Raw genomic sequence first — 128039 nt, 5'->3', positions numbered from 1 at the left:
AAGCCACTCCGGCTATCTCCGGGCACTGGATGTTATGGTCCATTATGCTATGTACGGAGCCTGAAGCAGTTGGCTCTGTACATAGCGTAGCGGCCGTGCTGCAGAACTGCAGCTCCGATCCTATTCACTTGAACTGTACTGCAGCTCGGCCGCTATTCAGTGGACAGAGCCAACTGCCTCCAACATGTATGTCCGGTGCTCGGAGGCAGCCGGAGCAGCTTAAGTGTGCGGGGTCCGGGATTCGAACCCCCACAGATCATGTACTGATGACCTATCCGGTGGTTGAGTCATCAGTTGTCCAGTAGTGGACAACCCCTTTAAAGGGGCAGATTTACTAAGACTGGCATTTCATACGCCAGTCCTAGGCCTGATTCACAGAGCATTATTTTTTTTCATCGGAGGTATATGTTAGGTGCAGTCCCCGAGGTATACCACTGATGTTTTTCACAACTTTGGATGGGAAAAGTAGATGTTTTTCACGTCCAAGATGCACACGTGCGGGATACGTGATTACAGATTTCTCATAGACTAGTTAGCTCCATTGGTGCTCCCTCTAGGAGTGGAATCCCCGGCCAGAGCGTTTCCGACACAGGAGCCCCTGAAGGCACTGTCCATATATGGACAGTGACGTCAGGGGCTCCTCCAGCAGAGTAATCCCAGGCCCGAGTATCGGCAACACTCTGGCGGGGGGAATACGGTCCAGGAGGATCCCGTAACGTCACTGTCCATATATAGACAGTGACTTCAGGGTCTCCTCCAGCAGAGGAAGCACCGACTCTAGCACCAGCATTGCTCTGGCTGGGGATTCCACTCCTAAAGGGAGCCCCGATGGAGCTATCTCTAGGGTTGGTGGCACTATAGAGTGTGTGTGTGTGTGTGTGTGTGTGTGTGTGTGTGTGTGTGTGTGTGTGTGTGTGTGTGTGGCACTATCTACAAAGTGGGTGTGTGTGCCACCATCTACAGAGGGCACTGTGGCATTATCTACAGGGGTGTGGCAGTATCTAAAAAGGGGCTGCCCAATCTTGACATTCTTGTGTCTGCCAAACGCTGCCAACTGAGCAGCCAGACTGCATTTAGGGAAACTGGATTGTTAAAATAAGCACGCAGAGTTAACTTGCAAATTTCCACTAAATTTAAACCTAGCACTATTATTATAGTCATGTAGTATAGTTCTAGTCATGTAGTATGGTTCTAGTCATGTAGTATTGTTCTAGCCATGTAGTATTGTTCTAGCCATGTAGTATTGTTCTAGCCATGTAGTATTGTTCTAGCCATGTAGTATGGTTCTAGTCATGTAGTATTGTTCTAGTCCTGTAGTATTGTTCTAGTCCTGTAGTACTGTTATAGACATGTAGTATTATTAGTCATGTAGTAGTGGTATAGTCCTGTAGTAGTGTTATAGTCATTCTCACGTTGGGTGCGTGGACCCACTAGGCCGTACTGCCTTAACGGTATGGCAGCTGGCCAACAGGACACAGGTCAAAGTCTATAGTTCGTATAGGTGTACCTGTGGTAGCTTCAGACAGTAGCAAGACAGGCTCGGATGGGACTTGGGCAGCATGCAGACACCAGGCGTGGTGTAGCAGGGCAGGCATAGTACTCAGCGCAGCACGACTCCAACTTAATACGGCACTTGAACCAGGATAACTCGGGTTACAGGTAGCAGGAACGGGAACACTGGGAACTGGAAGACACTAAGGAAACCATTTGCAGAGACAAACTAGGGTAAGGATGACAACAACGCTCAGGCAATGCAGGAAGGTGCAGAGCCCTTCTTATAGTCAAGGGTGCTCATGCTAATTTGGTCTTTAATTCAGGTGCGTGCCCTGGCCCTTTAAGAGCGGACACAAGCATTCGAGCGCACCCTACAGGACATAGCAGAGCGAAGCGGAAGTGAGCGCTGGTGTCTCCTGAGGAGGAGACGGGGACCAGCGCTCACTGATCCATGGCTGCGACCGTCAGGAGGTAAGCAAACCTGGTGGCACGCGGCCATGGGCAGGACAGTCATGTAGTAGTGTTCTAGTCCTGTAGTAGTGTTCTAGTCCTGTAGTAGTGTTCTAATCCTGTAGTAGTGTTCTAATCCTGTAGTAGTGTTCTAGTCCTGTAGTAGTGTTCTAGTCCTGTAGTAGTGTTCTAGTATTATTATAGTAGTGTAGTAGTACTGTAGTAATATTGTTATTATAGTCATGTAGTGTTATAGTAATGTAGTATTGTTATAGTAATTCAAATAACGAATTAACAATCATTTTGTATTGTATCAAGTTTGAAATTAAGGCATCCCGTCAACTTCACATTTTTTCTATGTGCAATGCACGTGTCCGCGTGATGGCCGTTGTTTTAACGGCTGTGTCATGGTTGTCTGAATGAGCCCTAATAGGCATGCCCAGCCTCTTCCGAGTGACTGCCAGTGTACTCCGCACTTGTATCTGGAGCAAATCACAAGAAATCCTACAGATGCACATTCAAGCAAATTGTAGAGTTGCAGGATTTCTCAATGGCCCATTTTATATCACATACAGTAGATCTGTTCTCCAAAATGTAATTTTTTATTTATTTATGTTTTTAACCAAAGCGAGGATATTAGTGCTCAGAGGGGAGGGGAAGCATTCCCTAATAATTCATATGGAAATATATGGAATTATGAGGAATTTTCATCTCCCTTTCAAACTGTTCTCATATGGATCTTAAAAGACATATTGAGGAACCGATACTTGATGTAAAAGGGGCCTTATATTTATCAATTCTCATGATCTGCCTGAGATCTATAGCCTTTCCTTGTAAGGCTTCGTTCACATCTGCGCTAGGGTCCCGTTCCGACATTTTCCAACTGAGACAAACGGAAACCATTGGAACCGGATCCTTCACCATTCAAATAAATGGTGATTTAAACATAAACCTTTTGGTTTCCGTTTGTGTCAGTCAGGGACCCGTTCCGACAGAAAGCCCCGACAGAACGGGACCCTAGCGCAGATGTGAACGAAGTCTCACATTATTAAAAGGAGAGACAGAAGACAGGGCAAATTCGAGCTTGGGTAAATTAAAAATTTAGAGATGTCGATAGTCCCTACTATTTAGTTCATTTGCATTCTTCACAGAAATATTATTATTCTTAATGGATATCCATGACTTTGGTGTATCGTGTTATTTGGCCTAGCCAGGTCCACAAGAACTTTTAAAATATGTTAAAAGTGGCAAAATGACAGACACTGTTATCACTTTCATTTTGCACAAGGTTTTCACTTGTATTTTATTTTTATTTTTTTTACAAAAGGGACGCAGAGATGGATCCAAGTGTGGGGAGAAGGTTTAAGGCCACTCCGTCGTACGGTGCTGCAGAGGCTTTGTGGCCAATATTTACTCAGACTTAGATTGACGATTTCTGGTGCTAGAGGCGCATGGCTCTTAATAAATTTGTCAAATCATGTGCTGTCTGTGCAATCCCCACCCCCCTGTATGCTTCGGTACAGCCTTGAGCCCCATTCACATGCCAGCATAAAGCTTGTACTGCTCCCTATTACAGAGCCATACACGGCGGCGGTGCAGGCTTTATCAGATGCTTTATGTATGGAGTTATCTTAGGCTAGAAGCAATGTTCCCCACATAAGGCAATTGATGGATATTGCCACAAATTTTTTAGTCAGATTGGCATGGAATCCAGCAAAAAATACCTCTGAAATTGAAGGAATATGGAAGTACAATAGAGACCCCATACAAAAGATCGGCAATCCCTATTACAGCTCCACACAAAACTGATCCATGTGCATGAAACCTTTTATATGTCTCTTTTTTTTTTTTTGTATCTACTCCTTCTTTGGACTAAAAAAGCAGCATCAACAACTGCACTGTTTGAACAAGGCTTTTGGCACACTCTAAGGGTCTTATTAGACGGCCCGATGTGGGCCGTGTAAACGAGCGCCAATCAACGAGACAGCTTGTTGGTCGGCACTCGTTTGCTGCTTTCACATGGAGAAATGATTGCTTATGTATAGGGACGAGTGATCGTTACTCCGATCGCTCGTTCCCATAGATTTTTAATGCTGCATAAAAGAGCAAATCACCCGATAAACTAGTGTTTGCTCGTTCATCGGCTAATCGTTGCCCAGATTACTCAGGGCAATGATCTGGAACGAGTAATATGTGAAAGGGTATGTTCACACGATGAGAGGCATTTACGTGTGAAAAGACAAGACTGTTTACAGCTGCCTCGTTTCACACGTAAATGCTCCTCCTCGTAATTTACGAGGCGTCTGAGACGCTCTGAGACGCTCGTAAATCTTGAGCTGTGCTTCATTGAGTTCAATGAAGAACAGCTCAAATTACGTGGCAAAGAAGTGCCCTGCACTTCTTTGCCGAGGCAGTCCATTTACGCGTCGTCGTTTGACAGCTGTCAAACGACGACGCGTAAATTACAGGTTGTCTGCACAGTACGTCGGCAAACCCATTCAAATGAATGGGCAGATGTTTGCCGACGTATTGCAGCCGTATTTTCAGACGTAAAACGAGGCATAATACGCCTCGTATACGTCTGAAAATAGGTCGTGTGAACCCAGCCTAATAGGGCTTTAAGACCGCTCCTCTTGACATCTGCTGTTAGAAGAAATCATACGGGTTGGAATCAATTTTAGTGCTTTATTGTAATAATATGCAAGTTCAGCCGAGCCAAACATTCATGTTACTGGAGCTGTGGATGACCGTGGTTGGCAGAACCCTAGTTTGGCCATCAGTTAGTTAATGTATATGGGCAGCAATTCATATGTATGACTAGAAACTTCTGTGGTGCTGATCAAAGTTAAAAAAAATAAAAATACAGCAAAATATCAGAAAGTGCCAGAAAAGTTTTCAGTTGTAACAAAGAAAGGACAACGTTGACCTTGTCAGGACTTTAAAAAAAAAAAAATGAAAGTGACACCCTTGAATGTGGAGCTCCTGTAACGTAATGCCCATGCAAAGCATAACAATCCCAAGCAGCTTCATCACTAGAAATCATGCAAATATTGCCTGTGTGACTGGGCGCTGATTGTTTCTCCATTGGGATGAAAGTTGCTTAGGAAGCTTATTTCACTGCCAGAACAGCAGAACCAGTGAAAGCGTTAACCGTATGTGGCACTGCTAAAAATAGCTGCAGTGAAACAAAGTAACAAAGGCCGCAGTACAGACCAACAAGAAACAAAATGTGACGTTACAAAAATGTTTGTGTGTACCAGGACGTTTCATGCAAATGATGTGCAAATAAAACAAAGCCCATACAGGGAAGGTATGAGAATATCATATTGAAGCGCTAATCTGTGCAGCCAGAAGTCTGGAGAGCTGGTGCATTTCAATAGAACGCAGGCCAAGTCCTACGCCCATAGTCTAAAGGCCTGTGATAATTGGAAGCGGGCCGCCTGCTGTGCATTGATAAACGTGCTGTAAGCCACTTAGCAAGTCAATGTAAACTTTACACGTAGAACTGAAGACATTTACCTGCATTGTATAGACTGCTAATAACTTTCCTAAGGCAGCTGGTTTTATTTTGCACTTCTTATAAAGAGCTGACATTCCATAACACGGGGCCCTGATTGTTATAGACACATATTGTACTTACGGTTTCATACGGACGCACTCTAAAATGTAGCATGTTCCAACTTATGCCATATTGTGAAGGTATTCTCCCGAAGAAGCATTGCATCTAGAGGCGAATTATGTGTCTATGTAGTGTGTTTGGTGCAACTTTCAAATTAGTTTTTATTAAAAATTGTTTTTGCTTTTTGAGATACAGCTGCTTTGTATGCTGTAAACAGAGCAGCTGTATCGTTCACTGAATCCTGTATTCATCAGGTCCGCGGGACTGACGGGTTCAGTGAAAGCAGGTCCTGCATGGATCTGACCCGCAGGATCCACCTGTTATCCATCACATCTAAGTTCATATCTTAGATGCGATTACAGGTGGATCCTGCAAGACAGAGACACGTGGGACCCGCTAACACTGGACCCGTCAGTCCCGCGGAACTGATGGATATAGGATTCAGTGAACTATACAGCTGCTCTGTTTACAGGTTAGAAAGCAGCTGTATCCCAAAAAGTAAAAATAATTTTTAATAAAAACGAATGTGAAAGTTGCACCAAACGCACCGATACACATTTTTATTACAAAATAATCACTTTAGGAGGTTTTCATAACTTTTAAGATCTCACCCGTCTAGCTATAACAGATTTACATTTTGTGTTTTGGTCGCGTTTTTAGCATGCTTTTTTTCTTCAGGATAGGCCATCAATAGCTGGTGGATTGGGGTCCGACTACTGGGACCCCCACCGATCAGCAGTTTGCAAGGGGCCACAGAGCTCGTATGAGCGATGCTTCCCCTTCATTTCTTCTTGCTCACTGTGAATGTTCGACACATATTTATAGGCGATGCACAGGTATTGCAGCTTTCTCCCATTGAAGTGCATTGGAGAAAAGGCTGCAATACCTGTGAATCAATATCCTAGTCAACTACGCTATTCATTCCGTAAAAACAATGGAACCCTTGCGCAACTGGGACAAACTGAAACCATTGGCACCGGATCCGTCACCATTGAAATCAATGGTGATGGAAACGGAAACCTATGGTTTCCATTTGTGTAAGTCAGGGCTCTATTCCGACGGAATGTCGGAACGTAGCCCTGGCGCAGATGTGAACATAGCCTAAAAGAGTTAATTGCAAAGCCTTTGGCAGTGACTTTGGTCTTCCTCAGAGGGAGGTGAAAATGTAACCAGGATTGTCCCCTCCAGAAGGTGTTTTTCACACAATATATCAAAGAGAACTTGTACAAATCCCATTTGCACATAGTTGTACTGTAGATTGCATATCTTTATGAAGGTCAGTTCTCAAAAGAGTTTAACTCATTCAAGAGAGTGATAAGTAAAGTTATAAATAAACAGTTCATGACTAAACTCCGGTAGGGTCAACGTTTCTTCGTTTTTCCTGTTTCCATATTGCCATATATGCCATCAACATATAATGTCACCCATCACTTTAACATTTACTTTAAATGGGTATAGTAATGAATCAGACTGCACTATACCGTCAGTCAGGGGGAATGGAAGCATGAAGTAAGAGCCTTGAAAATTCTTTAAAAAAAATGATTAAAAAAAATATTTATATGAAGACACAATATATGGCCAAATGTATGTGTACACCCCTTATAATTAATGAGTTCAGGTAAGAGGCGGACACAGACTGCAGAAGGCCCCTGTGCAAAGAATGTTCCTGGGCCCCCATAACCTAACCACACCTACGCGCTTAAAAAACTATACAAATCTATGTTGCACATTTTATTACTAGTTTAGAACACAAGTAACAAACATAAATAATGCAAATAATTTCCAATATAACACAAAGCACTACTGTAACTAACTTATAATGATTTTATCGTGCTACATTGCTTCCGTAACTGACATTCTCTTCTATGGGAGTTACGGAAACAGCATAGCTCAGCGAGCTTTGCTGTTTTCATAACTCCCGACCATCTAATCAGGAAGTGGCCGGGAAGCAGCAGGAGCCAAGAAAGGCAGAACTGGATTTTTGGAAGCCCCGTTCTAGAGCTAGGCGCAGGTCCCAAAGGTGGGACCCGCATTTATCGGACATTTATGGCATATCCTGTGTTAAAGAAGGGCAAACCCCTTTAACTGTCCACTGAGCTCCACTCCAAGCATTTTCTACAGACAGGGCAGCAACCCCTACCGACTAGTTCTTTTTATTTTCAGTCAGTCCCCTTCACGACGCTCAGCACACAGACCACACAGTAAAAGCACCGGCCGGCTCAGGGGGCGGAGCAAGAAGAACCCTAACACTGATTGACGGAGAGGCTCAGCCAACCAGTATTAGGCTTAATTTAAGCAGCGCCAGTATCCCGGATCAATAACTGGTCCAAAGATAGCAATGCTGCTTGATAGGTGCGGCGTGCTCTATCTGGTGGTCTTGGTCACCTAGTGAGCATTATTGTCAGATGTTATACTGCATCTGACAGTGACGCTGGTTACTAGTTGACGAAGACCACAAGAGCAAGCCTCACCATTTTTCTTTGGGGGGCTGTGTGACACTATTTACAAGGTAGGGAGCTGTGTGGCATCAATAACATGTGTGAAGGTAGGGGGCCCGATCTGTGAGTTGCCGAAAGTGCATAGGGAGGGAAGGGGGCCCCCCTCCGTCTGCCGCATGGCTGTGCCAATCTATGTGCCTAGGGCCGGTTTTAGACAAAGTGTGGCCCTGGGCAAAGTTAAAAGTGGGGCCCCAAATGCTGAATTATTGTCAATAATGCAGTCAATTCAGAAGGCGGTGTGCAGAGAACTGCATCGCTGATTTCTAGCATGTCCAGGAGTGTTACAAGCCCCAAAACATGTCCCCCCTCTCACAAAAAAATTATCAATATACGTATATAGTTATTATAACATACCACTATACCAGATGCAATATTACCTGCATACTGGTACTTAAAGAGGCATTGTCACCAGATTTTGCAACCCCTATCTGCTATTGCAGCAGATAGGCGCTGCAATGTAGATTACAGTAACGTTTTTATTTTTTTTAAACGAGCATTTTTGGCCAAGTTATGACCATTTTTGTAGTTATGCAAATGAGGCTTGCAAAAGTCCAAGTGGGTGTGTTTAAAAGTAAAAGTCCAAGTGGGCGTGTATTATGTGCGTACATCGGGGCGTTTTTAATACTTTTACTAGCTGGGCGTTGTGTATAGAAGTATCATCCACTTCTCTTCAGAACGCCCAGCTTCTGGCAGTGCAGACACAGCCGTGTTCTCGAGAGATCACGCTGTGTCGTCACTCACAGGTCCTGCATCGTGTCAGACGAGCGAGGACACCGGCACCAGAGGCTTCAGTTGATTCTGCAGCAGCATCGGCGTTAGCAGGTAAGTCGATGTAGCTACTTACCTGCAAACGCTGATGCTGCTGCAGAATCAACTGAAGCCTCTGGTGCCGGTGTCCTCGCTCGTCTGACACGATGCAGGACCTGTGAGTGACGACACAGCGTGATCTCTCGAGAACACGGCTGTGTCTGCACTGCCAGAAGCTGGGCGTTCTGAAGAGAAGTGGATGATACTTCTCATCAGAACGCCCAGCTAGTAAAAGTATTAAAAACGCCCCGATGTACGCACATAATACACGCCCACTTGGACTTTTACTTTTAAACACACCCACTTGGACTTTTGCAAGCCTCATTTGCATAACTACAAAAATAGTCATAACTTGGCCAAAAATGTTCGTTTTTTAAAAATAAAAACGTTACTGTAATCTACATTGCAGCGCCTATCTGCTGCAATAGCAGATAGGGGTTGCAAAATCTGGTGACAGAGCCTCTTTAACATAACTCACTATTATCAGACCAATATTACCAATAATAATACATTATAAGTTCAAAATAATACCGCCACACCATAACCACATAGTGACTGAATAATACCGCCACACCATGACCACATAGTGACTGAATAATATGCCCATGCTGTTACTGAATAAAAACCACTATACAAAGACCAATATTACCACCACATAGTGACCATATAGTGGTAGATGCCAGTTATACACAGGAGCTCTGCAAACCATATTAGTGATTATAGCACATTTATATCCAATGACTCACAGGTGATGTCTTCTCTGATTAGAGTCGTTCACTTTCCCATTTTTTCTTCATGTGATGACTTATTCCAGCCATGACTCGTCTCTGCAGAATTTGACACACAGACATGTTGGTTTCTCACTTTTCTAGCACCCGCCCTTACCTGTACCCCATCCTCTAAACCAGGGGTCTCAAACTCGGCCGGGTAAGTGGGCCGCATATAGAAAAAATGGGAAGTTGACGGGCCGCATTACTTTCAAATTTGATACCATACAAAATTATTGTTAATCAATTATTTATTTGAACTACTATAACACTACATTACTATAATAATAGCGCTAGGTTTAAAATTTGAGATATTTCTCCACGTGCTTATTTCAACAATCCAGAGATCCAGTTTAAGTGTCGACAAATGCAGTCCGGCGGCTCAGTTAGCACACATGTCAAGATTGGGCAGCCCCTTTTTAGATCGTGCCGCAGTGCCCTCTGTGGATGCTGCCGCAGTGCCCTCTGTGGATGCTGCCGCAGTGCCCTCTGTGGATAATTCAACACACCCCTAGATAAGGCCACAGTGCCCTCTGTAGATAAGGCCACAGTGCCCTCTGTAGATAAGGCCACAGTGCCCTCTGTAGACAAGGCCACAGTGCCCTCTGTAGATAATGCAACACACCCCTAGATAATGCCAGTGTCCTCTTCAGATACTGTCACACACCCACTTGTAGATAATGCCACAGTGCCCTCTGTAGAGGCTGCCACAGTGCCCTCTGTACAGGCTGCCACAGTGCCCTCTGTACAGGCTGCCACAGTGCCCTCTGTAGAGGCTGCCCCAGTGCCCTCTGTAGAGGCTGCCACAGTGCCCTCTGTAGGGGCTGCCCCAGTGCCCTCTGTAGAGGCTGCCCCAGTGCCCTCTGTAGAGGCTGCCCCAGTGCCCTCTGTAGAGGCTGCCCCAGTGCCCTCTGTAGAGGCTGCCCCAGTGATGTCAGGGGCTTGCCCAGAGCTGGAGTCCCAGGCAGAGCGCTAGTAGGCTCTTCCTGGGACTCCAGCTGTGCTCCTGACATCACTGGGACTCCTGCTCTGGGGAAGCCCCTGGCATCATTGTCGATGTATGGACAGCGATGTCAGAGGCTTCCCCAGAGTCCCGGAGCAGAGCCGATAATAGCGCTCTGCCCGGGACTCCGCTCTGGGGAAGACCCTGACACACTGTCCATATATGGGCAGATATGTCAGGGAATTCCGCAGTGTCCCGGAGCAGAGCCTATACTAGCGCTCTGCCCGGGACTCCGCTATGGGGAAGACCCTGACACACTGTCCACATATGGGCAGCGATGTCAGGGAATTCCACAGAGTTCCGGAGCAGAGCCTGTACTAGCGCTCTGACCGGGACTCCGACTCTGGGGAAGCCCCAGACATCGCTGTTCATATGTGGACAGCGATGTCAGGGAATTCCACAGAGTCCCGGAGCAGAGCCGACACCAGCGCTCTGCTCGGGACTCCGGCTCTGGGGAAGCCCCAGACATCGCTGTTCATATGTGGACAGCGATGTCAGGGAATTCCAGAGTCCAGGAGCAAAGCCGACACCAGCGCTCTGCTCTGCTCCGCTCTGGGCAAGACCCTGACACACTGTCCATATATGGGCAGCGATGTCAGGGAATTCCACAGAGTCCCGGAGCAGAGCCGACAGCTCTGCTCGGGACTCCGGCTCTGGGGAAGCCCCAGACATCGCTGTTCATATGTGGACAGCGATGTCAGGGAATTCCACAGAGTCCAGGAGCAGAGCCGACACCAGCGCTCTGCTCCGCTCTGGGCAAGACCCTGACACACTGTCCATATATGGACAGCGATGTCAGGGAATTCCACAGAGTCCCGGAGCAGAGCCGACACCAGCGCTCTGCTCGGGACTCCGGCTCTGGGGAAGCCCCAGACATCGCTGTTCATATGTGGACAGCGATGTCAGGGAATTCCACAGCGTCCCGGAGCAGAGCCGACACCAGCGCTCTGCTCGGGACTCCGGCTCTGGGGAAGCCCCAGACATCGCTGTTCATATGTGGACAGCGATGTCAGGGAATTCCAGAGTCTCGGAGCAGAGCCGATACTAGCGGCTCTGTGTCCCGCGGGCCGCAGATGACAGCCACAGGGGCCGCAAGCGGCCCGCGTGCTTTAGACCCCTGCTCTAAACAAACTCGTAATCCACAGAGCCCCAGATGGTAATAATGATCCCTCAGTGCTCCCCCTTGTATATTGTGCGCTATAGCTCCCCCTTAGTAGATAGTGCCACGCAGCCCCCCTTTGTAGATAGTGCCACACAGCCCCCTCTTGTATAAAGCGCCACACAGCCCCCCTTGTATATAGTGCCATACAGCCCCCTCCTTGTATATAGTGCCACACAGCTGTCTCTCCCCTTGTATATAGTGCCACAAAGCCCCACTTGTATATAGTGCAACACAGTCCTCCCTCCTTGTATATAGTGCCACACAGCGCCCCCTCTCCTTGTATAGAGTGCCACACAGCGAACACCCCCGTTTCAGGTAGTGAATAAAGCTTTCCCCCGCTCCCCTTGTATATAGTGTCACAGAGCTCTCCCCTTGTATATAGTGCGACACAGCTCGCTACCTTGTATATAGTGTTACACAGCCCACCCAAAAACACAATTCTACTTACCTTGCCCCGTTCCCCCGCGCTGCATAGCCTCTGGGTGGGACACTCACGCAGGCCAGCGTGATGCAGTGACGTCGTCACGCCAGACTGCGCAGGGAGTTTTCCCAGCGCCTTATAGGCTGCAGGCCTAACATGGCCTGCAGCCTATAGTATTCAATTGTATCTGTGTCCTGAGGACACAGATACAATCGAATGTGGCTGTCACTAGCACCTGGGCCTCCTCCAGTGCTAGTGGCACCACTGGGCATGAGTGGGCCCGTGCTGCCAGGCCTTTAAATGTTATGTGCAGGGTGGCGTGGGCCTCCTCATGCCTCGGGCATAGGGGCCCTGAGAGGATGGGGGCCATGAGCCGATCTTTGCACACAGCGTTTAGGGCAGCTGAAGGGGCCCCCACCCCCTCGGGCCCCTGTGCAGCCGAACCGGGGATCGCCGATATGTCCGCCCTTGGTTCGGGTGTTTCATCCACATCCATTGCAAACAGGTGCATAAAATCAAGCACATAGCCATGCAATCTCCATAGACAAGAATTGGTACTTATATAGGTTGTAGTGAAGAGGTCAGTGACTGTTTAAAGAGGCTCTGTCACCAGATTTTGCAACCCCTATCTCCTATTGCAGCAGATCGGCGCTGCAATGGAGATAAGAGTAACGTTTTTTTTATTTTAAAAACGAGCATTTTTGGCCAAGTTATGACCATTTTTATATTTATGCAAATGAGGCTTTCTAAAGTACAACTGGGCGTGTTTAAAGTAAAAGTACAACTGGGCGTGTATTGTGTTCGTTACATCGGGGCGTTTTTACTTCATTTACTAGCTGGGCATTGTGTATAGAAGTATCATCCACTTCTCTTCACAACGCCCAGCTTCTGGCAGTGCAAAGACACAGCGTGTTCTCGAGAGATCACGCTGTGACGTCACTCACTTCCTGCCCCAGGTCCTGCATCGTGTCGGACGAGCGAGGACACATCGGCACCAGAGGCTACATTTGATTCTGCAGCATCATCGGCGTTTGCAGGTAAGTCGATGTATCTACTTACCTGCAAATGCTGATGCTGCTGCAGAATCAACTGTAGCCTCTGGTGCCGATGTGTCCTCGCTCGTGTGTCTGCTGTGTGTCTGCACTGCCAGAAGCTGGGCGTTGTGTAGAGAAGTGGCTGATACATCTATACACAACGCCCAGCTAGTAAAAGAAGTAAAAACGCCCCGATGTAACGAACACAATACACACCCAGTTGTACTTTTACTTTAACCCCTTCACGACATGCGCCGTACATGTACGGCGCTGTCGGGAGGTGCTTCCCGCAAAGCGCCGTACATGTACGGCGCAGTGATTGTGCGGGCTCAGAAGCAGAGCCGGCACCATCACTGCGGGGTGACAGCTGTATTATACAGCTGGCACCCTCCTGTAACTGCCAGGACCGGAGCTACTCTCCGATCCGGCAGATTAACCCCTCAGATGCTGCGCTCAATAGAGCGCAGCATCTGATAGGTTTTCACCCGATCGGCAACCCAGTGATGCAATCGCTGGGTTGCTGTGGCAATCGGATGCCAGAAAATGGCGTCCGAGTCTGCCTTGTACGGGAGCCGATGAGGACCCGCCTTCGGCGTGTCCTCATAGGCTTGCTGTCAGTGAATAACTGACAGCGCTAATACACTGCACTACGTATGTAGTGCAGTGTATTAGAGTAGCGATCGGGGCATCAGGCCCTCATGTCCCCTAGTGGGACAAGTCAGAAAAGTAAAAAAAAGTTAATAAAAATGTGGTAAAACAATAAAAACACACACATTTCAAATAAAAATAAAGCCAAACTGACTTTTTTCCCATAGTAAGTATTTTATTATGGGAAAAACCGTAAAAATTAAAAAAACTATACATAATTGGTATCGCCGCGTCCGTAACGACCCAAACTACAAAACTATTATGTAATTTATCCCGCACGGTGAACGCCGTAAAAAAAAACCATGAAAAACAACGCCAGAATCTTTGTTTTTAGGTCACATCTCTTTCCAAAAAATGCTATAAAAAGTGATCAAAAAGTCACATTTACTCCAAAATAGTACTAATAAAAACGACAATCCGTCCCGGAAAAAATATTCCCTGACACCGCTTTGTGCACGCAAAAATAAAAAAGTTATGGGTCTTAGAATATGTCGACACTGAAAACAAATGATTTTATAAAAAAAGTGATTTTATTGTGCAAAAGCCGCAATACATTAAAAAAAACTATATAAATTTGGTATCGCCGTAATCGTATCGACCCGCAGAATAAAGCTAACATGTAATTTAGGACACACTGTGGATGCCGATAAAAAAACCAATAAAAAACGATTCCAGAATTGCTTGTTTTTGGTCATTTCCTTTACCAAATAATGAAATAAAAAGTGATCAAAAAGTGGTATGTGTTCCAAAATGGTACCAATAAAATCTACAGCCCGTCTCGCAAAAAACAAGCCCGCACACCGCTCAATCAACTGAAAAACAAAAAAGTTATGGCACTAGTAATGCGGTGATGAAAAAACATCTCAAAGCGCAGGCCGTAGGGGAACATTCCTTCAGTTTCAGGGCCCTAGTATTGAGGAACTAGGAAAGGGAATGGACATAGCACATCCGCTGGAAGCGAGGGCGCCCGTATAATACCAGCGCAAAACTTTCCCAGTAATATTTCCCAAACTACGAAGGAGAAAAAGTCCCCAAAAGGTGCAGAGCGTTACAAAAGGGGGATAAGAAAGAAAACTGTTTATCAGTGCGACACCAGCCTGTGCATAACGGATCGCTTCACAGCGTAACACACATCTATGGATAATTGTATTATTTACCCCATTATTATACCCTCTTATTATGCCCTGATGTACTCCGCACAGATTACATATACCCCTGATGTTCTCCGCACAGATTACATATGCCACCACATTATAAACGGAAATACCAGCAAAACCCCAAACAGAACTGTTACCAAGCAAAATCCATGCTCAAAATGGCGGTCTATTCCTTCTTAGCCCTACAGCGTGCCCAAACAGCAATTTATGGCCACAAGTAAGGCATTACCATACCCGGGAGAACCCGCTTAACAATTTATGGGGTAAGATTCTCTAGGGGCACAACATCTTGTGCGGTGAATGGGCAGATCAGTGGAAAAATTGCAATTTTCACTTTGCACAATCCACTGCGTATTCATTTCTGAAAAACACCTGTGATGTCTAAATTCTCACTACACCCCTTGATAAATGCCTTTAGGGGTGTAGTTTCTAAAACGGGGTCACTTTTGTTTGGTACATCAGGGGTTTTGCAAATACAACATGGCGTCCGCAAACCATTCCAGAAAAATCTACGCTCCAAAAGATAAATACCGCTCCTTTTCTTCTGAATGCTCCCATATACGTAAACAGCTGATTATAACCACATATGGGGTGTTACCGTACTCGGGAGAAATTACTTACAAATGTTGGGGTGCTTTTTCTTCTCTATTCCTTGTAAAAATGAAAAATGTTTATCTAAAACTACATCTTGTTGGAAAAAAAAAATATTTTTCATTTTCATGGCTTAATTCTTATTAATTCAGCAAAAAACCTTTGGGATCAAAATTTTCACTATACCCCTAGATGATTCCTTAGTGGGTGCAGTTTCCCAAATGGAGTCAATTTTGGGGTGTTTCCACTGTACTAGTACTACAGGGGCTCAGCAAATGTGACATGGCGCCCAGACACTATCCAAAATCCAAATGGTGCTAGTTCCATTCTGAGCCCTACCATGTGTCCAAACAGCCATTTATGACCACATGTGGGGTATTGTTTTACTCGGGAGAAGTTGCTTTACTAATTTTATGGTGCTTTTTCTCCTTCAGTCCTTGTGGAAATGAAAAAAAAATACCTAAACCTACATTTTATTTGAAAAAATGTAGATTTTCATTTTTACGGCCTACTTCCAATAAGTTCTGTAAAACACCTGTGGGGTCAAACTGCTCATTGTACCCCTAGATAATTTCCTCATGGGGTGTAGTTTCCAAAATGGGGTCACTTGTTGGGGGTTTCCACTGTTTTGTCCCCTCAGGAGCTTTGCAAATGTGACATGGCCTCCGCAAACCATTCCTGCTAAATTTGAGTTCCAAAAGCCAAATGGCGCTCTTTCCCTTCTCAGCCTCGCCGTGTGTCCAAACAGCCGTTTATGACCACATGTGGGGTATTGTTTTACTCGGGAGAAATTTCTTTACAAATTTTATGGTGCTTTTTCTCCTTTAGTTCTTGTGGAAATGAAAAAAAATTAGCAAAACCTACATTTTATTTGAAAAAATGTAGATTTTCATTTTCACAGCCTACTTCCAAAAATTTCTGCAAAACAACTGGCCGATCAAAATGCTTGATACACCCCTAGATAAATTCCTCGAGGGGTATAGTTTCCAAATTGGGGTCACTTGTTGGGGGTTTCCACTGTTTTGTCCCCTAGGGGGCTTTGCAAATGCGACATCACCTCCGCAAACCATTCCTGCTAAATTTGAGCTCCAAGAGCCAAATGGCGCTCTTTCCATTCTAAGCCCTGCTGTGTGTCCAAATAACCGTTTATAACCACATGTGGGGTATTGTTTTACTCGGGAGAAATTGCTCTACAAATGTTGTGGTGCTTTTTCTACTTTAGTTCTTTTGGAAATGAAAAAAAATTAGCTAAACCTACATTTTATTTGAAAAAATTTAGATTTTCATTTTCATGGCCTAGTTCCAAAAATTTTTGCAAAAAAACTGGCCGGTCAAAATGCTTGCTACACCCCTAGATAAATTCCTCGAGGGGTGTAGTTTCCCAAATGGGGTCACTTTTGGGGGGTTTCCACTGTTTTAGTTCCACAAGACCTGTTCAAAGCTGACATAGAGCCTAAAATATAGTCTAATAAAAAGGAGACCCAAAATCCACCAAGTGCTCCTTTGCTTCTGAGGCCGGTGCTTCAGTCCAGTACCACACTAGAGCCACATGTGGGATATTTCCTAAAACTGCAGAACCTGGGCAATAAATATTGAGTTGCATTTCTTGGGTAAAACATTCTGTGGTACAAAAAAAATGGATTCAAAATGAATTTCTGGAAAAAAATAATGAACTTTGTAAATTTCACCTCTACTTTGCCTTAATTCCTGCGCAATGTCTAAAGGGTTAAGAAACTTTCTAAATGCTGTTTTGAATACTTTGAGGGGTGCAGTTTTTAAAATGGGGTGATTTATTGGGGGTTTCTAATATCTAAGGACCTCAAAGCCACTTCACAACTGAACTGGCCCCTGTAAAAATAGCATTTTGAAATTTTCTTGAAAATGTGAGAAATTGCTGCTAAAGTTCTAAGCCTTGTAGCGTCCTAGAAAAATAAAATTATGTTTAAAAAACGATGCCAATCTAAAGTAGACATATGGGGGATGTTAATTAGCAACATTTTTGTGTGGTATAACTGCCTGTCTTACAAGCAGATACATTTAAATTGAGAAAAATGCAAATTTTTGCAATTTTTCGCAAAATTTTGGTGTTTTTCACAATTAAATACTGAATGTATCGGGCAAATTTTGGCAGTAACATACAGTCCAATGTGTCACGAGAAAACAATCTCAGAATCACTTGGATAGGTAAAAGCATTCCGGAGTTATTACCATATAAAGTGAAACATGTCAGATTTGAAAAATGAGGCTCTGTCAGGAAGGTCAAAAGCGGCCAAAGAGGGAAGGGGTTAAACACGCCCAGTTGTACTTTAGAAAGCCTCATTTACATAAATATAAAAATGGTCATAACTTGGCCAAAAATGCTCGTTTTAAAAAAACTAAAACGTTACTCTTATCTACATTGCAGCGCCGATCTGCTGCAATAGGAGATAGGGGTTGCAAAAGCTGGTGACAGAGCCTCTTTAAAGGGAATGTGTTGCCAGAAAAACATGTTGTTTTTTTTTTAATTAAACATTTAGTGTGTAGGTGATTAAACATTGTTCAAATTTTTTTTATTTTTTTCACGAGTCAGGACATATTATAAATTAATTCTAATTTATAATATTTCCCATTGCTGGTCACTAGATGGAGCTATTCCCAAAATTGCAGCATTGCAAAATTGGGTAAAAAGCCCTCGCTCTAGTGAGCTCTCAGCATCCCCCCCCTCCTTTATCCTGGCTAGTGCCGGGATAAACGAGGGGATTGAACGGTCTAACCTCCTACACTGTGTGTCGCCATTTTTTGAGCTAACACACAGTGTAGTAGGTTTACATACAGTAGTAAACGTACACAAACACGAACATACATAGAAATCTCTTACCTGCTCCTGCCGCCGCGGCTCCCTCCGGCCCGTCCGCTCCGTCTGCTGCCGCTGGTCCAAGTGCACAAGTCCGGAAGCTGCGACCGGAAGTAGTAATCTTACTGTCCGGCCGCGACTTCCGGTCCACAGGAAAATGGCGCCGGACGGCGCGCATTTCAAATTGGACTGTGTGGGAGCGGCGCATGCGCAGTTCCCACACAGACGGCGTACACAGAAGTGGATGGGACGGGACCCGTTCGCACTCCCTATGGGACTGGAGCTGCCGTATTCCATGTCTGTATGTGTCGTTAATCGACACATACAGAAATGGAAAAAAAAATGGCAGCCCCCATAGGGAAGAAAAAGTGTAAAAATAAGAAAAAGTAAAACACAAACACACAAATAAATATAAACGTTTTTAATAAAGCACTAACATCTTTAACATATTAAAAAAAAAATTGTGATGACACTGTTCCTTTAAAGAGGCTCTGTCACTAGTTTATTAATTCCCTATCTCCTAACTAATCTAATAGGCGCTTTGCTGCTGATAACTACAGTGTGATTTTTTTTTCAAAATTTTTTTTATTTGCAGTTATGAGCATTTTTCTAAATATGCTAATTTGGCTATACTTGCCAAATAGGAGGTGATTCTTTTCATTCTGGCCGGTGTAATGTTTTCTGTATGACGCTGTCCAATCATCATACAGCTTCTCCCCCTTCCCTGCCCAGCAACACAGCGTGATCATATAGTATACAGCTTCCATTCCCGTCTTTTCAACTGGTAAAATCGCCGGTTGTTTCACAGCTAGAACTGCGATACTGTGTGTGACATATGAAAGATTGAGTGTCATGTGACAGATTACAATCTCCTCTTTCATATGCCACCAGAGATGCTGGTCTAGGTGGTCCACAGCTATTATGAGATATGGATATTTGAAGTGATCCCCCTTCCCTCCAGCTTTAGGGTATGTTCACACGGCCAAATTTCAGACGTATACGAGGCGTATTTTGCCTCGTTTTACGTCTGGAAATACGTCTCAAATACGTCGGCAAACATCTGCCCATTCATTTGAATGGGTTTGCCGACGTACTGTGCAGACGACCTGTTATTTACGAGTCGTCGTTTGACAGCTGTCAAACGACGACGTGTAAAAATACAGCCTCGTCAAAAGAAGTGCAGGACACTTCTTTGGACGTTTTTGGAGCTGTTTTCTCATAGACTCCAATGAAAACAGCTCCAAAAACGGACGTAAAAAACGCCGCTTTAACGGCGTGAAAACGCCGCAAAAAATGCGAGTTGGTAAAATAACGTCTGAAAAGCAGGGTCTGTTTTCCCTTGAAAACAGCTCTGGATTTTCAGACGTTTTTGTTGACTACGTGTGAACATACCCTTAGTCTCACACTGTGTGAAGCAGCTTCATGCTGATAGGACAGCGTCAGAGGCTGTGAGGTAGCTCCACCTATAGGAAAATCGCTGCTGTTACCTCCCACTTGTCAAGTATAGGCTCATTTGCATATTTAGAAAAAAAGCTCATAACTTTTAAAATAATAAACATTTTGGGACACAATTTTCACTGGCATTATCAGTGTGACAGCGCCTATTAGATTAGCTGGGAGACTGGGCATTACTAAACTAGTGACAAAGCCTCTTTAAAATCACCAAGCACAATGGCAAGCGTCAGCTGGAGAGGTGCAAAGCATGCCGCCACTGGACTCTGGAGCAGTGGAAACTCTCTTTGGTCTAAATTGGAACGCGGGGTATGGGCCAGGCCTTCCAATCCAACAGATGTAGAAAACATTTCCCAATGAACAGTTAGGCTGGGTTCACACGACCTATTTTCAGGCGTAAACGAGGCGTATTATGCCTCGATTTACGCCTGAAAATACAGCTCCAATACGTTGGCAAACATCTGCCCATTCATTTGAATGGGTTTGCCGACGTACTGTGCAGACAACCTGTCATTTACGCGTCGTCGTTTGACAGCTGTCAAACGACGACGCGTAAAAATACAGCCTCGTCAAAAGAAGTGCAGGACACTTATATACATTATATGCAGGACACTTCTTTCAGACGTAATTTGAGCCGTTCTTCATTGAACTCAATGAAGCGCAGCTCAAAATTTACGGCTGTCAGAGAAGCCTCGCAAAATGCGAGGAGGAGCAATTACGTCTGAAACGAGGCAGCTGTTTTCTCCTGAAAACAGTCTGTCTTTTCAGACGTAAAAGCAAGCTACCGTGTGCACATACCCTTATTCTGATTTTAGCGTACATTACCAAATTTAAGCTAGTAATACATACAAAACACAAACCATATTTCTCTAGACTCCACCATAAACATGCATGATAAGCTCAGCCGATGGTTCATTTATATTTCATTGGTGAGAGGGGAATAAGCCACTGCTACACCCCTCATTGCTGCGGCCTATCTCCTGCGAGAGCAAAGGATCCGACATGTTGAATTCCAAAACGCCCGATCCCTCGTTCCTCCGACATCTGCCATCAGGGTCGGGTCACCATTTGATTACATTTGCATTGTAAACAGACATTTGTTTGTAGCCACAAGTGCTGGTGAGACAACTGAGTGCAATCTTCAGACACCGCTGATAGCACCAGACTAAGCAGCCTTCATCTGTGTTGTGAGATCGGGATCACACAATGAATCTGCAACATGGTTTGTGATAAGATAGATATTGAGTGAACAACCCTTTGGCTGAAAGCTATCTTCACTAACCTCCCATACACCTTTAGATTGGCCTAGTGCATATATATATTTCAATAGGGGACCGGAGACCAGTAAAATCTTTGGGACCAATTCTCTTCTAGGTTAGTGTGTTACTGTGAAGAGTCGGCTGTAACATACAGTCCACACCCGCATTGTATGGAGCGGGCTTAGCCTGTGAGCACGCTCCATACGTCCCCTGCCCAGCTATGACGTAGCCATACGTCAAGTGTCGGGAAGGGGTTAATAAATGTATTGCATCTTTTGGGTGGACATGTGCCACAATTGTGGCTTAACAAGCACTCTTTGTGACTGTGACCCTTCCCTATTTGCCCCCCCCCCCCCCCGATCGGACATAAAATAAAAACATGTACTCACCTAACTGCTCTGCTTTTTCCCCCCGGATCCTGTCGGGTTCTTACTGCAGTCCGTAGTGTACAAGGACCTTATGCCGAAAAGAGTCAGGGCCTTATATGCAACGCAGCATGCCACGTCCTGAGTGCTGCTCCACATACAATGTCCTGATGCTGCCCGACATCAGGTCCCCGTATGTGTTGCAACCTGCTGTTAGAGCCTGAGGGGATCCAGGGAGGAGAAGCAGAATTTTTTTTTCTTAATTTCTTTTATTGTCCGATCAGGTGGTAGCCTTATTACGCCCCACAGAGTGAAATCTACACCAGCTAGGAGCTGGCATAGATTTCCACTATAATTTACACCAGTTCGTGGTTAATTAATTTCCTCCACCCTGTAGGAAAGTTTCTTTTTTACTTCCAGTGAATACAATTCTGTCCATGGTCATGTGATGGACACAAAGGTCTTTTAGACGTAAACAATGAATGTTCTTACTGAATAACAACAAGCAGAGATCTTGAGAACTGTGAGGACTGAATGGATATAAGAAAATTGTATAACTTTTAGTTATACAAAAAAAAAAAATTCTGAAACCGGAAAACGTCTTTAACCCCTTCCCGCTCCTGGACGTACTATTAGGTCATGGCAGCTGTATCGTTCGCGCTCCATGACCTAATAGTACGTCACGGGAGTAACGGCCGTTTCGGCCGTCCTCCCGACACATACAGGAGCTGTGACGCTGCTGTCTTGTTCAGCAGCTGTCACAGCTCCTACAGCGGGGACCGATCGCTGTGTCCCCGCTGATTAACCCCTTAAAAGCTGTGTTCTATAGAGATCGCGGCTTTTTAGGGGTTAAGCTGCCATCGCCGGCCTACTACGCGATAACGGCCGGCGATGGTGACTATGGCAACCGGACACCAAACAATGGCGTCCGGCTATGCCATAGAAGGAAGCCTAGTGGGTCCTGACAACGTCAGGACCCACTATGCTTGCTGTCAGTGAGTAGCTGACAGCTCTGATACACTGCACTACGCATGTAGTGCAGTGTATTAGAATAGCGATCAGGGCCTCCTGCCCTCAAGTCCCCTAGTGGGACAAAGTAATAAAGTTAAAAAAAAGTTAAAAAAAGATGTGTAAAAAATAAGAAAATAAAAGTTTTAAAAGTATTAAACGTAAAAATCCCTCTTTTTCCCTTATCAGTCATTTTTTATTAATAAAAATATAGAAACAAACAAATAAACTGTACATAATTGGTATCGCCGCGTCCGTAATGGCCTGAACTACAAAATTATTTCGTTATTTATCCCGCACGGTGAACGCCGTAAAAGAAAATAATAAACCGTACCACAATCACAATTGTTTGGTCACTTCACCTCCCAAAAAATTGAATAAAAAGAGATCAAAAAGTCGCATGTACCGAAAAATGGTACTGATCGAAACTACAGTTCGTTACGCAAAAAATAAGTCCTCGCACGGCTTTATTGATTGAAAAATAAAAAAGTTCTGGCTCTTAGAATAAGGCAACACAAAAAGTGAATGATTGTTTACAAAACGTATTTTATTGTGCAAACGCCATAAGACATAAAAAAAACCTATAAACATCTGGTATCGCCGTAATCGTATCGCCCCGCAGAATAAAGTGAATATGTCATTTATAGCGCACGGTGAACGCTGTAAAAAAAAAAAGAATAAAAATACAATCGTAGAATTGCTGTTTTTTAGTCACCGCGCTGCCTAAAAATAGAATAAAAACTGATCAAAAAGCCGCATGCACCCCAAGAAAACTACAATGGATTCCTCAAGGGGTCTAGTTTCCAAATTGGGGTCACTTTTGGGGGGTTCCCAATGTTTTGGCACCACAAGACCTCTTCAAACCGGACATGCTGCCTAATAAAAAAGACGCCTCAAAATCCACTAGGTGCTCCTTTGCTTCGGAGGCCGGTGCTTCAGTCCATTACCGCACTAGGGCCACATTTGGGATATTTCTCAAAATTGCAGAATCTGGGCAATAAGTATTGAGTTGCGTTTCTCTGATAAATCCAATTGTGTTATAAAAAAAGTGGTATAAAGAGGATTTTCTGACAACAAAAAAAAATGTAAACTTCACCTCTACTTTGCTCTAAATTTCTGTGAAACACCTAAAGGGTTCATAAACTTTCTAAATGCTGTTGTGGATACTTTGAGGGGTCTAGTTTCTAAAATGGGGTATTTGATAGGGGTTTCTAATATATGGGCCCCTCAAAGCAACTTCAGAACTGAACTGTAACCTAAAAAAATAAATAAATGAGGCGATACTTTGCTTCTTACATTATACTGATAATGAGCCATGCCCACCCCGAGATGACCCCAGTTTTGACCGTTTGTATAAACGGAGACCCCTATTAGACCGTTCCAGTGCCCGGTTTTCCCAAGCATACACCCCCGAGAAGTGTATTTCTATTGATGAGTCCCTGGTACATTTTAAAGGGAGGGTTCAATTCCGCGAGTACCTGCCGGGTAAGAGGGCAAGGTATGGCGTGAAGATGTATAAGCTGTGAGAGTGCATCAGGGTATACCTACAGGTTTAGGATATATGAAGGAAAGGCCACCCCAATCCAGACTGCATCCTGGACTACAATAGGTACATGGGAGGGATGGACTTGTCAGATCAAATCCTGAAGCCCTACAGCGCCATGCGGTGTGGTATAAGAAGCTGGCCGGGCACATCATACAGATGGCATTGTACAACGCGTACGTGCTACATCGATGTGCAGGCCAGACGGGAACTTTCCTGGAATTTCAAGAGGTGATTATCAAGAACCTAATCTTTAGGGACCAAGAAGGGGGGGCACCCAGTACTTCTGGAAGCGGGGCCACACGCATCGTACCAAGGCGGCAACACTTTCCAGGAGAAGTTCCTCAAACTGGCAAGAAGGGAAAAAGTCAAAAGAGGTGCAAAGTCTGTTATAAGAGGGCGATAAGGGATGACACAATATATCAATGTGACTCGTGTCCCGAATAACCAGAGCTCTGTATGAAAGAGTGTTTTAAAATGTATCATACATCCGTTGGTTTATAATTTACCCCAATTTTACTTACCCTGATGCACTCCACACAGCTTATCCCCCCTCGTCTTTCCCTTCTGAGCCCTGCTGTGTGTCCAGGCAGCTGATAACAGCCACATGTAGGGTATTGCCATACCCGGGAGAACCCACATTACAGTTTATGGGGTGTAGGTCTCCGGTCAAAATGCTCACTACACCTCTAGATGAATGCCTTAAGGGTGTAGTTTTTAAAAAGGGGTCACTTCTTGCGGGTTTCAACTGTACTGGTACCTCAGGTGCTTCTGCATACATGACTTCGCACTAGAAAATCCCCAGTAGGCCAAATGGTGGTCCTTTCCTTCTGAGCCCTCCCATGGGCCCAAACAGCAGTTTATCGCCACAAATGGGGTATTGCCGCACTCAGGACAAATTGGGCAACAAAATGGAGTATTTTATTTCTTGTGAAAAGAAGAATTTTTGAGCTAAAATGACATATTATTGGAAAAAATGTATTTTTTTTTAATTCCCAGCCCAATTCAAATAAGTTCTGTGAAGAAACTATGGGGTCTAAATGGTCACATTACCCATAAATGAATTCCTTGAGGGGTGTAGTTTCCAAAATGGGGTAACTTCTGGTGGGTTTCCATTGCTTTGATACCTCTGAGGCTCTGCAAATGCGACATGGCACCCGAAAACCAAACCAGCAAAATCTGTACTCCAAAGAACACACAGAGCTCCTTCCCTTCTGAGGCCTCCCATGGGCCCAAACGGCAGTTTATCGTCACAAATGGGGTATTGCTGCACTCAGGAGAAATTGGGCAACAAAATTGAGTATTTTGTTCCCTGTGAAAATAAGAAATTTTTATAAAAAATTACATCTTATTGGAAAAGATTTCATTTTTTTAATGTCACAGCCCAATTGAAATAGGTGCTGTGAAAAAACTGTGTGGTCAAAATGCTAACAACAACCATAAATGAATTCCTTGAGGGGTGTAGTTTCCAAAATGGGGTCACTTCTGGTGGGTTTCCATTGCTTTGATACCTCTGAGGCTCTGCAAATGCGACATGGCACCCGAAAACCAATCCAGCAAAATCTGGACTCCAGCAAACATATAGCGCTCCTTTCCTTCTGAGCCCTCCCATGGGCCCAAACGGCAGTTTATCACCACAAATGGAGTATTGCCACACTAAGGACAACTTGGGCAACAAAATAAGAAATTTTTGGCAACAAAATAAGAAATTTTTATCACAAATGACATTTTATTGGAGAAAAATGAATTTTTTTTCATTTCACAGCCCAATTCAAATACGTGCTGTGAAAAAACTGTGCGGTCAAAATGGTAACAACAACCATAAATGAATTCCTTGAGGGGTGTAGTTTCCAAAATGGGGTCACTATTGGGGGATTCCTACTGTTTTGGCACCTCAACACCTCTTCAAACCTGGCATGCTGCCTAAAATATATTCTAATAAAAAAAGAGGACTCAAAATGCACCAGGTGCTTCCTTGCTTCTAGGGCTTGTGTTTTAGTCCACGAGCGCAGTAGGGCCACATGTGGGACATTTCTAAAAACTGCAGAATCTGGACAATACATATTTAGTAGTGTTTCTCTGGTAAAACCTTCTGTGATACATAAAAAAAAATGAATAAAATTGAAATTCAGCAAGAAAAATTAAATTTGCAAATTTCACCTCCACTTTGCTTTAATTCCTGTGAAATGCCTGAAGGGTTAAAAAACGTTATAAATGCTGTTTTGAATACTTTGAGGGGTCTAGTTTTTAAAATGGGGTGTTTTATCAGGGTTTCTAATACATAGGCCCCTCAAAGTCACTTCAGAACTCAAGAGGTACCTTAAAAAAAAGGCTTTTGAAATTCTCTTAAAAATATGAGAAATTGCTGTTTATGTTCTAAACCTTGTAACGTCCAAGAAAAATAAAATAATGCTCTAAAAACTGCCAATCTAAAGTAGCCATATGGGAAATGTGAACTAGTAACTATTTTGGGTGGTATAACCGTCTGTTTTACAAGCAGATGCATTTAAATTCTGAAAAATGCAATTTTTTCAAAATTTTCACTAAATTTTGCTATTTTTCACCAATAAACACTGAATATATCGACCAAATTTTACCACGAACATGAAGCCCAATGTGTCACGAGAAAACAATCTCAGAATCGCTTGGGTAGGTTTAAGCATTCCGACGTTATTACCACATAAAGTGAAATATGTCATATTTGAAAAATGGGCTCTGAGCCTTAAGGCCCAAACTAGGCTGTGTCCTTAATGGGTTAACCCATTAGTGACTGCCATTACGCCTTTTCACGGCGGCCACTAATGGGCTTTATTCTGATGCATACGCCTTTTCACGGCACTGCATCAAAATAAATCTGCGGCTCCCTGCTACCTCTGGTAGCTTAGAACTTGGGGCAGCACTGCCCGAGCGGGCGGAACAAAATCCACCTGATGCGCTCCCTCTCTCACCCCACTGGCACCTTGCTATGAGATCGTAGGGTGCCAGTGTCTTCTATGGCAGCTGGGGGCCTAATATAGGCCCCCAGGTCTGCCTGTAGTGGATGCTTGCTAGGCCATGGCATGCCATGGCTTAGCAGATGCTTGTCCGTTATAAACCGACAGGCGGTAATACAATGCAATACAAAAGTATAAACAAAGTTTAATAAAGTTATTTACGGTTCCCCTTACAAAATGCTTTATTATGAAAAAAAAAAGTAAAAAAGTTACACATTTTTGGTATCACGGCATCTGTAACGACCCCGACTATAAAGCTATTATGTTATTTAACACGCTCGGTGAAAGCTGAAAAAAATAAAATAAAAAACAATGCCAGAATTGCTATTTTCTGTTCATTTTGTCTTCAAAAAAATGTGATAAAAAGTGATCAAAAAGTCGCATGTACTCAAAAATGGTACTCATAGAAACTACAAGTCATCCCCGAAAAAAGAAAAATCCCTCATACAGCTGCATCCGCGGAAAAATAAAAAAGTTATGACTCTTCAAATATTGAGACACAAAAAGACATAATTTTGAAAAAACTGTGTTTTTACTGTGTAAAAGTAGTAAAACACAAGAAAACGATATAAATTTGATATTGTCGCAATCGTAACGACCCGCTGAATAAAGTTATTATGATATTTATACCACACGGTAAACGGCGTAAATTAAAGATGCAAAAAAAAAGTCGCAAAATTGGTGGGTTTTTTTCTATTACGCCCCAAAAAAGTTAACAAAAATGTATCAAATTATATGTACCCAAAAATGGTGCTATTAAAAAATACAACTTGTCCCGCAAAAAACAAGTCTTTCTTCAGCTATGTCGACGCAAAATAAAAAAGTTATAGCTCTTGGAATGCGACGTTGGAAAAACTTAAAAAATAGCTTGGTCATTAAGGGGTTAAAGCTGGGTTCACACCTGCATTGTGCCATTCTGTTATTCAGCTCCATCAAAGGAGAAGAACACGGGAATAACAGAACCAACAGTTCCGTTGCACAACAGACACCACCGGTTGCCGACAGAACCCATTGACTTTAAGGGTATGTGCACACGGTAGCAGGCTTTTACGTCTGAAAAGTCAGACTGTTTTCAGGAGAAAACAGCTGCGTCGTTTCGGCCGTAAAAGCTCCTCCTCGCATTTTGCGAGGCTTCTCTGACAGCCGTAAATTTTGAGCTGTGCTTCATTGAGTTCAATGAAGAACGGCTCAAATTATGTCTGAAAGAAGTGTCCTGCATATAATGTATATAAGTGTCCTGCACTTCTTTTGACGAGGCTGTATTTTTACGCGTCGTCGTTTGACAGCTGTCAACTGTCAAACGACGACGTGTAAATTACAGGTCGTCTGCACAGTACGTCGGCAAACCCATTCAAATGAATGGGCAGATGTTTGTCGACGCATTGTAGCCCTATTTTCAGGCGTAAATCGAGGCATAATACGCCTCGTTTATGCCTGAAAATAGGTCGTGTGATAGGTTCCGTCATACTGAGGTATGCCCTAACAACTGCCTGTGTACAATCAGTACACAGGATAATATACTGGCATATAGATATATGCCAATACATTAAAGTTCGAAAATAAAAATCTAATTGAAAAATCCCTTTATGGGATAAAAAAAAAAAGTAAAGTTAATTAAAAAAAAAATAAGTAATGTTAAATTAAAAAAAAATTGTAAAAAAACATAAACATAAATACACATTTTTTACAATAAATAAACTTTTCAAAATATAAGTCCCAAAACATGAAATAATATAGACATATTTGGTATTGCCACATCTGTAACAACCTGTACAGTAAATGTATAACGTTATTTATGATGATCGGGGTATGGTGTGAAAAAAAAACAAAAAACCTGCAGCGGAACTGCTTTTTTTTTCTACATTTTTGCCAAAATAAAAATGTATATAAATTAAACAATAACGTAAATGTACCAAATAATGGTACCTACCTAAAGTACAACAGCTACGTCGGACTAAAAATGTAAAAGTTATGAGTGCCGGGATGCAAAGAGGGAAAAGTAAAAAAATTGTTCGGTCCTCAAGGCCAAAATTGGCCCGCTCATTAAGGGGTTAACACTGGATATTGGAATTTATTTTAAAAACTGACATACTGTTATGGTGCAGGGATGGCGGGGTCAATATCAACTAAGGGATTTGAAAGACAGCGCTACCCCTGTCATCCTAGCGGCACCCTTGCACTGTGATCACGGGGTGCTGATGAGTTACTATGGCAGCTGGAGGCCTAACAAAGACCCCCAGGTTTGCCATAGCTATGTGCCTATTCGGTTGGATTCACACATTGCGCATTTGTTGCAGATTTTGATGCAGATTTTTTAGGTCAAACCCAGAAGTGATTTCAAAAGGAATTCGAAATATAAAGGAAGAACTTATCTTCTCCTGCCTCCATACTCTACTACTGGCTTTGGCTCAAAACTGTGCAGCAAAATCCGCAACAAATACGCGATGTGTAAATCCAGCCTTAGGCCTCATGCACACGAACGTATTTTTTTCCTCCCGTAAATACTGGCGTAAATACGGGTCCTTGGTAACACTTATTCGACCCGTATTGCACTAGTATTTACGGACCCGTGCCCGTAAATACGGGTCCGGTGTCAACAGTATTCCACCCGTATTTACTGGCACGTTTTCGCTGCAAAATTGCACTGCACTAATCAGCAGCCCCTTCTCTCTATCAGTGCAGGATAGAGAGAAGGGACAGCCCTTTCCGCAGTAAAAGTAAAAGAAATTCATACTTACCCGGCCGTTGTCTTGGTGACGCGTCCCTCTTTTGATATCCAGCCCGACCTCCTTGGATGATGCGGCAGTCCATGTGACCGCTGCAGCCTGTGATTGTGATCCGGGGAAGAGGCCGGACTGGAGGAAGAAGCAAGGAGTTCTGGGTAAGTATGAACGTCTTTTTTTTTTTACAGGTTGATCTATATTGTGATCGGTAGTCATTGTCCAGGGTGCTGAAAGAGTTACTGCCGATCACTTAACTCTTTCAGCACCCTGGACAGTGACTAACCCCTGACATCGCCTAGCAACGCTTCCGTAATTACGGGTGCACACACGTTGCCACCCGTAATTACGGGAGCCCCATAGACTTCTATGGGCCTACCCGTGCCGTTATTACGGCCTGAAATAGGACATGTTCTATATTTTTCAACGGCACGGGCACCTTCTTGTAAGCATACGGGGAGGTACCCGTGGCCAATAGAAGTCCATGGGCCCGTAATTACGGCCCGTAATTACGGGCGTTTTTACGTTCGTGTGTATGAGGCCTTAGACCATGAAAAAGACGTTTGTCTCTGTTGTGAAAGGGTTCCATCATTTTGACGGACTCAATAGCGTAGTCGACTACGCTATAATTTTCTGTCAAAATTAAATCTATGGTGATGGAAACGGAAACCTATGGTTTCCATTTGTGTCTGTCGGGCTCCTTTCCGACGGAAAGCTCAGACGGAAGATCGAAACGGAGCCCTAGCGCAGATGTGAACGAAGCCTTAAAGAGTCTCTGTCACCACATTATAAGTGGCCTATCTTGTACATAATATGATCGGCGCTGTAATGTAGATTACAGCAGTGTTTTTTTTATTTAGAAAAACAATAATTTTTGACGGAGTTATGACCTATATTAGCTTTATGCTAATGAGTTTCTTAATGGACAACTGGGCGTGTTTTACTTTTTGACCAAGTGGGCATTGTGGAGGGAAGTGTATGACGCTGACCAATCAGCGTCATACACTTCGCCCCATTCATTTACACAGCACATAGCGATATAGCTATATCGCTATGTGCAACCACATAAGCACACTACAACGTTATTGCAGTGTCCTCACAGTGAATATACATTACCTCCAGCCAGGACGTGATGTCTATTCAGAATCCTGAAACTTCTGTAGCGTCTGTGTGATATTTACAGCAAGGCAAGCGTAATCTCGTTTTAAATAACAGGTTACATCGTAATCTCGCGAGATTACGCTTGCCTTGCTGTAAATATCACACAGACGCTACAGAAGTGTCAGGATTCTGAATAGACATCATGTCCTGGCTGGAGGTAATGTATATTCACTGTCAGGACGCTGCAGTAACGTTATAGTGTGTTTATGTGGCTGCAAATAGCGATATAGCTATATCGCTAGTGCTGTGTAAATGAATGGGGAGAAGTGTATGACGCTGATTGGTCACTAATTGGTCAGCGTCATACACTCCTCTGTACAACGCCCACTTGGTCAAAAAGTAAAACACGCCCAGTTGCCCATTAAGAAAGTCATTAGCATAAAGCTAAAATAGGTCATAACTCCGTCAAAAATGATCGTTTTTCTAAATAAAAATCACTGTAATCTACATCTAAAACAAATGTGTCGAAAATAAAAACAACCAATTTAGGTGAATTAATTAAAATCTGCAGTCTACTGGTTCCTATTGACAACAATGTTCTTATTTACACTGATTTTATTGAATAGCCCTGAAATTTCCCATGTTCACAGACTTATCCCCTTATCCATTGTATGACTAAGTTGATGCAAATGAAAATTATGCATGCAAATGTATCTTTTATCTTGTTGTAAAATAGATAAAGGTGATGGTAATGTTATACATCAACATCCATAAAGGCCCTATTTGCACACTATAGCCATAGCAGCTGCAATGGGGTCCAGAAGTTGAGGGGGCCCATTCCGATGATGTATGGGGCTAATATCCATACCTGTAATTATTGCTACTTATGCTTCTTTTCCAGTTATCTGTAACTACGTGGTAGGGACATATCTCATTTTGTTATGGGCCCTATGAATTCTAGTTCTACCCCAAATGATCGGTGGTTTAAAAATATTTACCGAACTTCACTGATACAATCTACGCGATTCTTAGAGCCACATGGGGACGAGACTTCTTCCTGCAAGATGGGTGATGTCATTGCTGTTTAGCACCGGCTCCTAGGAGAGCCGAGTATAGGCCGCAATGTTACTATAAGCAGAATTTACATTTACCTATTGTACTACCGACAACGATGATTTTTACGCTGCCACGATCCCTCCGGATAAACGATAGTTTAATCATTCCGGAATCACGCTCGCCAATTATGGCAACGATTGCTTGGAAATGCGTGAACAGTAATGATAATTTGCACATGTAAATAAACATGTAGGCAATGTTATCGATAGCGTTTCGATTTTACGACGTTTACCATGCGGTACAAATTACATGTTAAATTTATCCTGCCGGTCAGTATGATTACGGCAATACCAAATTTATATTGTCAATTCTTATTGTCACACCACATTCACATCATGGGGGCACTGATGGGGTGACAGACGGAGCCCCTTCCATCTGTTTACCCACTTAGATGCAGCGGCCACTATTGGCACCTATGGTTTCCGTTTGTTTCAGTTTGGATTCCGTTCATGAGTTCCCCTGACAGAAAGGTCAGACGGAACCCATGGACGAAGTACCGGTACAGATGTGAACGAACGAGGCTTTCTGAGGAAGATAATTTCAAAACAGGCGTCGAGGCGGATGGGTGCACGCAAGGTCTCTCTATTTAGTTTTTTTCCGGTAAGTCCGTCCATAGACAAACATATACTGCCTTTTCAGATTTCCGGTCTCTTGTGGATGATTACGTACTGATGGAACTTTTTTCATATCCGCACTGGCCACCATATCTCTCCTTTTCCTAGTCTCAATTCATCTTGTTTTTCTGGTGGCATATACATATTTCCCTATATTATTGAGATCATTTATGGTACCAGTAGTTAATATGATCGGTTTGCATTTTGCATCCATAATGGTTGTATTTTTTGTATGGTTCCTATAGTTTGTACCTAGTGACACTCTACTTTTTTTTGTTTGTATCCATCTGTATGTTATTAATTCTGAGATTTTAATGGATTTAATAAAATGTATCTTTTAATTTACTATGCTTGTTTGCGGCTATTATGCTCTTAAGGAGTTTAGATTGGTTTGATATTTTGTTGGAGTTTTGGCCACACTAAAATTACTGGCTTATTTGGATAATTTATTGGAATATTGCCATAGCTATGAGCCTATTCGGCTGGATTCACACATTTGTTGCAGATTTTGATGCAGATTTTTGTGCCAAACCCAGAAGTGGTTTCAAAAGGAATTCGAAATATAAAGTAAGAACTTACACTTCTCCTTCCTCCATAATCGACTTCTGGCTTTGGCACATAAATCTGCATCAAAATCCGCAACAAAAACGCCATGTGTAAATCCAGCCTTAGATCATTAAAGAGGCATGTTTTAATAGATTGCCTGTCAGTGATACACCAACAGGCAATAATGCTCTGAAATAATATATATTCTAGAGTATTATACAAATGAGTTTCAAGTCTCCTTGTAAGACTAATATAAAAGTTAAATAAAAAGTGTAAAGAAAACAACAACTTTTGTCCAAAATAAAATGACTGTATTTAGTAACGATAGTAAACTATTGCTTTTTCCTACTCCCCCCCCAAAAAAATATAAATTAAACAAATTATTTATATGTACCCCAAAATAGAGTAATTTAAAAATATAACTTGTCCCACAAATAACAAGCCTTCATACAGATATGTCGATGGTAAACACAAAAATGATAGCTCTGGGAATGCCACGATGAAAAAACTAAAAATGTCACTGCGTCCTGAAGGCTCAAATAGGCTGCACCATAAAAGGGGTAACAACAAATTTAGGTGATTTAATTAAAATTTGCAGTCTAACTGGTTCCTATTGACAACAATGTTCTTATTTACACAGATTTTATTGAATAGCCCTGAAATTTCCCATGTTCACAGACTTATCCCCTTATCCATTGTATGACTAAGTTGATGCAAATGAAAATTATGCATGCAAATGTATCTTTTATCTTGTGGTCAAATAGATAAAGGTGATGGTAATGTTATACATCAACATCCATAATGATAAAGTGTTGGGGTGACAGAGGGAACCGCTTAGATGCCGCGGCCGCTATTGACCGTGGCATCTGAGGGGTTAAACAGCCAGGATCGGAGCTAGCTTCCATCTTGGCCATGGCAGCAGAGTGTAAGCTGTATGTTACAGCTAATACCCGCTGATGTTGGGCGCGGGCTCAGCTCCTGGCCATACACACACAGCAGATTGCGCTTACCCCTTGGCGGCAGCTCCTTATCTACACGGTGGATGTTACCAAGGGGTTATAGGGTTGTATTTATAGGCAGTTATATACAGCTGGATAATGTTTAAGGCATGCATTTGGTGGCACTTTTTCAAACGTGCATGTGAACAGAGTTACAGAGCAAATGAAAACTATGTATAATGTTATGGGCCCATGTGGGAAAATGCACTGCTGGAAATATAACACTATAATAAAAGAAATGTCAACTAAAGGTCTGTGTGCGACATATAGGCTGGGTTCACATTCTGCATCGTTGTTGTTGCAGTTTGAGGCTTCGTTCACATCTGCGCCGGGACTCCTTTTATGGGCTCCGTCTGAGCTTTCCGTCAAGGGAATCCATGAGCGGAATCCAAACTGAAACAAACGGAAACCATAGTTTCAATGGTGAAGGATCTGGTGCTAATGGTTTCCGTTTGTCACCGTTGTGTAAGGGTTCTGTCTTTTTGATGGAATGAATAGCGCAGTCGACTATGGTATTGATACCGTCAAAACTACGGAACCCTTAAACAATTCTGAAAACCAAAAACCATTTGCACCGGATCCGTCACCATTCAAGTCAATGGTGACGCAAACGGAAACCTATGGTTTCCGTTTGTTTCAGTTTGGATTCCGTTCATGAGTTCCCCTGACAGAAAGGTCAGACGGAACCCATGTACGGAGTTCCGGTACAGATGTGAACGAAGCCTGAGTGCATGTTCATACGCTGCCAAAAGAAACGCATCTGAATTTTTTCTTTCAGCTTTAATGTGATTTTAAATGTAATTGTTATAGGGGCAGATTTATTAAAATGCACCTATTTTATTAAGAGGTGCACACCTCTTAATAAATTAGGCGCACCTCTGGCTGTCCGTGCACCAAAAACTGAGATTTCTGCTATAATTTTCACAAGTTTATGGCGTAAATTATAATTAAGTTGTCGGGTCGCAATTGGCTATGCCACTAACACTAAGCCGAACCCATTTATTTCCTAGTCATATTACCATATTAGCCCTATTATCAAATTCTCATCATTCTTCTATCTCCAGTGTAAGGGTATGTGCACACACACTAATTACGTCCGTAATTGACGGACGTATTTCGGCCGCAAGTCCCGGACCGAACACAGTGCAGGGAGCCGGGCTCCTAGCATCAGTGGCGGATTAAATAGACCATGGGCCCTGGGCTGTTACCCAAACTTGGGCCCCCCTTCCTCACCGCCGCCCTGCCGCACCGTAACTATTTTTAACACTACTTTTTGGGGCAAGCATTAACAGTGTTACGATTCCCCTTGTCACAGCGCGGTGTCCCTACATACTGACAGTATCACACTGTGCAGGGACACATCCTCCTGACAAGGGGAATTGTCTATCAGTCCTGGACTGCAGAAAGACTTTTTGTGAAATACAAGGATTTCCTATAATAAACATGTCAGGAGAGGTGACAGATTCTCTATAAATCTAGTGACTCACAGGTGACGACGTAGTTTTTTTCCTCTTCTCCATCCAGTCCAGACTTCATGACCACTTTTCCCAGCCATTTCTGCAGAATTTGCCACTCAGATGTCTTTGGCTCCTCACTTTTCCAACATTTCCACACCTATAAACAAAGATAATATTATCATGGTGCCACATACTGTGCCCCTAAATATAATAGCACCAAACACTGCGCCCCTGAATAAAATAGTACAAACACTGTGCCCCTAAATATTATAGCACCATAGACTGCGCCCCTGAATATAATTGTGCCAAACACTGTAGATAGCACCACACACAGCCCCCTGTAAATAGCGCTACACAGTCCCCCCCCTCTGTAAATAGCGTCACATAGCCCTCCCCCTCTTGTATATAGTGCTACACAGCAATCCCCCTTAGATATAGTGATACACAGCGCTCCCTTCTATATAGTGCTATACAACAATCCCCCCTTGTATATTGTGCTACACAGCGTCTCCCCCCTTGGACCTGCAGCTCTTGTAATTGCTCAGTATAATGTCCCCCATAGCTGCCCCCACAGTATATTGCCACCCATAGCTGCCCCCACAGTATAATGCCCCATAGATGTGACACAGTATAATGCCCCATAGATGTGACACAGTATAATGCCCCCATAACTGCAACACAGTATAATGCCCCATAGCTGCGACACAGTATAATGCCTCCATAGCTGCGACACAGTATAATGCCCCCATAGCTGCGACACAGTATAATGCCCCATAGCTGACACAGTATAATGCCCCATAGCTGACACAGTATATTGCCTCCATAGCTGCGACACAGTATAATGCCCCCATAGCTGTGACACATTATATTGCCCCCATAGCTGCTACACAGTATAATGCCCCATAGCTGACACAGTATAATGCCCCATAGCTGACACAGTATATTGCCTCCATAGCTGCGACACAGTATAATGCCCCCATAGCTGTGACACATTATATTGCCCCCATAGCTGCTACACAGTATAATGCCTCCATAGCTGACACAGTATAATGCCTCCATAGCTGCTACACAGTATAATGCCTCCATAGCCGCAACACAGTATAATGCCCCATAGCTGACACAGTATAATGCCCCATAGCTGACACAGCATAATGCCCCATAGCTGACACAGTATAATGCCCCATAGCTGACACAGTAGAATGCCCCATAGCTGACACAGTATAATGCCCCATAGCTGACACAGCATAATGCCCCATAGCTGACACAGTATAATGCCCCATAGCTGACACAGTATAATGCCCCATAGCTGACACAGTATAATTCCCCATAGCTGACACAGTATAATGCCCCATAGCTGACACAGTAGAATGCCCCATAGCTGACACAGTATAATGCCCCATAGCTGACACAGTATAATGCCCCATAGCTGACACAGTATAATGCCCCATAGCTGACACAGTATAATGCCCCATAGCTGACACAGTATAATGCCCCCATAGCTGACACAGCATAATGCCCCATAGCTGACACAGTATAATGCCCCATAGCTGACACAGTATAATGCCCCATAGCTGACACAGCATAATGCCCCATAGCTGACACAGCATAATGCCCCATAGCTGACACAGTATAATGCCCCATAGCTGACACAGTATAATGCCCCATAGCTGACACAGTATAATGCCCCATAGCTGACACAGTATAATGCCCCATAGCTGACACAGTATAATGCCCCATAGCTGACACAGTATAATGCCCCCATAGCTGACACAGCATAATGCCCCATAGCTGACACAGTATAATGCCCCATAGCTGACACAGTATAATGCCCCATAGCTGACACAGCATAATGCCCCATAGCTGACACAGCATAATGCCCCATAGCTGACACAGTATAATGCCCCATAGCTGACACAGTATAATGCCCCATAGCTGACACAGTATAATGCCCCATAGCTGACACAGTATAATGCCCCATAGCTGACACAGTAGAATGCCCCATAGCTGACACAGTATAATGCCCCATAGCTGACACAGTATAATGCCCCATAGAGGTGACACAGCATAATGCCCCATAGCTGACACAGCATAATGCCCCATAGCTGACACAGTATAATGCCCCATAGCTGACACAGTAGAATGCCCCATAGCTGACACAGTATAATGCCCCATAGCTGACACAGCATAATGCCCCATAGCTGACACAGCATAATGCCCCATAGCTGACACAGTATAATGCCCCATAGCTGACACAGCATAATGCCCCATAGCTGACACAGCATAATGCCCCATAGCTGACACAGCATAATGCCCCATAGCTGACACAGTATAATGCCCCATAGCTGACACAGTATAATGCCCCATAGCTGACACAGTAGAATGCCCCATAGCTGACACAGTAGAATGCCCCATAGCTGACACAGTATAATGCCCCATAGCTGACACAGTATAATGCCCCATAGCTGACACAGTATAATGCCCCATAGCTGACACAGTATAATGCCCCATAGCTGACACAGTATAATGCCCCATAGCTGACACAGCATAATGCCCCATAGCTGACACAGTATAATGCCCCATAGCTGACACAGTATAATGCCCCATAGCTGACACAGTATAATGCCCCATAGCTGACACAGTATAATGCCCCATAGCTGACACAGTATAATGCCCCATAGTTGACACAGCATAATGCCCCATAGCTGACACAGTATAATGCCCCATAGCTGACACAGTATAATGCCCCATAGCTGACACAGTATAATGCCCCATAGCTGACACAGTATAATGCCCCATAGCTGACACAGTATAATGCCCCATAGCTGACACAGTATAATGCCCCATAGCTGACACAGTATAATGCCCCATAGCTGCGACACAGTATAATGCCCCATAGCTGACACAGCATAATGCCCCATAGCTGACACAGTATAATGCCCCATAGCTGACACAGTATAATGCCCCATAGCTGACACAGTATAATGCCCCATATGTACGTACCTAATAAAAAAAGAAAACATAAGGGTATGTTCACACGGCCAAATTTCAGACGTATACGAGGCGTATTATGCCTCATTTTACGTCTGAAAATACGGCTCCAATACGTCGGCAAACATCTGCCCATTCATTTGAATGGGTTTGCCGACGTACTGTGCAGACGACCTGTTATTTACGCGTCGTCGTTTGACAGCTGTCAAACGACGACTCGTAAAAATACAGCCTCGTCAAAAGAAGTGCAGGACACTTCTTTCAGACGTTTTTGGAGCTGTTTTCTCATAGACTCTATTGAAAACAGCTCCAAAAACGGACGTAAAAAACGTCGCGAAAACGGCGCGAAAAACGCCGCGAAAAATGCGAGTTGGTAAAAAAACGTCTGAAAAGCAGGGTCTGTTTTCCCTTGAAAACAGCTCTGGATTTTCAGACGTTTTGGTTGACTACGTGTGAACATACCCTAATTGCTTACCTATCCCGGTTCCCACGACGGTGGGGGATGCGATGCTTCTCCTCCTCTGCACTGTGCTGTGCTGTGAGTGACTCCGTGCAGGCAGGCGCGATGACGTCACTACATCGCGCCTGCCTGCACCGAGCCGCTCACGGCAGAGTGAATGCTGGAGCGAGGCTCCAGCATTCAACCAAACTGAATCTGCGTCCTGCGGATGCAGATTCAGTCGGAAGCAGGCAGCGCGGTAGCGCTGCATAGTTTTTTAAGTTTGTGTGCGGTTCGGGCCGCGATGGGCCCCCTGGCAGCCTCGGGCCGCGATGGGCCCCCTGGCAGCCTCGGGCCCCGATGGGCCCCCTGGCAGCCTCGGGCCCCGGGCGACCGCCCGAAACGCCCACATTATAATCCGCCATTGCCTAGCATCATAGTTATATACGATGCTAGGAGTCCCTGCCTCTCTGCAGGACAACTGTCCCGTACTGTAATCATGTTTTCAGTACGGGACAGTAGTTCCACGGAGAGGCGGGGACTCCTAGCATCGTACATAAGTATGATGCTAGGAGCCCGGCTCCCTGCACTGTGTTCGGTCCGGGACTTGCGGCCGAAATACGTCCGTCAATTACGGACGTAATTAGTGTGTGTGCACATACCCTAAGGCCTCATGTAAATGGCCATGTTACTCAGAGGTTGTTTGGAGCCTTAATACGGCTCCCATAAAAGTGTATAGGGCCATTTTGTACCTTCACATGCTCCCGATATCATATGTGAGCTTTTTCTGTCCTATTCATATGTAATCTGACAGAGAGGAACTTGTGGCATGCTCCATCAAATGCTGAGTTACAGACGTATTCTCAGTAAATTAGTACAGAGGCACCATACGGCACTCAGCGGAGTGCCTACAGCTCTGTATTAACCGCAGGGACTGTGTGTCGTGTTTCTTATTTGTTATGTTAAGAGGTAGCTGTTTTATATACCTCAGGATCAAGAATTACTGTGAGGGCGGATTTACATGAGCGTGTGCGTTTTGCGCGTGGAAAAAACGTGGCGTTTTGCGCACGCAAAAGGCACCTAACAGCTCCGTGTGTCATCACCCTATGATGCGGCTGCGTGATTTCCGCCATCATTATGACACTCTGTATGTTTGTAAACAGAAAAGCATGTGGTGCTTTTCTGTTTTCATTCATGCTTCTTACTGCTTTTGCGCGAATCACGCGCGTCCCACGGAAGTGCTTCCCTGTGCTGCGCGTGATTTTCACGCACCCATTGCCTTCAATGGGTGCGTGATGCGTGAACAGCGCAGAAATATAGGACATGTCGTGTGTTTCACGCAGCGGACATACGCTGCGTGAAAATCACGGACTGTCTGCACGGCCCCATAGACTAATATAGGTCAGTGCGAGGTGCGTGAAAATCACGCGCGTTGCACGGACGTATATCACGTTCGTCTAAATAAGCCCTTATAGTATATAGCTTAAGATGGGGCCACACTCAGTGGGAATTTTTTTTTTGCTGGTCAACTGGTGTGCAAATCTGAACAAAAATCAAACGTGAAAATCTTAATTGCGTTTTTATGTGGATTTTTGCACCAATTTAACTCTGCACTGCAATGATTAAGATCCGCTGAATGAAATCTAACTGGGCCAATCACTTTTTCCACCCATGACAGACAATAGGAAAGGCCTACAGAGAAAAGTCTCATGTCTATGGCCAGCTTGAAGGGGTTTTCCAGTCATAAGAAATTGATGGACTATCCTCAGGATAGGTCATCAACATCTGATGGGTGGGGGTCCAACTACCGGCACCTCTGACGATCAGCTGTTTTGAAAAGGCCGCTTTGCTTGTACGAGCGATGCTTCCCGTCATTCATTATCTGTGAATCGCCAACACACTTGATCGGCAGGGGCATACCTCCCAACCGTCCCGGATACCGCGGGACAATCCCAGATTCCGGGCGCTGTCCCGAGCAGTCGGTGGTATGTCCCGGTTTCAAATGTATCTGCGACCTCAGGACGCAGATACAGTTGAATCCAATGCTGAAGCAGGGAACTGTCAGCTCACTGCCTCAGCATTCAACTTTGGAGTCCCGGCCAGAGCAGCGTGAGCTCTCTGGCTGGGGACTCCTATCTTGGAAAAGCCTTTGACGTCACTGTCCATTTATGGACAGTGAAGTCAGTGGCTCCTCCAGGAGCGGAATCCCGGCCAGAGAGTTGCCGACACTCTGGCCGGGGATTCCCCTCCTGGAGAAACCCCTGGCGTCACTATCCATATATGGATTGTGATGTCAGAGACTCCTTCTGGAGAGGAATCCCCGACCAGAGCATTGCCAACGCTGATTGCAGATTCCGCTCCTGGAGAAGCCCCTGGCGTCACTATCCATATATGGACGGTGATGTCAGGGGCTCCTCCTGGAGAGGAATCCCTTGCCAGAGCTTTTCCGACACTCTGGCCGGGGATTCCACTCCTAGAGGGAGCCCCTGACATCACTGTCCATATATGGACAGTGATGTCAGGGATCCTCCTGGAGTAGAATCCCTGGCCATAGCTTGGCCATTGCTATGGCTGGGGATTCCGCTTCTAGATGGAGCCCCAATGGAGCTATCTACAGGGGGGTTAGCGCTATCTAAAGGCAGGGTGGCGCTATCTTCAAGGGGGGGTGTGCCTTCACGGGGGGTGTGGCACTGTCTACATGGGCACTGGCACTTTATATGTGGGCACTGGCACTTAATATGTAGGCACTGTGGCACTATGTGGGCACCGGCACCATCTATGTGGGCATTATCTACAGTGGGCACTGCGGCACTGTCTACAGGGCATAGTGGCACTATGGGGCACTACACTGTATGGGGGCATTTGTGTGGGCATTATACTGTAAGGAGACAGCTATGGGGGCATTTATACTGTATGGGGCAGCTATGGGGGCATTTATACTGTATGGGACAGCTATGGGTCATTATGCTGTATGGGGGCATCTGTGTTGGTGTTTTACTGTATGGGTGCATCTGTGTAATATAATCTTTGTATAGCGCCAACATATTCCGCAGCACTTTACAATTTAGAGGGTTCATGTACAGACAATATCAGACATTACATAGTGACAAAACAAACTTACAATTCAAAATAAGGAAATATGAGGAAATAAGGGAGACACAAAATGTAAAAAGTGCTTGTTGAGTACAATGGTCCAGCCATCTTTTATACACATAGGGGGAGATGTATTAAGACAGCGCCAATCTTAATTAAAAAAAAAATCAATCTATAGTAAGGCCTCATGCACACGCCGTGATTATGGTCATGGTTGGCTACCAACTGCCGCAGCCCCACATATTCGGGACGTTCCCCCATACAAAGTATGGGAGCACAGCTCGTAAAATACAAAAATTAGGACATGCTCCATAATTCACGGCACAGTTCTACATGGCATGGACACTCTTCCGTAGCGATACGGAAAGGTGTCCGCGGCCAATAGAACTGAACGGGTCCGTAATTACGGAGATTTTTTACGGTCGTGTAGAAATGTATCAAGACGCATATTCACACGACGGATTTTTCAAGAGTAAAAAGCTGACATCGAATTGGCCAAGAATCCATGGCAGAAATCTGAGGCTGACTCGCGTTTCTGCGGTAGACTTGCAGCATCTGCCGTGGATCTGCTTGTGGCTTTCCAACGTGTTTTTTGCGCAGAAACAGTGTCAAAGACTGACATGTCACTTTTTTTTCCCATGACGCGGTTTTCAATTTTGCAGGCATGCAATCAAGTAGGAAAAAAACCACTGCTGTTATCGACATTACAGCGCCGATCAGATTATGTAGGCGATGGGGCACTAATGATCTGGTGACAGAGCCCCAGGAGCACACAAGATCTTTTTTCCACTAATTCCATGAGTTTTACTGTACGGGTCCATGGCTGGCGCCGTATTACAGATCAGTACAACATGTCCTTTTACTATGTTCACACGGCTGATTTTCACGCATATTTGGGCGCTGAAACCAATGCGGATTCCACACTAAAATACCCATAAAAAAACTCTTACAAGAAGCATCCCATTGGTTATAATAAGAAACTGCCCCGTTGTTCATATTCATTCCATGTCAACAAATTGATTGCGGCACACCATATAACGGCAGGGCTCCACGTGTATCATGTTTCGGCAAGTTCGGACCTTTTACGATGACTGCAGAAACCCAATTGTGTTTTCTTGCAGGATCGCAGCAATACCGTGGCATATTTCAGGGTAATTGCAACAATAAACTGCATCATGTGAATATAACCTACAGATTGCTAACGTCTATGTAAACCGCGGCATTCCCTGAAAACTGCACGCTTTTCAGTCGCAATGTGTGAATACGATTCAGTTCATTTCACTGATTTCCAAGAAAGTGTTTTATTTTCCTATTTCTCTAACAGGTTCCAGGGGGTTTGGAAAACTTTTTGTATCCGAGACAATCGTTTTTTTCTTTCTATACAACTATCCTGATCTGTTACACAAATTAGACAAAGTAGCGATTGCTAATTGTTTATTTATCCTCAAGATGACAGTAAAATGTTACATGAGCTGTATCTACGTCCTTACACCATCGGAACATGTGCTGCACACGTGGTTACAAAATAAACGTACAGCTTTCAAAATATTAAACTACACTTCCCAGCATGCACTGCCACTTCCCAGCCAGTAGAATGGAATGGAATCATGCTGGATATTGTAGTCCATAAAGCGGCGCACAGCGCTGTTTCTCCCAATATCGCACTTGCTACGTTAGTTCTCGTGCACAATGTTATAGTAATAAATAACCGGTAATGGTCGGCGTTTGTACTCGCCGCCCGTCGTTTTCTCCACCGATGTCGTCATCAACATACAAAATGGCGGCCACTGCGGAGAACTTCACGTAGTTCTATAGACCACGCCCCTGGAAGTCACGAGTTGGGGGAGGAACCTCGACGTCAGGCTCGTCAGAGCACGTCGTACGTCCATGCGCCCGTATAAATAGCGTGCCGAAGGGCTGCGGCCTTTTCCCCTCTACCCCGGCTGTTAGTGCTGTGTGTGAGTGTGTGCTCCGGAGCCTGGCCTCGGCACACATTTCTTATTATTAAAAAAATTTAAAAAAATAAAAAAAAAGCACAAAATCCCTTCAAAAAAACCCAGAAAAATCCCCTTCAGCTCCTTTTCTCCCCTCACGTTTTATTTTATTTTTTGTTGATTTTAACAAGAGAAGACCGTTCCCGCCGCGCCGCCCTCTCTCTGATTTTAACGCTAGGGAAAAGAAATTACAAAACAAAAAAAATCGGAATAAGTAACGTGAAGAGAAACCGCTGCACGACCGACACAGGGAAACGGTGAGAGAAGCCTGGAGAAGCGACATCCCGAGGAGACTGCCGACACTCAGACATCGGTAAGATACGGGGGGAGGGGGACAGTTACGCTAGGCCGCAGTCTGGACTGTGCGGTTGGGCCGGGAGGATGTACAGAGCAGCATGGAGGTCCGGAGCTCCCCTCACTGTAGGGAACATGGCCGGCACTTCCTCATACCAAGCAGAGGCCTTAGTACCGTAATTACCGCGCACTTCTCCCCCGTCATTCGGACTAGTGGGTGACTTGGGTTGTGTGAAAACCTGTGAACACTGCTGTAGCCCTCACCCAGCTGTCCTGCGGGCGACATGTCTCATACGTCCTGCTGTACCAGGCAGATCGGATGGGGGTGCGTTTATTGAGGGGGGGTGCATGTCTTGTTATTGGGGGGAGGGGATACTCTTATTGGGAGGATGTATGTACTGGAATTGGGGATGTGTACTGGTGCAGGTGGGTATATATGTCCTGCTATTGGATTGTTTATTGGGGGATACATGTGTTGGGGTAAGTAGATGCGCGTCCTGGTGTTGGGGGATACATGGGTTAGGGGATGCTTATGTTGGTATTGCAGGGAGCACATGCGTTTGTTGGGTTGATATTGAGGGGAATTTGGGGTGGAAAGATGTGTACTGTGATGGTTAGGACATGCGTGTATTGGGGTGGGGGAATGTGTCCTGGTGTTGGGGGCTGGATATGCATGTATTACGGTCCTGTGCTTGTTACACCTGAGTCTGGTGCAGTATCGGTTTTGGTTTGCTCCTCCGTGCTCAAGTTGTCTTCCAGTTGTCATGTTCCTAGAGACGTAACGATCTATTGGCTCTGCGGGTCAAATGTCATCTTGGGTCATGTGATTGTGTTCTGGTCGAATTTCTCATAATTTGTCATGCTCAGCCAAAGTTCTGATTAACTAGGACTGTCACCATCCGGTAGTACTAGTGTCAGTGCCCTGCATAATTCTCATGTGCCACGTTGCTGGTAGACTTGACATTAGGTGTAGAATGTTTTCGCTAAGTTTCCTGAAGTAGGTCCTTAATTTCCAGCAGTGTCGACCACTCTTGAGTTTCTACCATTACATGTCTTTGATATGTTCTATGTGACTGCGCTCTGGTGTGAGATATCATGTCCTTTGTGAGTGTTCAACATGTGGCTTTCCAGCTGTTGCAATACTAACTCCCAGCATGCCCTTACAACTAGGCTGTCCGCTTGCTGGGAATTGTAGTTTTGCAAGAGATGGAAAGCTACATATTGAACATCACTGTCCTATGATATGCATTAAGCTTTGCCGGACCAAGGGAGAGCAGGTGGGTTATACTGACCATGAGGGTCCTGCACAACATACTTCTAAATGACCTTTCAGGAAGGGGAGTTTGTTCTGCCAGTGTAACCACCTGACAAGCTGGAGAAGAGAACAGTAGTATTCAGACCAGGCCCTCGGCTTGCACTGTAGACAGGTGATGTGTAGTGGACAGGTATAGGACTTCCTCTGTCATTGCTAAATAGGTGGGAACATTTATGGCTCTGCTGTAATAAGGCTATTGAATCTGTTGTACTACAAGTCCCAAAGTACCTCAATGGTCATAATCTGGTAGTTGTGTTGAAAGTCTTAAAGGGAATTTTTCATCTGAAAATGATTGTGCGTATTTTTATATATGGACAGTGACGTCAGGAGTTTTCTCCGGACGAAGTATGCCTTACAGTGGGATACGTTTAGGCCTTTCGTTAGGTTTACCGCCTCCGATGGTAGGCCTAAACGTAATGTGCGTGGGGCCTTACACGGACAGTTAACACCTCTATATAGATACCGCAGCGTCCACCATTGACCATATGTGATGGACACTGATCCCGTCTTCCTCCCTGCACAGGTCGCAGCATGAGCAAAACTCTCTCCCATAGAAGTCAGTCTTCCTATGGTTAATTAGGCGGCTGTAAACCATATCTCTGAATGCTGTTGAGCAGCTGCTCAGGCACGATGGCTGCCTTTATAATATACAGAAAATAGAATAAAAAAAATCTACAATCAGAAATTAAAAACGGATCAGAGAATATTTCAGTTTCTAGTTTTAATCACTAAAATGTTAAATGGGAAAGTTTATTATTTATCTACAGAATAGGTGATAAGTATCTTATCGGGCATAAACGTTGTAAGGCTGAACGCACACGTTGCTTGAATGATTTGATGCCGATAATACGCATCAAGACCACAGGTATACACACAGAATTCCACATCTAAAACCGCAGCTAATGGTGCTTTTTTATAATGTGTTTTTAGGTGCAGATTTTACATTTTGATGCGGAAATAGCTGTGTTTTTATGCTGCGGATTTTGGTGCGTTCTTTAACCCCTTAATGATCAGGCCATTTTGCACGTTCATGACCAAGGATTATTTCTTGTTTTCTCACGGTCGCATTCCAAGAGTCGTAACTTTTTTTTATTCCGTTGACATAGCCGTATAAGGTTTTGTTTTTTGCGGGACGAGTTGTATTTTGTAATTGCACCATTTTTGGATGCATATAATATATTGATTAACTTTTATTAACTTTATTTTAGGAGAGAATTGAAAATAAGTAGCTATTCCAGCATTGATTTTCACGTTATAAATTTACGCCGTTTACTATGCAGCGTAAATAACATGTTCACTTTATTCTACGGGTCGGCACGATTACGGGGATACCAAATATGTAAAGGTTTTATGTTTTCCTACGTTTGCACAATAAAAAGCCTTTTTAGAAAAAAATTACTTGTTTTTGCATCGCGGCATTCCAAGAGATGTAATTTTTTTATTTTTCTGTCAATGTGGTCGTATGTGGGCTTGATTTTTGCGGGCCAATGTGTAGTTTTCATTAGTACTATTTTGGGGTACATAGGACTTATAGATTAATTTTTATTAACTTTTTTATCTGGGGAATAGGAGAAAAGAGAATTTTGCCGTTTTTTTTTTGGACGCCGTTCATCCGGCGCTTTAATTAATATGTTCATTTTATTGTTCAAGTTGTTACGATCGCGGGGATACCATATATGTGTATGTGTTATTTGTTGTGACACTTTTACTAAATAAAACCACTTTTTGGGCAAACAAACTAGTTTTATTTGATTTTCACATTTCTTTTTTTTTCACAAACTTTATTTAACGGATTTCCTTTTTTTTTTTTCTTAATCCCACCAGGGGACTTCACCATGTGATCTGCTGATCGCATATATAATGCTTTGGTATACTTAGTATACCAAAGCATTATTGCCTGTCAGTGTAAAGGCAGACCTGGGGGTCTTTGTTAGGCCCCCGGCTGCCATGGAAACCGAACGACGACCCGCGATTTCTTTGCAGGGGCACCGATGGGGCAACAGAGGGAGCTCCCTCCCTCTGTCAAACACATTAGATGTCGCTGTCACTATTGACAGCAGCATTTAATGGGTTAAACTGCCGGAATCGGAGCGCGCTTTGATTCCAACAGTTGCAGCAGGAGCCAGGCTGAGTATAACAGCCGTGCTCCTGCCGCTGATCACGTGGGTACAGTAGCAGTACCCGCGCCATCACAGGACGTATATAACCGCCGTCCTGCGCAAACTAGCAGCTGTTCAGGACTGATATATCCGTCCTTCGGCGTTAAGGAGTTAAAACTAGGCAGATTCAGAAGCAGAAACACAACATAAATTGACATGCTGCAGATTTTAAAACCCGCACCACAGCTCCATTTACGTGCAGAAAAAATCTGCACAGTGTAGATGAGATTTCTTGAAATAATTAAATTTGCTGGTACTGTTAGGCCTCATGCACACGACCGTAGTGTTTTTCTGGTCCGCAAATTCCAGGACCGTGTTCCGTGAAATGTCATCCGCAGTTCATCCGTATGTAATCCGCAAAATGCGGATGAAAAAAAAAAAAGCCTAGGTAAACGGATGACGACAGACCTCATTCCCGGTCGTCGCCTAGCAACATTTCCGCAAATCCGCAAACTGCGGATGACACACGGAGGTGTATCCGCAATTTCCACGGGCCCATTGACTTCTATTGGCATGTCCGCATCGAATTTGCGGCCCGTAATAAGACATGTCCTGAGTTTCTGCGGCACGGATTTGCGGACATGCGGAGACCCGTGAAAACACGGATAATGTGTATGGGCCCATAGAAATGAATGGGTCCGCAATTCTCCCGTGGATTTGCGGGGGAATTGCGGACGCAAAAACACGGTCGTGTGCATGGGGCCTTACTCTGTGGATTTGCCGCATGAAAATCCGCGTGGCAAATCCGCATCTAAGACGCAACGTGTGCATTCACCCTAGGGGGGTAACAAATGCAGCTGACTATGGGAATGCGTCCTGCCACTCCATTAATGGTCTGAGGTTGGGGGAGACAGAGCGCTGTACTCTGCTATCTCCGGCAGAGTGGTGCATGCTTGACCTGCCACTCTGTTTATACAGAGGTCAAACACTTATCACCTAACCTGTGGATAGGTGATAAGTTGTTGTGGTGGGACAACCCCTTTAATACTGTTTGTTTTTTTTTTTCTGCATTTTGTTTGGTTTTTATATTTTGATACTATAGGTGTTCTTTTTATACTGTGGATTTTGGTGCTTTTTTAAAAAAACAAAAACAAACCCAGAAACCACTAACTTGTCAGATACCATTATGAGATACTAAAGATATATTGACATGCTGATTTTAAAACCCCGCACTGCAGGACAATTTGTTTGCTGATAAATTCTTCAACAAGTACAGTAGATGAGATCACTTAATCTCCTTTACTGTGCGGGCGCTGTATTACACTAGAATACGTTTTCAAGGTGTGCGCCCTAGAAGCACGGTAGATGGTGGTCATCCTCATCGTGTGATCTTACTAGAGGGAGTAATTATCACTCACGTGAGTTAACGTTTTAAAGGCAAAGTTTATTTATATTTTGAATTACATAAAACCTTTTCCTTTTTCAGTTCATATATTTTGTAAATGAGTCTCTCCAATGGGTTTTCCAGTCCCTAAAAATTGATGGCCTATCCTCTGGACAGGCCAACATCTGATCGGTCGGGGTCCGACTGCAGATACACCCGATCGGTTGTTTTGATGGGGCTGCAGCGCTGTTTCCCTTTAATTTTCCTGACTGCTCGCACTGTGAAGCGCCACCACACTTGTAGCGGCGGTTCACAGTATTACAATCTTCTCCCGTTCACTTACATTGGAGAAGGCTGTAATACTGTGAGCTGCCGCTACTGCTGTCGGTAATAAACAGTGAGCAGTGACCGGAGTGAAGGGAAAGCAGCACTTGTACGAGTGCTGCAACCCCTTCATAACAGCTGATCAGCGGGGGTACTAGCAGTGGGACTCCAACCAATCAAATATTGATGGCCTGTCCTGAGGATAGGCAAGCAGTTTTTAGGGACTGGACAACCCCTTTAATGGTTTTGTTTAATTTTATGAAACATCACCTTAAAGGCAATGTGTTGCCAGAAAAACATGTTTGTTTTTTTTTAAATTAAACATTTAGTGTGTGGGTGATTAAACATTGTTCAAATTTTTTTTATTTTTTTCACGAGTCAGGAAATATTATAAATTAATTCTAATTTATAATATTACCCATTTTTGGTCACTAGATGGAGCTATTCCCAAAATTGCAGCATTGCAAAATTGGGTAAAAAGCCCTCGCTCTAGTGAGCTCTCAGCATCCCCCCCTCCTTTATCCTGGCTAGTGCCGGGATAAAGGAGGGGTTTGAACGGTGTAACCTCCTACACTGTCGCCATTTTTTGAGCTAACACACAGTGTAGTAGGTTTACATACAGTAGTAAACACACACAAACACGAACATACATTGAAATCTCTTACCTGCTCCTGCCGCCACGGCTCCCTCTGGCCCGTCCGCTCCGTTTGCTGCCGCTGGTCCAAGTGCACAAATCCGGAAGCCGCGACCGGAAGTAGTAATCTTACTGTCCGGCCGCGACTTCCGGTCCACAGGAAAATGGCGACGGACGGCGTCAATTTCGAATTGGACTGTGTGGGAGCGGCGCATGCGCAGTTCCCACACAGACGCCGTACACTGAAGTCAATGGGACGGGAGCCGTTCGCAGTCCCTATGGGACTGTGGCTGCCGTATTCCATGTCTGTATGTGTCGTTAATCGACACATACTGAAATGGAACAAAAAATGGCAGCCCCCATAGGGAAGAAAAAGTTTAAAAATAAGAAAAAGTAAAACACAAACACACAAATAAATATAAACGTTTTTAATAAAGCACTAACATCTTTAACATATAAAAAAATAATTTGTGATGACACTGTTCCTTTAAACAGTCTTTTCTATGGATCAGGCGGGCACAGGCTGACGTCAGTCTGTCAGACAATGGCAACGTTTTATGGGTAGTTCTTTTTTTTGTTGTGCCTGTAAACAGATAAAACGATTGCTTACAAGATTGTCCAGTCAGGGGACTTGAGCATTTATACAGTCATTGAAATGTCAATTCTGAATATAAAGTATACATTTTTCTTTTTTTGCAGTTAAAACTTAACCACCAGACAATATGAATCCAAGTGCTCCCAGTTATCCTATGGCATCCCTATATGTTGGAGACCTCCACCCAGATGTCACAGAGGCTATGCTGTATGAAAAGTTCAGTCCTGCGGGTCCCATTTTGTCAATCAGAGTATGCAGAGACATGATTACCCGTCGATCTCTTGGCTATGCCTACGTCAACTTCCAGCAACCAGCAGATGGTAAGAACTTTTTGTATGCATTTACACGACCATATGTTTTAAGAGTTTTCAAAATCACATGACCAAACGTGGGGCAATGTTTTTTGTAGAGTTAGTTGTGATGTCAGGTTTCAGGGACTATCCGCCTTTCTCTGCTTCTATATTTGGAGACCAACACTTTTTTAAAAATTCCCAAGGCAAGTTCCTAAATAAGTGTTTTAGTTTATAGTCAAATAGAATATTTTAAAGGGTTTTTTTTAATAGTTTTTATACAACAAAAGTTGACATAATTCTGAGCTGAACACATTAAAGCTGCCTCCTGCCCTGACCTCTTGCTGCAGTGTATCTGTGCAGGTAAAAATGTATTTGCCTAGAGTCCATGCTAAGGCTAATCACGGTCCGCTATTACGGGCATGGCCGGCTGCTGCCGACAGCCACCAGCATTTTCGGCTCGTGCTCCCATACAAAGTATGGGAGCATGGACTGTAAAAAGCAAAAGATAGGACATGGTGTCCGTGGTCAATAGAAGTGAATGGGTCTGTAATTACAGACGTATTCTACGGTTGTGTGCGTGGGTCTTTGGTTTACTTACATAGGACTCTACATTGCAGCAAGCTCTAAAATCCATGAAAGTACAAGGTTTGAATGTCAACTAGTTTTTATTTACAGACTGTAAACTTAGTGAAAATGGACATGGCGCTTTTTTCGATTCCTTGCCAGCACAAGTGGGGAATAGTCTGAATTGATTTAAGCGTGTGACCATACTAAAGCATGTTTGACGTTTTCTACACCAAAACCTACACTGCAAAAGACAAGGTGTGCATTGCAGGTTTTTTTGACACATTTCGGGTTCCAGTGAGCACTCAATCAAGAAGCTGCAATAATGAACCAAAAATTCTTATTTCTGACTAAGTTTTTGGAAAGTGCAGTTACTTTTTAACAATGAGATTTGTAAGGTTTGCACATACTAAACCTATATTGTGTGTATGTATTTATATGCGAATACCTTGTTTTCTACTTTACCAGCTGAACGTGCATTGGACACCATGAACTTTGATGTCATTAAGGGCAAGCCTGTTCGCATTATGTGGTCTCAGCGTGACCCATCTCTCCGTAAGAGCGGTGTTGGCAACATTTTCATCAAAAACCTTGACAAATCGATTGATAACAAAGCCCTATACGATACATTTTCTGCTTTTGGCAATATCCTATCTTGCAAGGTAAACACTTCTAAATGTCTTTTGGAGGTGGAATTGTTACATATTGTCAAATTGTAACTCATTAATCTATTTTACAGGTCGTTTGTGATGAAAATGGATCTAAGGGCTATGGATTTGTACATTTTGAGACCCAGGAAGCTGCAGAGAGGGCGATTGACAAGATGAACGGCATGCTTTTAAATGACCGCAAAGTGTATGTATTTTCCCAACTATATATAAGTTCTACTTTATTACATTTTCATGTGAAAGTTAAAGGGGTTTTCTGGGACTTACATTGATGATTTGTCCTTAAGATGGGTCACCAATCTCAGGACTGGAGGTCAAACTACTGGCACCCCCACTAATCAGCGGACTTAAAGAAGCTCTGTCACCAGATTATCAAACCCCTATCTCCTATTGAATGTGATCGGCTCTGCAATGTAGATAACAGCAAATTTTTTTAATTTAAAAAAAATTATCATTTTTGCCTAAGTTATGAGCAATTTTATATTGCTGACCACCAATCACAGTCCTACACTTCTCTCCGTTCATTTACACTGCAGATAGCGATATTGCTATGTGCAGCCCCATAAACGCACTATAACGCTACTCATATACATTACCTCCAGCCAGGACGTGATGTGTATTCATTCTCCTGACCACTTCTGTAGCGTCTGTGTTACAGCATAACTAGCGTAATCTCGCGAGATTACGCTGTAAACTGTCATTCAGAGAGATCTCGCTGTGCTGTAAATCACAGAAATGCTACAGAAGTGGTCTTGTTTGTGAATACACATCCATCACGTCCTGGCTGGAGGTAATGTATATTAATTGTCATGACACTGCAGTGACGTTAGTGTTTATGTGGCTGCACATAGCGATATAGATAGATCACTATGTGCTGTATAAATGAATGGGGAGAAGTGTATGACGCTGATTGGTCAGCGTCATACACTCCTCTGTATAACGCCCACTTGGTCAAAAAGTAAAACCGGGCCAGTTATCCATTGAGAAACTCATTAGCATAAAGCTAAAATAGGTCATAACTCGGTAAAAAATGATCGTTTTTCGAAGAAAAAAAATCCTGCTGTAATCTGCATTACAGCGCCGATCACATCATGTACAATATAGGCCACTATGTGGAGACAGAGACTCATTAAACATCCGAAGTGGCTGTGTTGGGTATTGCAGTCATCTGCAGCCTTGTCCAATTCATATGAAGGGGGCTGAGCTGCAATACCAGGCACAGCTGCTACAGTTGTACCTGGTAAACTATAGTGGCTGTGGCATTTGTTACCTCCCCTTTAGTCAGTTGATTGGTGGGGGTGCAGGGAGTCGTGACTCCACTGATCTGATATTGATCTATTTTTTGGATAGGCCATCAAGATCAGTCTTGGTAAATGGGAATTCAGGTCTTGGCTAATTCTGTTTAATTGTTTGATGTGCAAAAAAATGGCAAGTCTCACCCCTCAGTGGTAGTTCTGGGAACATTTAGTGGTTTCCTTTTTTAATACATTTGAAAACTCACTGATCTTAATTTCTTGTAAAGGTTTGTTGGCCGCTTCAAGTCACGCAAAGAACGAGAAGCTGAACTTGGCGCTAGAGCTAAAGAGTTCACTAATGTTTATATTAAGAACTTTGGTGAAGACATGGATGATGAACGGCTCAAGGAAATGTTTGGCAAATATGGTAAAGTCCTTTGAGTTTTTTTCAGTTAACTACAACCACCTCTAACTCTTCTGAGCTTGTTGCATTCTTAACCACATTTATACTTTAATCTCATTTTAGGACCAGCTCTTAGTGTTAAAGTTATGACTGATGATGGTGGGAAGTCCAAGGGATTTGGCTTTGTCAGCTTCGAGAGACATGAGGATGCCCAAAAAGTAAGTTGCAAATTGGTTTTAAAGTGAAGACTTCAAAGATGCTTAAAGGAACAGTGCCACCAAATTTTTTTTTTATATCAGTTTTATGTTAGGGTTTTATTAAACGTTTATATTTATTTGTGTTACTTTTTTCTATTTTTACACTTTTTCTTCCCTATGGGGGCTGCCATTTTTTTTCCATTTCTGTATGTGTCGATTAACGACACATACAGACATGGAATACGGCAGCTCCAGTCCCATAGGGACTGCGAACGGGGCCCGTTCCATCCACTTTCGTGTACGCCGCTGTGTGGGAACGGCGCATGCGCCGCTCCCACACAGTTAAATTTGAAATGCGCGCCGTCCGGCGCCATTTTCCTGTGGACCGGAAGTCGCGGCCGGACAGTAAGATTACTACTTCCGGTCGCGGCTTCCGGACTTGTGCACATGGAGCAGCGGCAGCAGGTGGAGCGGACGGACCGGAGGGAGCGGCAGCGACTGGAGCAGGTAAGTTATTTCTATGTATGTTCGTGTTTCAGTGTCTTTACTACTGTGTTAACCTTCTACACTGTGTGTTAGCTTAAAAAATGGCGACACACAGTGTAGGAGGTTAGACCGTTCAAACCCCTCGTTTCTCCCGGCACTAGCCAGGATAAAGGAGGGGGGGATTCTGAGAGCTCACTAGAGCGAGGGATTTTTTTCCCAATTTTGCAGCATAAAGCAATGTGGTTGCTTTACCACATGCAATGCTGCAATTTTGGGAATTGCTCCATCTAGTGACCAGTGCTGGGAAATATTATAAATTTAATCCAATTTATAATATTTCCTGACTCGTGAAAAAAAGAAAAAAAATTAGAACAATGTTTAATCACCTACACAATAATTGTTTAACTAAAAAAAAAAACATGTTTTGCTGGCAACACATTCCCTTTAAGGTTCAATCACCTGCCCAAAAAAAACTGGAGTTGACATCTGTTAGAATGCCTGTGCCTCAGAATTTGTCATTTTTCTTCTGTAGTTCCTATTGTTCCTGAGAACAATAGCATTAATTTGTGACCGATATGCAAATCAAGTGGATGGTTAACTCTTGCCAAGTGGCATGAACTTTGATACTCTAATGGCAACTAATCAGAGCGGATAGCATGCCCTGCTGCGTCTGCGGCCAAGTTCTCTTCCTTGGCAAATGACCTGTTAACATTAGTTCTCCTGCTAGGTGAGGATCCCAGAAGTTGCGCCCCTCCTATTGGGCATGTATGGCATCCTGTAGATATACCATTAATGTTTAAGATGAGAATACCCCTTTGATACCATTTTGGTAATTTATCTTAGTTCTGTGAATTAATTGTTTTTTTTAATTTTCATTAAGGCAGTGGATGACATGAATGGTAAAGACATGAATGGGAAGGCTATTTATGTTGGAAGAGCCCAGAAGAAGGTTGAGAGGCAAACTGAGCTGAAGAGAAAGTTTGAACAAATGAAGCAAGACCGAATAACCAGATATCAGGTCAGTGACTCTGCTTTAGTTTTCCCTGTACGCGGCAGATTAACCCCGTACCGCAGCAGCCACTTAATTTTTTTTCCGCCTTTGCCTGTCAATATAGGGCTTGTTCTTTGCAGGATGAGTTGTAGTTATTTACGGCACCATTTATTGTACCATATAATGTACTGGGAATTTATTCGTGGTGTTTATGGGGTTCATTCTTATGGCATTCACTGGGAGTCAACGACATGTTAAGTTTATATTGCGAGCCATTAAAATTACAGCAATATCAAATTTATCTAGTTAAACTATGTAAGCCTTTGTCCACTTATATTAAAAAAACAAATGTATTAATGCAACTTTTTAATTTTTTTTTTATTAAAAAAAAATAATTTTGGGCTTTCGGAGATACAGCTGCTTTGTATCATGGATACATAAATCTTTATCTTGTGCTGAAACCCAAAACCCTCAGGTCAGCTGGACTGACTGCTTCGGTGACATCGGGTCCTGCGTCTTAGTTTGGCTTTGAGTTACAAAGAAGCTGTATATCAAAGAACATTTTTTTTTAAATAAACTCCTGCGTTCAAACACTAGCAGCTAAGAAGGTTTGGGTTAATAAAGTTTTTTGGTTTTTTTAAATCAATATTTCATTGTTATAGGGCGTTAATCTCTATGTAAAAAATCTTGATGATGGAATTGATGATGAAAGACTGCGAAAAGAATTCTCTCCTTTTGGTACCATTACCAGTGCTAAGGTAAGCTTAGTTGCTCTATATAAACCTATGTACCATTTACTGCAATTTTGTTTTGCATTTTCTCATATTCCAGACAATTACAATTCATTGGTATTAGTATTAGGAGATTCACATATCTCATCAGATTTAAAAGCTCTTTCAAATAGGTCTCAACAGTTTGTCTATGCACTTTACATTGGGGTTTTATTCATTTACACTTCATTTTAAAGATCTTTGTTCTCTTATTCAGGTTATGATGGAAGGCGGACGCAGCAAAGGGTTTGGTTTCGTCTGCTTCTCCTCTCCAGAAGAGGCAACCAAAGCTGTCACAGAAATGAATGGTAGGATTGTAGCTACCAAGCCGTTGTATGTTGCCCTGGCACAGCGCAAGGAGGAACGTCAAGCCCATCTGACCAACCAGTATATGCAGAGGATGGCCAGTGTCAGGGCAGTACCCAACCCGGTCATCAATCCTTATCAGCCACCACCATCCAGCTATTTCATGGCAGCTATTCCACCGGTATGTTTTGACACCAGCAGTCTATAAATTAATCTTGGTACTGGTGGAAGGCCTACTTTGTTAAATATTTTATTTTTTTCTATTTAGGCTCAAAATCGTGCTGCATACTACCCAGCTGGACAAATAGCTCAGCTAAGGCCTAGTCCCCGTTGGACAGCGCAAGGTGCTAGACCTCACCGTAAGTCAAATCATTTTCTAGCCATACTTTTACTGGTGCGGGTATGCTGGCAAAATCTTAAAGTAAATTTATTCAGCCGCACTGTCATGAATTCAATTATCATGTTTCCAATGTTAAACCTAGTTTAGGTTAATTTCTGTCTTGGGTGACCCGGTTTGTCCTTTTACCTCCCTGCAGCATTCCAGAATATGCCAGGAGGCATCAGACCTGCTGCTCCAAGGCCACCAACTTTCGGCGCAATGAGACCAACTTCTTCACTCCCACGTGTTGTATCAGCTCAGCGTGTTGGTAAGGCCTAGTCTAATTACCTCCTGTAGAAACCATTTTTTTATTTTTTTTTCTGGCTGTCTTGGCACAAAACTGCATTTGTTAATGATTGTGAACAGTATTGGATATTTTGCACCTGGGATTCTTTTAATTAATACATTTACCACAAGTATTCTGACAGCGTATCTGTTGCTGATTGCAAATTTGTTTTCAGCCCTGACAGGTTATAGAGGAAAGTTGTGAACACGACTATCCTGGCGCTTAAAGGTGTTGTCCGTCGCTTAAACCTTTTTTTTTTAAACTGCTCACAATGCTGTATAAGCATTAAAAATATTCCCATTCCAGTGCCCAATCCCCAGCAGGCCTTTTTTGCTGCTGCCCAATCCCCAGCAGGCCTTTACTTCCTGCTGCACTGATGACGTGTCAACACGGGAACATGTGACTGCTGCAGCCAATCACTTGCTGTAGCAGGTCACCACTGAGGCCAGTGATTGGCTGCCGTGGTCACACGTGCCGGTTTCTAAACACACATTGGTAAAAAGGCTCTAGCCTTTTTTCGCAAGACTGACAGGGTTCAATTTCGTATAATTTAACTAAACGGTAATGCACAATTTTTATTCAGAGGCTCCTTCGTTTCGAGGGTTAAAAACCCAATCGGGATTCTTGTTCATATATGGATTTTTCATGTCCAAAGGGGTGTGATCTCACTCTTTGATAGACTGACCATTTTTCCAATGGGATGCTGTCTGCATTACAAGTGAGCTTCTGCTGTCTACGTCCTTACTGCCTATGCAGATTTTGACATTAATGCATATATGTATGAACAAGCAGAATGTGTATTCTAGTATAACTTAATTATATAAGTTGAGTACTCATTGCTCAGTCAAGAGGAAAGACTTTTGAGCCTTTTTGTCAAAATGTCTTTTGAAAGAATTACCTGCCACATACTGGGGCCGTTTATTAAATTTTGGTTCATACTGTATGTCCCTATGTCGACACAATCGCTGCAGCAGAGACCGGCAAGCAATTGTGTATGGGATTACAGATTTTTTTTTTATTGGTACCGCATTGAGAAGTTTAAGACTTTTATGCCTTGGATGTCCCCTTTAACCCTAGACAGCAGCAAAATAATTTCTATGAATTAGGCAGAGGCTGGTAGTCACTCACCTGTGTTTGCCTTTAGCACTCCTGTTGTAATGCCTGTGAGGAAAAGGAGCACCAAGGCAGAGGCTTAGGCCCCCATGCTTACGACCGTATTCATCTATCCCGAAATACTGTCCGTAAATACGGATCTGTAGGTATCTGATTTGAAGGGTGTCCGTATTCCATGAGTTTATACGGATCAGTACAAAAAGAGGGAGGTTGCAAATGATGTCGTCAACATGTTGCCTAGCAATGCTTCCGTGAATAGACTGTTTACAGATGCGCTTCAGTAGTCGTCCGTATTTACGGAAGCTCCCATAGACTTCTATGGGAGAGTCCTTGCCGTAATTAGACAATAGGACAGGTTCTATCATTTTTTTCAGCACTGACACCCATCAGTAAAAATACTGAAAGGTGACCGTGGCCAATAAATGAATGTGTCCGTAATTACTGATAAATACTGTCGAGAGCATGGGGCCTAAATGCTTTAGTTTTTAATGGGCAGCTCTGGAATGATCACCTAATAGAGGCACTAAACTTTGAAAACTGTATTTGTATATTACTACGGATTTACATTTTCTGTTATAAGGGTACTCCCAAATGTCCCTCAACATTTTGTGAATTGTGCTCCTTGTCATGTTGCCCCAGAAGTGCTTGTTTCACAACTAACATTACATAACGGAAATTGCAGCAGTCATTTTTATTTTTTCTGCCAACCTGATGCATTCTTAGCAGGAATCTACAAGTAGATGCTTATTTTCTTGTCCTCCCCTACAGCAAATACTTCAACCCAAACAATGGGACCTCGTCCTGCAACCGCAGCTGCTGCAGCAGCGGCCACTTCCACGGTGCGCTCAGTTCCTCAGTATAAATATGCCGCAGGTGTTCGTAATCCTCAGCAACACCTTAATGCTCAGCCACAAGTTGCTATGCAGCAGGTAAGCATACTCTGTACATTCCCCTGGGAAGGCTAATAAATTGACATTGGACTTATTAACTGATTAATCTAAGTAATCAAATTCTACAACTATTAATAATTTAGGCACTTTTACACTGGCCAATGATATGGCGAAGGAGCGTTCATACAAACTCTAATTTCCGATCATTTCTCTAAACGGGCCAAAGATCGGCCGATGAGCGAGCAATTACCCGTTCATTGGCTGATCGTCTTTTGTGGCACAAAAATACACTAGTTGGCAGCACAACTTTCTGAGTAAACAGGGACATGTGCTGCCGACCTGATGCAGATAGATGTGGATGGAGGATCGTGTTAATGATCGCTCGTCCACATACATTATGAGATTTGCTCCCTGTAAATGGGTCTAATGATGGACCTACTGTATCGTCTTGGCACTCTTTATACCGGCCAGGAATTGGCTGTATAAAAACCTTATGTATGAGACTTAGAAACTGGATGACGCCCTAGGAAACTGTTTGCAATTAACACTAATCATAATTTTTGCTTTGCAGCCTGCTGTCCATGTACAAGGACAAGAGCCCCTCACTGCCTCGATGCTGGCCTCTGCTCCTCCACAGGAACAGAAACAAATGCTGGGTATGTAAAGCTCTTTACTACTGCTTTATTGTACTTTGTGAAAAAACATAAAGCTTGACATGAAACTTTCTTTGTTTTTAAGGTGAGCGTCTCTTCCCCCTCATTCAAAACATGCACCCAACGCTGGCTGGTAAAATCACGGGAATGTTGCTGGAGATTGATAATTCAGAGCTTCTCCACATGCTGGAGTCACCAGAATCTCTCCGTTCCAAGGTACTTGCAGTATAGTATAGCACATACTTTCTTGAGGGCATCACAACTATGGTGTAAAGTTTCATGTTAACATGTGGCTTCTTATTTCAGGTTGATGAAGCTGTTGCTGTGCTGCAAGCCCATCAGGCCAAGGAAGCTGCGCAGAAGGTTGTGAACCCTACGGGAGTGGCAGCCGTCTAATATGCATGTGAGTGATGGTTACTTTTTAGGTATTATATCGGAGGCTGCCATCTGAAACTATTGTAATACTGGACATTTTATTTGTAGTTACATTTTTTTATTGCAAAGTGTAAATCTGTCAAGCCTCTTTTACCAGTATATTTCTATTGTATTGAACACAAGTTTATTTTGCAGTGTGAAGCTGAAATGTACTGACTTTCTGGCTCTTCGGTTAATTTTCTGTACTGTAAACTATGGGTTTTAGTGTTGAAAAGGCATTGATTTACATGCAGATTTTACACATGTGAAACAGCTTTCCTTAAAAGCTAGAGACTCTGTTCATGAGACGTAGACTTCAATTGAAGCAATTTTGTTACGTCTTTTTACTTGTACCGCATGTCTGTCACTTTGGACGACTTGTCGTCCGTCTTTGTACCCTTTCCCTCCCCGATTCCCTTTTGTACTTGAAAATGTTAATAAAATCATTGAAATATAAAAATTGTGGTGAACAAACACCCCATTTTCTTGCGTTTTTGTATATTTCATGAAGATTTTTTTTTTTATATGGTTGAATGTGGCAAATTAGTGGAGAGGTGGGATTTACTTAAACAGATGAACTAATTTGCCCTAATAGTCTATAACCAGATCAGTCATGTGCCTTTCCGTGGCAGTGTGTTCATATTTTATTGCAACTCAATGATTGCAGCAATTAAAACCCATACTAGCTTGCATCTATTGTTTAAAGGGGTATTCACATCGTTAAAAAAAACCCTCAGGAGAACGCAATATGCCATAGCAGAAGTGGCCTGTTGCAGGCCTATCTGGGTCTGATTTCCAATTTTCTGGAAGTGCATTCCACTAAGTGTATATAAGAACGTCTCCTTTATGCTACTGCACTTGCTGCTGATTCGGTTCTGAATACAATTCACCTTCCATATCATATAATTTGAACATATGTGGAAAATACATCTTTGCAATGGTGTTTTCCTGCACTTAGAGGTTTTCCCAGAATCTTAAATGATCACCTAACCGCAGGATAGTTTATTTACTTATTGCTGTAGGCACCACTGCTGGGACCCTCACCGATAATGGAACAGGGGTCCCGATCACACAGATCCTTCACTGCATTCCTGCTTGACTGGAGTGGGGGTCAAGCATGCGCCCCACTGCACCATTCATACCTACCGTGCTTTCCTACATCCTCCTGTACTCCAGATTCTCACCAATGCTCTCAGAATCAATACTTTGGTCTATTCTGGCCATTTACAAAGTGTGATACAGTACAACATTCTGTGTAAAAAAAAAGAAAAAAGCAAAATAAAGATTCTTTGACAGTTGTATTAATGTCACAAGTCAACTTAGCGTGTTAATTGTTTGCATTTTTTCCTTTCTAGGCAAATGGGAACAAGTACTTCACTTCACGTCAACTGAGAAAAATATCAAAACATGGAAAAACTTAAATCTCTGAAAAACACTGCAAAACATAAAATCAAATAAAAAAGGAAAGGAAACTACAATGCTTACGTACAGACAAATGCCAGGTCTGGCATACCAGTGCTGGTCCTAGATATTAAAATAAAAAATACAAAAAAATAGTAAAATATAAAAACAAATGGAATTGTTTTTTTTTTTTTTTAAGACCCGGGGAAAGGCATTTTGAACATAGTACGAGAAGTTAAGCATTCCTTTCTTTGATTTTGTAATTCTTTATTGTTGAAAAGCCCAGAATTTCACCACAGTTGGTATTTTTGTGGGAAAGATAGCTGGGCAAAAACATAATTTGGATTATAAAATTCTTGCTTTAATAAAATTACTTAAAACATTGAATGGGTTTGTGGTCATTTTGTTTGGTTTGAAATCTATTACTCTGTTCTTGGTTAGATTTCTACCATGCTGATGTTGCAATGATTTGGTTTAGAGCAGTTTTGGTTTTGCTACAACACTTCCCAGCCAGTTAATGCTTTACATCAATTCTGAATTTTCCGCAGCAGGATTTTACATGATCCGGTCTGAAAAATACCCACCGCATTTTTCTATATTTGTATATAATAAACAGAGCAAGTGAACCTGAAGCGTGCAAGTACGCAAAAGTTATTTTAAGTCAGACCTAAAAGCAATATATGGTCTCACTGCTTCATGTTGAAGGAAACTTCAATGTAAAAAGCCTCCTGTAAACGTGCTGATATTGCAATGAGTGTTCCAGTATCACAGAAGTAATCGCAGCTTTGCACACACTAATGTACAAATAGACCAGGGACTTATTTACTGGTTAAAACCACTGGTTTTTGCCTCATGCGCACAGATGGTACTCGTCCGGTTCTGAAGCTATAGATGGTGAACGGAGACTAACAGTGCAGTGCTGAGATTTCTTTAAAGTATGGTAAGTTTTCTTTTATAGAACAGAAATCTTCATGTACTTTTACCATATTGTGAAGATTTTAGTTTTGGTTTTGAGCATTGCATGCAATGGGCATCTTATGGGTTAGGGTCCTTTTACACTGGCCCATTTTGTCCATAAACAGCGTCTATATCAATGATGCAGCTCGTTGATCGGCACTCGTTTGCGCCTTTCACAAGGAGCTATGTATGGGGCGAGCGCTTGTTACTATGATCGCTCGTCCCCAAACATTTCCATTAAGTCGACGACATCTCCCGGTTTACACAAATGTGCTGCCGACTACTATGGTTTAGGCTGCAAAATGAGCGCTTGCGCATTAATCGGCTGATCGTTGCCCTGTTTACGCAGGACAATGGCCAGGAACTAGTTCTGTGAGTGCTCGTTCGCCTGTGTAAAAGGGCCCCTTTTAGATTTCAAAATGTGACGCTCCACCCGACATGTTTAATTCTAGCTCCCATGCGTACGAAAGTCTATGGTCTGCTTTGTCCAAATAAGACCGTTAATCAAAGAAATAAAGAGGGGGAGGTGGTCTGGACCAGAAGAGATTCAAACGCTGGAAGTCGCTGTGTTGTCCAGGGAAAGCATACGGGAGAAAAGCTTTAAGTTGGGCATATTCTAGCCATTAGTGTTTTCTCCAGACAAGTCTCCTGGATTGCCATAATTGAAGGAGTCCGCAGTCCTCATCTGATGTAATTTTGTGCCACTAGAAGGTGGCTAGGGCTGGGTTTCCACGGGATGGTTACACAGTCAAAATCATGCAGAGTGTTCCACCTGGAACACACAAGACATTCTGTCTGGAAAACTTTTTTTTTTCTCTCGCACTAATTCCGCTGCGGAAAAAAGCCGTTCACGTTTGCTCCGGCCTTCCTGGTTGCTGTTGCAGGCCATGTGACGCTTCAGCCTGTGATTGGCTGCAGCGGTCACATTGGATGCAATGTCATCCCAGGAGGCTGGACTGCAGGAAGCAGGGTGTTCTGGGTAAGTTCAAGTTATTAACGTTTACGCTGCGTTATTTTTTCCGCAGAATGGGCATAAGGTTTACTAAATCTCACCCACTTTGCTGCTACTGTAAACACTGCGGATTCTCCGCACACATCTGTTGCGGAAATTCCACAGCGTTTACGCTACATGGCAACCCGGCCTAAGACTGAAAGGAATCCATGCCTACAGCAAAATAAATTTTTATTAATACATCCCCAAAGAGGATGCGAACGGGAGCCGTACCATTCACTATAGTGTACACAGTCAAATAGGAAGGTCTTCGGCCGAGCGACATCCGGCGCCATTTTCATGTGGACCGCAAGCCGCGGCCGGACTGTAAGATGACTACTTACGGTCGCGGCTTTCGGACATATCTTCAGAAGCAAGGACTAGGAGCAGAGGGAGGGGTGGTGGCAGGAGCAGGTAAGTTATGTTTGTGTTTTACTGTGTGATTACCACTATATGTAAACCTACTACACTGCATTCGCTCAAAAAATGGCGACACAGTGTAGGAGGTTTGAACATTCAACCGCCTCCTTTCTCCTGGCACTAGCCAGGATAAAGGAGGGGGCATTGTTTGAACACACTAGAGCGAGTGTGTCTTCAATTTTGCAGCATAAAGCAATGAGGTTGTTTTACCACATGCCAATGCTGCAATTTTGGGAATTGCTCCCTCTAGTGATCAGCACATGGAAATGTTCCATTAGAATCTAATTTATAATATTTCCTAACGTGTGAAAAAATTAGAACAATATCTAATCATGTATATACTAACTGTTTAACTAAAAAAAATAAATTATTTTCTAGCGACACATTCCCTTTAACGATACTGAAGTGTTTAGACAGTGAATAGACATTCCACGCAATGTCTATTCACAATCTGTGCACTTCGTTACATAGGAGATACGGCACTTATAATGTGGTGACAGAGCCTCTAAGTGTTTGTGGCTAAGTTGCAGCCTCAGATCACCCAAGAAATGTCCTTATTGCACCATGTATACCTCTTGAAAAATGCACCCATGATGAGAATGGGCATAGTTTGGAAGATGTGCCAAAACTTTGGAAGGATGTCAAATTTAATAACATTAAAGCGACCAAACCAAGACAATTTAGATCAACTATAATTTTAACTCTTAGGGTATGTGCACACACACTAATTACGTCCGTAATTGACGGACGTATTTCGGCCGCAAGTACCGGACCGAACTCAGTGCAGGGAGCCGGGCTCCTAGCATCATACTTATGTACGATGCTAGGAGTCCCTGCCTCGCTGCAGGACAACTGTCCCATACTGAAAACATGATTACAGTACGGGACAGTTGTCCTGCAGCGAGGCAGGGACTCCTAGCATCGTACATAAGTATGATGCTAGGAGCCCGGCTCCCTGCACTGTGTTCGGTCCGGGACATGCGGCCGAAATACGTCCGTCAATTACGGACGTAATTAGTGTGTGTGCACATACCCTTAGGGTATGTTCACACGCAGTGTTTTCAGACGTATTATGGGCATTTTACAACTGGAAAAACGCCCTTTATACGCCTACAAACATCTCATTGCTTTCAATGGGGTTTACGATGTTCTGTTCCCACGAGGTGAAATTTTACGCGTCGCTGTCAAGACGGCACGTAAAATGACGGCTCTTCAAAAGAAGTGCAGGACACTTCTTGGGACGTTTTTGGAGGTGTTTTTCATAGACTCCATTGAAAAGAGCTACAAAAACGGCTGTGAAAAATGCGAGTTGCTCAAAAAAATGTCTGAAAATCAGGAGCTGTTTTACCTTGAAAACTGCTCCATATTTTCAGATTTTTTTTGTTAAGCGTGTGAACATACCCTTAGTTTGTTGCAAGGGGGGGGGGTGAGGAAATATAGGGGCATAGCTAGGGAGGGGGGCAGGTGGGGTGCTATATCTACAGGGTGGCTATATACAGGGGTGGGCTATCTGTGGAGCACTATATACAGGGGTGGACTATCTAGCACTATATACAGGGGTGGGCTATATCTACAGGGTGGCTATATACAGGGATGGGCTATCTGGAGCACTATATACAGGGGTGGGGCTATATCTACAGGGGGGGCTATATACAGGGGTGGGCTATGTGTAGCACTATACAGGGGTGGGCTATGTGTAGCACTATACAGGGGTGGGCTATGTGTAGCACTATACAGGGGTGGGCTATAGCTACAGGGGGGCTATATACAGGGGTGGGCTATCTGGAGCACTATAGGGGGAGCTATTTGTGGGACACTACAGGGGTGGGCTCTATGGGGGGGGGGCACTATCTACAGGGGGCTCTATGGCAGGCACTATCTACAGGGGGCACAGTGTGTGTATGGGACACGGTGTATGGTGCTATTATAATTAGAGATGCAGTGTATGGCGCTATTATATTTAGGGGCGTAGTGTGTGGTATAATGATAACTTTATATTTATTTATAGGTGCAGAAATGTTGGTAAAGTGAGAAGCTGAAGACATCTGAGCGGCAAACTGCAGAAATGGGCTGTGACCGGGAGAAGTCATCATAGAGGTCTGGACCGGAGGGAGAAAAAGAACTAGAATCTGAGATGTCACCAGTGAGTCACTTAATGCAAATGTTTATTCTGTCTCTAATCAGCACTGTATGATCTGCAGCGAGATGCTTATGATATGATTTATTTTTTGTGAAACAGCAACTCCCAGCATATCCTTAACATTGTTCAGGCCATGCTGGGAGCTGTAGTTTTACGCCGTACATACCTATACGGCAGTGGTTGCACTAAATTGAGTTGTATTTGTGCTGGTGTTGTATTTATGTACTGAGCTTGGTTCTGGTATTGTGTATAGAACTATATTGCTTGTAAAATGTGCAAATGTTTTTATGCTCGAATTACATAAAAAGAAATGCCAAACTGAATCTTTGTCCCGGGTGCTGGAGAACCCAGCTATGCCTCTGTCCCTGGGTATAATTAGAAGAGAACAGGTTAACAAGCAATAACCAATTAACAAGTAATGCAAGGACCTCCCATATAAGGCCCAGAGAAACCCCATGTACTTGTATGGTGTGTAGCAGTAAAAATAATAAGGGTGGGAAGCTATGACGCCTCCGGACTCCAGCAAATGAAAGTTTAGGTAAGCAAATTTTAGCTTTCCTTATCGTTTGTCGGCAGCACACAAATGATATTTGTAAAGCAATGTTTATAGGTTGGGAGATCCAGTCGCATAATTTAACACCATTTGCCAGAGGCTGAACCCTGGAAGCAGAAGCGTCCAACCTATAGTGCAGGATGAAGGTGATGCCAAGTTGCGCTGCTTTGCAGATCTGTTCTAAGGGAATACAACCAAATACTGCCCATGAGGTTGCAGTGGAACGACTGGAGTGAGCTCTTAAAGGAACAGTGTCACCCAAATTTTTTTTTTAATATGTTAAAGATGTTAGTGCTTTATTAAAAACGTTTGGATTAATTTGTGTGTTTGTGTGTTACTTTTTTTTATTTTTACACTTTTTCTTCCCTATGGGGGCTGCCATTTTTTTTTCCATTTCTGTATGTGTCGATTTAACGACACATACAGACATGGAATACGGCAGCTCCAGTCCCATAGGGACTGCGAACGGGGCCCGTTCCATCCACTTTCGTGTACGCCGCTGTGTGGGAACGGCGCATGCGCCGTTCCCACACAGTTCAATTTGAAATGTGCGCCGTCCGGCGCCATTTTCCTGTGGACCGGAAGTCGCGGCCGGACAGTAAGATTACTACTTCCGGTCGCGGTTTCCGGACTTGTGCACATGGAGCAGCGGCAGCAGACGGAGCGGATGGACCGGAGGGAACGGCGGCGACTGGAGCAGGTAAGTTATTTCTATGTATGTTCGTGTTTCAGTGTGTTTACGACTGTATGTTAACCTTCTACACTGTGTGTTAGCTCAAAAATTGGCGACACACAGTGTAGGAGGTTAGACCGTTCAAACCCCTCGTTTCTCCCGGCACTAGCCAGGATAAAGGAGGGGGGGATTCTGAGAGCTCACTAGAGCGAGGGATTTTTACCCAATTTTGCAGCATAAAGCAATGTGGTTGCTTTACCACATGCAATGCTGCAATTTTGGGAATGGCTCCATCTAGTGACCAGTGCTGGGAAATATTATAAATTGAATCCAATTTATAATATTTCCTGACTCGTGAAAAAAAATAAAAAAATTAGAACAATGTTTAATCACCTATACACTAACTGTTTAATAAAAAAAAAAAAAACATGTTTTGCTGGCAACACATTCCCTTTAATGGATAGGAACAGTCTGCCTGGACAGAGAATAACATAGACTGATGGTGTCTTTTATCCATCTAGCCAGGGTAGCTCTACTGGCTTCTTGGCCTTTGGCTTTGCCATGAAATTTTAAGAATTCTGAATGGTTGTGTTGTCTGAAGGTATGAGAGCACTGCTCTTTTTACATCCGGAGTATGTAGAGAAGTTTGATGATCCGATTCTGGTTCAGGAAAAAAGACAGGATGATTTCCTGTTCAATGTTTGACGCAGAAGGAACTTTAGGTCTGAAATTTGGAAGAGTTCGAAGGATGATGCAGTCTTGTAAAATGCGAAGATATGGCTCTTTGCATGACTGGGCCTGAAGAGATTTCCACCAAGAATAGAGTTTTCAAAGATGTGTGTTTCAGGCTAGCTTGAAGAATGGGTTCAAACGGAGGACCTGTTAAAGCTTGCAAGACCAAGGACAAGTCCCACGAAGGAACAGGATTATGAACTTCAGGTTTTAGATTTCTTATAGCTTTGAAGAATCTACGGATCAAAGCCTGATTAGAAAATTTTGATTCTAATTGAGCATTTATGGCCATGAAATGCATCTTCAGTGTGTTGTATTTAAGGTCTTCGTTGAAACCTTCTTGGAGAAATTGAAGGAGAGCTACGAGAACGTCCATAGAGACTGAGTTTGATACACACCAGTTTTTATAGATGTTCCAGACTCTATTGTAAAGAGAAATGGTGGCTGGTTTTCTAGCCGCAAGTAGTGTTTTAATGACTGCTTCTGACATACCTAATTGTTTTAGGGACTCCTGCACAGTCTCCAAACCGTCAGATGTAAGTTTTGGACCTGTTGGTGAAAGAAACCTTTCTGGATGAGGTCTTGATGGGCTGGCAGTTTCCAGAATAGGCCTCTTGAAAGATATAATGCGAGAGAAAACCAAGCCTGGTGTGGCCAGAAGGGTATCGCTGCGATGGCTTCTGCTTTCTCATCTAAGATTTTCATGAGGACTTTCTGAATTAGAGGAAGAGGAGGGAAGACATAAATCAACTTTTTGGACCAACTGATCGACAGCCCATCTATGGCTACTGGGAGACCTATTGGAGACAGAGAACAACATTTTGGGGTTTTCGTGTGGTCCCACGATGCCATCACGTCTAGATCTGGTACTCCCATCCTCATGCTGATCTGTCTGAATATCTCTGGATTCAGGCTCCATTCTTCTGGATGTAGGGTGTTCCGACTTAGCCAGACTGCTTGGTGGTTGAGAGAACCCCGGATATGAACTGCAGAAATATTCAGAAGATTGGATTCGGACCATGTCATTATAGTTCTGCACTCTTTGGAAAGTTGATGACTCCTCATGTCGCCATGTTTGTTTATATAGTAAACTAATGCCAGGTTGTCTGTCTGGACCAGGACATTGTGATTGTGAAGGACAGAGTGAAAATGATGAAGTGCAACTTGACCGCTTTCAATTCTCTTAGGTTGGATGAAAGAGACTTCTCCTGAGGTGACCATAACTGTTGGATCCAATGATTTTCTACATGAGCACCCCAGCCCAAAGAGGATGCATCCGTTGTAAGAGTCACCTGAGGATGATGAGTCAGAGTTCTGCCTGAGGAAATTCTGAGGGGATTTAGCCACCATTGTAGATCTGGTGTGAGTGGAGAGAGAGATGAGTTTGTCTAGACTTGTTGGGTTTTCGTTCCATAGGTACAGTATGTTCGATTGTAAACATCTTACATGGGCTCGGGCCCGGGGAACTGCATCTATGGAGGATGTTAGCAGCCCCAGTACCCTCATGGATGACTGGATAGAGACTCTGCGGTCTGAGATTAAATGAGTCACCTCTGTCACAATTCTTCTTCTCTTTGCAGATAATCTTAGGGATATAAAATGGGAGTTGATCTGGAACCCTAAAGGCCCCTTTTACACTGGGCGATTATCGTGTAGACAAGCGTTCATATAACGCCCGTTGACGATAATTGCCCTGTGTAAAAAGGGCAGCGATCAGCAGATGAACGAGCAAACACTCAATCATCTGCTGGTCTTATGGTTTTAAAAAAGTAAAAGACTCGTTGTCGGAAGCACAGCTCCCTGTGTAAACAGGGAGTTGCGCTGCCAACATGATCTTAATGTATGGGGAGTAACGATCGCTCGTCCCACATCCATAGCTCCGTGTGACAGGAGCAAACGAGCTCCGATCAACGATGTCTCGATGGCGCTCGCTGCACCGGCCTATTGTCGGCCGGTATAAAAGGTCCTTAAGAACTTTATCTCCTGGACCGGAGTGAGTTGAGATTTCTCCTGATTTATCAGGAACCCATGATCTTTCAGAGCTCTCAGAGTCACTTGAAGATGGAGAATTAGATCTTCTTTGGAGGGGGAGACAATCAGCCAGTCGTTTAGATATGGAATCACCGTTACCCCTTGTTGTCGAAGAGCTGCAGTGAGAATTACCAACATTTTGGTGAACACCCGAGGTACTGAGGTGATGCCGAATGGTAGACACTTGAATTGGTAGTGAAAATGTTTTGACTTGTTCTGGATGGCTATCCTGAGATATTTTCTGTGGCTTTGTAAGATTTGAACATGTAGAAGTGCATCTGTTAGATCTATGGATGCCATAAAACTGTGTTTTTTAAGAATGGCAAGGACAGATCAGAGAAATTTACTTACCTGAAATTTCCTTTTCCTCAAGTCCGAGGCAGCACCCAGGGTTATTCATTCTTACCCAGTCTAAGGACAGGACATAGTTAAGCAGCATATAAGGAGTTAATGGACACAAGTATAAAACTCCGCCTTTCAAGGCTCTCATTGTGAAAATAAAAAGCAAGTTCAATGCAGAAAATACATTTTATATAGGGTGGAAAAGCAGGAAAGTAAATTTCTCTGTTCCTCTTCGTCATCGACAGCACCCAGGGACTTAAAGAGGCTCTGTCACCAGATTTTGCAACCCCTATCTGCTATTGCAGCAGATAGGCGCTGCAATGTAGATTACAGTAACGTTTTTATTTTTAAAAAACGAGCATTTTTGGCCAAGTTATGACCATTTTTGTAATTATGCAAATGAGGCTTGCAAAAGTCCAAGTGGGTGTGTTTAAAAGTAAAAGTCCAAGTGGGCGTGTATTATGTGCGTACATCGGGGCGTTTTTAATACTTTCACTAGCTGGGCGCTCTGAAGAGAAGTAACATCCTCTTCTCTTCAGAACGCCCAGCTTGTGACAGTGCAGATCTGTGACGTCACTCACAGGTCCTGCATCGTGACGGCCACATCGGCACCAGAGGCTACAGTTGATTCTGCAGCAGCATCAGCGTTTGCAGGTAAGATCGAGTTATTTTGCGACATTTTTTCCGTAGACAATGCAGGTTTCTTTTTTTATCGTTTTTATACACACCTTTTTTGCTATTTTAGAATTTTTATTCATGAAGTTTGAAAATAATAGTAAAAAAATAAGCTTTTTTACGTTTCAGCTATTTTTTTGGGTAATAACATAGTTTTACCATAAAATAGACCTTTTATTTGTGATCGTCATTGTCTACCGTAAATTTGTAATATATTACATGTCTATATTAGGGTAATTGGGTCAGCGTTAGCGTTACAACAATGATTGGCGGGGGGAGCGTTTTTTTTGGGGTGGGTATTTTATGTGTATTTATTATTAAATTTTTTTTTGCACTTTACTTTACTATTTTTTTTATTACTATGGTCTATCGCTCAAAGGTCAAAAAAGACCTTTGGGGAACTTTATATTTTTTTTCTTTCTTTTACACCATCTTTTCCACTGTAACTGGAGATGCACAGCAGCCCCAGTTACAGGGGAAATCAGCCCTCTCATAGTGACGATTGTCACTAATAGGGCTGTGCTGGGTCTAGTAAGACCCAGCAGCAGTCTGTCAGTAACGGCACCCGGCGATCATGTGACCAGTCACATGATCACCGGGAGGAATAGAGACAGCGGCGCTGCTGTTGTCTCTATTCCTATACACAGCGTTCATTGAGCGCTGTGTAAAAAGACATCGGAGAAGACAGAAGCAGCGAAAGCTGCTTCTATCCTCTCCTCAGGGTCCCTGGCAGTCAGCTGCCCGATCGCGCGGGCAGCAAGTTAAAACCCGAGCCGTAAAAAGTCTATGGCTCGGGTTTTAAGGACCCTGACCGCCGGCAGTAAAAACACAGCCAGCGGTCGGGAACCAGTTAAGCTAAGGATCTCGAGATGAAAAGGCTTGCAACTCTGAGACTCTCTTGGCTGATGCAATGGCTAACAACAGAATAGTCTTGTATTTTTAGATTTATCTGATCTAAAGGTTCAAAGTGGTCTTGAGTGAGTCTTCTAAGAACCAAGACTAGATCCCATATAGGGGTAGAAGATCTGAAATTAAGTCGTAATCATTTTAATCCTTTAAAGAAACGTTTTATCAGGTGTGAGCTGGAAAATTTGAAATTTAGAAAAGCATTTACTACAGAGAAATGGACTCTCAAAGTGTTAACTTTCAAGCCTGAATCAAACCCTTGTTGAAGAAATAGCAAGACATGGGAAATCTCTACTTGAGATAATAAAAGGTCCTTCTGACTACACCAGTTGTAGAAGATCTTCCAGATTCTGTGATATACCTTATTGATTGCAGGTCTACAAGAGGAGAGCAGAGTATTAACTATGTTATGATAGCGTCCTTTAAATTTCTGATCTCTTTTTTGTTAGAAGAATGAAAGGGCTTTCTGAACCTTTTTGGAGAAAATCTTTTTTTTTTCATAATCTGAATTTTTATTAAGAATTTCAACAAGTACAGAGCAAACAAACTCAAGAAAAACATTTCAGTATACATACATGTTATTTTGCATTATCTATATTTCTCTCAGGTAAGATGTTAACATGTTTCCACATATTACCCACACACCTTACCCCCAAATTCACTTCTCAGAATATATGCATTATCTCTATTTGATAAAGTTTCTTTATAAAAATATAATTAAAGCTTTGCGTAAGGTGTGTGTTATCCTTCCATTCCCACTAAAGGAGGGAGGAAGGAGAAAGGGAAGAAGAGAGATAGGGAAAAAACCCGGAAATAGAAAGAAAAGGTTCCCTTCTCCCAGACAGGAGCCCCCAATTCAGCAGACTGCATCTGACTTACCCCTCTATGGGGGGGGTTCCGCCTAGCCATTTAGCAACGTGTGGACCAGATTTGAAGGATGACCATGTACTCCACAGAGAAAGAACCGCACCAATGCGATCACTGTCCTCTGCAACCAGAGATTCCATTCGACATAAAGAGTCCATCTCCACTACCCATTCCACAACCAAGGGCGGCACGGTGGACTTCCAATGTCTAGGAATAACTGTTCGTGCCGCAGTCAGGAAATGCCTTAGCAGCCCCTTTCTAATACTCGGCAGAGGGCCCAGAATTAGAGATAGCAAAGTCATTTGAGGAGTGGGTACCAGCTGTGTACCTTCCACTTCTGTATAGATTTCAAAAATCGCTTTCCAGAAGGTCTGCAAAACGTGACATGACCACCAGATGTGCAACATTGTTCCGGTCTCGGTCCCGCATCTCCAACACAAATCTGACACCTCAGGGTACATTCTGTTCAGATTCTGTGGGCAACGGTACCATCTAGTCAGGATTTTGAAGTTTTTTTTCCTGTGCCTGACATGCCACCGGCATTTTGTGAGAGAAAAAATATTCGATCCCACTCAGCCTGTGACATGACTACTCCTAGTTCTCGCTCCCATGTGCCGACGTATGCAGGAGGCTGGTCGTCACCGGCCTCTGAAAGTAAGGTATACAGGTTAGATATCACCCGATCCGGAGGCTCAGTTTGAAGCAACAACGACTCAAACGCAGTGCTAGTGCCGATATGTATCCCACCCGGTAGCGCCGAGTGTAAAAAGGTGGACAATTGGGCATGCTCCATCCAGGAAAGCTTCCTCCCCGGGCAAGTCCCTCGCCACTCAGACCAGGAAGGGAGCTTCCCCCCCTCCGACAGTACCTGACATAATCTCGTGTTTTCAGAAGAGGACCAAATCATAAACTCTTTCTTATTGACGGCTGGTAAAAATTCTGGGTTATCAAACAGCGGGCTAAGGAGTCCGGGTTTATGTGAAAGGCCCTTTCTAACCATCAGTCTGTCCCATAGAGTGAGGCAGTGCTGGGTCAGCAGGGGCAGGGTCGCAAGTGCCGGCCTATAATCAGGAAGAATCCATGGCAGTGATCTAAGTGAGAGCGCGACTATGGATTGTTCAATCCCTACCCATTGTTTCTTGGGTCCATTATGGAACCAGTCCACCATCCTTGCGAGTACTGCGGCCTGATGGTAAGTGACCAAGTCCGGGAGTCCTGCTCCCCCCTTCAGTTTTGGACGGGATAGTGACTTCATATTAAGGCGTGGCCTCAATGTGCCCCACACAAATTTCCGAAAAGCTTTCTCCAATGCCTTAAAAAATGTTCCGGGGATTAATACTGGGAGAGCCTGAAACAGATATAAAAACCGAGGGAGGATGTCCATTTTGATTGCATTGATGCGGCCAAACCATGAGAGCTGCGCTCGATCATATGACAGTAGATTTTTGAGAGTGGCTTGTAGTAACGGCTGATAATTGAGAGTGAATAGATCCACCAGATCCCTGGGAATCTGAACTCCCAAATATTTGATTGACCTCGCCTGCCATTTAAAATTAAAGGATGACTTTAGGAGCTCCAGTGTCTCAGCAGATAAGGAGATGTTGAGTGCTTCAGTTTTCGTATAATTTACTTTAAAGTTGCTGACCTGGCCAAATACTTCAAATTCTCTAATAAGTACTGGTAGGGAGATCACCGGGTTTGTCACGAAGAGCAAGAGATCATCCGCATATAGGGCCAATTTATGACAATCTCTACCTATTCCTATCCCTGTTATGTCTGGGGAATTACGTATAGCCACAGCTAAGTGCTCCATCGTGATGACATAAAGTAATGGTGACAGGGGGCATCCCTGTCTAGTGCCGTTAGCAATCGAGAATGTTGTGGAAAGTATTCCGTTTGCCCTAACCCTTGCAGTAGGTGTCTGGTATAGGGACAGTATCTTATCTAGCATAATGGGGCCGCTCCCAACCTGGCTCAACGCCGACTTCAGGAACCCCCAGTGTACCCGATCGAAGGCTTTTTCCGCATCAACCGATATTAAACATGTGGGTAGCGACTTTTTCTGGACGTAGGAGATTAAGAGAGTAGTTTTATTGGTGTTATCCCTAGCCTCTCTATGTCGAACAAATCCCGCCTGATCTCCGTGAATACAACGTGGTAGAAGTGGGGCTAGTCTATTTGCTATAGCCTTAGAATAATGTTTTACATCTACATTTATCAGGGAGATTGGACGGTAATTAGAACATGCCGAGGGATCTTTCCCTGGTTTGGGGATCACAGTGATGGTTGCCGCCAACGTTTGCGGAGTGAATGGCACGGAGGTTGTAACTGCATTATAAACCTTAGTCATATAGGGGAGAAGTTTATTAACAAAGGTTTTGTAAAAGGATGCCGGGAATCCATCCGGACCCGGACTTTTACCCGCTGGAGCTGACTTTATGATTGCCTGTATTTCAGATTCCGAGAAGGCCTCCCCTAGTGAGGCCGTCTCGGTCTCCTCCAAAGTCGGCAGCGCCGTCTGTTCAATATAGGAATCAATCCTCTGTTGAAGGGTACTTGGAGACATGTCCGCCAAAGGCCCCCTGAGGTTGTATAGGGCCTGATAGTAGTCCTTAAATGTGTTAACAATGTCTTCTGGCTTATGTTTGACCTCACCCTGTGTTGTTTTAATCGCCGGTATAAAGGATTGAGGGGTCCGTGGGTGTAATGAATTAGCTAATGCCTTCCCGCATTTGTTAGAATGTTCATATGCGAAACGCCTCATCCGGTCTCGAAACGACGCATGCGCCTGATATAATAAATTCCTCAACGAATTTCGAGCTTCTAGTAGCTCTGCTAAAGTCTGGGGGTGCTGGGACTGCTTGTGAGTGGTCTCTAATGTCTGTATCTGGGACAAGAGCTTATCAATTTTGAAAGCCCGTTCCCTCTTCAATCTCGAGCCTTGCTGTATAAATATACCTCTTAATACACTTTTCAACGCCTCCCACTGAACCGGCAGAGGGGTGGAGTCTTCCTCATGATGCTCCAGAAACTCAGAGATGGATTTGTTAATTGCCGTTTGGCAAACCGCATCCCGTAAAAGATGGGGGTTCAACCGCCAGTGCCATTCCCGCTGTTTAGTATCTGGGAAGATAAGAGACAAGTAAACCGGCGCATGATCCGCCCAAATCATAGTTCCAATCTGAGACTTCGGGATCCAGGAAAGTAGATGGTGACTAATAAGAAACAAATCTATCCTGCTGTACATGTCATGTACTGGAGAATAGAAAGTGTAATCCCGTGTTTGGGGGTTGAGGATCCGCCAAATGTCCACCATTTGCATACCAAACAGTTTAGATTTAAGGGAAGCCAACTGAGAAGCGGGAACCGAGGATCTGCCCGAGGAGGAGTCTGCAACCCTGTCCATTGTGAAATTAAAGTCTCCTGCAGTTACCAATAGGCCGCCTGCAAATTTGGAGAGTTCCGTTAAGTAACTCCTGCATACGCGCACCTGGTCATGATTAGGAAGATACAAGTTCGCCACAGTGAACAGTCGCTCACATATTCGAAGCTTCAAAAATACATAACGCCCCTGAGTATCATATTGGGTAGCAACAACCGAGACCGGAAGAGATTTATGTATAGCTATACTCACGCCTCTGGATTTCGCGTCAGGGTTGGTACTATGGAACCACTGCGTATAGTATCGATGTTTCAGAGTGGGCACATGGTCGGTCCTGAAATGAGTCTCCTGCAAAAGTCAAATCTGAACACGTTGTTTATGCATATGATGTAGAATTTGCGTGCGTTTTTGCGGGGTATTGAATCCCGGAACATATAATGAGCAACATTTTAAAGGCTCCATCTGGGAAAGAGGAGGAAGGGTAAGAGGAGACAGGAAAAGAAAGAGTAAATGAACTAATGGATTCACTACAGACAGTGATCCGGCCCCAAAACTACTCTGTTTAGGGGAAAGAAATTAAAGTAAAGTGCTCAACCGAACACGCCCTAAGTGTGGGTTTGACTGGACTATGGAAGAAGGAAACTCCCAACCAACTCCCAAATGCCCGACTTCTTGTATGGACACACATGTATATTATCACCTTATCACACAACAATTAACCAACAACCCGTAACTGACTCTTATAGGCCTAGCGTCATTGATCTTTTTTAAGGGAATCTGCCCCTTAGTTACTATAACCTGTATTGTGTCTAAAAGGTTCTCCTTACCATATAGGTACATATATCCACTGCCATTCCGACTATACCGCCATTTATATAATCCCGACTAGATTCTCAGGTTCTCATCCTGGTGGGGGGGGGGGGGGGGGGCTTGGTGTGTCACTCCCGAACCTATCACGCTGGATCTATTTATATGCCATTAGCTCCATCATCTCCCTCCCACCACATCTCGGGAGTCTGCGGACATGATGCGATATGATCCCTATAGCCCCAATTGACCCCTTGTCAATGCATCCCTGATCCCTTACTTGTTGCTTGTTCTAATCTGTAATGCACACATAAATCCCCAATGCAGTCCCCTTCCCCCACCCCTCCAATGCAGCATGTTAGAACATGAAACAGTAAAAAAGTAACCCCAACCACTCCTTGTCAGCGGAGCGTAATGTTCCAGCATCTTATTCCAGCAATCTTGACCTGGTCAGGCCCGACGTCGAGGTAGCCACCATCTGTGCTTCATCTAAACAGTTCTGCCGGGCAGGCCAGTCTTGTAATATGTCTGGCAGGGGGGGCAATTTCTCGGGACCCGTGGAACTGAGTCCAACATATACGACCATGGCTGTCTTAACCGCTGTATAACTCAGTAAGACTCCATAAAAGCCACCGGCGACGCATCAACGGAGCAATCTCAAGATTCCTGAGAGTCATGAGCGGGAACTCCTGGGCCCTGCACTCTTCTGCGTCTCGCAGGGGTCGAGGAGTGATCCATCCGGTGATTTCGTCTTGGTGTGCGTTGTGGCATGGGAGGAAAATACGGCCACTCTGGGATGGAAATCTGTGGGAGATCTAGTGCCGCGAGGAAATCAGGAATATCTTCCGGTGAATAGACTGTGTACAAGGAAGATCCCTGGCGAACTTGCAGTTGAAAGGGGTATCCCCATGAATACTGGATATATTTTTCCCTAAGTGCGACAAGTAGGGGTCGTAGGGCTCTCCTTTTTGCTAAAGTGGAACGAGAAAGATCCGCCAGTAATTGTACCGGAGCCCCGTCAAAGTCCAGTGTACCCCTGTTACGGGCTTGCCTCATGATAGATTCCTTAAGTTGGAAATAGTGGATTCTACACACCACGTCTCGCGGTCTGGCCAAATCCGTGCTTTTTGGACCCAGGGTGCGGTGCGCTCTATCAATTTCCACCGGAGAATCCGCAGGTCTTTACAGCAGCATGTTAAATATCCCCTGCAACGTGTGAATGAGGTCCTGGGGCCCCGTAGCTTCTGGGATACCCCTGACTCTAATATTGTTTCTCCTATTTCTGTTCTCTGCATCATCCGTCATATCAAACAGCATTTGTATATGTGCAGAGTGTTGATCCAATAAAATTTGTTGGGAGGCCTGATGCTGCTGCAGCTCCTGTGTTTGCGCTTCAATAGCTTCCACCGATTCATTAATATGTGTAATGTCCTCTTTTAGGGAACGGATCTCGTTTTTGCATACCGCTTCAAGGTGGGAAATGTAGCCCTCCATATCTTTTTTAGTGGGTATGGCCGCCATTTGTGTCGTTAATGCCTGCAGCTCAGGGCTCATACTACGGTGTAATATCGGGTTAGAGGCTGACTCACCCCTCTGAGGTTCCAACGCTCTATCCTGCGGCTGGTCTGGAGGAGTTGCCGTTCCCCGAGGCGGCGTCCCTGAGGTGCCAGTGCGGTCCGCCATCTTGGAAAGCCGGGCCGGAGATGCAGGCAGGCCTGAGTCCGCGAAATAATGAGGTATGCCGTTCCTCGTTCTTGTCTGATCGCTTCTTGCGGGTGTCGGGGGTTTGGTGCGTGATCCCCTTCGCATTAGTGCGATGTGTGTCGCAAATAGACGCTGTTAATCGGGTTTGGGAGCAGTCAGGGAGCAGGAGCTCTTACACCACGCGTCTCACCAGTTCCATGTCCAGGCCACGCCCCCTGGAGAAAATCTTTTAAAAATTTCTGACGGACCCGGTCTCTGTCTAGATCAGGGGTCTCAAACTCGGCCGGGTAAGTGGGCCGCATATAGAAAAAATGGGAAGTTGACGGGCCGCATTACTTTCAAATTTGATACAATACAAAATTATTGTTAATCAATTAGTTATTTGAACTACTATAACACTATATTACTAGAATAATAATACTACATTACTATAATAATAGCGCTAGGTTTAAAATTTGAGATATTTCTCCACGTGCTTATTTCAACAATCCAGCTTTCCAGTAAGTGTCGCTAAATGCAGTCCGGCGGCTCAGTTAGCACACATGTCAAGATTGGGCAGCCCCTTTTTAGATAGTGCCGCAGTGCCCTCTGTGGATGCTGCCGCAGTGCCCTCTGTGGATAATGCAACACACCCCTAGATAAGGCCACAGTGCCCTCTGTAGATAAGGCCACAGTGCCCTCTGTAGATAAGGCCACAGTGCCCTCTGTAGATAAGGCCACAGTGCCCTCTGTAGATAAGGCCACAGTGCCCTCTGTAGATAAGGCCACAGTGCCCTCTGTAGATAAGGCCACAGTGCCCTCTGTAGATAAGGCCACAGTGCCCTCTGTAGATAAGGCCACAGTGTCCTCTGTAGATAATGCAACACACCCCTAGATAATGCCAGTGTCCTCTTCAGATACTGTCACACACCCACTTGTAGATAATGCCACAGTGCCCTCTGTAGAGGCTGCCACAGTGCCCTCTGTAGAGGCTGCCAAAGTGCCCTCTGTAGAGGCTGCCAAAGTGCCCTCTGTAGAGGCTGCCCCAGTGCCCTCTGTAGAGGCTGCCCCAGTGCCCTCTGTAGAGGCTGCCCCAGTGCCCTCTGTAGAGGCTGCCCCAGTGCCCTCTGTAGAGGCTGCCCCAGTGCCCTCTGTAGAGGCTGCCCCAGTGCCCTCTGTAGAGGCTGTCCCAGTGCCCTCTGTAGAGGCTGCCCCAGTGATGTCAGGGGCTTGCTAGAGCTGGAGTCCCAGGCAGAGCGCTAGTAGGCTCTTCCTGGGACTCCAGCTGTGCTCCTGACATCACTGGGACTCTGCTCTGGGGAAGCCCCTGACATCATTGTCGATGTATGGACAGCGATGTCAGAGGCTTCCCCAGAGTCCCGGAGCAGAGCCGATAATAGCGCTCTGCCCGGGACTCCGCTCTGGGGAAGACCCTGACACACTGTCCATATATGGGCAGCGATGTCAGGGAATTCCACAGAGTCCCGGAGCAGAGCCGACACCAGCGCTCTGCTCAGGACTCCGGCTCTGGGGAAGCCCCAGACATCGCTGTGTATGAGGCTGACCAATCAGTGACCAATCAGTGTCATACACTTCTCATTGTTCCAGCCCAGCTTCTTTCACTGCACAATCTCACTGTGCTGTGGATCATGCTGGGCTGGAACAATGAGAAGTGTATGTCACTGATTGGTCACTGATTGGTCAGCCTCTTACACTTCTTTACAACACCCACTTGGTCAAAAGGAAAAACACGCCCAGTTGGGCATTAAGAAACTAAATCTAAAATTGCTCATAACTTGCTCAAAAATGATCGTTTTTCAAAATAAAAACCACTGCTGTTATCTACATTCCAGCGCCGATCAGATTATGTAGGAGATAGGGCATTTATAATCTGGTGACAGAGCCTCTTTAAAGGGAATGTGTCGCTAGAATTGTTTTTTTTTTCAGTTAAACAGTTAGTATTTAAGTGATTAAACATCGTTTTAATTTTTTACATTTTTTCACAAGTCAGGAAATATTATAAATTAGATTCTAATTTATAACATTTCCATGTGCTGGTCACTAGAGGGAGCAATTCCCAAAATTGCAGCATTGCAACGTGGTAAAGCAACCACACTGCTTTATGCTGCAAATTTGGTGTAGACACACACACGCTCTAGTGAGCTCACAGAATCCCCCCTCCCTTATCCTGGCTACACTGTGCATTCGCTCAGAAAATGGCGGCACACAGTGTAGGAGGATTACATACAGTGGTAATCAGACAGTATAACACGAACATAATACACACACCACATACACAAACATCACTCATCTGCTACTGCCGCCGCTGCTGCCTCCGATCCTACTCCTTGCGTCTTCGCTGCCTGGAACATATGTCTGGAAGCCGCGACCGGAAGTAGTCATCTTACTGTCCGGCCACGGCTTCCGGTCCACAAGAAAATGGCGCCGGATGTCGCTTGGCCGAAGACCTTCCTTTTGGACTGTGTGGGAGCGGCGCATGCGCCGTTCCCACACAGACGGCCTACACCATAGTGAATGGAACAGCTCCCGTTCGCATTCTGTATGGGGATGTATGTGCCATATTCCATCTCTGTATGTGTCGTTAATCGACACATACAGAGATGAAGAAAAAAATGGCAGCCCCCATAGTGAAGTAAAAGTAATAAAAAAAATTAAAAAAAAGTACAACACAAAAACACAAATAAATAAAACGTAATTTAATAACATACTAAAAGCTAATTTATATATATATATATATATATATATATATATATATATATATATATATATATATATATATAAAAATTTGCGACACCTTTCCTTTAACTCAACTTTCACAGCTTTCTTAACTGATTTTATCTGGTTAGCAGTGTTTCCTTTTTTAAAGATATGTTTATCAGCTCCTTCATCTTGAAGAAGATTCAGACTGTGCCCAAGTCAACGACTCAGAAGAAACTGAAGGACTACGATGTTTACGTCTATTCCTTTTCTGAGATTTGAAAGAATTTTTTAGCTCAGTAAAGGTATCCACAAGCTGGGATTTTAGGCATCCAACAAAATCATTAGTATTTGCTACAGGCTCTTCATGCAATGTTAAATACTTTTATGTAAAAAAAGACAAAAGTATAGTAGGTATGATACCTTCAGTAGAAGGGGCACAATTAATACAGACCTGATCAGGCAATTCATCAGAAATTGGTTGCAGGCCAGATATGCACAGTCTCTGCTTAGACTTCATCTTTCTTTTCACAGATGAAGAAAGGCTGGACATCTGCAAAAGAAGAGCGGTATAAGCATAACAGCTATATAATAAAATAAACGCCTCTGGTGGGGAAAAAAATCACCTTAATACAGGGGAGTAACTGCTGCCTAGCTCGCTGAGCCATGCATGAGGGGTAAATAGCCGGTCTCTAAATAACGCAGCATTTCAAGACGTCACTTCCTGCACCGCGCGTCATCCCAAGAAGCAGCAGAATGTGAGGTATGGAGCAAGCTGTGGACAGGGTGATACCAACCCAAACAAATTCACAGGAGCAGTGTATGTGTAAAAATACTTCTCACATGATACAAACATCCAGGTTGGCTCTGTATTGCTGCCAAGGCTGTCATCCACAAGCCGTATCTTCACAGCTATACAAACCATCCGAAGATGGGATGGAGCCTTATAACTTGAGTGACCTAGGAAAAAAGAAAGAAATATTAGTATGCTGCTAAGTAGCACAACTACCTGTCCAGGCAGGGACAGAATTTTTTTTTCACAATGAGAGCCTTGATAGGCGGAGCTTTATACTTGTGTCCATTAACTCTTTATATGCTGCTTAAAAAAAAGCTCTGTCACCAGTTTATAAATTCCCTATCCCCTACCTAATCTGATAGGCGCTGTGCTGTCACATACACCCACAGTAACTTTACCGAAGTGTCTTGAGAGTGAATAGACTTGCCTCCAGCCGGGACGCGATGTCTATTCACACTCCCGACACTTCAGTAAAGTTTCTGTGGGACTTAAACATAGCACAGCGTGCTCTCGCAAGATCACGCTGTGAATGACAGCACAGCGTGATCTGGCGAGATCACGCTGTGCTGTGTGAGTAAGTCCCACAGAAACTTTACCGAAGTGTCGGGAGTGTGAATAGACATCGCATCCTGGCTGGAGGCAAGTCTATTCACTCTCAAGACACTTCGGTAAAGTTACTGTGGGTGTATGTGACAGCACATCGTGATCTTGCGAGATCACACTGTGCTGTGAGTACAGATGGAAGTGAATGGAGAGAAGTGTATGATGCTGATTGGTCAGCGTCATACACTTCTCTTTACAACGCCCACTTGGTCAAATGTTAAAAAATGTCCAGTTGGGCATTAAGAAACTAATTAGCATTAATCTAAAATTGTTAATAACTTGCTCAAAAATGATTGTTTATCAAAATAAAAATCACTGTTGTTATTTACATTACAGCGCCGATCAGATTATGTAGGAGATAGGGCACTTATAATCTGGTGACAGAGACTCTTTAAAATATGTTCTGTCCTTATACTGGGTAAGAATAAACCTGGTTGCTGCCGAAGACGAAGAGGAATGAATAGTTTCCATCTTGAATAATTTTTTTTTCAAGAATTTCTTTAGATATGTAAAAATTCTGGAATATAGACCTTTCCTTTTTTTGTTTATGTGGCACTAATTCCAAGGCTCCTTTGTCTATAAACACTTGAACATGATTCATCAGTACTGGAGTTGCTTGATCGATGAAAAATTTGTCCAGTGAGAAGTGTTTGAATTCCAGTGAGTACCCTCTTTGGATTGTGGAGGATCCACAAACACCTCCACTCGTCTGAGGAGGTCTTTAACCAAATGGACGAAAAAATATTTTGTCTATCACCCACCTGCGCTTTTACAGCTCTGGCATCATAAATCATTGGGTTTTGGATTCTGCTTTTCTTTTAAGTTACCCGGGTTGTTTTGGCAAGGTCTGAAACGCCACTGCTTATTCTGGAATCTAGAATTCTTTCTGAATTTTGGGGACCTCTTTCTTTGAAAACAAAAGGACCTAAAACTGGGATTAGGTATTTTTGTTTGAGGAAAGGAGTGACCCTTCCCATCCGCAAGAGCATTTAAAATATCTTCCAACTGTGAACCAAACAGATTACCTGACTGAAAAGCGAAATAACTTTTTTTTTTTTTTAGCAGGAATATCCCCGTTCCAGTGTTTTAACCAATTCATTTTTAATTTAATTCGCGAAATCACGCTGTAAATGACAGCTTACAGCGTGATCTCGCGAGATCACACTTGATGTCATTAAGTCCCACACAAACGTTACCGAAGTGTCAGGATTTTGAATAGACATCACGTCCTGGCTGGAAGCGATGTCTATTAACTCTCAAGACACTTCAGTAACGTTAATGTGTGAGTAAGTGACAACACATCATGATCTAGCAAGATCACTATGTGCACTATGTGCTGAGTACGTGAATGTAGAGAAGTGTATGACGCTGATTGGTCAGCGTCATACACTTCTTTACAACGCTCACTTGGTCAAAAGCACCTAGGTGGGCAATAAGAGAGTCACTAGCATAAATCTAAAATAGGTCATAACTCCGTCAAAAATGATAGTTTTTCTAAATAAAAAACAGCTGTAATCTACATTACAGCGCCGATCACATTATGTAGTAGATAGACCACTTATAATGTGGTGATGTAATGTCGGGGTAGGGAGACAGACAGATGAGCCCTAATCTACCCGCCACTCAGTCCCTGCCTACTTGCACGGCCCGTCCTAAGCGACGGCGTACAACTGGGCCGTTTTTGGAGCTGTTTTCAATAGAGTCTATAAGAAAACGGCTCCAAAAACGTCCCAAAAAGTGTCCTGCACTTCTTTTGACGAGGCTGTAATTTTACGCGTCGTCTTTTGACAGCTGTCAAACGACGACGCGTAAATTACAGGTCGTCGGCACAGTACATCGGCAAACCAATTCAAGTGAATGGGCAGATGTTTGCCGACGTATTGGAGCCGTATTTTCAGGCGTAAATCGAGGCATAATACGCCTTGTTTACGCCTGAAAATAGGTCGTGTGAACCCAGCCTTAGTAGAACGTCTTTTATCTGCCTGAGTCTTTTGTATGCTCTGGGACGCCTCAAGGTTCTTCTGAACCTGGGCCCAGACTGTGCACAGTTCCCGATGAACGACATCTACCTCGGGATTGTTGGAGCCACCAGGTGAAACGGAGGAGGACTGTGGATTAAACCCAAAATTACAGAAAAAGGGGGAGACCCCTGACGAGTTACTGACCCGGTTATTAAGGGAAAATTCGGCGAGGGGAATGAAGGAGACCCAATCATCTTGACAGTCAGAGATAAAACACCTTAAATATTGTTCTACAGACTGATTAGTCCTTTCAGTTTGGCCATTTGTTTCAGGATGGAAGGCCGAGGAGAAGGACAGATCAATCTCCAACTTCTTACAGAAAGCTCTCCAAAACAATGAAACAAATTGTACCCCTCTGTCCGAAACAATATTGACAGGGACCCCATGGAGACGCAGGATGTGTTTGACAAACAAGGTAGCCAACGTTTTGGCGTTGGGTAGTTTCTTGAGGGGCACAAAGTGGCACATCTTACTGAAGCGGTCCACCACCACCCACACCACCGACTTGCCTTGGGATGGAGGCAAATCGGTGATAAAATCCATGGAGATATGTGTCCAAGGTCTCTGGGGAATGGGCAACGAATGCAGTAAGCCCGCTGGTCGGGACCTGGGAGTCTTGGACCTAGCACAAACCTCACAAGCGGCGACGTAGGCCTTAACGTCTTTAGGCAACCCAGGCCACCAATAATTTCTGGTAATGAGGTGTTTGGTACCCAGGATGCCTGGATGGCCAGATAGTGCGGAGTCATGATTTTCCCTAAGTACCCTTAGCCGGAATTGCAGGGGAACAAACAGCTTGTTCTCAGGAAGGTTCCCGGGAGCTGCACCTTGATCAGCAGCAATTTCAGAGACTAAATCAGAATCGATCGAGGAAATGATTATACCTGGAGGCAAAATACAAGCAGGATCTTCATCCGAAGGAGGGCTGGCCATGAAGCTACGCGACAGTGCATCAGTCTTAATATTTTTAGACCCAGCCCTATAGGTAACCAAAAAATTGAATCTGGTAAAAAATAACGCCCATCGAGCTTGTCTCGGGTTTAGCCTCCGGGCAGATTCTAGGAAAACCAGATTCTTGTGGTCGGTAAGGACCGTTACCTGGTGCCTAGCCCCCTCCAGGAAGTGGCGCCACTCTTCAAATGCCCATTTAATGGCTAAGAGTTCGCGGTTGCCAATATCATAGTTACTTTCAGTTGGCGAAAACTTCCTGGAGAAGTAGGCACAGGGGCGGAGATGGGTGAGGGACCTGGTACCCTGGGACAAGACAGCCCCCACTCCCACCTCAGATGCGTCAACTTCCACGATAAATGGCTCCATTTGGTTGGGCTGAACCAGCACCGGGGCCGAGACAAAGCACTTCTTAAGGACCTCAAAAGCCTGGACAGCCTCAGGAGGCCAGTGGAGGAGATCAGCACCTTTGCGAGTGAGGTCCGTAAGGGGCTTAGCGATGACCGAGAAGTTAGCAATAAATCTCCTGTAATAATTAGCAAACCCCAAAAAACACTGTAACGCCTTCAGGGAGGCAGGTTGGACCCATTCCGCCACAGCCTGAACCTTGGCGGGGTCCATGCGGAATTCATGAGGAGTGAGGATTTGACCCAAAAATGGAATCTCCTGTACCCCAAACACACATTTTTCGGTTTTGGCAAACAGTTTATTTTCCCGAAGGACCTGGAGCACCTTCCTGACATGCTCCACGTGGGAGGACCAGTCCTTGGAAAACACCAGTATGTCATCAAGGTACACTACCAGAAAAATCCCCAGGTAATTTCTCAAAATCTCATTTATGAAATTCTGGAAGACCGCAGGGGCATTACACAACCCAAAGGGCATGACGAGGTATTCGAAATGGCCTTCGGGCGTGTTAAACGCAGTCTTCCACTCATCCCCCTCTTTGATGCGAATAAGGTTATACGCCCCCCGTAGATCCAATTTAGAAAACCATTGGGCCCCCTGAACCTGATTAAAGAGATCAGGAATCAAAGGAAGGGGATACTGGTTCCTTACCGTGACCTTATTCAGGCTACGGTAGTCAATGCATGGCCTAAGACCACCATCCTTCTTCCCCACGAAGAAGAAGCCAGCACCTACCGGAGAAGAAGAGGGACGAATGTAACCCTTGGCCAGGGATTCCTGGATATACACTCTCATAGCTTCACGTTCGGGACAAGAAAGATTAAATATCCTACCCTTAGGAAGCTTAGCTCCTGGTACCAATTCGATAGCGCAATCGTATTCTCTATGAGGAGGTAGCACTTCGGAGGCCTCCCTAGAGAAAACATCAGCGAAGTCCTGAACAAACTCGGGTAGCGTATTCGCCTCCTTAGGGGGAGAAATAGAATTAACAGAAAAACATGACGTACAACATTCATTACCCCATTTGGTTAGCTCCCCAGTATTCCAGTCAAACGTAGGATTATGCAACTGCAACCAGGGAAGACCTAGAACCAAATCGTACGATAATCCCTGCATCAACAGTACAGAGCATTGCTCCAAATGCATGGAGCCAACAAGGAGTTCAAAAACAGGGGTATGCTGTGTAAAATAACCATTAGCAAGAGGAGTGGCGTCGATACCCACTACCGGGACAGGTTTAGGCAAATCAATAAGAGGCATAGCAAGGGACATAGCAAATTCCACAGACATGATATTAGTAGAGGACCCTGAATCCACGAAAGCACTGCCGGTAGCAGACCTACCACCAAAAGAGACCTGAAAGGGAAGCAAGATCTTAGTACGTTTCATATTTACGGGAAATACCTGTGCGCCCAAGTGACCTCCCCGATGATCACTTAGACGCGGAAGTTCTCTGGCTGCAACCTTACGCTTAGGACAGTTGTTCACTTGATGCTTGTCGTCCCCACAGTAGAAGCAGAGACCATTCTTCCTGCGGAATTCTCTACGTTGTTGGGGGGACACGGAGGCCCCGAGTTGCATAGGTATCTCTGAATCTTTCGGGGAGGAACGAAGCAACGGAGCTTCGGGAGGCATCATGGGGGAGTCGGAGGAGAAAACACATAAACGTTCACGTTGTCGTTCCCTGAGACGTCGGTCAAGTCGTATCGCTAAAGCCATAACCTGGTCTAGGGAGTCAGAAGAGGGATAGCTAACTAGCAGGTCTTTCAGGGCATTCGACAGACCCAACCTAAACTGGCACCTTAAGGCAGGGTCATTCCACCGAGAAGCTACGCACCACTTCCGAAAGTCAGAGCAATACTCCTCAACAGGTCTCTTACCCTGACTTAAGGTCACCAGCTGACTCTCGGCAAAGGCAGTCCTGTCAGTCTCGTCATAAATAAGTCCGAGAGCAGAAAAGAAACAATCAACGGAGGAAAGTTCAGGGGCGTCAGGAGCCAAGGAGAAGGCCCACTCTTGGGGCCCTTCCTGGAGCCGGGACATAATTATACCCACCCGCTGGCTCTCAGAACCTGAGGAATGAGGCTTTAAACGAAAGTAAAGCCTACAACTCTCCCGAAAGGAGAGAAAAGTCCTCCGGTCCCCTGAGAACCGGTCGGGCAGCTTGAGGTGGGGTTCAAGAGGTACGGTGCGGGGAACTACCAGGGTAGCATCAGGCTGGTTGACCCTCTGAGCCAGGGCCTGGACCTGTAGGGTGAGACCCTGCATTTGCTGAGCCAGGGTCTCACGGGGATCCATAGTGGTGTCAGGGACCAGGGGTAGACTAGGTATGGGCTTGTTATTATGTAATGGCAGGGGGTAGGGAGACGGACAAGTGAGCCCTAATCTACCCGCCACTCTGTCCCTGCCTACTTGCAACGACCCGCCCTAGGCGACGGGGTACAACTGGGCGGCGGTCCCTGCGCTCAGTAAGTGCACGACAAACACGACAAACATACAAGGAACACAAGCAAGGAAAAGGGGCCGTTGCCCACGGCAACACCGTGAGCAACCAGAGTGGTGAACGAGCCGAGTCAAGCCAGGAGTGTGCGAGGTACAAAACAAAAAGCAGAAGAGTAGTCGGTAAGCCAGGGTCGGTATGGAGCAGGATCAAAAATAGCAGGAGCTGTAGCTGGGCCAGGAACCACAAGGAAAGAAACAAAAGCAATAACAAGCACCGAGGGACAGGAAGTGCAGGCTTAAATAGACCGAGGGCGGGAGCTAGCGGAGTCTGGCCAGGTTACGATAGGCTCTCCCACTCCTAAGCCTGCCAGCCTGAATGGTGGAAGCAGGAGTCAGTCTCAGGGATGTATTCTCAGGTGCTGACTGATTAGTTCTGGGAGTTAACCCCGCTGTGCCTGGCAGATCCTTTACAGATATGTTGTTGTTTTTTTTGGTCTTTTTTTTGTTGTTGTTTTGTGTGGGGATGGGATAATAATAAAAAAAAAAGGGTTGCAATATGGTAATATAGACAAGGACGCTTCATACGAGTGTACCTGTAGTGGGACCTTTATTAGGGGAGGCGTATATTTAATGTTTGTTTCCTGCTGTTTGTTACTGTGACTGGGATATCCTAATGGCACTCACTAGAATTAAAATATAAAGGGGATGATGATAATATATAGAGAAAAGAAAAAGTCTAAATAAATGGGTGGACAATTTTTTAAGGGTGGGTTTAGAGGTCTGAATGGATCCTTATTATGGGGAAAGGGTGTATTTTGATAGTTTAAAAAATATTGGTTTGGTTCGGTGACAAGAGTCCCATTCCCATATCCCCTTTTTTAGATTAAAAATGTATATATAGGAAGGAAATTGGTGCTAAAGATTCCTTAAGTAAATGGATATATTATATGTGGTCTTGCAATGTATGCTTACCGATTTGTATTTTTACTAATATCATTATAAAAACAAAAACAAAGAACTACCTCAAATTACTGAGGTAATGATTATCCCTTCTTGTTAGAGAAGCTCTCTATACTTTTAATCAGGTCGGACCCAAAGAGTCTATTGTTACTCACTTTGTTACTACTTTAAAGGAAGGGTGTCGCAAATTTATTTTTTATTTTTTTATATCAATTAGCTTTTAGTGTTTTATTCGATTTTTTTAAATTTATTTGTGTGTTTGTGTTTAACTTTTTTTTTTTTTCTAACTTTTTCTTCACTTTGGGGCTGCCATTTTTTTTTCATCTCTGTATGTGTCGATTAACGACACATACAGAGATGGAATACGGCACATACATCCCCATAGAGAATGCGAACGGGAGCCGTTCGCATTTACTACGGTGTACGCCGTCTGTGTGGGAACGGCGCATTCGCCGCTCCCACACAGTCCAAATGGAAGGTCTTCGGCCGAGCGACATCCGGCGGCATTTTATTGTGGATCGGAAGCCGCGGCCGGACAGTAAGATGACTACTTCCGGTTGCGGCTTCCGGATATGTGTTCAGAAGCGAGCGGACGTACCCCAGGGAGCGGCAGCGGCAGGAGCAGGTAAGTTATGTTTGTGTATGTTCGTGTGTGTGATTACCACTGTATGTAAGCCTACTACACTGTGTATTCGCTCAAAAAATGGCTGCACACAGTGTAGGAGGTTTCAACATTCAATCCCCTCCTTTCTCCTGGCACTAGCCAGGATAATGGAGGGGGAATTGTTTGAGGACGCTAGAGCGAGTGTGTCCGTTTTTGGAGCTGTTTTCATTGGAGTCTATGGGTATGTGCACACACACTAATTACGTCCGTAGTTGACGGACGTATTTCGGCCACAAGTAGTGGACCGAACACAGTGAAGGGAGCCGGGCTCCTAGCATCATACTTATGTACGATGCTAGGAGTCCCTGCCTCGCTGCAGGACAACTGTCCCGTACTGTAATCATGTTTTCAGTACGGGACAGTAGTTCCACGGAGAGGCAGGGACTCCTAGCATCGTACATAAGTATGATGCTTGGAGCCCGGCTCCCTGCACTGTGTTCGGTCCACTACTTGCGGCCGAAATACGTCCGTCAATTACGGACGTAATTAGTGTGTGTGCACATACCCTATGAGAAAACAGCTCCAAAAACGTCCAAACAAGTGTCCTGCATATAATGTATATAAGTGTCCTGCATATAATGTATATAAGTGTCCTGCATATAATGTATAGAAGTGTCCTGCACTTCTTTTGACGAGGCTGTATTTTTACGCGTCGTTGTTTGACAGCTGTCAAACGACGACGCGTAAATGACAGGTTGTCTGCACAGTACGTCGGCAAACCCATTCAAATGAATGGGCAGATGTTTGCCGACGTATTGGAGCCTTATTTTCAGACGTAAAACGAGGCATAATACGCCTCGTTTACGCCTGAAAATAGGTCGTGTGAACCCAGCCTTAATCTTTTTCCTGAATGTACAAATAGGTGGTAAATGCATACATGAACATGAACGCTGAACTCTCCGGGCACATTCGCCCTCAGGCTTCCTAGAGGGAGGAAAAAGTTAAGGTGCATTTTTGCAACAAACATCTAAAACATTAATAGCAGGCTGCAGCAGCAGTCTCCAGACTTAAATGGGTTAAAACACCCTTAGTACATCTCCCAGGAATGTCAGAAGTTCAGCATAACAAATGAAAACTGTAAGGTCTCTTGCACACGACCGTTGTGCCACTCTGGCCATTTTTGACGGCATCCGAGTGCCACCAGATAATCTTCACTGACCCATTAACTTTGACGGGTGAATCGGGTCCGTGAAAAATGGTCAAAGTCTCCGATCTGAGGCAAGATAGAACATGTCCTATCTTTCCCCGGATCACTGACGGGACTCGGACGGCGCACACGGTCGTGTGCATGAGGCGTTACACAATGCAAACATGCAGCGCAAACCCATCTTGTCCAAGTCCAAAGGACAGAAAAATAAACATGGTGGGAGGGGCTGGATGTCCTTATGTAGGGAGGAGACTCTAGTTAATTTGTTTGATTAAATTAAATATTCCATCTGTCCTACTAGTTCACAGGGGCAGAAATACCCCATTATTGTGCTGCTGTAGGACGTAAGGAAAGTGTAATTTCATTGCTGCTCTCCAGGATAAAGAGTTCTTTAGTATTATTGCTTCACAGATGTGGCAGATGTAAGTGAATTGTGTCTCCCTAGAATCAGCTCTATGTGGTATTTCTGTGTCTGCAAAGGTAGAGCAGGGAAGGAAATATAGATGTACCTGTATAGGATATGATATACTGTGCACGAGTCAGAGACCAGCAATTACTTTATATAATGAACCATTTAATTGCCATTAAAGGGGTTGTCCCACGTGGACGTGGACAACCCTCTTTTGTTTTGCAGCCCTCTGAAAATAGTGGATTTCAAGGGGTCCGCCTGCATGGTGACATTTTTGTGTGTGCTATTCCCAGGGCCGGCCTTAGGATTGTAACGTCCACAGCCGCGGACCATCGTGCTTTCCTGCCTCCCAACGGCCGTGTCCATGGACAAGTGAGTGCCGGGCGGCATCTCCCTCCTGAGAGACGTCGGCACTCACTTCCGCATCGCTGTACTAGTTCCCATAGGGTGCGCGCGCATGCTCGCACCCGGCCTTATAGGGCCAGTGCACACATTTGGAAAATTTGTAATTAGCCCATGATAACCCTGGACTTCATTCATTGCATGAGCGTTGTTGTCTTTACCCATGTTAATCTTAGCAAATGGTCTCTTAGTGTTGTCCTGTTCCCGTGTCCTGCTACCTGTATCCTGTATCCCGTGCTATATCTGTTCCTGTGCCTTAACCTGTTGGAGTCATGAAGTGACACCGGTCACGCCTGCTGATATACACCACGTCTGATGTCTACAAGTTCTTCTGTGCCGAGCCTCCATTATTGTCTGGACTATTAAAGGTACATTTGTACTAGGACTGTTGTTTGGTCAGCTGCTACTCCGCTACGGCGGTGCGGCCTAGTGGGTCCACAAACACAAGGATCGTGACAAGGATAGATGGCACCCCGTGCAAAAATGTATCTTGGCGCCCCACCCCCCTTCATAAAAAAAATACCCCATAAACAAGTAAAATGCCCCCCACTGTATAATACCCTTTTTAGTGCCCCCCACAGTATAATGCCCATTTTAGTGCCGCCACACAGTATAATGCCCTTTATAGTGTCTCCACGCAGTATAATGCTCCCTTTAGTGCCCCCACACAGTATAATATCCCCTAAGTGACACACACACAGTATATTGCCCCCTGTAGTGCCCATACACAGTATAATGTCCCCTTAATTGCCCCCACACAGTATAATTCCCCCTTAGTGGTCCCCACAGTATAATGTCCCTTCTCCCCTCCCCTGGGTGCCACACACAGCCCCCCCTTGTAGATAGTGCAACATGTAGATTCTGCCATACAGCCCCCTGTAGATTCTGCAATACAGCCCCCACCTCTCCCTTGTAGATAGTGCCATACAGATCCCATCTCCCCCCTTGTAGATTCTGCCATACAGCCCCCACATTCCTCTTTTAGGCAGTGCCCCCACCTCCCCCTTGTAAACAGCGCCATACAGCTTCCACCTCCCCTTTCTAGATAGTGCCATAGAGCCCCACACCTTCCACTTGTAAACAGCGGCATACAGCCCCCACCTCCATTTTGTAGATAGTGCAATACAGCCCCCCACCTCCCCCTTGTAAACAGTGCCATACAGCCCCTCACCTCCCACGTGTAGACAGTGACCCCCAAACAAATAAAACAAAAAAAATTGTACTCACCTAGGCCTAGTTTCCGCGATGACCACAGCTGCTTCACAATGCCGACATGATCCTTGCGTAGGCCGCGTGATCCAGTGGCGTCACCACACAGGCCTGATAGGCTGCAGGCTGAAGTAGCCTATGGCAGAGCAGGGAGATACCTCCCTGCTCTGTCATAGGATTCAATGGTATTTGCGTCTTAAAGATGTCACCACATTATAAGTGCCCTATCTCCTACATAAGGAGATCGGCGCTGTAATGTAGGTGACAGTAATGCTTTTTATTTAAAAAACTATCTTTTTTCACAACGTTAGGAGCGATTTTGGTTTATGCTAATGAGCTTTCTTAATGCCCAAGTGGGCGTACTTTTACTTTCGACCAAGTGGGCGTTGTACAGAGGAGTGCATGACGCTGACCAATCGGCATCATGCACTCCTCTCCATTCATATACACTGCACTAGCAATATAGATATATCGCTATGTGCAGCTACATACACAAACCCTAACATTACTACAGTGTCCTGATAATGAATACACATGACCATCCAGCCTGGACGTCATGTGTACTCAGAATCCTGACACTTCTGACTCTTTTTTTGTGAGATTCCGGCAAGTGAAACCAAATCTCGTTTAGCTCCGTGATCTCGCGAGATTTCGTATCCGTTGCTGGAATCTCACAGAAAAGAGTCAGAAGTGTCAGGATTCTGAGTACACATGACGTCCAGGCTGGATGGTCATGTGTATTCATTATCAGGACACTGTAGTAATGTTAGGGCTTGTGTATGTAGCTGCACATAGCGATATATCTATATCGCTAGTGCAGTGTAAATGAATGGAGAGGAGTGCATGATGCCGATTGGTCTGCGTCATGCACTCCTCTGTACAATGCCCACTTGGTTGAAAGTAAAAGTACGCCCACTTGGGCATTAAGGCAGCTCATTAGCATAAACCAAAATCGCTCCTAACGTTGTGAAAAAAGATCGTTTTTTTAAATAAAAAGGATTACTGTCACCTACATTACAGCGCCCATCTCCTTATGTAGTAGATAGGGCACTTATAATGTGGTGACAGAGTCTCTTTAAGGGCGAAGATAATATTGAATATAGTGTAGCTACCACTGTAGCAGACCTAGCAGCTGTTAGCGGCGCTACTGGGCATGGGGGAGTGGCGCCGCTAGCAGTCGCTATGACTGCTACAGTGGTAGTTACGCCACTGAGCAAAGAAGGGGTGCCTGTGCAGAGTCACCGAACCAGGGCACTTCACATGCAGGGGAAGCGAGCCAGCACAGTGCGCCCTTCCACCTGCTGGAGTGATGCGTCCTGTGCAATGGCACAGGTCGCACACACCAAAGACCGTTCCCCGGCTATTCTGTCGCTATGATACCATCATATGCATTATTCCTGTACAATTACATAATTATGTGCATTACCCCTGTACTGTGACATCACAGTCTGTGTTTCCCTGTACTGTGACAACACTGTGAATTATCCCTGTACTATGACATCACTGTGTGCATTATTCTTGCCTGTGACATCACTGTGTTATTCTTGTGCTATGACATCGCTTTGTGCATTATCCCTGTGCTGTGACATCACATTGTACATTATTCTTGTGCTGTAACATCACTGTGTGCATTATTATTATTATTGTGCTGTATATAAATTTATACATTTGCCTATACTGTGACATCACTTTGTGTGATATTCCAGTGCTGTAACATCACTATGCGCATTATCCATTATTCTTGTGCTGTGACATCACTGTGCTATTCTTGTGCTGTGACATCCCTTTGTGCATTATCCCAGTCATGTGACATCACTGCCTGTATAATAGTGCTGTAGCTTCACTGAGTAGATTATTATATTTAAAATAAGAAATGCTCTCTATGCTTAGACATCATTGTGTGCATTATCCCTGTGTTGTGACATTGCTTTGTTCATTACCCGTGTTGAGACATCATTGTGTGTATTATCCTAGTACTGTGACATCACTATGCATTATCGCTGTGCATTAATAAGACATATGGCACAGTGGAGACTAAAATAATAATCTAAATCTAAAACAAAAATAAGCCTTGATGTGATCTCGCTGCAGAAGGTAATGATAGTGAAGTGGACACCATTTCAAGTTTTCTATGGGGCCCTAAAGATACTTGTTACAAAAAATGTCTAAGACTACCTTAAAGGGAATGTGTTGCCAGAAAAACATGTTTTGTTTTTTTTAATTAAACATTTAGTGTGTAGGTGATTAAACATTGTTCAAATTTTTTTTATTTTTTTCACGAGTCAGGAAATATTATAAATTAATTCTAATTTATAATATTTCCCATTGCTGGTCACTAGATGGAGCTATTCCCAAAATTGCAGCATTGCAAAATTGGGTAAAAAGCCCTCGCTCTAGTGAGCTCTCGGCATCCCCCCCCTCCTTTATCCTGGCTAGTGCCGGGATAAACGAGGGGTTTGAACGGTCTAACCTCCTACACTGTGTGTCGCCATTTTTTGAGCTAACACACAGTGTAGTAGGTTTACATACAGTAGTAAACGTACACAAACACGAACATACATAGAAATCTCTTACCTGCTCCTGCCGCCGCGGCTCCCTCCGGCCCGTCCGCTCCGTCTGCCGCCGCTGGTCCAAGTGCACAAGTCCGGAAGCCGCGACCGGAAGTAGTAATCTTACTGTCCGGCCGCGACTTCCGGTCCACAGGAAAATGGCGCCGGACGGCGCGCATTTCAAATTGGACGGCGTACATGTTAGTGGATGGAACGGGCCCCGTTCGCAGTCCCTATGGGACTGTGGCTGCCGTATTCCATGTCTGTATGTGTCGTTAATCGACACATACAGAAATGGGAAAAAAAATGGCAGCCCCCATAGGGAAGAAAAAGTGTAAAAATAAGAAAAAGTAAAACACAAACACACAAATAAATATAAACGTTTTTAATAAAGCACTAACATCTTTAACATATTAAAAAAAAAATTGTGATGACACTGTTCCTTTAAGACCCTAAGAATAAATAAATGTTGCATTAAATGTTTGTGTCCTTACCAAAATATTTGATGATTAAGGCGAGCTCTCACATCTTGGGTCATAGCGTTTTAGGAGGCTACCCAAGAATATTGAATAGATACATGAATTACTGATCTCCTGGAAGGTTCAAGAATCACTGTATTCTTCCCTATAGTGATATTAGGGGGTCAGTAGCTAAATTCACTATATGGACAAAAGTATTGGGACTTAATAATTACATTCAGTCCCATTACCCCAGGTGTATAAAGTCCCGCACATCGCCATGTAAAGAACGCTGCCACTGGACTCGAGCAGTGGAAACGTGTTCTGTGGAGGGATGAATCACGCTTCTCTATCTGACAGTCTGATGGATGAGTCTGGGTTTGGCGAATGCCAGGAAATCGTTACTTGCCTGACTGCATTGTGCCAACTGTAAAGTTTGGAGGAGTGATAATGCTATGGGGTGGTTTTTCAGGGGTTGGCTTAGGACCTTTTAATTCCAGTGAAGGGAAATCTTAAAGCTTTCGCGTACCAAGACATTTTGGACAATTGTAGCATCCAACATTGTGGGACCAGTTTGTGGTTCGGCCCTTTTCTGTTCCAGCATGACTGCGCCCCAGTGCACAAAGCGAGGTCCATAAAGACATAGCTGGGTGAGTTTGGTTGCAAAAATTTGACTGGTCTGCACAGAGCCCTGACCTCAACTCCATCCAACACCTTTGGGATGAACTCGAACAGAGATTGTGAGCCAGGCCGTCTCTTCCAACATCAGTGTCTGATTTCACAATGAATGGGCAAAAAAATCCCACAGACACTCCAAAATCTTGTAGAAATCCTTCCCAGAAGAGTGGAAGCTGTTTTAGCTGCAAAGTGGGGACCACCTGCATATTAATGGCTATGGATTTAGAATGGGATGTCATAAAAACTCCTGTAGGTGTAATGTGTAGGTGTCCCCCCAATACTTTTGTCCATATAGTGTATATGGAAACTTGTCCATATGTAACAATGTGAAATCAAACAGATTTTCTAGAGTTTACAAAATCAGCCTCATATGTCACTATTCCTACACAGCTATTCCTACATGTACTCGTTTTCTTTTTATCACTGCTCTCTGTAGTAGATCTAGTAGAAGACAGTGGAGGATCTCCAGAATTAAGTCATTCAGGTAAGCAAAACATTTTTGGGATATGTTGCGGCACATGGGTGTGAATTAAAGCTGCATTTTCTGGTTTCCCCTGAAGTCCCTGAGATAACTTAGTCCCTGTTCACCCTGAGTTTTTTTTTACCGCGGAAGCCGCGGAAAAAAACGGCTGAAAATTCCCTTTAATTGGGGTCACAATATCATTCTGGGAATGTTGCATTGATGTAATTGTAGGTGTAGTATTCTTATCTTATTTATAGGTAAGGTAATGATATTTATTGCATGGGGTAATAGTGATGTGACTTAGAAAAGTGGCAGCCATTTTTGTGTTCAGATTGGTAGTAACTGCCCTTTCCTCACATGGACATCAGTTGGCCACTCACTCGGCCATGCGGCAGCTCAGCTCTGACCGGGTGACAGATATAACAGCAAAAATTAACAGTTTGAAGCAGTCAAGAGGCCCCTACAGACAGAAATAAGGTAACGATGAACATCATCATAAAATTATGATCTTTAACCCTATCATTACTGGCATCTTACACGGGTTACACCAAGTCAACAAATAGACAATTAGACATTGCCGCATCTGTACCCAGTGAAACAGCCCCCGTATCCTTAGATGCCCAGAGAGGATCCTGCTCCTTCTAGCTGCATAGATTCATTAAGTATTGGGATCATTCATTTGTATATTACAGGGGTTGTATGAGGTCAGAAAACCAGCTGCTTTTTTCCATGAAACAGCGCCACACTTGTCCATAGGCTATGTACGGTATTGCAGTTCAGCCGAATTCACTTGATTGGTGCTGAGCTACATTACCACACACAGCCCATGAACAAATGACACTTTGTCTAGAGGAAAGCAGCCATGTTTATCTAATCTCACATCTGTTGCACCCACTAACTTTCAACATTACATTACATTACGTTGTGTATTTGTCCTTTTCAATGTCCTTACAATCTCCTTTATTCTAGTGAACTCTCCAGGAAGATAAATAATGTCTGCTAGTGCTCTCAGCCACAGTCCAGCATCTCTATATGTTGGGGACCTTCACCCCGAGGTCACAGAGGCTATGCTGTTTGAAAAGTTCACTCTTGCAGGTCCAATTTTGTCAATCAGAGTATGCAGGAACAAGACCACCCGTCAGTCTCTTGGCTATGCCTATGTCAACTTCCAGCAGCCAGCGGATGGTAAGAATTCTTACGTAAATATAGCGTATACAGGTCTAGATTATAGGGAGGACAATACGGGGCAGTAGCTCAGCGGCATCCACCTCTCAGGCAGAGGCATAACTTGAAGCTCCTGAGCCCTAATGCAAGATCTATAACAAGGCCCGCCATACCATATATCATTTATAATACTGGCGGCAGAGGGGCTTTTGGGCACCCTCGGGCTTCAGGGCCCGGCTGCGACTCCTACCTCTGCACCCCTTATAGCTATACCCCTCATCTCAAGTCCCTCAGACTTTTCCAACATCAAGCCATGGGAATTTTTAGGCCTACTAAAAACAATTCTCCATTTATTTTTGTTCAGAGCTTCAATGCATCGGCCTGCACTAATAACTAGAAGAAATTCAGGCACTAAGAATTTGTCTTTATTACCATAGATTGAGCGGGGAAAGCAGCTACAAGGCACCTCCAGCTCAGGTTACCTATAGGGGAACAGCAGACATTAGGGGACAGTCAGGGGGCACCTGTACATATAAGATTGTCACACATTATATAACCGTTACTGGGAAGGTGGACCCCACAAACCTTGATTTGACCCACAGGATATGTATAAAATATGGCAGCCATGTAAATTCAGCAAAATTATATATGACAGGAAAATTCTAAATCTGTAATAATTAATAAATTAGATTTTGTGTATAGTTACTAATGACTTTAAAATAAATAAAGAAATAAAACGATAGAAATTACATTTATTCTAAATAATGTAATTTGCCGTCAATTACTATTTTTAATGGTCGTGTAAGTTTATCAATTTTAAAATGACCACCCCTGTTCAGAACTGGATTAAGGTTGGTGGAGGCCCCAGAACAAAAAATCTGGTGGGAAACGATCGTCCCTGTATGGGGACGAAAGATCATTAATACAATCGCTCATCCCCATGTATAAAAAAACAACTAAAAAAACTGTACATAGCCTTTAAGCTCGACAAATCCTATCAGCGCATATGACAAGCACTTGATTGAAGTAGTCAACCTTTCCTTGTCGTCCTCAGGCAGATCACCAATGGGTTAAACTCCCTTAAGTACAACCAGAAGAGACAGGTTAATAAGCAGTGAATTAAACACTTGAGTAGTACCCGCCTATAAAAGGCACAAGGATCCACACCACACTTGTATTTTTTTCTTCCATTTATCTATATTCCAAGCTATATACTCTAGTATCGGTTCCCTCGGCTTGAAGAACAACAGGCGCTGCTCTGTGTGTTATGTTCGGGAGGATGGATGGTGCTCCCTCTTTTCCTATTATTTGTCGGACAGGCCGGTTTTTTCCTTCTAAAATGGTGACAATGTCTCCCGGAGAGGATGTTCTGGGATCTCCGTTGACGCTGGACACATCATCACCGGCCGGGCGCCAAATTGGTTCCTCTTGTATGACGAAATTCACGCCATGCGTCCCCTTTGCCTCGGATTGGGCGGCACTTGACTTTGCAGGAAGACCAGTTATGCTAGTGCTTCTGCACATGTGTGAGGGCCTCGTTCCCAAGCCTGGCCTCATATTAAACCTGCAGTCTGAGGGGAATCATGGCGCCACTGCTAGGCAGCACAATCCTTCTGTTAGCAAGGTAAGCTGACCTGTGATGCTGTTCTTATTGCCTCGGATGTGACGTCTCATGTGGTAACTACACTCATGGCGTGCGTTATGCTTGCTCAGACGTTATGAGAGAACATACTGATATGTACCTGTTGTTACAGATGTTCACATCAAGACATGAGTCTGGCAAAAGGAGGAGAAAGTCTAAGCACAGACTTTGTCAAAAATGTGACCAGCCTCTCCCTGCTCTGCTAATCTGTACACTGCATGTCCATCACTTGAAAGTTCTCCTCAGGATGATGATCCCCAGAGGGCTGAAGCCAGATCCTTCCTGGGCTGGTATAAAGAGCAGCTAACTATTAGGGTATGTTCACACGAGCGCGTCCGTTACGGCTGAAATTACGGGGATGTTTCAGCCTGAAAACATCCCCGTAATTTCAGCCGTACCGGCATGTGCAGGCGCTTGAACGCCGCGTCAATTACGGCCGTAATTAGCGCTGCTATTCATTGGAGTCAATGAATAACGGCTCTAAATACGGCCAAAGAAGTGACAGGTCACTTCTTTGACGCGGGCGTCTATTTACGCGCCGTCATTTGACAGCGGCGCGTAAATATACGCCTCGTGTGAACAGACAAACGTCTGCCCATTGCTTTCAATGGGCAGATGTTTGTCAGCGCTATTGAGGCGCTATTTTCGGGCGTAATTCGGGGCAAAAACGCCCGATTTACGGCCGTAAATAGGCCGTGTGAACATACCCTTACCTTTCTGGATGCCAGAACTTCTTATAAGAGAAAGCAACACAGAACTGAGGGACCTTCTTCACCAGTCAATGGCCATTGTAAGCTGAATGTGGCTGCCCTTGTTCAGATCATAGAAGCTATACATCTTAAAGAGGCTCTGTCACCAGTTTATAACTGTCCCATCTTCTACCTAATCTAATAGGCGCTTTCAGGTAGATAAGTAATGTGTTATTTAAAAAAAAATATATATATATGTTTATTTTTGACAAAGTTATGAGCATTTTAAGTGTTATGCAAATTTGTTCTTAATGACGAAGTGGGCGTAGTAAAGAGAAGTGTATGATGCTGACCAATCAGCGTCATACACTTCTCTTCATTCATGTTCAACGGTACACACAGCACAGCGTGATCTCGCGAGAGCACGCTGTGCTGTCACTTACTCCCACAGTAACTTTACCGGAGTGTCGGGAGAATGAAAAGACTGGCTGGAGACACTGTCTTTTCATTCTCCCAACACTCCGGTAAAGTTACTGTAGGAGTAAGTGACAACAAAGCGTGATCTCGCGAGATCACGCTGTGCTGTGTGTACAGCTGAACATGAATAAAGAGAAGTGTATGACGCTGATTGGTCAGCATCATACACTTCTCTTTACTACGCCCACTTGGTCATTAAGAACAAATTTGCATAACACTTAAAATGCTCATAACTTTGTCAATAATAAACCTTTTTTTTTTTTTCTTTTTTAAAACAACACATTACTTATCTACATTACAGCACCTATTAGATTAGGTAGAAGATGGGACAGTTATAAACTGGTGACAGAGCCTCTTTAAGGCCCAGCAAGTACCAGTATGGGAGACCATCTGGGAACCTGTGCTGTGGTTGACCAAAACATGCTGTGTCTCCCTCCTCTTCAGAGGATTCATCTTTCTGAAGGAGAATATATTTCTGATGATGAATCTGTGGATGATGATGATGAGCTTTACTTCCTGAAAAAAGGATAAAGTCTCCTGGCTGAAAAAAGCGGCTAAGGCTGCTATTGAATCTGACCTAGATCAGCCTAAGGCCCTGTTCACACGGAGTATTTTGACGAGTTGTTTGGTGCGGAAACCGCTCCGCAAAACTCGTCAAAAAATGGCCGAAAATGCATCCCATTGATTTCAATGGGAGGCGGGGGCGGTTTTCTCCCGCGAGCAGTAAACCCGCCTCGCGGGATAAAGAAGGGACATGCCCTATCTTCATGCGTTTACGCCTCTGACCCCCCATTGACATCAATGGGAGGCAGAGAAAGCGTATTTCGCTGAGTGTTTTGTCCATAGCACTCAATGGGTGCGAGCAAAAAACGCGGTGAAAATCGCGGCAAATAACGTGCAGGAAGGACAAAATCTGCTTCAAAATCCCAAACGGAATTTTGAGGCGGAATTTTCCTCCTGCAAAAAACTCTGTGTGAACACAGCCTAAGAGAGAGAGACTTTTCTACTTTCCTAAATCTAAGGATAAAGTCTTTCCATGTCATCTTCTTCTGTCAGAAGGACTAAAGCATGACTGGGCTAAGACAGACAAGAGATTTCATCCAGGCCCAAGGTATAAAAATCTTTATAGGATAGATCCTCATTACACTTCTCAGTGGGAAGAAATACCTCAAATTGCTTCCTCAGTGGCAAAGCTTGCCCAAAAAGTGGTATTCCCTTCTCAGGAGTCTGCCCTTCTCCCTGATCCACTTGACAGAAAATCAGATGGGGCTTTGAGGCTGGATTCCCACAGTGCAGATTTCGCAAGTATTTTTAAAGCCAGAACGGAACACAAATAAAAATTATATAAAGAAAGACATTATATGTCCGCTTTCCTGGATCCAGATCTAGTTTTGGCTTACAAAATCTGACAGCAAATCTGCACCGTGGGAACCCAGCCTCAGGAAAACTTATACGGCAGCATACAAGACATCTCTAGCAACTGCCTCGGTGCCCTAAGAGTGTGGCTTAGTCATCTGACCCAAGACTTACAAGATGGAGTGCCCAGAGAGGAGATTTTTCAAAATTTACCATTGATGAAAAATGCCACAGAATTCCTATGTGACAGTTCTCTGGAATCTATAAAGATCTCCACTTTATGGATAAAGCTATGGAAGGAAGATGTTCAGACCAAAATTAATTCCTGTAACCTACCCTTCCAATCTGAGAGTCTGTTTGGATTTCAGTTGGAGAAGATCCTGGAGTCCCTGTCGGAGGGTAAAGGGCAAGCCTTCCCTCAACCTAAGAAAGCCTTTAACAAGCCTTTTTCATTATCAACGTAGGCGTTCACCTAAAAACAAATTACATTTTCGTTTCCAAGGTAGACAGGGGAGAGATGGACGCCAGGAAATCCTCCCCTCCTTTAAGAAGAGGGTGAAAAATAAAAAAAACTGGTAACCAATGACGCCAGGCCCCCTTTTATGGTCCGATGAAGATTTAACCTGTTTTCAAAACAGTGGTCTCACATTTCCTCACACGAATGGGTGTCCTCTACCATCTGCAGGGGATATGCCCTGGAATTCAGAGAGTACCCTCCCAATGTGTAGAGTCCTCCTTCAACTGGTCCAGGAATTTCTTCAAAAGGGAGTACTGGAACCGGTTCCTTATCACCAAAGGACCAAGGGGTATATTCTATGATATTTCAAGTTCTGACGCCAGACAACAAAGTCACACATTCAGCATTATCCATTCAATTGCCTAACATTTGGGATCACGTCTGCTCCACGAGTGTTCACAAAAATATCAGTGGTCCTCACAGCAGCCTTGCATCTCCAGGGAATTACCATCATCCCATATATAGATGAATGGTTGATTATAGCACCGACGACTTAGGCTCTGTTACTTCATCTCCAGTCAATTCTACAGACTCTGAGAACGCATGGTTTCCTCATCAATATTAAGAAATCTCAGTTGGTGACAGTCCAAAAGACAAAATACCTTGGCTTCATCATCAATTCTCATCACATGAACCTCAGTCTATCTCCAGAGCGTTGCTACAAAAATATTCAGGGAGTGACTCGCCTAATATCTGTGCAGATGGTGACAATCCGCTCAGCAATGAGAATTCTGGGCTTACTAACCTCGGCTATAGATCCTGTACCATGGGCCAAAGTCCACATCCGAGTTCTTCAGATCAATATCTTGAGCTCTTGGAACAGACATACTGCATCCCTAGACCATCTAATGTCCATCTCTCCAGTCACCAAGAAGGAATTGATGTGGTGGTTTAATCTGGCCATGTTATCCATGGGCAGAGCACTAACTCCTCATCCCCCAATAACTCTAAGAACAGATGCTTTCTCTTGGGGCTGGGGGGCTCATATGCAGAATCACCGGTGTCAACAGATGTGGTCTCCAGAAGAAAAACTTCTGTCATCCAATATCAGAGAGCGATCAGGAGAGCTCAAGTTTAATTTCAGCATCTCCTCTCCAACACCAGCGTCCTGATTCAGAAAAACAACTTTCCTTCCGTTTATTACATCAACAAACAAGGTAGGTCCAGAAGTCGTGCTCTGTCCAGAGAATCCGTGATGTTGATGACTTGGACAGAAGCCAATTTGTTCAACCTCACAGCTGTTCACTTTCGAAGTCTACTTAAAAAGGCTCTATCACCAGATTCTCAAATCCCTATCTCCTATTGCATGTGATCGGCGCTGCAATGTAGATAACAGTAACGTGTTTTTTTTTAAAAAAACGTTCATTTTTGGCCAAGTTATGAGCAATTTTATATATATGCAAATGAGCTTTGAAATGGACAACTGGGCGTGGTTTTTTTTCGTATATCCAACTGGGCGTGTATTGTGTTTTTAACTGGGCGTGTTTACTTGTTTTACTAACTGGGCGTTGTGAATAGAAGTGTATGATGCTGACGAATCAGTGACCAGTCAGCATCATGCACTCCTCTCCATTCATTTACACAGCAGCATCACGTTCTTATTAGAACGATCTGCAGCCACATACACAAGTATCCTGAAAATGAATACACATGACCTCCAGCCTGGACATCATGTGTATTCAGAATCCTGACACTTCTGAATCTTTTCTGTGAGATTCCAGCAAGCCACGCGTAATCTCGCGAGATTACGAGTTAAACAAGATTTCTTTTCCCTTGCTGGAAATCTCACAGAAAAGATTCAGAAGTGCCAGGATTCTGAGTACACATGGCGTCCAGGCTGGAGATCATGTGTATTCATTATCAGGACACTTGTGTATGTGGCTGCACATCTTTTCTAGTAAGAACGTGATGCTGCTGTGTAAATGAATGGAGAGGAGGGAATGATGCTGACTGGTCACTGATTCGTCAGCATCATACACTTCTATTCACAACGCCCAGTTAGTAAAACAAGTAAACACGCCCAGTTAAAAACAATACACGCCCAGTTGGACATATGAAAAAAAACACGCCCAGTTGTCCATTTAAAAGCTCATTTGCATATATATAAAATTGCTCATAACTTGGCCAAAAATGATCGTTTTTTAAAAAAAAAACACGTTACTGTTCTCTACATTGCAGCGCCGATCACATGCAATAGGAGATAGGGATTTGAGAATCTGGTGACAGAGCCTCTTTAACAGCAAGGCAGATTGGCTCAGTCGCAATGCCCTTCATCCATCAGAATGGAGCCTAAATAGAGCTATTTTCCATCAGATAGTGGAGAAATGTGGTGTACCCGATAGATGGGCTCTCTCTAAGTTGAAGAAACAGATTGATTTATGCCTTTCCTCCATTTCCTATAATTCAGAATTCTCAGGAAGATAATAGACGAGCAAGTGGAGGCCATTACTGTGATTCCATTCTTGCCTCGCAGGGCTTGGTTCAATCTCGTTTTGTCTCTTTCAAAAGGAAGGTACTGGAAACTACCAGTACAACAAGATCTATTGTCACAGAAGGGATAGCTTCATCCCTTTGAACCATTAGCTCAAGCAAGTTTGAAGCATCTATTTCTAAACTATTTTTCTAGTTGCCATCACCTCTGCCCGCAGAATTTGGTGAACTTCAAACATTGTCTTACAAAGAAAAATACCTGAGAGTATTACAGGACTGTATTGTTCTCCACACTTTCCAGGGTTCATTCCTAAAGTGGCATCCTCCACCAACATCAATAAGGAGATCATCCTTCCACCTTTTCTTCCAGATCCAGAGGATGAGAATCAAGAGTGCTTGTTCGAGTGGATGTTAGAAGTGCTGTCATTCAGTATTTACAGGTTACATCCAAAATCAGAGTCCCTATATTTACAGACCTATGGCGCTCCTAGAGGTCAAAAAGCCAGCAAGGCTACATTGGCTAGATTGGTGAGAGATACCATTAAGGAATGTTACTCCTTACAAGGCCAAGAATTTCAATTATTTCTTAAAGCCCATTCTACAACATCCACCTTGACATCATGGGCATAGTTGGGCCAAGTGCCCATAGATCAAATTTGCAGAGCAGCTATGTGGGCACCCCACTCGACATTGGACATCCTAGCTTCAGAAGATTTAGCCTTTGGCAGTTCGGTGCTTAAAAGGGCGACTTCTTCCCACCCTATTTAATTTATTGCTTTTTAAATCCTATTGGTATGCTGCCTGAGGACGACCAGGAAAGACTAAAATTTGCTTATCTAAATTTTTATTTCCTGGAGTCCAAAGGCAGCACAGCTTCCCACCCCTAATAAATTTTTTTGTTATTGCTGCATACTATACAAGTGTGGTGTGGATCCTCCTGCCTATAATAGGCGGGTACTACTCAGGTGTTTAATTAACTGCTTATTAACCTGTCTCTTCTATATGAACATTTTGGTAAGCAAATTTTAGTCCTTTTATTATACCTTATGGAGTCTATTTGCTTAAAATCCCCCATATTTTTTTCATCAGCGGAACGTGCTCTGGATACAATGAACTTTGAAGACCTGAAGGGCAATGCAATGCGCATTATGTGGTGTCAGCGCGACCCATCTCTACGAAAGAGTGGGGTTGGCAATGTTTTTGTCAAAAACTTGGATAAATCCATTGATAGCAAATTGCTATTTGATACGTTTTCTGCATTCGGCAATATCCTGTCTTGTAAGGTAAGTAAACCTAAATAGTGATCTACGCAGGCTGTATAGGAATAATGTAATTACTTTATATAATGTGTTACAGATCGTGTGTGATGAAAATGGATCTAAGGGCTATGGGTTTGTACATTTTGAGACCCAGGAATCGGCCCAGAAGGCCATTGATTCATTGAATGGTATGCTCCTAAATGAACAGAAAGTGTAAGTAGAATGTCATATAATAAAGAGAATTCCCATCTGCCCAATGACTTGTGTTAACAAAAAATGTTAAAGGGTGTGACTAAACTTTTAAAAAACTTTTGACATGTCATAGTGACATTTTAGAAGTTTTGATCGGTGGGGGTCCGAGCACTGAGGCCCCCACCGATCGTTAAAACAAAGCGGCAGAAGCACCCGGGTGATCAGCTTTCTTCGGAAAGCAAAGCGAGCAGTGTACAGGTTCAATAGAAAGTCTGCTGCTTCGTTTTAGCGATCGGTGGGGGTCGGACATGTCAAAAGTTTTTTAAAAGTTTAGTTACCCTTTAATAATATAGCTACACAATGAGTTAATTGGACACAGGATGTGCCATTAATGTCTTTTAGGTGGGGGTCTCACCTCTAGTCTCCCACCCATTGTAAGAATGGGAGTCCACTGCCTCCTGTACTGCCAGTGACCTCTGAGACCCCCACCTATTAGACATTTTTGACATAGCCTGTGTCTTGCTTAGAAAAACTAATTTCCATGAATTAAAAAAGAGGAACAGTATAAAGCTAAATTATATTTCTCCTTCCTTTAGGCTCCACTCCTGCTCTTGGCATTAAATAACATGAGACATTTTTTTTATCAAGACTGCAAAGTATGAAATTGTTTTTAGAGTTTTGAAATCAAAGAACAAAATGTAAATTCATTACTTTGCCAGCCTGTAGACCGTATGTAGTAAAATGATGGCATGTGAGGGAAATTGTTGCTACCTACTTGGGACTCTTGATCCATGCATTAGTATTACCACTATATTCATAGGACATCAAAAATAACTATTACTGAATTAAGAAAACGGATATTTTAATATTGTATTATATGAAAGAGGCATCCAGTAAAAAATACACAGCATATGTTTTTTTTTCAATGGTACCCTATGGGCATGGGTATGTCTGCCTTCCATCCACGTATACCTTTAACAGAAAGCTCAAACGCTGTGGGAATAAAGTTTTACATCCTTAATCCAGCCTATAAGAGCACATGTTCCTACAAACACCCGTGGTCCCGAAGGAGAACAGAGGAATAGCCTTTAAAATGTTTTTCGCCATGCTGTCTTTAGTAAGTCAAAACTGTAGATAGACTTTTTTGTTTTCTCTACAAAGGTTCATTGGACATTTCAAGTCCCGTAATGAACGTGAACCTGAAGTTGGTGTCAGAGCTTTGTTCACTAATCTTTACATCAAGAACTTTGGGGAAGACATGGATGATGGACGACTCAAGGAATTGTTCAGCAAATATGGTAGGTGACTGGTAAAGATTCGGTGTGTAGCCACATCAGCATTAGTCTGGCAACTTTATATTTTCTGTACCTACTTGTTCTAAATTTGTACAATAATCTCACTTTAGGGCCGACACTGAGTGTTAAAGTTATGACTGATGAAAATGGGACGTCCAAGGGATTCGGCTTTGTTAGCTATGAAAAACATGAGGATGCACTAAGAGTGAGATGAAGACAAAATCATTGGAATCAGTACTGTTATCTTTTCTATTGCAGGCTGTCTTGGTTGTTGGAAGTTGCAAAAAGTGTGTTGAGGAGATTCCTCCTTGTTTCGATTTTAAAGGGGTTGCTCATTTCAGAAATGTATGGCATATCCACATGGGGTGCCACCTCAGGTCCCCTCACTCTTCTGAAGAATAAGGGGCCCACAACCCCTTTACGGCAAGCTAAGGTAGTTGGCAGTGTCCACTTAAGGGTTCTTTTACGCGGCCCAATATGGGCCAAGAAAATGATCGACGAGACACATGGAGTTATGATTGGTAATGTACGGGGATGAACGATCATTACTATGATCGTTCCCTCCATACATTTCCATCATATCGAGAGTTCTTCAAATGAATGGCAGATCATGTAACACAAGGATGGCGGTCAGGTTCACCAGTGCAGAAGACGCTCTTACTTAGCAGCTCACCACTCTGGCTGATATAGTGAGGTCCCAAGTGGGAGACACCCCTGTGAGACCACCACTTTGAGGCTTCCAGTATGTTAATATTTAACCTATTTCTATTACTTTTTGGACAAGTAAAACTTAAATTTTTTATTTATTTAATTATGATTGAAAGTAAGCTAAACTGTAATAAATATAAGTTTTCGGTTCTAACAGTCTCTTATAGGAATATACAAGAGTAGTTCAAATTTGCAAGACATAGATAGTCATTGAAGATCAATAGTAGTTCCAAACGTTTGGAACTACTATTGATCTTCAATACCTTTTACTTTATATCACTCGGAGATCAGGAAAGCCTTAACAAAAAGAGAGGTTTTGGGAAATGCTGTCCTGACCTCCAAAGACGGGATCCAGTCCTGTCTTTGGCACTAAATATACAGGTCATGGAGCTATAATACTCATGTGAATGATCGGTAAAAGTAACCATTTTCCCAATTCCATAAGGCTGTGGATGAAATGAACGGTAAGCACGTGAATGGTAAGGCCATATATGTAGGAAGAGCCCAGAAGAAGTCAGAAAGACAAGATGAGCTTAGGAGGAAGTTTGAACAGATAAAGCAGGAACGAATCTCCAGATCTCAGGTCAGTGACTTTGTGTGCGATGTGTGTCAGTAATTAAAAAGTTTGGAGCGAGTTAGTAATAAGTAATTTTTTTGTTTTAGGGCATCAATCTCTACATTAAAAATCTTGCAGAATGCATTGATGACAGGCGACTACATCAAGCATTTTCCCCCTATGGTACCATCACCAGTGCTAAGGTGAGCTTAGGTTTTACATTTAAGGGGAATTTGTCAGCAATTTTGAGCCCTCAAATTGCTGACAGTTCTACATACAAAACGGGGAGAGCAGCGTAACTATACCGCTGGTGCCGGTTGCATGACCGAGAATTGTACGATTTAATGCCGCCGGCGGCCCCTTCATGTTCAGTGCACCCGGCAGATTCTCTTTAAACTTTTCATAATCACATTGAACCAAATGTGAATGCCTTTAGGCAAACTTTTATGGTTTATTTGCCTATGGAGGATGGCAGAATGTTCACTGTGATCTAATATTTTAGGTGATGATGAATGGTAGACGCAGCAAAGGGTTTGGTTTTGTCTGCTTCTCCACCCCCGAGGAAGCAACCAAAGCTGTCACAGACATGAATGGCAGGATTTTAGCTTCCAAGCCCTTGTATGTTGCCTTGGCACAGCGCAAGAAGGACCGTCAAGCTCATTTGGCCCATCAATTTATGCAGAAGATGGATTATATTCAAACAGTACCCTACCAAGTCATCAATGCTTACCAGCCACCACCACCACCCAGCTATTTGATGCCACCTGCTCCACCGGTATGTCTCCAGATTATAAGCCTACAGGAAGTTTACACACATGGAAAGATTATTTGGTTAAATCCTTGTTTTTATCCTTAGACCCAGAATCATGCTGCATACTATCCAGCTGGACAGATACCACAGGCTATGCCAAGTTGGACGGCACAAGGTCTGCTTAAAACATAGGAATGTAGATTTCTTTGAAACTACTATGGGGGAGATTTATTAAGCCCGGGGATCATACACGAGTCCAGAAAAAAAGATTGTTGGAGTGAATTGTGCCAAATGTATTCAAAGTTGGACGTCTATTAATAAAATTGGTGCATTTTGAATTGTCCTAAAGTCAGAAAATGAGATCTACGCTTTCTATGAGTAGGTGTATATTAGCGCCAAAATTTGTGCCAATTAATGACTTAAGTATGAAGACCACGCCCACTTCCTATAAGCCACGCCCACTTGTCAGAACTCCTGAGAGAAAAGTCATACAAATGGCATGCAGTCATTTTTTGAGCTCAGTAAACTGATTAATAAATGTGGGAATATGCGTTTATGACATGTTAACTTGGTGAAGTGAACTGTCTGTAGTTTTCTATTATCAAATTACATATAGACAGGGCTGGCCTTAGGCTGCAGGATGCCCTGTGTGTGCGGAATTGCCCTTTGGTGCCCCCACTCTATTTACCATGGTTATTTATTATGGGTATTTGGTGCTTTTGTTTGTACTGTATGTTTTGTTGGGGCTGTTTTCACATTACGTCCTGCCTGTCCATTTATCATATGCGGCGGAAAAGCTCATGGCGCATACATTAAATGGACACAAAAAATGTGCAGTGTAATTTTTTTTTTTTACTGGACCCCACTGCATAAAATAGCTCAGTCCCACCTGAACTGAGGTTTTTTTTTACCCTCCTTCAGGTTATGGGACTGTATACTATACGTTAAACGGATGGGGAGGGAAGATGTAATGTGAAGTTACCTTTACTCAAAAAACAATGGAGGAATCACAGTTTTTTCCAATTTCAGCCGACAAAAAAAATAATTCAGTTTCTCAGTACGTTATATGGTACTTTAAATGGTGCCAATAGAAGCTACAACTCATCCTGCAAAATGTAAGCCCTCACACCACTCTATTGACGGAAAAATAAAAAAGTTATGGCTCTTGGAAGACGGGGAGTGAAAAAAATGAATCAGTCCTGAAAGGGTTAAAATAAAAAAGCAGCCCATACTTACCTCTCTCCTCCCAGACGTTCCTGCGCTGGGGGCTACCGTCACCTCTGTTCTCTGTATACAGAGCGGCTGCAGTGGTGACATCACGTGGACAGTACATAAACGCCGCAGCCTATTACTGGCCTCAGCTGAGCACCGCTCAGGCCATAAATAGGCTGCAGCCGATGTCACCGCTGAAGCTGCTCTGTTTACAAACAGAGGTGACTGAATATCTGCGGAAGGGAGAGGTATGCATAAGTGCCTGCTCACATCACCGTTCGCTTTCCGGTCCGGGGTTCCGTCTGAGGTTTCCGTCGGGTGAACCCTGCAACGGAAAGTGAAAGTGAAACAACAGCTTCCGTTTCAGTCACCATTGATATATTGATATCAAGGGTGACGGAAACATCGCTAATGCAACCACTCCGGTCTCACGTAGCTAAGGCTGACCATGCATATAAACATTATAATTTCCATAGGGCATAGCCTCTATGGTCTACTTCTTAATTCCTCGCCATTTTCAAGATCTATTATTCATAGCTGCCTGTTTGCTGCAATGTTTCCAGGCTAATAACTCTTAGGCTACGTTCACACCACTTCTGTAGATTTAGATTAAGTGGAACCTCAAATTATCAAGTTAAAGGGGTTTTCCAGTACCATAAAAATGATGGACTATCCTCAGGATAGGTCATCAATATGTGATCGGTTGGGGTCCGACTCCCTGCACCCCCACTGATCAACTGTTTTGAAGGAGCAGCAGTACGAGAGCTGCTTCCCCTTCATTTCCATGGCTCGCACTGTGAATCGTCAACACACTTGTAGCAGCAGTTCACACTATTACAGCCTTATCCCATTCATTTCAATGGAGTGGGACCCCGACCGATCACATATTGATGGCCTATCCTGAGGATAGGCCATCAATTTTATGGGACTGGAAAACCCCTTTGACGTATATTTTGCATACGTCTGCCATTGACTCCCTGTATAGCAATCCCTAAGTAAGATTTGTGCTTATAATGATAATAGTCTAGACTGGATATAATTGTAGCAAGCACTCAGCTGTGCGAAGTATTAGGCCCACGAACGTGCTTTTGCGGCCGCAATTCCCCCGAAAATCCACGGGAGAATTGCGGCCCCATTCATTTCTAGGGGGCCATGCACACGACCGTAGTTTTTACGGTCCGTGCATGGCCCGGGAGCCCACACCGCAGAAAGAACGGAAATGTCTTATTACGGCCGTCTTCTGCGGTCCGGGCTCATTGAAAATAATGGCCGCGGCCATGTGCATTGCCCGCAATTTGCGGGCGGCTTGCGGCTGACAGTCCGCTGCCGGCTGACCTGAAAATCACGGCCGTGCACATGGCTACGGTCGTGTGCATGAGGCCTTAGATCTGAACAGGTTTTCAGCCTCTGGATGTGAATTAAAATGTTGAGATCTAGGAAATTGTAAAGAATTTAAACAAAGTGAATGAAATTCACTTGTGATTAAACTGTCTTGACATAAGATTTCACAACCCATTTCATTTCTTAGATCCATTAAGAAAGGGATGTTAATGTTTTAAATGGTGATGGACCTTATAGTCGGTTTGAGAAGCTGAATTACCCATTTGCCTTTCTGCAGCATTCCAAAATATGCCAAGAGCCATCCGACTATCTGCTCCATCACCTTCAACGTACAACACAATGAGACCAGCTCCTTCAGCCCCTCGTGTTGTATCAGTTCAGCACGTAGGTGAGTAACTGCTCCAGTCATAGTCCAATACTTTTCCCGGGGAGATGTGCTGCCGACAACGATAATATTTCTTGTTGCATAAAAGATGTGATCAGCCGATGAGCAAGTGTTTGCTCATTCATCGGCTGATCGTTGCCCTTGGGGGTGACTGGCATCCAGCTTTAAAGCAAATATTGGAAGACAACTATGAGAATATAATTTTCTGCTGCTCTCAACCAATTAACATTGCTAATAACAGTCTTGATGATGCTTAAAATACTCTTTCAAAAGACCTCTTCAGCTGGATGCCAGGCATAGAATAGAGCCCCATACTGATTTGAGGAGTTGTAGAGTGGCAGCTCTTAGTTCCCAATAGTTTAACCCTTTATGGGGATCTTCTAGATGCTCTTGTTTAAAGTGTCTGTGTATAATGGTAAGTTATAAACAGCAGTGCTAACATTTATTGAGGTATTGTAACTTTTTCATACAGCAAATATTCCACAACTAACAATTGAATCCCAGCCTACCCATGTTGCTGCTGCAGCCGCCAATGTTCCTCAATATGACTATCCTGCTGGAGTTCTGAATCCGCAACAGATTATTATTCAGCCACAAGTTGCAGTGCAGCAGGTAATCTTTGTCTGTACGACCCAATGTCAATTATATGTACAGGTTCGTTGCCAAAGATGTAGGAGGCCTCATCATTTTTGACTGCAAAGATCAACACTGACATCGAGCTCCCTGCTTACATAAATAAATGTAAAACGCTCAGTACACATTTTTTATTTTACTTTTTCCAGCACAACCAGTGTCGTTCATTGGGAAGTTAAATAAAGTAACCCCCAGAAAACTGTTTGCCAGTAAAGACTATAGCTTTTTTGTATGTTCTGTATTTTTTTTTCCGCCTGCAGCCCACGGTCTTTCTGGATCAACCATCGGCTCCCTCTATACTGGCCCCTCCTGTTTCTCCAGGTGACCAGAAGCAAATGCTGGGTAGGTAAACCCATACAGCGCTGCCACATCATGTACATTGTGAAGGAACATAAGACATGATATAAGAATTCCTTTGGTTCTAGGTGAGCGCCTGTTCTCTCTAATTCAAGCCATGATCCCTACACTTGCTGCGAAAATCACAGGAATGCTGCTGGAACTTGACGATTCGGAAGTTCTGCAGATGCTTCAGTCACCAGAATATCTCCGCTCCAAGGTATGACCGTATTCTTATCTTATGTGCAGAGTAATGTTTACCTTCTTTCCTCATAACCCGGGCCTGGCGTTAACATGTGGCTTCTTATTTCAGGTTGATGAAGCAGTTGCTGTGCTGCAAGTCCATCAGGCCAAGGAAGTGGTGTACCAAGTTGGCTGTCAAGCATGCATCTAAGTTGTAGCATGTTCTATCCAGGCTCAGTGAACTTTGCTATTCATATTTTTTATAGCTAAAAGTCCAAATCTCAATTTGTAGGTTAAAAACTTTTTAATACGTTGAGGACCCTTTCCATGTCCCAGTGTTAAAAAGGAATGCCTAAATTGGAATTAAAGGGGTATTCCCAGAATCGACATTTATCACCTATCCACAGGATAGGTGATGAGTGTCTGAATGCTGGGGGCCCCACCAAGCCCCCCCCCCCATTCCTCCTCACTGAACGATTGCAGTGAGGAGAAGTTTAAATGGAGCAGCGGTTAAGCATGTGCAGTGCCGCTCTATGGGACTGATGGAGACAGCAGAGTACAGTGCTCAACTGTTTCCATCAGCCCCATAATTAAATAAAGTGGCAGCACACATGCTCGCCTGCTGATCCATGCGGGGGGTACAGTGAGGGGTGGGGGACTCTCAGTACCCTTGTTCTAGTGATCAATGGGGTTTCAGTGGTGGGGCCTTTAGCATTCATACATTTATCACCTATCCTGTAGATAGGTGATAAATGTCAATTGTGGCAAAACCCCTTTAAATTAATGTCACGCATTAATGAAAATTTTCTGTGTCAATTTTCCCTGCAAGGCATCTGCACCCATCAGAGAACTTTTCAGTTGTATAAAGAAAAATAAATTGTATAATATTCTTGCTTCCATGTTAATATTTGCGTGCTTATTGTCAATGGATAGTACAAGGAAGCCTCTGTTGGCATTTTGAACTATAGTGGTACTTAGTTTGGTTCAGAATAAAATAATAAAATAATAATAAAAAATGATTAGAAATAATAAAGCAATACCTAAAATCATGAATCTTGATTGGCAGATATATTACTTTTCTCTGTTTACGGACTTCAGAAGCGCAACAACGTATTGCCGAGTCACCAATGTATAGCAGCTCCTGTTGCTAAGCAATAACCTGAACATATTCAGGCCATGCCATGCTACTGCCAGACTATGGAACTCTCTGACGCAGGATGTGTGTAATGACGGGGTAGGGAGACAGACAGGTGAGCTCTAATCTACCCGCCACTCAGTCCCTGCCTACTTGCACGGCCCCTTCCTAGGCGACGGCGTGCAACTGGGCGACGGTCCCTACGCTCAATATGTGCACGACAGACAAACAGACAAGGGTACACAGAAGCTAAGGGAAATGGGGCAGTTGCCCACGGCAACACCGTGAGCAACAAGAGTAGTGAACGAGCCGAGTCAAACCAGGAGTGTACGAGGTACCAAACGCAGAGCAGGAGCGTAGTCAGTAAAGCCAGGGTCAATATGAAGCAGAGGACAATAGTACAAGCAGCAGCAGCAGCAGAGCCAGGAAACAGGCAGAATCACAGGCAAAGGAGGAGCAGGAAATGAAGGTATAAATAGACAGAGGGCAGGAGCTAGCTCCGTCTGGCCAGGCTGTGATAGGCTCTCTCATTTCTCAGCCTCCCAGCCTGAGTGGTAGCAGATCGAGTCACTCTATCAGACTTAGGAGCAGGTGCAGACTGATTAACCACGGGCGTCGGCACAGAAGCTGTGTCTGGCAGATCCTTTACAATGTGTTTATGGTCCATTAGTTTGATGATTTTAAAAGGGGTCTGGATCCCTTTCTTGTAGATATTTCGTATATCAGAATGACTGACTCCTGAAGTTTCCGTTAAAGTGAAAACGTTAAAATAAACAAGGAAAAGCTGGAACCTGTCCAGGAAGATTTTTAGGCCTCAGTATCAGTTCTTCGACCTTCATCATCTGCTGACACGCTCATCTTCCTTTTATTCTAGTTGTGGTGAGAATTCTGAGACTTCTCACAGCTTCAATAGACGCTGAACCTTGGGACTAAAGCTCAGAGAGGATCTTCAGGAGAATATGCTGAGATCCTGGGACAAAGAGAACGGGGGGAATTATGATGTTTAAGCCAATTTTTTTAACCTGGATAATCCCATTAAAGAGGCTTTGTCACCACATTATAAGTGCCCTATCTCCTACATAATCTGATCGGCGCTGTAATGCACAGCAGTGGTTTTTATTTTGAAAAACGATCATTTTTGAGCAAGTTATGAGCAATTTTCGATTTATGCTAATGAGTTTCTTAATGACAAACTGGGCTTTTGGCCAAGTGGGCGTTGTGGAGGGAAGTGTATGACGCTGACCAATCAGTGACCAATCAGCATCATACACTTCTCATTGTTCCAGCCCAGCTTCTTTCACTGCACAATCACACTGTGCTGTGGATCATGCTGGGCTGGAACAATGAGAAGTGTATGATACTGATTGGTCACTGATTGATCAGCATCGTACACTTCTTTTCACAACGCCCACTTGGTCAAAAGTAAAAACACGCCCAGTTGGTCATTAAGAAACTCATTAGCATAAATCTAAAATTGCTCATAGGTTGCTAAAAAAATGATCGTTTTTCAAAATAAAAACCACTGCTGTTATCTACATTACAGCACCGATCAGATTATGTAGGAGATAGGGCACTTATAATCTGGTGACAGAGCCTCTTTAACCATGGCCTAACAAATTTACTATAACTTACACCAGGAACCGGTATAAATTATGGGGAAAATCTACGCTAGCTCATAGCTACCATAGATTTGACATTCTGTCACACAGACATCTTATATATAAAATACATGGAGGAACCAGGGTACATCTAGATTCTAGCTTGCTACGTCTAATCTTCGGAAGATCACGTGGTTGGCAGAACTCAATCTTTGTACTTTCCCAGTTATCCACAATGACAAGTTTATGCAAACTTGCAAAAAAAGTAGTCGTTTCCAACAGGTTAAGCAGCAGAATGGGGCGGGGCAATAGTGCTGGCTTTCTCCAGCGTTCCCATAGATCATGATTTCCCAAACTGTGGGTCGCAACCCCCTGGGGGATCGTGTGAAGACCTCCGGGGGGTCGCGAGCGACTGACTGATGTCCCGGTATCAATGGTAAGACCTTTTTGTATGCATATACACATGAACATATGTTTTAAGCATTCAAAATCACATGACACCAAAATAGGGGCCATTTATGTTTTTTGTAGAGTCAGTTGTGATGTCAGGCTTCAGGGACTATCAGATTTCTCTGCTTCTATATTTGGTGTTCAGTACCTTTTTTTAGTTTGGGCGCAAGTGTACATGAGTTTGAACCAACAATTATCATCTATACCTTAGATAATCAATTGTAAAGATGGGTCTGTGTCCTCCTTCCAGAATCGGGCAATGTTTACTCTAGTTACAACAAAGTTGTGTATCATTATGTTTCTTTGCTCTTTTGAAAGATGAGCTAAATTTAGGCCTAGTAAAGCCATTGTTGGGGCAGGAGAAATGTAAACATTTTTGATAGAATCTGTAATACTGTGACCAAACTCTAGAGATGAGGGGACAGTCTCACCAGAGATGAACAAAAGTTTCTACATTCTGTCACGGTCTCTGGGTATGTGGACCAACTAGGCCGCACCACCGTAGCGGGGAGGCAGCAAGCCAAGCAACAGAGCACCAAATCAAATAAAAAGTCCCACTCTAGGGTACCGGAATAGTCCAGACAGAGGCTTCAGCACGGATGGAGGTGGGTGCAGCAGGTTACGGCAAACGTGGCAGATAACAGCAGGTGCAACAGGTTGCACCAGACGTGGCGGATAACACTGAACGTAGCAGATGACACTGGACGTGGCAGATGACACTGGACATGGCAGAAGGCACTGGACGTGACAGATGACAGCAGGTGCGATAGGGCACAACTCCAACACTAACAGGCTCAGGAACAAGGTACAGGATACAGGTAGCAGGGCACGGGTGACAACAGGAACATGATAACACTAAGGAACCATTTTCAAGACTGACATGGGAATACTAATAACGCTCAGGCAATGAGCAAAGGGGCAGGGCCCTTCTTATAGTCCAGGGAATCATGGGCTAGTTGATCATTATGATTCCCATGTGCGCGCGCTGGCCCATTAAGGCCGGGTAGGAGTGTGCGGACCAGAGCGGAAGTGAGCGCTGGCGTCTTCTGGGAAGATCAATGGCTGCGGCTGCTGGGGGATGAGTAAACTCGATGGTCCGCGTCCATGGACGCTACACATTCGATTTACATTTCCAGCAGTGATTTGGAAAGCTAGGATAGATTTGGTTACATTTCACGGGAGGGAGGTACCAAAAATAAAAAAACTTACGTGAATATTCTAGGTGATTAATACATTTCGATACCTTAGAGATATTAGTGTGCTTCACGCCATAACTCGACAGAAATAGGTATGTGTTAAAATATTCTCCCATTTAGATCTAGTGGATTCAAGTGGGTCTGCAACTGGGTTATTGAGCAATTGATAACATTTCGATATACCTCTCCTGTTATTTTGAGCAGATACTAACCAGCTGCCAAGTATAGAAGGACATGGTTTTTTGGTGGGTGGAGGAAAAGATGCCAGAATGTGTTGAATATGTAAATATTTGAAAAAATCTTGGGAGGAAATCCCATATTTGGATACTACGTCTGTAAAAGAGACTAAGGTACCATCTTGCCAAAATTGGTCAATGTTCAGGAGGCCTTTATCTTTCCAAGGTCAAATCCAAAGGTCCTCAATTGTCGTCTCGAGGATATCGTTAGATGAACTATACAAATGAGAATTGGACAATTTTGCACTAACAGCTGATGTTCCGCACACTTGTGCTACTACTTAAATACTACGTAAGTAGGTTAGGTCGAAAATCCTTCCAAAAAAATAGCATTGCTTTTAAATGGGAAGAAATTGAGTTTTTATCTGGGGTAGTTTACTCACAGTTTTGAAATGTCAGATGACCGAAGAGGCTTTAATTGATCTAATATAACAGCCCTATAGTATAGCAGGATAGAGGGGGCGTTTAAGCCTCCCCTGTGAGAGGCATATATAGAATATCTGCCTTAACGCTTGCTTTTCTGCTACCCCATATTAAAGATTGAAGTAATGTTTGCAATTTCCTAATATATGAAATGGGAAGATATATCGGAACGTTACGAAACATATATAAAATATTAGGTAAGATCACCATTTTAACAGCTGCAATTTTGCCCAACCAAGAGATACCTTGGCCTTTCAGTTGCTGAATGTCTTGTTTAATCGTAGTGATAAGTGGGATGTAATTTGTCTCAAACACCTTAGATGCTAAGCAGGGTATATCGATACCGAGGTAATGAATGGAATTTTTCACCCATTTGAAATCATAAGTGTTAGAAAGTATAGATACACTAGACTTTTTCATCCCAAGGTTGAGAATTTGGGATTTGGAGGAATTGATTTTGTAGTAGGAGGCTGCACTAAATTGTTGAATTATTTCTAGAACTGCAGGAAGGGAGTCTGTTAGGGCAATGAGGACATCATCTGCAAAAAGGCCAATGCGGTGTTCACAATCCCCCACATTAATTCCGAATATATTTTTGGCTAATCTGATGTGTTCTGCAAATGGTTCCATCATCATTGCAAATATCAATGGTGACATTGGGCAACCTTGTCTGGTTCCGTTAGTAATTTTTAAAGAATTGGAATGGAAGCCTGATGAGTATACAGAGGCATTAGGGTTAGAGTACAAGGCTAATACTGCAGAAAGATAGGGACCACTAAAACCAAATTTTCCCAGAACAGCCTCCCGAAACCTCCAGTTGACTCGATCAAACGCCTTCTCTAGTGAAAGAAGCAGAGAAGGCGTTCGCTTAGAACCCACCAGCTCCACAATATCAAGAAAACTTCTTATGCCATCAGAAGTTTGACGCCCTTTAACAAATTCTACCTGGTTGTTTTTAATTAGGTAAGGGAGGATGTTAACTAAACAATTCGCTAGAAGTTTAGCATATATTTTAAGGTCAGTATTTAAAAGTGATATAGATCGGAAGTTTGGAGGTGAATCTGGGGATTTACCCGGTTTAGGGAAGGTAAATATCAAAGCAAGTAGCATTCCCTGAGGGCAACTACTAGACTGAATGATCTGATACGTTTTAAGTAGGTAGGGTGAGATAATTTTAGAGAAACCTTTGTATTCCTGATCGTCCTTCGCAGCACAACACATATGGGTTAATTAGCAATAAGCTAATTAGCAATAAGCATTAAGCAATGAAGCAATTAGTGACTTCCCCTATAAGTATGTACCGGTAATCGGGCCCCCTGCGTATTTTTTTCTTTCTCTCTAGGATCGGTTCGGAGACAGTCCACTATCCTACCACTGAGGATAAGATTTATTTCAGGCTGTATACAGGGCTGCTCCTCTGTCCCTCAGCTGCGAAGGTGTACCAAGATGGCGGACGTTTCCTTGGTACACAGGGGCACCTTACCTCATCCAGGTAACGGTAGCAGGGGAGGAGGATTCCCTGTTGGAGCATCCCCCGTTCGTCTAGGTCCGAGGTGGATTGCCGGATCGACCGCCTGCGCTCTCCCGATACCCGGAAGTGCTGCTCAGCGTTACAGAGGCATGAATGGGGGCGGAAGTGATGTCAGTTTGGCCCCGCCCCCAGATGTGACGCACCGACGAAGCGGGCTCATAATGCCGGCGTCTTGTTTGAAAGATTGCACGCTCTGCCTCTGTACAGCCCCCTGCATGCTACGGTTAGTATGGCTGTTTACATTGATGAGTCCTGATGTGTTTCTATTCTGATGGCTATGCACATTTCCTGCCATACGTTTGTTTCTACTCTTCTCTAGATGTCTGCTAGAAGAGAAGGTAGGAAAATAACCCACAAATCAAGGCACAGGCTTTGCAGGGAATGCCTCCAACCGCTGCCTGATGACACTGTGTCAGATTTATGTATATCTTGCTCCACCCCAGTCGCCTCCCCTCCCAGGGAGGATTCTAGGGGATTTATGCAATGGTTCAAACAACAGTTATCTGTAGCTATTGAAGATGTCAAAACATCACACCATGCTAAAAGGGCCAGGTGCTCTTCCTCTCCACCTCCTCAATACCAGGAGGATTCCTCCTCAGCAAGAGGTTCAGATTCAGAGGTGGTCTCTGACACTTCGGATTCTGACGACCCTGAAGAATGTTATAATCTGAGCAAGGATAAGCTCCATGATCTCCTCAAAGCGGTGAAGGATACATTAGAGACGAGGAAAGAGGTGCACAAACCTAAAAAGAACAGACTGTGCTATTTTCCTGTTTCCAAGGGGAACATTTTTCCCAGCCATCCTGTCCTAACAGAATGGATGAAACGGGATTGCGATAAGCCTGAAAGGAAGTCAGAACTGGGCTCTCGGTTCAAAAACCTCTACAGGCTGGGTAAATCTGGCTCCAAAGAATGGGAAAATATACCAAAGTTGGATTTGCCAGTGGTTAAATTGGCAAAGAAAGACGTTTTTCCATCCGATGAATCAGCCCTGCTGATAGACCCTATTGACCGCAAAGTGGGTTCTCTTCTGAAAAAGGTGTATATTTCAGCAGTGGGCTCGTGCAAAGCCTCCTTGTCTTCAGTACCGGTGGCTAGAGCACTCTGTGTCTGGCTAAACCACCTATCGAGGGATCTAGAGGAAGGAGTCCCAAGGGCAGAAATTCTCCAGTTCCTCCCAGTAATGAAGGCAGCCTCAGTTCCTCTGTGACTCCCAGCTGGATAACATCAGATGTGCATCAAGGGCCTTGTCCATGTCGAATGCGGCCAGAAGGGCTCATTGGCTTAAATTATGGTCAGGGGATAATCTCTCCAAAAATAATTTTTGTAGCCTCCCTTTACAGCCAGAATTCCTGTTTGGTCCCCAACTTACGGATATCTTGAATTCCTTAGGAGAAGGCAAAGGGGCCAGGTTTCCTGAACCTTAAAGAAAGGATACCAGGCGTTACTTTCGGGATCAGAAAAGAAGGTTCCCAAAGTTCAAATGAAGGATTCCAGACCGTCAGCGCACGTTTAAAACGAAGCGGGAAAACCCTTCCTCCTTTCGGAAGAAAACCCCAATCAAAATCCAAACGATTTATGACGCCAAACCGATCCTACAAGTAGGAGCAAGGCTTCAGAGATTCTCCTCTCGGTGGTCGGTGACATCATCCGATGAGTGGGTGACGACAACCATCAAGAGAGGGTACTCGTTGGGAGTTCAAAAAGCTCCCCCCAGACCACTTTGTCCTCAACGGACATCACAATCCCATAGTCCATCAGCTTTTACAGAAAGCAGCCCTGTAAGATGTTCCAGTCAAAGAATGGGGGCAGGGAGTTTACTCCAGAGTGTTCCCGGTGCCCAAATCAGACGGCAGTTGGAGACTGGTGATAGACCTGACCTTCCTCAAGCAATATCTTATGAGGAGAATTTTCAAGATGGAGACTATCCGGTCGGTGATGAACCTTCTGGAGAGGAACGATGTTCTTGCAACGGACGACCCTACGGACGCATACTTGCATGTCCCTATTCTGGCCGCTCACAAGAAGTTCCTTCGACTGGCGGTCCAGGCGCAGGGTGGAATACAGCACTTCCAGTTCACCTGCCTACCCTTCAGGATTTCGTCAGCACCCCGTGTGTTCATGAAAATTGTGGTGGTCCTAACTGCAGCGCTGAGGCTGAAGTGGATATGTGTGGTGCCTTACTTGGACGACTGGCTAATAAAAGCGCCATCAAAATCCCTGCTCCAAGAACATCTCCAAACCACATTGGAATTTCTTCACTTTCACGAGTTCCTGGTGAACTTCAGAAAGTCACAGCTCTCACCATCACAAAATCTGAAATTCTTAGGATTCATGGTGAATTCCCATTCAATGACAGTCAAGTTGTCTCCAGAGAGGATTACTGCAATTCGGGGTTCAATAGAACGCCTTATTTGCCATCCGAATATATGGATTCGAGGAGCTATGAAAGTCCTAAGTCTAATGACCTCATCCATAGATGCGGTCCCCTGGGCCAAAGCCCACATGAGATCATTACAGCTCGACATCCTCAGATCAAAATTTCTTCAGTCTCCAACTTCACCCTTCAAGACCTCAAATGGTGGTTAATCCCGGACACTCTCTGGTCCGGCAAGTCTCTTGTTCCCCCACCACAGAAAGTCCTCCTGGGGCTGGGGTGCCCATGTAGATCACCTATGGGTTCAGAACAGATTGAGTCGAAATGAAGTGTCACTATCCTCCAACATGAAGGAACTCAGAGCAGTGAGATTGTCGCTAATATCCTTTCAATCTCATCTGGAAAATGCCCAGATCCTGGTCCAGTTGGACAACCTAACAACTGTATTCTATATCAACAAGCAAGGAGGAACGAGGAGTGCCTCAATGTCGACCGAATGCAGACGACTTATAGGTTGGGCAGAACAACATTAGTTAGGAATTTCAGCAGTTCACATGAAGGGCTTGTTGAACCACACTGCAGATTTCCTCAGCCGCAATATCCTCCATCCGGGGGAGTGGGGTCTCAACCCTCAGGTTTTCAGCAGCTTAGCTGCCACATAGGGAATGCCAGACTTGGATGTGATGGCATCGGAAGAGAAAAACAAACTCCTCAGCTTCTATTCTCTGTACCACATGCACCATGCAGTAGCATTAGATGGCCTGTCTGTCATCTGGAGGGAAAAAAAATCTATGTTTTTCCACCCGTCCCCTTAATACCCATAGTATTGAGAAAAGTTTGAGACGAAAGAGCGGAAGCCATTGCAATCCTGCCATTTTGGCCCCGCAGGGCCTTGTTCTCCCTAGCATTGTCTCTACGAAAGGCTGGTTCCTGAAACTACCGGTGTCACCGGACCTCCTGTCCCAGAAAGAGGTGTATCACCCGAACCCTCGCAGTCTACATCTCACGGCCTGGAGACTGACCATTGAGAATCTGAGGGAAATGGGGCTCTCATCTGAAGTCATTAACACCTTGCTATCAGCCAGACGCCCCTCAACGGTCAAAGTATATAACAGAGTTTGGACCCTGTTCACCTCCTGGTGCTCTAAGAATTCCGCAAACACAGTTTCTCTGAATGCTGTCCTGCAATTTCTTCAGGAAAGCTTCAATATAGGGTTGAAGCTCAATACCCTTAAGGAGCAGTTCACGGCAATCAATGCCCAACTGCAAAATCGTTTCTCTAACCAACAGTTGGTGAAGACCTTCTTCAAGGCTTTAAGAAACCTTAGCCCAGTCTCTCAGGTACCCTCTCCTTCCTGGGATCTTTCAGTAAATGTGTTGGCTCTAACAAAGCCACCGTTTGAACCCATGCAAGAGTCGTCCATCAGATTTCTCTCCTTCAAGGCCTTCTTCCTGGTGGCAATCATGTCGGCCAGGCACATAAGCAAGCTTCAGGCCCTCTCCGTCAAAGAACCCTATTTGAGAGACCTGGGAGATTGTCTTCTACTACGTACCATGCCTGGGTTCTTGCCTAAAGTTCCTTCCTTTAGGAATATAAATCAAGAAATATTATTGCCAGTTCTTTTCCCTCATCCCCAAGGTGGAGATCGGGAAAATTGGCATACACTGGATGTGAGAAGAGCAGTTCTCACCTATATTCAAAGGACAAAGGCTTTTAGGAAAGCAGAAAATCTGTTCCTTCGACATGCCGGTCCTAATAAGGGGCAAAAAGCAAGTAAAGCCACCCTAGCCAGGTGGATTAGGTCAACTAGAGGAGAGGACTAGACAACAAGATAAGGAGATCCTTTCGTTACAAAACATCAGTGTAAATAAAAAGGACCGATTAATGTCAAATCACATTTCTGATAATAAAAGTGAAAAACTGACAGGCAAGTTAAAGTGTATGTTCACAAATGCCAGAAGTCTAGCAAGCAAAATGGGGGAGCTGGAGGCCTTGATACTGGAAGAAAATATAGATATAGTTGGTGTTGCTGAAACATGGCTGGACTCTTCACATGACTGGGCTGTAAATCTACAGGGTTTTACACTTTTTCGTAAAGACAGGACAAATAGGAAAGGTGGTGGTGTATGTCTGTATGTGAGAAGTGATATGAAGGCGAGTGTGAAAGAGACAATAGTGGGTGAAGACTGTGAGGAGGTTGAAACCTTGTGGGTGGAACTAGAAAGGGAGGTAAACACTGAAAAAATTACTTTTGGTGTAATCTATAGACCCCCCAATATAACTGAGGAGATGGAAGTTCAGCTATATAAACAGATGGAGCGGGCTGCACAGGCGGGTACTGTAGTGATAATGGGAGATTTTAATTTCCGGGATATTAATTGGTGTCATGGTTCGGCTTCAACTGCAAAGGGGAGACATTTCCTCAACCTGTTGCAGGAAAATTTTATGGGCCAGTTTGTGGAAGACCCGACTAGAGGTGAAGCTCTGTTGGATCTGGTCATTTCTAATAATGCAGATCTTGTTGGGAATGTCAATGTTCGTGAAAACCTCGGTAACAGTGATCATAATATAGTTACATTTTACCTATACTGTAAAAAACAAACGCAGGCTGGGAGGGCAAAAACATTTAATTTTAAGAAAGCCAATTTCCCCAGGATGAGGGCTGCAATTCAGGATATAGACTGGGAAGAACTAATGTCAAATAATGGAACAAATGATAAATGGGAGATTTTCAAATCTACTTTGAGTTATTATAGTGCAAAATTTATTCCTACAGGTAATAAGTATAAACGACTCAAATTAAACCCCACATGGCTTACACCTTCTGTGAAAGGGGCAATACATGACAAAAAAAGGGCATTTAAAAAATACAAATCTGAGGGTACAGCTGTAGCCTTTGTAAAATATAAAGAGCTTAATAAAATCTGTAAAAATGTAATAAAATTAGCAAAAATACAAAATGAAAGGCAGGTGGCCAAGGATAGTAAAACAAATCCTAAAAAATTCTTCAAGCATATAAATGCAAAAAAGCCAAGGTCTGAACATGTAGGACCCCTAGATAATGGTAATGGGGAGTTGATCACAGGGGATCAAGAGAAGGCAGAGTTACTAAATGGGTTCTTTAGCTCTGTATATACAACAGAAGAAAGAGCAGCTGATGTAGCCGGTGCCAGTGCTGTTAATATATCAGTTGATATACTGAATTGGATGAATGTAGAGATGGTCCAAGCTAAATTAAATAAAATAAATGTGCACAAGGCTCCGGGACCAGATGGGTTACACCCTAGAATTCTTAAAGAGCTTAGTTCAGTTATTTCTGTCCCCCTTTTCATAATATTCAGAGAATCTCTAGTGACTGGTATAGTGCCAAGGGACTGGCGCAGGGCAAATGTGGTGCCTATTTTCAAAAAGGGCTCTAGGTCTTCCCCGGGTAATTATAGACCAGTAAGCTTAACATCCATCGTGGGGAAAATGTTTGAGGGGCTATTGAGGGACTATATACAGGATTATGTGACAATAAATAGCATTATAAGTGACAGCCAGCACGGTTTTACTAAGGACAGAAGTTGTCAAACTAACCTAATCTGTTTTTATGAAGAGGTGAGCAGAAGTCTAGACAGAGGGGCCGCTGTGGATTTAGTGTTTTTGGACTTTGCAAAGGCATTTGACACTGTCCCCCATAGACGCCTAATGGGTAAATTAAGGACTATAGGTCTATTATTTTTCTGGATTTGGAGTTAACAGGTGCGAATGGCCAAACCATCTCAACCAAAACGTATCGCAAACCTACATCTACAAATAATATATTACATGCAAATAGCAATCACACCAGGCATACCATCAAAGCTATACCAGTAGGTGAAATGCACCGTGCCAAAAGAAACTGCACTTCCCAAAGTCAATATGAGTTAGAACAAGAATCTATTAAAACAAGACTTCATGAGAGAGGCTATCCCCAATGGTCACTCAACCGAGCCAGTAACATCATGACCAAAAAATCCAGAACCCAACTCTTGAGTCACCATAATAAACGAGGAAACACACCACAGAACACCCAACTTACCGACA

The 128039-nt window shown here is 43.9% G+C and overlaps 2 protein-coding genes across 2 annotated transcripts; both read left to right on the top strand.

The window, feature by feature from the left end:
* The first annotated feature begins 44092 nt into the window (after positions 1–44092).
* Positions 44093–62251, top strand: PABPC1 (poly(A) binding protein cytoplasmic 1). Its single transcript, XM_075825940.1, has 16 exons — positions 44093–44483; positions 50920–51135; positions 52141–52334; positions 52412–52527; positions 53863–54002; positions 54102–54196; positions 55542–55679; positions 56315–56410; positions 56640–56909; positions 56997–57087; positions 57265–57375; positions 59275–59435; positions 59968–60052; positions 60135–60265; positions 60356–60452; positions 61819–62251. Exons 2-15 carry the CDS (start codon positions 50943–50945, stop codon positions 60443–60445), a joined length of 1911 nt encoding a protein of 636 aa, XP_075682055.1. The 5' UTR covers positions 44093–44483; positions 50920–50942; the 3' UTR covers positions 60446–60452; positions 61819–62251.
* A 36030-nt stretch (positions 62252–98281) lies between these two features.
* Positions 98282–116047, top strand: LOC142652407 (polyadenylate-binding protein 1-A-like). The gene is made up of 15 exons (XM_075828048.1): positions 98282–98375; positions 98868–99083; positions 107263–107456; positions 107530–107645; positions 108786–108922; positions 109030–109124; positions 110073–110210; positions 110291–110386; positions 110686–110958; positions 111040–111109; positions 113765–113875; positions 114345–114484; positions 114766–114847; positions 114931–115061; positions 115155–116047. The coding sequence occupies exons 2-15, from the start codon at positions 98891–98893 to the stop codon at positions 115233–115235; spliced, it is 1857 nt and encodes a 618-aa protein (XP_075684163.1). The 5' UTR covers positions 98282–98375; positions 98868–98890; the 3' UTR covers positions 115236–116047.
* Positions 116048–128039: the final 11992 nt, after the last annotated feature.

Source organism: Rhinoderma darwinii, chromosome 5 (genome assembly GCF_050947455.1).
Source record: "Rhinoderma darwinii isolate aRhiDar2 chromosome 5, aRhiDar2.hap1, whole genome shotgun sequence".
Lineage (NCBI taxonomy): Eukaryota > Metazoa > Chordata > Amphibia > Anura > Rhinodermatidae > Rhinoderma > Rhinoderma darwinii.
The sequence above is the reverse complement of the archived record's forward strand: the minus strand, read 5'-3'. Positions and strand labels throughout refer to the sequence as shown.

Bases quoted from the DNA above. Each gene is read 5' to 3' on its own strand.
- LOC142652407 (XM_075828048.1), top strand. From the start codon at position 98,891: ATGTCTGCTAGTGCTCTCAGCCACAGTCCAGCATCTCTATATGTTGGG. The intron at 114,848-114,930 runs GTAGGTAAACCC...CTTTGGTTCTAG, and splicing joins TGACCAGAAGCAAATGCTGG to GTGAGCGCCTGTTCTCTCTA. The intron at 115,062-115,154 runs GTATGACCGTAT...TTCTTATTTCAG, and splicing joins CAGAATATCTCCGCTCCAAG to GTTGATGAAGCAGTTGCTGT.
- PABPC1 (XM_075825940.1), top strand. From the start codon at position 50,943: ATGAATCCAAGTGCTCCCAGTTATCCTATGGCATCCCTATATGTTGGA. The intron at 51,136-52,140 runs GTAAGAACTTTT...CTACTTTACCAG, and splicing joins CTTCCAGCAACCAGCAGATG to CTGAACGTGCATTGGACACC. The intron at 57,376-59,274 runs GTAAGGCCTAGT...CCTCCCCTACAG, and splicing joins TGTATCAGCTCAGCGTGTTG to CAAATACTTCAACCCAAACA.